The sequence below is a fragment of the Buteo buteo genome, chromosome 8, assembly GCF_964188355.1.
Source record: "Buteo buteo chromosome 8, bButBut1.hap1.1, whole genome shotgun sequence".
Classification (NCBI taxonomy): Eukaryota; Metazoa; Chordata; class Aves; order Accipitriformes; family Accipitridae; genus Buteo; species Buteo buteo.
The window spans coordinates 15873353-15976174 of record NC_134178.1 but is presented as its reverse complement, the minus strand read 5'-3'; the positions used below and the strand labels follow the sequence as shown (position 1 = coordinate 15976174).

At 41.1% G+C, this 102822-nt stretch overlaps 2 protein-coding genes across 4 annotated transcripts; one reads left to right on the top strand and one right to left on the bottom strand.

Annotated features, from left to right (window-relative positions):
- Nucleotides 1–5463: 5463 nt before the first annotated feature.
- Nucleotides 5464–47387, bottom strand: RCAN1 (regulator of calcineurin 1). 2 transcript variants are annotated; one of them, XM_075033739.1, is made up of 4 exons: nucleotides 47008–47387; nucleotides 11953–12126; nucleotides 10792–10951; nucleotides 5464–8267 (listed from the first exon to the last, which is right to left on the bottom strand). In XM_075033739.1, exons 1-4 carry the CDS (start codon nucleotides 47281–47283, stop codon nucleotides 8104–8106), a joined length of 774 nt encoding a protein of 257 aa, XP_074889840.1. In that variant the 5' UTR covers nucleotides 47284–47387; the 3' UTR covers nucleotides 5464–8103. The 2 variants fall into 2 exon arrangements, with proteins under 2 accessions (XP_074889840.1, XP_074889841.1); XM_075033740.1 differs by lacking the exon at nucleotides 47008–47387 and adding an exon at nucleotides 14239–14534.
- Nucleotides 47388–61437: 14050 nt separating this feature from the next.
- Nucleotides 61438–94178, top strand: CLIC6 (chloride intracellular channel 6). Of its 2 annotated transcripts, XM_075034721.1 has the most exons (7): nucleotides 61438–62532; nucleotides 62590–63174; nucleotides 87705–87814; nucleotides 88260–88385; nucleotides 89619–89725; nucleotides 90697–90878; nucleotides 92283–94178. In XM_075034721.1, exons 1-7 carry the CDS (start codon nucleotides 61438–61440, stop codon nucleotides 92442–92444), a joined length of 2367 nt encoding a protein of 788 aa, XP_074890822.1. In that variant the 3' UTR covers nucleotides 92445–94178. The 2 variants fall into 2 exon arrangements, with proteins under 2 accessions (XP_074890822.1, XP_074890823.1); XM_075034722.1 differs by lacking the exons at nucleotides 61438–62532; nucleotides 62590–63174 and adding an exon at nucleotides 86298–86545.
- Nucleotides 94179–102822: the final 8644 nt, after the last annotated feature.

Genomic DNA, 102822 nt, shown 5'->3' with positions numbered 1-102822 from the left:
GTTTAAGTCAAATACACCCTGAGAATTAGCATGACTTTACATAGTGGCCACAAAGAGCTGGGCATCTGAAATCCACCTTTCACGTTTGTAATCAGCCTGTTTTCACTGTGTGTCCCCTATGGGCCCCTTTAAAGCAAACAGTTTTAAGAAGAAAAGTTGACAAAAATAGTTTGAAATTTTTCTCATAATACTTTAAACATGTCTAATGGTTATATGACACTAGCAATTTTTACTCTCGTTTACATGGCACAAAGCTAGGCCAGGGCATCTGGTAGAGCAAATGATAATGTAATAGAAACAAAACTACATCCCAGATACTTTATATCCTCTGGCATAAAATCATACCCCACATTTAACAGGTAGCTTCACTGCTGGTTACACTTCCTTTGAGCTGGCATGCTTAAATATGAAAGTTAGATTAACACTAGTTTGAAAAAGTATGATATCAAAGACCTCTGCAAAATTACAAGCATTAACCATCACTGCAAGCCTGCAATGCATGCCTTTTATAACTTGCTTTTCACAATGTTATGTGAGCATTGCAGTGATGACTGCTTTTCAGGGAGGTAAAACCTCTCCTCTGAACCGCTACACCCCCCAATAAACAGCCCATATAGAAAATGCTTTATCACTTGGATTTACCCCGTGTTACAGTATGCATGCTTACTTGCATACACAGATACCCAGACAGAGATGCACAAAGTTACTCAAGTATTGGAAGCAACCTTCCTGTGAAATATTGGGATATACATTCGATGTGCTTTTTGGAGGTTATAAAGCACAAACTGCATGAACAAAACCAAAAGTCTTCAAAACCTGTACTGCATCCTTGTAGCCTTCTAAGAAGTTGAGATGTAAAACTAACTGCTAGCTATTTTCCAGTAGTCAACCTGCTCTGAAAATGAAGATTTCTTAGCAGGCTGATTCAAACACTTTGCACAGGTGAACTTTTTCTCATGAGTGGTATCAATGAAATTAAGTAGAGCACAGTGTGCCACATTGCAACTTACTGCTAAAATAGCTTATGATTACCTTTAAAAAGTATTTCACTATAAAATTTCCTATACACCACAGATGTTTCAAATCAACTATATTCAAAGGGATCAGAGACAAGGAATACTGTGCTTTTGTGATCCAATAGTGAAATTATTTCTTTTCCACATCCACTATTGCAATGGGAGCCTTAGCTAGAGGCTGAGTTTTGAGTTTTTAATTTTATTCAGTAGCATGCAATGACATTGCTTGATATTTAGCTCCACCTATGGGCACCTCCACGTACCTCTTTCAATTCACTGAAATTAAACAACTCCCGCAAGTCTTCCCTACCCTCCGTCCCCAAAGAAAAAAAAAGTAGATGCACAATTCTGTTGAGAACTGCATTGAAGTCAGGGTGTACATTATTATTCAAATCATACAGCACACAAATTGGTTAATGGAGAGGAATGAGGGAAAAGGGTTAAAAAAGCAACCTAGACAACTGCATCTTAGAAATGAAAGAAAAAAATATTCAGGATCTCTTTTAGAGATTATACAAGATTACTTCCTTATTTTCCAAGGCATTCGCATTCATTGACTCTTTTAAAGTCATGAGAAAGTCAGACTATTTTATTTAATTTTCCTGACCAGAGAGAGACACTGTAAGGAAACAACACTATGATGACTTCACCAAAATCTATTTAAAAGCCTGTCAGGTTTTGAAAGATGCATTTTAAAGCTTTAGAAGAACTATTACAGAAAAAGTTGAAAAGATCTTAAGAATCAGGGGACATAAGTTTATGACATAAGGGAGAGGTAAGTAACGATAGGATTTTGGCAGAGACCTGGCAGTCTAAACTTTGACTGAAATGCAGAGGCAGAGAGCAAGAAAGGGAGCTCCAGAACATGCCTCAATCTAGCAGCGTCCCTAGGCACCCCAAAAAGCACAACACATTCCCACAAAGGAAATTTGAATCAAATAATGGTAATGTCTATCTGAATGACACTTAAATGACCTCTTCGGCTTTTCCTCTTTAACACTTTTATCAGCTTGATATTGGAGTAACGCCAAATATTCAGTCAAGAGACATAATGCTCAGTGGCACAAAGAGCCTCAAAGACAGATATATTTTCTACCTCTTCCTCCAGATTTCTGCAGTACCTCAGTAAGCTTTATTTTGTAAAACCTTTAGCTCGAATAGTGAGGCTCCAGATATGAAACTGAACAAAATGGATTTGAAAACAATGGAGTTGTGAGCAAAACACTGGCTACCCGCTGAAATCCTCAGTATCAAACACAAGTACTCTGAGATACAAGGAGTCTATCCTGACTAGCATAACAAGTTGAAAATTAATTAATAGGTGATACACGTTAAAAAAAAGAGATACAAGTCAACCTCCTGCCAATACTCTAGGGTTCTTTGTATGTTTGTTTATCCTTGAACAAGCTTCTCCTCACTGGACTCAGGAAGTGGTAGTATAGGACAGACACTATCAAAATTTCCAGTGATTTGGACAGTGGTAGCTAGCAGCCAGCATCGCATGCATGAGTCTGACTTGTTCCCAGGCCTACAGAAGTATTGACAGTATCGCACACACCCTATGAGATAGGGAATTGATTACGGCTTGGCCAGAATTACAGATGCACAGCACTGGAACACAGTACAACAATCTGCACCAGCAAAATAAATAAAGGATAAGCATGTATAAATGACAGTAGGAGACATGCAACAGAGCAAACAGAAAATCAGGTATAATTTCATTAGGATTAATAAAGGACAGGACACCTTGGGCATCAGGTAAATATAGGAAAAGTTCTTAGTTGCACTTAGAGGTTTCATTCAAGTGGGATGTGGTAGTAATGAAACTGCAAACAAAATTAATTCCTGGCACAACTTCAATGGCAAGAAAACATGCACACACTCAAAGCATAGGCAGGTCCACACATCTAAAGCTAAATGTTAAGGAGATAGATAAAGGACCTGCTTGGTAGGTGGTACACAATGAACTCCAATAAGTAGGAAGAAGAACAAAAAAAACAAACAAAAAAATAAAGTGGAAGAAAGATTTCAAGATAGGACAAAGATACAAACCCCCCAAAACCCCACCCCAACAAATTCACACTCTATGAAAAGGACTGAGACTACAAAGTACAAGCTATAAATAATCACTCCAAATATGAAAGTAATTACTGACAGACTCCAAATCTAGCAGCAAAAGCAGCACCAGACTGAAAACTACTGAGAAGTTTCCCATCAGTGCTCCTCCCGTGCTGTATTACCAGCATACAAGCTCTTTGCAAAACCTTTGTGAAGCCTGTAGCAAAGTTCTGAAGCCCCAGACACTGAGCTGTGCCTATCCTTGGATAAGAGAAAAAGGGATTTCAGAAAGAAGACCTAGGAAATGCTTGTAAACCTCAGAGACTCTCAGTCTTTTGGAAATATGGAACAACACCTAGTGGAAGAAGGGCAGGCGTGAGGGCAGGAAGCAACATTAGGAAGAAGGGGAGCTTCCTGAGCTGGTGTTTGAGAGGCAGAAACAGAACGGGCAACATGCCTGCCAGAAGTGACAAAATGCCACTTGGAGCCTCTGTCTCTTCCTCCACCTGTTCAACCTTTCATACTTAAACTCCCATCATTTTATTTCCTTCATACTTCAGATGGAGTGTACCACAGTGAAAACCAATTGCCAGTTACTCAAAAAAAAAAAAAGGCAAAAAAAGGCAAGATGAGAGATGCTATAATTTTCAATACACAAATACAGACTAGGTAAGTGACAAAAAGTTTCAAGTGTGATAGTCACTACTTCATCAATGGAAATTTTGTCAGAGAAGATAAATCCAGTCCTGCCAGGTCCACCCTGTCACCTACTCATCAGCTGAGTCACCTTTGTGGTCTTGCTTTATTCACTGCAATGTACAGTACCTTGGAGGATGTCTTGTCTTCGTTATTATTGGTTGTTTTGTTTCCTTCTTTTCAGACATCCAAATATGAATTATTAAAAGCATTAAGCAGGTATAATTTTCTGCAAAATGTTTCTGAAGTGTGTTGGGTAAGCCAGGATAAAAGCAAAGATGATAGAAGCAGCACAACAACTGAACCCAAGACCTAGTATCTATGCCTAGAGTAAAGGTCTCTTCCTTGCTATCATTTTGTGTGTTTGGAACTGGGAGAGGGTTTGGGACATACCAGAACAAGTAAGCAAGCTTTACAGATACAAATCACAATTTCAAGTTAAAGAACTTGTCTTCCCCAAGACATTCTTTCTAGTGTGACATAGCAAAACCTGACTAGGCAGGTGATCATGCCTAGGGCAAAATCCATGCTGTAACTGTTAAAATGGTGTGAGAGAGAGTTGCTGGAGTTCATTCCTTCCCCACCCTTGACAAGTCTGGACTACATAAGAACAACTAACACACTTGTCCAGTATTTCAAATATCAAAGTTACTACACTTGTTGCTGCTCTGAAAAACAAAAACCCTGATTAGAAACAAACTTTAGTCTCACATGTTATTGAATTCACCTTGGTAACTACTAAGGTCCTTAATGTAGTAATGCATGCACAAATTCATAATCCAACAATAGGAATATGTGTATCACTAAGCTGGCAACAAGTCTTGCAAAATGACAAATGGTAGCGATCACTTACAGATTTATGGAGATTGTGCATGCTATCCTTATGCTGAGAGCAAATAATAAAACATTAGCTATACTTCCAAAAAGAAAAATAAATGAGGTCTTCTACGTAAAGCAGGATGGCTCAGTTGGAATTGCTATTTCACCTTCTATCTTTTCTTAGAAAGGACCAAGTTATTTCTGTTCTCTACACAGGAACTCCTCTGGATGGGCCTGCTATTGATAAGCAACAGCACTTTGCTATCTGAAACCACTTCTGTGTATAAAACAATTCCTTACAAACATCAGTACTTCCCAGTCATAAGTAGAGAAGAACGATGAGCATTAATATAACTCCTTTCTTCTGTAAAAGGATTTCTATCTGTACTGAGAGTGAAACCTTCAACGCATTTTTGTGTAACATGTTTTGCAACACCAAGATTTAGAGTTACAAGGTAAAGCCATTTAAATGCTGACATATTTTCATATTCCAAGAGCTTTAAAAATAGAATTATTCATGTTGTAGAAGAAAACTGGTAAGAATATTATGAATGCACAGGGATTACTATAGAATAGGAAGATGTTAATACCTTTATTAGGAAGCACATCAACTTCAGGCACAGAAGAATCTGTTTTTAACTGGAATACTCTGGACTGTATTTTATTCATTAGTAGATTCTCATACTTTGATTGAGATCATGCAAGTCTCTTAAGCAGAAGGCTGGAAAGCTTTTCTCCGAATAGATCATTTGGATGGTAAGGATGTGGTCTGGGACAATATTTTTACCTTTTTCAAATCAGAAGTGTTTGGAAGCTTAAAGTTCAGATTTTGGCGCAAAATCTTCAACTAGTTGCATGCATAAATACCACGACATTTACAAGAAGACAACAAAATATTTTAATTTAAATATGCCCCATACTATACAACTGTATAAAATACCAACTAAGCATTCATTTAAACATTAAAAAAAAAACCAAACCCTAAACAAAAAAAACAACAGAAAAAGCAAGCAGCACACTGTAGTAATGATAACAGCAGGTGGCACAAGCCAGGATATACAACCAGGAACTCGGGCAAGTTACTGTCTCACAACCTTTGCTTACAATTACCATCAGAAGGGGAAACATACTGTAACCATCCCAAGACTTCCACAGTTTCCAGTGCCCACCTTATTAGGCAGACATCAGTGTACTAAAATGATGAAAACCATATTAGTATTTAACATTCTGTTCTTCTTAATTGAAAGGTAGCACTGCTTGCTTAGGATTGCTAGGAAACAGAACAGCAACTACCTGGGTTTCTAATGCAAAACTAATGCTTTGATTGGTAATCATGAAAAGATGGAAAAAGGACAGAACAGGAATTATTCCAACAATTTTAAATTGAATGAAGTGAAACACCAAGTCCAGCAGTAATTTGAGAAACATGGAAAAAATCTTGGAAAGGTTTAAAGGCAGTGGTGGCAAATCTACAAAGTTTCTTTCCATTTTACTTATTTGTGTGTTAATAAGCAGTACATGTATCCAGCTGATTATTACACCTAAGTAACACAAAATAACCTTATGCACCCCCATGTCAATAAAACATGACTCCAGGCTCCAGCTATACATGGCATTAGCTCTCCTTAACACTGTTAAGATGGAGAGAGTGCCACTTGAGTTAGGTTCAAGACAGACACCAAGTACCAGTGTTTGTTTCAGTTTACAGGGCATACCAATCAGAACAAGACTATAACTGCAAATATTACTGAAGTTCAATATATTCCTGCTCTCTGTGGTCACAGGATAGCAATTTTTATTTTGCCTAGTATAATGACAGGCCTTCAATAACACCGCATTTACACTGCACCACAGCTTGGAATGGCTTCATTATACATCTTACTTTTTTTTTTACTATATATCTATTATTTATTTAAAAAACAAGGTGTGAACCTGGGCATTTAAGTCAATGTTTGCTTCAAATGGCACAGAATGGATTTCTGTATATGAACTCCAGCTACAAAACTCATTCTCAGACCAACTGTGGCAAAAGCAAACCAGAGAACCATGCTTTGATTTCTAAAAACATATTGAGAAGCTTCAAACATCCCACTTCTAAAACTGTAAGTGATAATTTTCCCACAGATATCAGTTACTATCTTTTAAAAAAAATACTGAAACCTATTTCAAAGTGAGGATCTCCATTTTAAAAAACAAGTAATAAAATACACTTCTGTCATCTTTCTTCCTCTAAACTTTTCTGTGATGAGCTACTGTCTTTAAACACTAACATATAAAAAACCCTAAAGCTTCTCCCACATACACCCATTACTTAAGTATGCATCGTTACTTGGCATTAAGCGTTTCTAAATACCAGCTTATTTCGGAAGCAAAGCTGAGAAAGTTTATACTTATGAGCATACAAAGCCAGTAGAAAAAGATACAAGTGTGCAGCTTGTAGAACAGTTCACATCAGGAATGAATGAGGAAAAGGCACTCCATCTCTCTTCGCTGTTCTACACACTCTGTGCAATTTTTCAATCACTGTTAAACCTTTGCTCACAACAATGCAGATTCACATACTGAGTAGAGTTCATGTCTCTCCATTACCATTTTTTTCACTGAAAAATTACATTGCTGTGAATATGCAACATTAGCTTTATTTATACATTTAAGAGTACTTTTTTCCAAATGAGAAAGTCAAAGCTACCGAACAAATGTTATTGACAATATAAATTATTTAAACTTAAATAATTTAAAATCAACTTATTTAAACAACTTTCCTATTGCACATTTTTCCATTACTTTGCCAGATAAAACCCTATATAGGCATTTAAAAGGTTAAAATTTTAAAAGCACAAGTTACTTAGCACCAAAATAAGGTGCCGAAGAAATTGTATGCCTGCTGGAAAATGAGTGCCAATAAAAACAAATATAAATATATATGTATATACACATCTAGTAGTAAGTCTGGGATGCTGAGATAATAAATACTTTAAACAATTTCCCAGATTTCCAGAAAATGTGAGAAACTATAGAAAATAATGCAAAGTTACTTCAGAAGACCAAGAATCCACATGCACAAAATCTATTGTAAGAAAAAGGTTTACAATTCTCATACTTTAATCTTTTAAAACCACCTCTGTTATCACTATGTATTCCACACAATGACTAGCCTATTAGTTTGAGGATTTATGTGAGTCAGAACAAAGAAAGCTTCCCCCAGTTGCTTTATAATGGAACAGCCTACAGTACCCCCCAAAAAAATAAACCTAGTTTGTCCTGTTAAGTCTCAAAACGTTTTCTTCTGCCTATCTTTTGTTCCCAGTGATCTGGGAATACACTCATGACATCCATCAACCTGCAGCATCAAAAATAAGGATGGAACTTCCTACATTTTTTCTGAGCAAACTTATATTGGAATTTCTCCTACTATAACTGCTGCTGTTGCCACCAGACCTGTGACCTGCTATTTCCACAGTAAATGTTTCCCTTGCATACGTTTACTTATAACCCTTGGAAAAACAACAGCAGTTCAACTTAAATGGGTAGGAGTATAATCTGGCCTCCTCGTCTGAATAATTTTTGGTTTGGGTTTCTTTGTTTCTTCTTCCACATCATTTTCCTGGTCACTCTCACATACGTGGACGACAACACTAGGAGTAGTGTCAGTTGCAGCATGTAGCTCATACTTTTCTCCTGAAAGTTAAAATATTAGCAAACTGGTTAAAGAGGATCCATTCTGTAGAAAAGTATGAAAGAAATTACTAAAAATAAAGGAATACATAAAAATGTGTAAGTAATACACTGATGATGAAAGCCTGATGCCACAATGCATTAGGTGGTGCAGGCAGGTGCATTGCCAACAGTCACGTTTACCATCCAGAAGTATTTAGGTTCTGTTTTCAAAGCAACATAGCTCAGCCGCTCTCTTAAAAGCAAGTTTACGTGAATTACCCTAAGCATTCAAGAAAGCATTTTACATGAGCAGCCATAAGTCTTCTCGGTGGGTATTTGTCATTTTAAAGTGTACAGGATCATCTATCCGCTGTACCGCAAACCCACAGGATCTTCCTTCCCCCCCCAAAAGCTTTCAGTGTTTAAAAAGCTGGATGCAGTTCCTCCCACCTCACACAGAGGTGCTCTAACACCGTTCTGGCATTCTGTGGAACACCAGAACTAGACAGCAGGCTTCACGCATATATAACGTGAAACACTCGCTATAATACAGCCAGGGTGTAGAAGTGCTATGATACAAATTTTGTTGACCACTGATCTGAAATCTGTTTTTTACCATAATATAAAGAAATGCTTTTAAATCTAACCAGGTGTTTAAAATTTTCAATCTTACATTAGATCAGAGAAAGGGCAAACTATTTCTTTTCACCACTTCCCTAATCAGCTCCCCTTTATTCTTTTTCTTGTTACTTTATACTCATTACCTCTCAGTGGAGAGAACAGTCTCCATTAAGACCACATCAGCTGTTCAAAAGAGCTAACACCTGTGGCAAGCAGCACACTCTAGTGTGCCAAGGCTCTGAAGTGGTCTCTGCTCTGTTTCCCCAAGAACTTTAGGATGGGGAACTGGCACAAAGAGCAGTTCCACAGAGGAAAAGGCTCTTGCTTCCAGTTTTTCAGAAACACGCAAGTCATTGTGCTAGAGTAACCCTTGCTTGCTCCTTGGTACCAAATCATTAATTAACTCTATGTTCCAATGAACATCACAGTCAAGAGGCAGAACTTTGTAGGGCTCAATATTCACAATATATATGAAAAAAATCTCATGGGAAAAGGGATCACAGATCTGCCAAGGAGCTTACTGCAGGGCATCTCAATAACAGAACTTTCAGGGTAAAAAGGACCAACTTTTACTGCTTAGTAGGCCCTTAAGTATTTCTTTTAAGGCCTACAGGTTTCTTTCTGGTATTGCTAAAACTTAAAAGGAAAGCTTGTAGTAAAGAAAGCAGCACCCATGGTGCAAGCTCTGATCTTTCATAAAATCAGTAAGCTGTAAGTTATTTATTTATTAATTCCACATGTTTCATCAAAAACAACTTTTATTCTGACAAGCACAGTCTTATGGGATTTCTGTTTCAAAAACTGATTTCAGGAAAATAAAATCTTTGATAAAAACATTTAGTATGTCAGCAGTATTCTTGATGGATGTTCTAAAGACCGACATGCAGCTCATCTGCTTAGTTTACATATTTCTGGATAAACAAATGATTTCTGGCAGCATTTTATACCTCCACTTCTAACTGCAATATCTTTCCTATAAATTGTTCTTGCCATTATAATTCACACACCATTTAAAAGACAGTATTTATTAAAAACTGGCAATAATCTAGCCCAATTTTTATGCCAGCAGAAGCATAGATTTTTGTCCCTCCACAAACTGCAAAGGGTTGAATTTCACAGGTAAGAAGAATTCCCTAGTGGTTTGTGAGATGCATGTTATTTTCACTGGAATCTTTAGATATCACCAGCATACAGTCAACCATAAACTACTACAGAGAAAGCTGATGCATGAGGAGCTAGAAGTTCTGCCCTACCCTCTTCTCCACCCCTTACTACTGACATAGTAAAGACATATTCTCTAAGTCTGTAGGTAAACAGGTATATAAAAATACTACAGTAAAATGATTCAAACTGCAGTTTTTATTCTCTTTGATACTGCTACTAAATGTGGCCATTTTTTCTCTCCATTACAGCAGATGAAAATTGGAAGGAGCAAAGATTGGCAGAAACTTCTCCCTCTTAACTCCAAAAGAAAATTAGGTTGATAGTGATTGTTTCCCTCCTACAGAGGGTACTGTCTCAGATGCAGAGGTAATTCTAGCACAGAGCTATACAGCTGTTAACTGGTTCATTGTCTTAGTCTGAAACTGGACTTCTCCATCCCTTCAAAAGGTATGTAACTACACAATTGCCTATTCATTTTTAGGAAACGCTTCTTGAAAATTTTGATGAACAAGCTAACATATTATTGAAGCAAAATTCGTGCTCTCTACAAATCACAAAAGAGACCACATTGTGGAGGTCTGGGCCCTACAAGTGATCCTGTGGAATTACATATATGTAAGAAACTACTGTTTACTAGTATTTTTTCTGATATTACAAATTTAATTGGTAGATAGTAATTCATTTGAAAAGTTCTAAAAATTCAGAAAGTTTAAAGGGTGTTTTATTGCACCAAAATTCTAGTGTTCCTACTCCTTCTTACCTGGTCCTAACTTGGAGATAGCGTATAAAAGGTCATAGTTAATAACTGGAGTAGCATCTTCTACTTGCTTCCAATCAACAGGTGGAGAGGCAGGAGGTGAAATCAAAAACTGTTTGTCTGGATTTGGTGGTGCCAAATGTGAGCTTCCAATGTGCAAAGTCTGAAAAAAGCATAAAAGCCAAAGCTGATTCACTGTTATCAATGAATCCGTCATTCATGAGGAATTTTAAGGTCTGGATAGATGTTATGCTGTAACAGGCACTCAAGGTGGCAGCATGTAACTACATTACTGAAGAGAGCTATATGAAAGATCCAGTATACAAAATACAGACAAGCCACCACATTCATTAACTCTGATGAAACATGCAATGAAGTATGCACATCCGCATCTTCTCATTATGGAGTTTTACAAAAAATTTCACCAGAAAGTATCTGTCCTTAAAATACCGAAGTAGGAGGAAGCTGGATATGGGCTTTAAGGCCTAATGACAAATGGTGTTGAAACTCATTACCACAAGTGAGAGTGGTGAGAATTCTAGAAGGTATATAAATAAACTGGCTCCTTCAGGACTGTCCCTAGGGACATCTGAAACAGACACACATAGATTAATTTTCCCATTAAATTTACGGAGGAAAATACACAGCAGCTACCAAAAAGCACCCAGATTACCAGAACCTGAGAGTTTCACATCTTTAGCAGCAGATGCTAGCCAGCTATAGAGCTGCACTGATGGCGATCTCCAAGTACAAACATGTGCTAAACAAACAATTTGCAGTAGTGAGAGCAGGATCAACAGGTAGAGTCCTGAACATGCAGCTCTACACTTTGGATTCCCTCAGATACTACCTGAGCACGCATGTGTGTGCACATGTACTGTTGGCAGTGCACACTTGGCTTCCCCCTCCCCGTTAAGCTATCTTTGACTGTACCGATTGCTATCATCTACTCCCTTTCCCCAAGGTTATCAAAACAATACAGAGGGAGACATAAATGCAAGACATACAACAGCCTCCAAGTACTTGTAGCTTTGGAACAATCTGTGATTCCCTAACCAAACTGAAAAAATTAAGTGTTCATTAGCGTGGCTGAAGACCTGTGGAAGCTTATCACGAGTAAGTTATGCTCTAGTACCTTGTAAAGATAATCACAAAAAGACTTACCTGAGCAAAATACAGTTTTATTTCCTTTCCAAGGAACTCTGTCTTGTGCAATTGGATTCTAGCATCTGCTGCAGATAAAGGGTTACTGAAATTTATTCGTACTCTTTTGAAGCTCTTAAAATACTGAAAGGTGATATCTCTGTCGTATGTTCTAAACAGCGATTCAAATTTGGCCTGAAAAGAAAGGACCAGAGAAGAAAGTGAATATGCAACACTACATTTTCTCTAAATACAGAAATAAATTGCAGTTACTAGTAGGGGCATACTACCACTTTCAAATATTGGTGTATTTATAACAGCTTAGATTTAGTTTTCTTCTTCTCTCTTTTTATCACGAATTTTTCTAACCTATCACTTGTTTTCTCTATACCAGCTTTTTTTTTCTTATTAAAAAATAGATTATTGTCATTAATAAGTCTTGGACATGACACTCTGATTTAATGACATAACAGAAATAGTAGTATTGGTAAGATATTGAAAAGAAATGCTTGTCTTACAAAATTAATATCCAAAGGCCTTGAAAAAAGTCCGCCAAGCATGCCTTTGTCTAAGTGTGCAATTTTCAAGGAAGCCGACACAACAGTTTCAATAGAGGAAAATGAAAAAAGCGTATTTGCAAGGTAAATGTAGTTTTCTTTGGTGACTCAGCATGCATAATAAAGTTCAGGAACATCTCCTGTTTTAATAGCTGCTACTTTCATTTAGGAAAATGAACATATTATTACTGAACTCTAGTTTAATAGCCTTTTCTATTTCTGGAACTGAATTCTAAAAAGGCTCCCACTATCCTTCCTAAAAAAATCTTAAGTACTAACCATACAGCTCCTGAAGGGCCTTTGACACACTTTCTGTTTTGACTGTGTGGTAAGAGTAGGAACTGGACCAAAACCTCATACCTTCATAGATCTGCAGCTGAGTTACCTTGCTCTCCTGTCTGCGTGAAAAGACTGAAGCACCTTTACCAACAGCTGGCTATCTCCATTTTGCACTTTGCATTTGTGCTCCTAGGGCATCTATGCAAACCTGACTTGGCTATTTTTCATATCATTTATATAAAGAGTGCTTCCACTCTTACTTCAGGATGCCAGACCAAAGGAGGAGAAGCTGCCATGCTCTTGCAAAGCATTTCAGGCTCACATTGAGAATACAGTAACCAGTCACAAGCCTTATTCCAGTGATGGCAATAGATAAAGCATTCAGATTTCAGATATTTTCCCTTCACAAAAGCTTACTAGAATTTCAGTACAAAGCCAAAATAAACAAGTATGCAAAATCACATTGCCTCATTTTTTTTACTGTTACATTTTGAATTAGTAGGGAAAAAAGCAACAAAGATTACATAAGGAGGCAGCAATTACTTCAAAATTTCATCTTCCTTCCTGAAAAGCTCTGCTTCACAAACTCACCACAGCTGTATACAGAACCACTGTATTTCAAAGATATTTGAAAATATCAGTGCTGTCCTGCTTCTAGCTGAGCCACACTTAAGCTTCTTCAAAACGAGCTCTGAAACAAGACCAGGACCTGGTCAAATACAGGCACACAATGCCGCTATTTGTTAGCCTCCTGTACTCCAGAGAGAGCTGAATGCAACCATGTAAAGTAAGCTAAACCCACGCTAAATTGCATTTCAAAGTTCACATTCAACATTTAAACTCAGAGACTACCTGCAAGATTTGTTCAATATATATAGTTTTTTTAAAATGTGTGTAATTATAGAGGTCATAAATGTCATGCTAGCAATATGACACAAAATGTTATTTTTGTCCTTAAGGTATCTTAGCAGTCAACAATTCACTGTATCAGGGCTGGATTACTTACATTATATTAATTCTAATCAGTTAAATATAAATTTGAGAGGACTTCTTATACTGTTAACATTATGCTCTTAACTACAGTGCCAGCCAAAAAAATCCCATGAAAAGTATAAAGTGTACTATAAATTATGTGAATATTACTACCAAAACTATAATGTAAACGTTTGCTGAAAACTCATATGCAAGTGAAGAATACACTATAGAGACAGTCAAGCAAATCTGGAGGTAAACTTTTGATAATTTTCAAAAACACATAGCTTAAGATCTAATAATTTCCAAAGTTAGCGTCATTCACATCAAAGCATACTACTGCAGACTTATAAGATCCAAGACCCTTACATCAAACTGAAATTTTCTTCCAAATCAAAAAGCTATCAAGGCATCCGTATTTTAAACAATTTGAAACACCATCTACATACTTTAGTATTCCAGTAGTTCACAGAAATAATACACAAAAGACAAAGCATACCCTTGTTTCTGCTTGATTGAAGACATCGCTATCTGCCACACAGGCAATCAGAGAACTAAAACTGTAGTTAAAATTTCTAAAATGCATTTTGTGCTTCGCCAAAGTAGTACTTGCTCTTCCACAGAAACCAATGACTTTTAAGGAAGCCGTTGGTCCTGCAGGCAGCATTTATAAGGGAAGCAAGTCCAGCCCCTCAAAAAAAAAAAAAAAAAAGGGTTTCAGAGCATCCTGTATGTGACAGCGAATTCCTGAACAAAGTCCTGCATGCTTTGAGGCAGTCAGGAACAAAATGTAAGCTGCGACTGGAAAGAGGTGACGTCAGCACATTAGTCAGCTTCCCTATGCTAATTACCAGTGCTCAGGAGGATGGAAAAAACAGCTGAGGTTTGCACAGCAGCTGCTTTATCGAGCCTCTTGCAGCATAGTTTCCACTGGTAGTAATTCCATTCAGCACTCAGACAACATGCTCTTCACTGGAATGGGACAACCCATCTTAAGATGGAAAATGTTACTGCTAAAGGACCAAAGTCTAGAGTAATAGGCTGTAATTAGCCAGGAGGAAAATTTCAAGACTTCGGAACGGAAAACAAATCCCTCAGGTCAATAGCTTTTGGTAATTTTGTGGAAAAAATACACGGACTGAAACTTAGAGATTAGGAGGAATTGATTTGGGAAAATATATTTTCCCCCCATTACAGTGAGAATTCGTTTTGAAGCTTTCTTCAAAGCAACTATATGGACTAATTACCATTCTCACTTTATTAAAAACTCATTCCAAGCCTCAAACTGTAGAGATTTTTTGTTTTGGGATGGTTAGGGGTTGTGGGGTTTTGGAGGTTGGTTGGTTGGTTTGTTTTAACAGGAGCTTCATCACAAATCTGCTGTTGGGGTTTTACGAGACAACCTGAACTACCAATAGCAATGATAAGGTATGAAACCCACACTGCTGATATTTTCTGGTTTATTTGTATCCCAGTTTCAGAACATTTCCCAAAAAGTAGCACAGGACACAAGTTTTGGGGTGGGGTTTTGGGGTTGGGTTTTTTTGGTTTTCCTTTTGTGTGGGTTGGTTTATTTTTTTATCAAGAACCTTTTTAAAAAAAATTAACTTTTAAAGTAATTCACTAAGTTTAAGATTAAGCTTTTACAAGCTATTTGAAACTCTCCTATGCAGCTTCAGATCAAAATTTATAATGAAGTCAAAATTATAAGTGCATTTAGTTCATTTTACTGTAACATGGGGCTATGACAGAAGCATCAAGTTTTATGAAATACTTGCAAACAATAGACAGTCATAAGTTTAAAACCTGATTTCATAAATATTTAATCATGTATAACTATTCACATGAATAGCCTTCTTTGTTTCCATGGGCTCTACTTACTTGCTTAAAGTTAAGGATGCTTACTGTGCCACAGGCCAAAATCCCCATTTAGTAGTCAAACTCTCTGCTATTGCAAAGCTACCTTAGCATAAGAGTTACCTTAGCGTGAAAGACTACTCAGACCAACTTCCTAGAACCTCTCCTTAGAAGCCCTCGCTTAAAAATAAGCTCAGCTCGGGAAAAGAGAAGGGGCTCTGAAGGAAAACTCAACAACTGGTGTAGATGCTGTCAGTGAGATTAAACTCAACTCCAAAAGAAAGTAATAGGTAACAAGCCTCCTAACATACTGGGTGCCTGAAGGACAGTAAGGAAGAAAAAGTAGCTCCTTTCCTCTCTCGGAGTTCCCAGGACGATGGGATGCGGTGGCTATCCAGCCACTCAACGCTGCCAACATCTGGACCGGACATGCATACAGGGAGAACAGGCCTGAGTTCCCAAATTCATGACCTGTAGCCAGAAGCACAGATACTTAAGAAGAGGATTCATAAACAGCCATCGTGCCAAGCAGTGAACCACCCGAGCTCACACAGAAAATCATGCCGAGTATGTCTTGAATCCTGCCCTTGCCCTAGAATTAGGTCATCAAGTGTCTTAAAGACTTTGGAAGTGGAAGCACCAAGCATGATTCCACAGACCAGCGGTGAGGATGCTCATCTGGAAAAAATGGCCATGAATCACCTGAGCATAAAAGGAAAACAGGCTTTCCACACCCTAGGTGAATGTTTAGCTACTGATAAGAAAGTAAAGAAGGTCCCCCCTTTAACCCGCTACTGAGTCAGAGTCATTTGGCATACTCTGAGGCTACTGAGGTGACTGCAGCATCTCTGTGGGTGACAGGTGGAAAGAATATTTCTTTTGTAGAGCCTTAAACTGCCTCCTGTGTAGGCTCTGAGCTGCTCAACAGAACGAAGGCTTTGTCAACCTAGCTGCAGACCTTTATATAGCTAAGCATGTCAAAGCTTCCTAGTAGTCCAGTGATTGTACAAGTCTTCAAAAGCCCTATTTTGGGCTTCACAGCTTAAAGTAGGACAAGTAAATCCTAGGCACTTGCATCCCTTTGTAACTCGTCTTACATTTTTATGCCCAGATCCCATGAAGAGTAAGACATTAAAAATACCTCTGATCGCTATCCTCAAGGCCACCTGCACATTACTGAGGCCCAAGGAAAATGATTTTACAAGTCTTACTACAGCCATCTTTCAAATATAACCTTGTCATCTAAACCAGGACTATAGCCTGCTGTATTACTGTCTTAGCTGTGAACAAACCAACTACTTTTGAGAACATTTAACACCTCACAAAACAATTTTTTCACACAGTGTTCTCCAGATTTAAAATAAACATTGAGTCTTCTACTCATGCACACTAGGTTTTTACTTTGCCTGTTTAGAAACCAGTCCTAGTCTGCTCCATTTTATCATTATCATCGTTATTTTTTGATAAGGTTGTGTCATCAGTCATTCTTAAAGAAACAATTTGGGCAAAAAAAGACGGTTGCATACTAACACTCCATTCACAACACAGAATAAACGGAGAACTAGTATTCTGGGGAAAAATATAAATTAAAAAAAAAAATCACTTTGAAGTGGTCCAAAATCCTTACTGCTATGATCTATTAGAACAAAAACGCAGTCTACAATGTCTCAATTAGTGGATTAAATAAACTACCTTGAACTACTAAAAAACAAACCGAAGGACTTACTTTCTCAAAAGAAAAAAAATAAAAATCTCACTACCCCTGCTTCATTTAACAAAGTTTTATTTAAGGCAGCAGCATTACGTTGACAGCCCTGAGATCTGTTGTAGAAACCAAGAGTCAAAACTACAAAACAACCATTACAAAATCCTGACAGTGTTGCAATGTTTGTTCTGTGGTGTTCAGGTCCTGTAACATTTGTTAACCACACGCTAATGAACTGGCTAGAACAAGAACAGGGCAAGACTATCAGAACTTCTGGATTTTATATTCTGATGCTATCAGAGTGCAGTTTTTCTTCTTCCTTGTCTTCAGAGAGTTTGCCATTGTCTCCTTTTTGAGACTCCCTAGTGACCTACAGAAAAAGAACAAGGGCAGGGAGGTCACCTGCTTAAAGATATAAGCTCTTATCCCGATACCAAATAATGTCTGATACTAAAGAATACAAACTTCTTGAGTGCAGTGGGATGCTGCTGTACTTTGGGCAACAAGAATCAGGGAAACCAAACAGGTAAGAATAGTATGACAACATGGTCAGCCCTGCTTTCTCAGGTTTCACCTTCCCCTTGAAAGGTACAGATTCTAGGGCTCAAGTTTTAAAAGTTGAGTTCTAAAAATTGCAGACAAGATGCTCAATGAAGACCTAAAGCACTCCCTTAACATCAATAGCACCTGACAGATCCTCCACTAGCAGCACTTTCCAGGCAGAGATATTTAAGAGACCATTTTTTGATTACTTTCGGGGGTGAAAGGAGAAAGGAGTTAAATGAGTATATGGAATAGCGGGAACACAAAATGATTGAATGCCATAAATAGTTCTATAATTTAATATCCACATGCAGTAAAATAGGTAAGGCACAGAAGAGGAAGAAATGAGACCACAGAAGTAGGAAAAAAGGCAAGTCAAAAATGACTGTTCATTCCCGATAACTACATTAGCAAAGCTAACAATCTGAGGAAGAAAATTAACACGTTGGTAATTCTGTAATCGAATAAAATGATCACCTACGAGCTATAAATCAGAACAATATAGTCCATTTTTTTCTCTCATCCCTGGCAGACTTTTAAAATTGCCCTGGGAGGGTGCTCTTTATGTAATCCCTGTACTCCCGCTATATATACCTGCTGATCGTTTGCTATCAACATATAGTTTCTATTCCTGTCTTCATGTTAATTATCTTGCCTTAGCCCTTACTTACAACAGGGATAAACATCTGTGAAGTTATCTAGAACGAATAATCATACTTACTGGTTTCATTTTCCTAGTGGTTGGGAAAGGAGAGGGAAGGGCAGCAGTAAAGTATAAACAGCCTCCACAGCTATCCATGCATGTCTAGGGTCAGTAAGCTCTGCTCTGTGTGCACTAGCACACGCCTGAATTCAGACGACATTCTAACCTGCACTGCTCCGTCAGCACAGGAGCAGGGGTGCTATGCGTCTGCAGGGGACAGGCATGCTGGAGAGAATGGGAAAAGCTAATAAATGTTCCTTTCTAGAACTTAACACTAATCTAGAGTGTGGCTTCATCACACATTCAGGTATAAACAAAAAATCCCCAGAACTCAGACCCACTGAAAAAGTAAGCAAATTAACATATGAAGGGCTAACGAGAATGTCCTTGATGGTGTATTTTTCTCTACTGCCTTTAAGGGTGCTCTGCAAAGTAACACTGCCATCAGGAAACAGTAACATTCTCCATCATTGGCAAACCTTCTTTTCCCTGCCCTTGGGATTCAAGAAGTGGTTTTTAATGTGGAGGTTTGTTTTGTGGTGTTTGTTTCGAAACTTACTTGATGAGCAAGAGAAGTCACATCAATGACGGCTGGCTCAATCAAAGAGCCAGGAATGAGGGCAATGAGTTAAGTCACTTGCCTTAAAATGTCTGCACAGTTCTTAGCCAAAAGTGAATCAACACCCCTTCCCTCTCCCCCACCAAAAAAAATCCCCCCAAAACAAAGATGACTGAAAGGAAACCTGCATATGATTTCTTTCTGCAAGTCTGACAGGATTTGTTCTAAAGTAAAATTAACTGGCAGATCAATCATACTTAAGTATACTTTTGTCCTCAAAATCCTTACAATAGCCTGAGCATTGAGAGACTGGCAACCTCAATGTCTAATCCAGAACACTGGAACAGCTATACACCTAATCATGCAGTCAGGTGGTAACACAGCCCTTAACTCAATCGTACAAATTTCTCCATGCCAGGCAAACCCAGATCAGAAATACAGGGAGAAGGGAGTCAGAATTATCATACAACTGAAAATGTTAATGGCCAGTTTCTTCTGCTTTGTGGTTATGAAAAACTTTAAGTTTTTCAAAGTTGCGTACTCGTTGATTTTATATTCTATGCATTCGTCAGATCATCAGAAAGATACAAGTGAAATAAGTATATACACTGAGTTAGTACATCAGCAGAGAAATAATCTGCAACAAAACACTTTTAACAAGCAGAAAAAGAATCTTTAGTATTACGGAATAAACTGAACAGATAGTAGCTACAAATTTATCTACAGTAAAGAAATCACAGAGCACAGCAATACAAGTACACAAACTGGTTTTCCGAATTACACAGAGCTATGTGCAGTGTATTAAGTAAAGGTAACACCCACACAATGACAAAATGGAAAAAGGGGCATGAAGCATGGAGTTAAGACTGTCATCATCGGCTCCTCTCATTAACTTTGTTTATAAGGTAGAACAGCAAACACATGACCATTCACTATTTCATACGCTTACAAGTATTTTAGTCACTGAATTTCCAGTCATAAAAATAGAGACAAAAATTTGTGCAGTTTTAACAAAATTTAAGCATCTGATTCCATATAATAGGGTACATAAAAGAAAAGCCTGTCTGTACTACATCAAGTTATGTCACTACTATATAGAAGCACCATTTGAAAAAAGTATTCAATGGCTATAAAACTCTGAACTACTGGACAATATTTTCATATCTAAAAAGCAATTTTTCAGAAATAAAGCTTGAATACTTGTCAGCAATATTTATCAGAGCACTAGTTGAGCACAATTATCACTAGCATACTTTGTATGTTAGCATAGATACTTAACGGTGGATAGACACAGCTAGACACAGTTGACCATAAAAATTAAAGGCCATGTATCTGGGGTGCAGTGCCACCTCTCGTTTAGACTTTTAGCTGTTCCAGGAAAACCTTATCCTCTTTCAAATAGAAAACTGAGCAGAAGTGACCATTTTCTAAGATTTTAGGCAAAACATGTAAAAGCAAGCAGAAAAGCTATGAAGATTTTGCACCTTTACTAAGACGGTATACATGCTTAAGACCCAAGGGGTGCTTGACTCAAATACCTTTATATAACTAAAATTATAAAAGGATAAATGCCAATCAAAACAAGTTTTTCAAAAAACTCTACCTATTTCTCCTGTATTTATTTCTGTTTAAATTCATTAATTGATTCACTTTAATTACAAAATTATCTACAGGTAATGTATTTACAGGAGAGAGAGCATATAATGAAACACCAAGTCTTTTTGCAGTAATTGGGTAGGGGACTGAAAAAGGGAAGGATAAAGTTCTTGCAAGGCCAATCATAAATGTTTCCCTCACCCCCACCACAGAGAGAGAATTTCATTTCAATTAATCACAAGAAACTTCAACAAGATGCTTCTTAAAAGTGTAGGAGAATACCTGAAAAAGACTGTCCAGCAATATTATAGTTCGATCCATTACGGGGGGGTGGGGTGGGGGTGGGAAGCTGCAAGGAAAAAAAAAAAGAAAAAAAAAACCCAGAAAATAAAAGTCAAAGACCAAGATGATAATCTTTAACCAAGGCAAATACAAACAAGATCATTCCCATGGCCAGATGCAGTTGCAGTGTTGATTATTTCTTTCTATTTAAGGCAGAAAGGGGAAAGAAAAGGTGGTGGGGACAATAGTACAGTCCGTAACTCATCCCAGAAGTGGTGCACATGCCACACTGGAAAAGGCGAACTATGGAAAGGGAAGGGCAGGAAATCCTTAAACAACTCTTCTCTTCTAACTTAAACTTGTTGAAGGCTTCTATAAATATAGGTATCTATATAAATCCTTTCCTCAGAGTGGAGATTAAAAAAGTGGAAAGACAGGAAAATTCTCCAAAGATCATCTATATTTATTATGAACTAAAAAAGAACAAGGGCTTTTAAACCAAAATGTGTTAATAGGCCATTTTTGCATACTATAGAAAAAGCATCTGTAAACTATTTACAGCAGAATTGAAGGAAGTTCTTTGTTTAAAAAAAAGTTCCCGCACCCCCCAAGATAGAAAGTAGTATCTCATAAGCACTGTGTAACTATGAAGTAAAGGAAGCATGAGGTATTCTTCCTACCACTGTAACTAGGAAAAATCATCAGCCATCTGACCTTTTCAAGGTTATTTATTTGAATACCAGCATGGGAAAAAAAAAATCTAGACAGTAATTATCAGATAGGTGGATTTGCAAGATGAAATAATTTAAGAAAGAAAGAAAAGACATGATATGCACATCAGCTACTAAAACAAAAACGGCCCTTCAGATAATTATTTCTTGAGCAAGGGGGCACCTTCTGAAGATGAACACTTTGTTTTGTAGAGAGGGAACAGCTGTAAAGTTATTTATAAGTTAGATTCAGCAGAGGGAGAGGTCCAGGGGATAGGGCACATACTTTGATTTGGATTCATGCATTCTTTAAGCACGTCATACATATTCTGACACTTACCACAGCTGGAGCGCTGCACTCTGATGCTGCCTCTGCACATCGCCCATGCTTTAGGGTGAGCTAATGGGCATTGAGGAAATGTTGGTGCTGGGCTTGTACACTGGTATCTAAAAGATACCATGTTTTAAGACTGAACAGGGACCAAATTTCAGAGAAATGGGCCTTTAGTGTTAACCTAGATATATTTAAACGTTGACAGTGGCGTAAGTAGAACCATCTTCAGCAGCTGAAACAAGAAGTGGTGAGGAACGGAATTTCTTGCATAAAGACAATCACGTCGTGACAGCTTACAAGAACAGATGTAGAGCTAAAGACACAGAAACCAAGTTCCCCAAATCTCTCTCGTGGTAAGAGGGAAGAACACCCCAGTAAGTGATCCAGCAGTGTGTCACAATCCAGTCCCACAACTCAGAGTATTTTATTCAAACCCTATCAAATTGAAGCCAGTGTGGTCAAAGCTCCCCAATATCCAGGTGTTCCAGTAGCAAGCACACACTTTCAAAATTCCTGCTTTCCACCCTGGAGCTAGATGCAGCATCCACAACATAAATGAAAAGCACTAACAGAACACTGAACCTAAATTTGGTTTACAATTTAAAAAACCTAAGCCAGTAAGCTGTGATCTGTTTTGATATATACATGTATAAGTACAGTGATGAAGACAATACATTTTACAAAACAGGTTTAGTTTTTAAGAACTAAATTTTGACATGATTGGGCAGGGTTATGATCCAGATTCATATATTAAAGACTATGTCTTCTAAATATATATACACATGTTTTATAACATGTTTGTTAGAGTAAAAGCTTGATGTCAGCATCCTAGTCTTTTAAATATTGCTTGAGGAAAAAAAATATGTCTGGCGCTCTGGCTTTATGAAACACACACTGATCATCACAACAGGGCTAAAAGGCAAGTGGCATTTTTGGTTCAATATGCTTCCATATCCACTGAAACTTTTCTGAAAAGACCAAAAAAAGTCAAGATATTTTTATCTCACTTTGTACATTCTAGATAATGAAGGAGATAATGATAAAAGGTCAGTACAGAGGAGAAAAAGCAAAAGGAATGAATCTGTGTCAGCTTACCTTTATTCCCTACTCAACACCTAAATCAAGGGTTACCATTATACAGCACGAATCTTTGCATGTTAAAGGTTCAGATAAACCAATTCAAGAAGCCTAACTACCTTTTCTTTGAATAACCAAGGTTTTGTTTGAAAATCTGTTCTGAAACAGTCAGATAGTATTTTAGTGGTTTCCAGACCTATGGCCAAGGATCTCTGATGGGAATTTTGGATCAACTGGTTAGACAAGGAGTTCCAAAGTTCTTTCATGTAAGAGAACTCTGAAGCCAGCTGTCATTTCTACTGATGATTTTGGAGGCTGCTAGGAGCACACCACCAACCTGTGTTTTGGTATGACTTGCACCATTACATCTACTCCTCGATTCCGCAGAGTGCATTGCAATATGACATCCATAACATGTTAAGCAAAAATTTCAGAACAAGTAAGTGACATCTGATGGTGGAAACCCAGTTATTCCTATCTGACTGTACTCAAAGAGAACCAGAGCTTTTGAGCTGCAGTTAATCTTCCATGATCACATTTGGGAAACCAAATCAGTTCACCACAGCTAGTTAAACAAAACAGTAATAAGTAGGGAAGGACACAGCAGGATTCACTCCTCAGTTCCACCTGTATTTTCCTATTGGAAGGTCTTGAAATTCTGTGATCTGGAGTTTCTCCAGAACAGATGCATACTCCTCAAGGATAATGAAAGTAAAAAAAGGCAGCTTGGGCCATCACTGCAATAAATACTTTACTTACTCCCGCAACATAACAGCAAGGTGCTACCTTTATTCAAACCAGTGGTCTCGGTGCTCCCTCCTCCCAGAAGCTGTTTCTCAACATTACTCTGGTAGACTTTTGAGAATTTGGGTATAGTCTTACACCCAAAGATAATACACAGGTGTCATTCTGTGGACTACTCCCCCTCACAGATGGAGTACAGCTGATTGGAATCTTCAAGAGCTATTATTACTCTTTGATGACATTTGCTGAAGTAGCATACTGGCTTGCCTTACACTCTGATTACTCTACAGCAACTTTGGAGCACTTTCTTTTGAATAAAAAAATTCTGGAGAATGGTTTGAAACAATCAATCAGTCTTTCCTCATGGGAGCTCCAAAACCTGTGAGACAATTTTGTTCACCATTTAATCAATAATTCTTTATAGTTCTAACCTTATTTCTTCTCCCTTCACTTAAAAATTTCACCTATTAAAGACATGTGAATTGCAACCGAGGCTTGCTCCAGTGAATGCCAGTTAACTTACTAATTTTCTTGATCTTAAGTCAACAGCTTTTCACATGACAGAAGAAAAAAAAAATTTCCAGAAGATTACCTGCATCTATTGCTATTATTTCAAAAGGAGAATAAAGAATAAATCCTACTCAAATTAGTTCTTAATGCAATTACAAACATTTATTTGAAGTCTGAAACTACAGACTGTACCCTGAAGCTATATGTCCTTTCAGCAGAAAGCCATAATGCCAAGGGATCCAGAGTTTTGACCACAAAAGTGTGCATCAGCTATGGACGTCAGTGAGGTTTCTATGAAGCCAAGTGCTGAATTCAGTCATTTCTCTGCACACAGAAGCTATCCACTCCACAATTACTCCACTGAGGGATTAAAAAAAGATTCAAATAACCCACTGATGATTTTTTTTTTTAAACACAGATTCCAAAAGCACTGCCAAGAAGGAAAGTAGCTGTTTTTTGACTGAATAGACTCTTAGAAGATTTTTTTTTTTTAATAGGAGCTTAAAATACATGAACTGTTGTCATGCTTGCATTATGTAGCCTACACATGTTCAAATAGAATATAAAGAGCTGTGCTCTATCACAGAGGGGCTATTTACAGATTCAATGTGTGAGAGTTTTCCAGCCAACCATCTGAAAAATAAATACCTACACTGTGCTTATTCCTTCCTTGGAAAAATCCATGACTTACACTTCCATTTCCAAGCATTAAACACTAAATTCCTGTTCACTGACTGGTAACATAAAAGTAGTAATTTGGAAATTCCACTACAGAATATTTGAGTAACCAACTAGACTCATTTAGAAAACTTTTTAATACGGCAAGTATATTCCAAAATTTAAAGTCTTTTTTCAACATGTTTCCACTCCTGCAAGGAATTTACTCAAATGATCCATAATAAATGGATTACAGTTTTGCTCTCATTCAAGTATTCCGGAAGGAAATAAACATTTTCATACAGTACATTTACTGGCAACTTTTTCTATTCATATTGAAAACACCATTCCACCTGGAAAAAATGACTTCTAAGTGCTAAAAACTAGCATCCAAAAGTTCACAAAATGGCAGTGACTAAATAGAATAGCAGACTTATTAAAAAAAGTATCTTAGGAATTTATATACGGAGAGCATTTTAGAAGAGATAAACAACTTCTGTTTAATTAAGTTTGTTTCATTGAAAAAATATTTTTAATAAGAGGCAAACCCAGAGCAAGTAAATAAGAACTGCATAGTATTCTGTCAGGCTGAATGGACAGATTATACAAACGGAGGCTATTCAAATACTCTAACACCTCTGCAAAGCAGCATTTTAAACTGATCATGAATAAACCTGCTGAGGAAAGAATGGAGCCCTCTACAGAAACATCTCCATGAAACCTCTCTACTTCAGAGAGGTGACATTCAAGAGGTGTCATTTTGGAACAAAGGTGTTAACCTGAACTGAGCAACCATGGTGGTCAGTTATCACCAATTCACATAACGCCACCTGAAAGCCTGATCAGCACTAGAATTTCTTCCCGCTCATCTATACCTCAAAGCTATCCTGCACTTGGGAGCTATAAGCCATTCAGTCCAGAGTAGCTGGCATCTCTTTGGAAAACACAAAAACAGAGCAAATATTATTTATGACTGATATAAACCTAGGAAGTATGTTAGAAAGCCCATGAAGTTTGTTCTCACCTGGAAAGCAGAAAACAGTCATTAGCAAATAGCATCTTAAAAGGTTAGGAATTTCTGAGGAGCACTCTGTGTTCACTTGGAGGATTACTAAGAGCCTATAACCCTATATTCAGACATCATTCAGGGATAATCTCCTCAGGACATTACTTAATCCTTTTAAGAATGATCTGGAAAAAAGGCATTGTTTATTGTGTTTTACTCTGAAAGAGCTCCTTCATGCAAGTATAAATCCACAGAAGAAAAATGCCCCTTAAAGTGATAGGGAGAGTTTTCTCAAAGTCATCAGACAGCAGGCAAAATATGGACTGTCTTGAGCCTCTTCGCAAGTTTCAATCATGTATGATGCTCAGATAAAAAGTTAGAGGACAACATTTGTGATAAAGAGTTGTGTGAAAATATCAGGGACTAGGCAGAGTAGGAAGACCAAGGAAGAAGCATGCAGATCTCCGTTGTCAGCTATTTTGCTTGGCAGAAGCCAGCCAGGCAGCTTATGTGGGCCTCCAGACAACCTAGAACAAGTATCAGCATATGCTGCAAGATGTAAAGAAGGGAGAATTCAGAACTTTGTAGAAGGTGACAGCCAAGGACACAAATGCAAAGACAGACAGATGTTTGTTCCACAATATGTGAAATATGTACAAAGGAATTTGCAGGCTTTAGGAGCTCACTTAATCCACATGCTATAATAAGATTTTCAAAATAAAAATCACTGAAGTTACCTTAGGAAAAAGAATCGTCTTGGTTTTCCAGGAGTTTCCAGAGCTCAAAACAAGTTTAAAATGAATGAGGGCTAAGGATAATTTAGAAGGACCACCTCCTAACTTACACATGATGGCTGAAGTGCATACTGAGCAAGCAATGTAAATCTGAAAAGTGTATTTGGCCCAGTATGCATGCTTTTGGTTTTAAGAATGAGTGTGCAAAGGCCAGAAGTGACAGAAAGAACTAACGAGTGGCTACCTGGGGCATGGTAAAGTGGACTAAAATTGAGAAGACAAAAAAGAATTCAAATGGATGGAAAAGTGCAGTGATAGGTTCAAGCTTGATTCTGTATACAGAGCAGGGGCAGACAGCGTTCAGCTCAATGGTATCTTGTATGGCTAAGAATTAACTTTTAAAAGCCCTTTCTTGTCATTCAGATGTATTTAACTGAAAACAAGGCACCCATCCACTTTCCAAAGAAATGCAAAGTTAAAGTTGCCTAAGTGCCATTCCTTTGTATTGTCCTTTTTCAAAAATAACCCAGTAAGTTAGCAAGACACAGTTCAGTATAGCTGAACAGGAAAAGCGAACACAGCAGTTTTCATTTACTAAGTAACAAAATATTCAACCTACTCCACTAGACCTAACTAGTCTAATCAAGAATATATCCATGCACAAACTGTTGCCCACAAAAAACCAAACAAACAAACAAGCACCAAAACACCAGACAAACAAAAAACCAAAACACAAACCAACTTCCTATACAGCCCCCTAAAAGAACTTGGATGCAATAGTCTTTGGCAGAACCAGCTCTTGTCAAGGAAGAGGAAGCAGCAAAAAGTGAGACTTCTCAGTCATTCAATACTCACAGCTTCATATCTGTGAAAGGCTGTCAGTAAGTCCAAGCAACTCCCTTCCAAACACCAAGAGCTCCCCTAGGCTTTTGTATCAACAGCCTGTGTCACAAGAACTACTGCAGGATTTGCTCCAAGGAAGACTGAAAGCTGTACTCCCTCTCCCCACACACTTTTTTTGGCATTTCTGATATACCCTTTTAGTCTTGTAATGCCACAATCATCAACACTGTTCAGATCACACTTGCCAGTGCAAAAAGCATGGAAGTACACACACTTCAATGCATTTGCATGGGTGAAACACACAACAGACTTAGAACTTGGCTGATAATTACACTGGTAACATGAAAAAAAAATATATTCATTACCATCCAGTAAAGAAATATTTGGCCAGTTTACTGCACATGAGGATACCATTTTCTGTCAGTCTTCTGAACAACAGTAATCAATACTGCAGTGTATGTACATTATCAAATATGTTAAAATGTGGAGTACTGATACAGAAGCCTCCATTTCTATAGCTGTTTCAATTGTGCAGTCTTTTACTTTGCTTAGTTGTCATCCTGAAAGTTAAAGTCTGACAGTCAAAGGAGAGAAGACAAGTAAGTTTCAGAAGAGAGAGTGAAAATGCGCCCCCCCCCCCCCCCCCCCCGTTTTAAATTATGCCAGCAGGAAAGCACAGGTAGAAGAGGCAAGTTCAGGTAAGAAAGTAGAGAAATTCCATGAACATCTCAAAAATTTGAGGATTTCTCCCAAAATACCCACACCTTTCGTCTGATATTAAATTTCATATTTATTTCAAAATAAGCATTTTTAGAAAGATATGAGAAAGTCAAAGAGCAGGAGCTGTAATTGCTTGCTATTCTAACTATAGCTTTTCTTATTTATGCCACATGGTTTGTATAAAATCATGGAAAGCTGCACTATTTCCTCATAGCAGAAGGCAAAGGGTGGTCACTCAAATATTTCTTTGACTAATTCATTCCACTGGGTTTTCCATAAGTGATTCATAGCTGTACTCAACTTTCCTGGAAAACATTTCACAAAGTCTGCACAGTATGTAAAGTAGTATATTCTCATTGTCTAGTTTCTAATTGTGAATCTTTGAGACTCTAAAAGCAAACAGCTTGTTTTAGTGACTTCATTCTATCAAATACGATTTTATTAACTTAAGCACTCCTATACCCAGAATAACTGCCATCATGGCAAACATGCACACACTTGTTTAGGAAAACAAGTTACTCCAGGCTTACACGCAGTTCTACTTCAACATGTAACTAGACTTAGTACATCCTTTAATAGTCCATTTTATCCTCTTTTGCCTGTCCTGATCTTGACATCACTATGTCTCGATTGTGTTCCCAGTTAAAGTTAATGCCATAACATTGCCACTTTCCTAAATGAAAGGAGGATCAAGTCCTTAGCTGTAAGCTCCTCTTAGAAGGGATTTATCATTGTTTCAATGTTACTGTCAAAATGATACAACAAAACCCCTGAAACTATCAATAAATACAAAGTTACCTGTTTAATACAACTGAAGGTCAGACTATGAGGACAGGTTGCAATAATTTGACTTTATGGCAACCTTGAAAGCCAGAGGCTGTTAGTGTTCAGTGAAAATACAAACAGTTCTGCAAAAAGAAGCCTCAAAGAGCAGAGCTGTCAGCAGATCTAATGCCCTTTCCATTAACCCAGAAAGGGCTACTGTGTTTAAATAGAAGGCCATTTATCCTCTATCAGTGTGCATGTAGGAAGAAAAAACAGTCAAGTATATACATCTGAATCCCAAATCTATAGCTGCACTCATAAACAGAATTGGAGTTTCCCAAACAATTCTTCTTGCTTCTTTATAGAAGGGTGGTAATTATAAACACTAGCCTGATTCAAGATTTAGGTGAAAATGATGTTCCACGTGGTGAGAAATTTATTTGGCCTCTTAAGAGGAGCATCTCTGAGGAAACCTTCTCTGCCAAATCATCTGAGACAGAAGTCTTGAGAAACTGGGAAAGAAGGCAGGCTGGGGGGTGTGATTTCATTTTGTTTAAAAATTTTGAAGAGAAATCTAAATGCTTATTTTCAATGCTTATTTTTCCCAAAAAATATTATGAAAAAACTGAAACATATGCATACTTTTCACTCCATTTCCTATATATCCCCATTTACTAGAACTCCAGCCTTACATGCCCTAAAAACCAGGATTTTGTTCGGGTTTTTTTTAGGTTTTTTTTCCTAAGGAAATTTAGAAACAGCCTCTCTGAATACTTGCATCTTCTATTAAAAGTTTGTTCTTTTCTTGGAAGTCACAATACTACAAAGAGTTTGTTTACATAGATGGACTGTGAAATAATTACAAGTTCCCTGAAAGTACTTGCCCAACTGGTTTCTAAAATCCCTCGTGGTGTCAGTTCAACACCAGTGAGGCTGACTTCAGTACTTGATCAAAGTTCTGGTTACCCTCTGTCTGATGAAGTCCGAGTCAGGAGGGTATTACTTAAACAAATGAGTCTTCAAAGTAGTTCCCAGGACCCTCACCTCTTCCCATTTTCTTTAAGAAATTTAAGGGAACTTAATTTTATTCAGTATGCAGATAAGCTCTGGGTATAGTGAAACTACATGTAACATCATATCACATTATTTATATCTGGGTTGCTGCCTCTGTGCAATTCAAAGGCTATCAGGTTGATTTCTCTCACTAGACATTCTTTCCTGCTTAAAAGGGCAATGATTACCCAATTCCTCCCTTCCCAGACAGTCTAACAAAGCACTGCTCAAATTTCTCATGGCTTGAATATGACTTACAAATTTCATTTTGATGAGAGCTTTACAGTCCTTGATTCAGGCAAGTTCTGCTGGACCTCCATTAAGCTCCATAGAGTTTACATTCTATGCTCTATTCATTTTTACCAATTTTTAGAAACACAGGTTATCACACATATAAGTAGAACAGTGCTATCAAAATAGGTTTCCACTGTTATAAAATTGTTCCTATTTCCCAGTGAAGGTTAAATAATAAAGAAGTTTCAGTGAGATATTAAACATGGATGTAATTTCTCAGATTTCCCTAGTGCTTTCAAATTTGTTTACTTGTTCTTGTAGTCCCCCAAACCCTGTTTTGGAAAAAACAACCATGATGCCTTTTCTCCAGCCAAGGAAGAAAGGCAGACAGCTCCCTTCAGGGCACTGCCCTGAGCTATTCTTAGTCTGTTTGCTATTAATGCCACTCTCCAAGGTATTTCTAAGGAACTTCATTAAGTTACTGCAACAACAACGTCCTAGTCAAAGGAAGGACTACTATTGTATACTTAGCTTTTAAGTAAATACAGAAATAAAGACATCTTTCCCATGTGAACAGTTAAGGCTTATCATTTTTTCCAGATGAATTGAACTAATTCTGTAAAAAGCTTGGAGATAAAGTGTTTAATTTCACAAGTTTGACTATGAGGAAAACATACTAATGGGCTCAGGTGTTCTTCATAAAAACAGTTTGTGCATGATTAACAGGTACTCTTTTAAAAGTCAGAGTTTCATAAACACTACATTTTTAACCACCACAGACTGGTCACTTCTTCTCAAAGTCACTTGATTCTGACAGCCTCTAAGGAAAGCACTACTTTCATTGTTTCTAAAGCGAACTCAGAAAATTTTAGCTGACATTTCAAATTTGCCAGGCAGAGCAAAAAAGAGCTTACAACAAGCATTTCCAGTTCTACATTATGCAGCCTAAATGTTACAAGGTTTTTGCAGATTTAAATGCAAAAGAATTATAGAGTCTTCAAATAAGACAATATGCAATGCAAAGTACTAACCAGGTCAGCAAAAAAGTGATACTTAAAACAACCGGGGCGGGGTGGGGTGGTGGAGGAAAGGAGGGGAAGAGAGATTAAACAGTAATGTGCAAATACATGAAAAGATTAAGTGTGTTGGAAAAAAGAAGTGGGGAGGAAAAAAAATTAAGAAAATCTTACCAGCAGTTCCCTGAAGAAATCATTGCCTTGTGAATTTACAAGAGAAGCTATGAAGCTACATTGTCAACTACCAGAAAGAGTCAGTTGCCTGTTTCGAGGCTCAGAAACTACCAGTTACATTAAAGATAAATCAGCTTGCAATAACAAAGCTTTCCAGGGCATGTTCTTCCTTATAGGAGAGAGGAAGAAAAAAAAAAACAAAAACCAAAACAACAACGAAACCACCCCACACTGCTGAACTAGGAATCTTTTAAATTGCTCTACTCCACACTGTTTTGTCTGTAATTAAACACAACTGCAGGATGTAGCAATTACAGTAATCCCTTTTCTGTCTGATATGGATGAGGCTCCAATATATTATGAAGTAAATACAATCAGATCTGTCTGTTCAGTAGTAAACTTTGCTGTCCCACATCCATTCTATTAAAAAAATAAGATTATTCACTTCCAGATTTAAGGTGACCGGGTTGGGACGACACATTAAGACTTTTCAGCACTTATTTGCTTACAGTCATTCTTGGGTTTTAGATTTTTATATCCAACTACTATTTACCCCCAAACTCTCGTGGTCTGTCACACAGCTAACTTCATGGTCTTTCTAGCCTTTACTCCTATTAGGTATGTCCAACTGTTCAGAAAGAATGTGGCTGACCTTCCAAGCTAACACCATAGCTCAGCGTTAACTGTCCCCAGCACTGTGTCAATTCCTCAGTGCCACAAGCAGCAGGTTCTCTCGCCAGAGAGCTGCCCTGGTGCGCAGGGCCCTGAAAGGGACCTCGGCTCCTCCGCTGACACTACCTCAGCTTTTGGACGACATTAACACAAACTGCCAATAGCTTATCTGTAAGTGGCTGTATCGCATCGCAGTTTTGAAGCACTTAAGTGTTACGGCTGGCTTTTGTTCTTCTGTGACTTAGCTTTCAGAGGATCTTTTACCTTGTACCTAAAGCTTAGACTTGGGCAATTTTTAAGAATAAGGTGATGGGGCAACTGCCCTCCTAATAATTATGGTTAAACTATAGGTCCCAAACACTGAGCTGCAGGAGTTTAAATCAGGTTTAGTCTAGGAAAGGGAGACAAGGAAGCAAAGACAGCACAGATGCACAGATTTATGTAGCTTCTACTTTCCAATTTACTATCAACCACTAAGCGATCAGAAGTTAATTCTTATTATTCCATCTGGTTCTCCTATAATCTAGGATTTTTTTCAATTTATTTATTTAGAAGTGATATTAGACTTTACTTTTTAAAGCATAACATGCCTTCTGTTTCATTACTCACCATGGCATTTAAAAGAATGGATCTACTACAAATAACTTTAATAGCTGAATAACTGTGGGAAAGAAACACCCCTCAAAAAAACCAGACACCAGTGTCATCATCTGTTTTGCAGCCCAAAGGACTAAATAGCATCAAGTCCCAGCTATGTCATACAAGACTATTCTTCATCGCCCCTGTATTGCAAATAACAATGGGGCTTGACTGTTCAGTATTTCTATTTATTACTTGCGCTGACTTCTACAAGAATCTACCATGAGACAGTCACTAAAATATTCTTAACGGAAGTGTGCTATTAAATAAAAAGTTAGTTCAGAACATTTTCAGAGATAAAAGCTTCAAAATCAGTGTGGTGTTCGGTAACACCTGAACTTCTGTGCATTATGTAGGGGAAAAATTGACTCACAGCAGTTCCTAAAACTTAAGTAGCTGCACATAATTTTATACTGGTTAATTCACTTCAACTAGCAAACATTCTGTGTATCTTTTAGGCTTCAAACACACCTTCAGGACTGCATCATCTATGGGGTCAGGTTTATTTTAGTAGGCATTGTTATTTTCAGCTAGCAAATTAAAATTTGCTGTCATTTACAGTATCTAGAAGGCAGCTTTTCAGAGATTCCCAAGAAAGAAGGTGGCAATTTCTATTTTGTTTCCATTGAGCATGCACAGATCTCAAAATCGTCATCAGCTTTAAGAGTATGCTTAGCATTTTCAGAAGGGAAGGAACAAACATAACAGACAAAGAGGCAACGCTCTTACACAAATGCAGTTCATTCACGCCAGAATGTGATGTTCGGCAACACTGGACAAGCTCATACACACATATAACCTAATGCCAGGAATGAGGCAAAATCTGACGACAATTCTAAGGTGCATTTCTTAGAAACTGTGAACTGTGCTATTGGAAGCAACTCACAACCCACAGCAGCTATCCAGCTGCAACCTTGTTATCTACTTGGCCCACTCACTTCAGAGCCTTCAAAAGGCCTGCCAGTCCCTGCCTCAGTGATAAGGGCACTAGAGTACAGGGCAGCTGCTCAGAAAGAATGGCCTCTTCCAAGACTGCAAGTCCACTGTTGCCAGGATGCTTCCACAGTAGCCTAATTCATCAACACTTCCCTCATCACACGACAGGAATAACCTCCTCCTCTCACTTTCAGTTCTGCTGCTTCTGTTTTCCTAAAAGCAAAGTGGGTGCTTGGGGCAGTTCTATTGATACAAATATGCTTTGCTGCATGTTGTCAGCTATCACTCTAGTGCGCTTAATATAGCTTATATTTAAAATTCAGTCTCCATATGTGTGCCAGATTTTACCTAAGATACCCAGTTTATCCTTTAAATGACAAAGACCATTAACAGGTGAAACTAAACCTTGATATTATCTTGGCTTTTGTCTTTTTTTTTTTTAAAAAAAAACTTGCAACATGAATGTGCATTTGAGTGGTTTTTTTTTTTTTTTTTTTTAATTTTGATCTTTAGCTGTCATTTCCAAAAAGTAAAGCAGGAGTTGTCCCCAAAACATTTTTCTAAACTGTTATGGTGGCTTTTCAGCTATGACAGGTACATGAACTGTCATAATGAGTGAAGATATGGCCATAATCCTGACAGAATTTAATGAAAAATACTTCTGCAATTAACTACTTACTGTCATTACAAAAATGCAACTATATTATGCCAAAACTACTACCTAAGGGAGTGCAAAGTTAGAAAGAAGATAAGGATGAAACTGTATAAAAACAGCATGCATTTTGAGGCTTTTTTAATGGCTAGTTCTTTATAGCGTGACAATAGTATTTGTTTAAGTATGAAAGATATTATCATAGGCAAGTAAAAGTTGCAGTGTTCATCTTCTGACCAATCTTCTGACATGTTCTCTGTGACTAAGGGAAAAACAAAAGTCAAGGAAAAAAAAAATTATGCTCTAACAGGAGTCTTCAGAAAACCACAGTAGTTGTTCAGAAGCTGGCTGGTATTTTTGTGAACTTCAAAGAATGAAAATTTCCACTGGAGTCAGGGAAAGAAGAATGGAAGATAGTTTCAAAATATTTTTAAAGAATGTTCTGGGTAGGTAGCAGAACAACAATATAATTGCAACCAGTTACTGTACTTCTAAGAATATACTACATGCAACTAGAAATTTCAAAAGCATTTTAAAAATATACTAATAAAGATACTAAAAGGAGCCACAGAAGAGTCTGGATTTTATCCTAAATCACATGCATTTTTGTTAAGGTTAATGTCTAACATACCGTAATTTTCTCAGGCATGTTAAGTTAGTGACATACTAGATACTGTGACAAATTAATATAACCTGTATTTGCAAACATACTACAATATAATCAATTCCAGCTTTTTAACAGTCCAATAACCTGTCTGCAAAGTTTGTGAAGCTTCCTATGCAACCAACCGTTTCATTGCAGCAGCCACACAATAGCAACACAAGAGCTGAATTACTTCAACTGCTAGTGGCAATATCTTAGCATTAAAAAAAAAAACAGCAAAATAGACATATGACCATCTGACCTAATCAGAGATGCCTCAGGGTAATTTTGCTGTTGAAACACTACTGGTAACAAAAAACACTGGCATTTAAAGCTTTTGAAGCACTTAACAGTAGAGCTTTCAGGATGTGTTTAATTTCTTTGTTTATATGGCAAGAACACATCTGTTTTGACTGAAGGTGAAAAGAGATGAGTATTGGAAAATAACTCCTGAAATAATTATAAATTCCTGAATATTCAAGGCAATGTTTTTTTGTTTATGAACTTACACTTCAATTAACACTGCTGAAAACAATACAGTTCTGCATTTCACTGCTTCCCCTGCCCCTTCTAGAGAAATTTTTGGTTTTCACTTTTTTCAGCTGAAGAGATAAAAACTTTCATCATTGCAGTCTAATATTGATAAGAACGGAGTTTTATTTTGGCAACTTACTAAGGAAGAAACAAGAGACATAGCTGCATCTCAAGCAGTTAATTAAGGAAAAATCTCTCCTGAAATTGTCTCCTGTAAAGAATTACTGCACTTAATCTGCTATGGGCTCTCCTGTGAAGAATTACTGCACTTAATCTGCTATGGGCTAGGTTACTAGTTTGCTTGGCATATACCAAAGGAAAAAAACTTTTAAAATGTGTTCAAAGTTATTATATACCTCTCAGGCAAATGACCTTTCCCCCCCGCTCCTTTCTCAAGAGAAAAATATCTGACTCCTGATGTGAAAGCTTTATCTCTTCATGCCTAATAGGTGGGCTCTATTTAGTGTCCTTAAATTATATGCTGTAATGAGCTGTGAACACATGGGCTAACAGCATTTTTAAGAGAAGTCACAACGATTTAACCTAGTCTCTGATCCGATTATTCTTTTGGTTATACAACCCCAGGCAAGAGTTATTCATACTTTCCACTGCCTGCAACAGCAGCTGTTTCACTATCTCCCTGGAGCTTCAGGAAAATTCAAGCCCTTAATCACTGTTTCCATTAGCCAACCGATCTTTGCTATCAGCTTGATGTGATATGGCCAAAGTGCCAAGTAGTCTAACTACAGGAAATTGATTTAAAAAAAAAAAATCCATCCTGCAAAGAAGTATCCACATACCTACAAGTTGGACAAATACCACTCATGAGTTCCCATTGATTCCTTCTCACTTACACAAGCCACACACAAAAGCTTTCTCTGCAATACTTCACGAGTATCTATGTTCTGCTTCACCCAAGAAAATATCTCTTATTATTTAATGCCACAACCTGCAAGAAACATGCATTTTAGTTCTTATCTCATCTTCCCTCCTTTTGCCCATATTTAATTTCATTCTCCTCCCTGAACTGGGCAAACCAGTCTGCAACACACATATACCCACTTGTAGACAAAAAGCAGGACTAAAAGTAGCCTCAGCCTTCTGTATTAATGCACATATTAGTACTGCAGCTTCCTAGCAAAGCCACCAGCCCTGAATAATTATCAAAATTCTATAATGAAATATCAAAGATTGGAGTTGTTCTTAACACATTTCATAACAGGCATTATCTACATTTGTTGGGTTACACCCTTCATTTCTCATATTTTCACTAGAAGCCCACGGATGTGTATTTAACTAAATAGATTATGAATGGCTTCTTCACCTACAAAAACTGGAAAAATGAAAAAACCAATTTATTATAACAACACAGCCTGCATCTTCTGGCAGTTCACCAGCTCAGTTACTCTGGCTTCCTATTTCTACAGAAAAAGCAAACACTACCTCTAGGAAAAAAAGAAACAATTCTCCATGTCTTTCAGCCAGTTTTTATTTAGAAAGCATCCTGATTTTTAAGAGGGTTTTTCATCCAGACAGTCCCTTGTTTTGAAAGCAGGCCTAAACCTTCACGGAAGCTTCCAGAATGGTATTCTGTCAATGAAAGAAAATAAAGTGACTTTGTTTTACTCGCCTGTACAGCACCTAAAAGTCAAAGTCCGACTCTATTTTTAAGGATACCAAGATCTTTTTCAATTTTTTTCTAAAGAGTGTGATACAGACACACATATATATCAATCCATTTATCAAACAGTCCTAATCTCACCATAATCTCCACTCAAAACCAACATGCAACCCAGCACATTTACGGCTAAAAGACTGGACATACACCTTTTACAGCATTAAGTTTTTACAGCAGTTTCTACGTATGCCTCACAAGCTTCCAGGAGACAAGTGCCAAAAGCACCTTATTTTTCTCCTTGCCAATTGTCTGCCAAATGACTCAAGTTTATCCTGTCAGAAACATCCTTCAGCCAGGCTGAATATAGACAGGAAAAACAAATCACAATACTTTCAACTCACTTCTGCTTTACTCTCGTAACAGGGCAGTTTGGTTACATTTACCACTCCTAAAACCACTGTTCCATCAAAGATATATACTGTCTCACAGTTTATGGTGTTCACAGTGTGTGTGTTGCATTTTCATAATACATTTTGTACTTCAGGAACAACAAAGTAACTAAAATCCAACTCATTAGGTTTGCAACATACTCTCAGCTCAATAGCTAAGAGTGTGTTCTCCTTCCAGGAAGTCAGCCAACATCAAAATAACTCCAAAACCAGAAACCTCAAAAGGAAAAACAATTCAAATCTAACTCTTAACTTCTGAACTATCTGAAGAGGAAAGTGAAGAGGAAAGTTTATCTTGGACAATGAGGTTACATTTTAATAAATTAAATCCACTGTACATGCTACAAATATTGGTAGCTCTGCTTTTATGAGTGGGACCAGTGATAAATAATGACTCACACAGTTAATGAAAAGAAGAAAGCCATTCTAGTTATCTCTGGCAGTAACAAATGCTTGGAGGAAGAGACAAAAGGTATAGAAAGCCAGGTATGTATAGACTACTCTTCTCCCATCTAAACCTGGCAATAGCACTTCACAAACTCTGAGGATTAAGTTACACCCTAATCACTGTGCCTGATAAGATACTACTATGCATTAATCAGTCCCACCTCTTTTTTAATATTAGGCTCCTGGAGTCCCAAACATTCTAGGACAATGACTTCCACAGTTTAATTATGCGTTACACACATGAAAAATAAATAAAAAACACCAACATATTTTAGACCTCAGTCCCAGCTTCAGGTTGATTGAAGACAGTGAATATTTCAGCTTTGCTAAAGCATTTCCAGCATATTCTCATACTCTATGAGGGGGAAAAAAAAAAAAAAAAGAAAAAAGAGTACAGACATTCCACAGAGTGGCTCACTCCCACATCTCCCCTCTCTCAGGGAAATGACAATCCTTTACACTTCAAACTTTTTTGGTAGAACGTGATGGAGCCTGAGTCGTGGGTTTTTTTGGTTTTGTTTTTTTGATGGGGGGGGGGGGGGGGGGGGGAAGAAAGTTGGTTGGTTGGGGGGTTGGTTTTTTGCTTTGGGTTTTTGGGAGGGGTTTGTTGTTTTTTGTGGGGGGTTTTTTGGTTGTTTGTTGTTTTTTTTTTAAAGGCACCTGAAAATCCTTCATAAATGCCAGGTTACAATAATTCATACTGCATGAATGATCTCCTAAGACTTAAAAAATAGTTTCCCTTGGGGGACAGGTTCTGGCTATCTGAATGGAAAAAACTGTAACTAATTATAAAGTCATTCCTAGTTGCTTTTAGGCCAAAGGTGTCTAGAAACCTCTCGTCACAGACAACGTGAAGTCCCTATGTTACTGACCAGTCTCAGTTGGGTCCATCCCTCAAATACTTCTATAATCAGCTGTATCATCTTGAGGGGAAAAAATCCCAACTCAAAAAACCACCCACAATCTCCATGTCACAGTTGTCAGACTTTTCACCAAGTTGAGGTCTCAGTGAAAAGCACGGCTTCTGAATTACCTTACATCTTTTATAAATTAGTACACAGAAAACATTAACTAGCTTCACCAACTGTTCTTTCACATTCAGTTTTACCTGCCACATTGGTTTCAAAACAGCTCTCAGATTATTTATCAGTAACAACAACTTAATTTTTCCTCACTAACTGGAGAATCATCTCCAAGAGGAAAAAACCCAAACCAACCCCAATTAAAACTACCTAACATCCCATTTGAGGAAGGTGGCACATCTTTGTTAGAATACCATTAAAAAAAACAATGAAAACAAAACTACACATCCAGAACTCCAGTCTGTTTTCACACATATAAGAACAAAACCCAAACTACAATATCATTTCTATTTAATGTACCATATATGAACTTTGAGTAACCATTTTTAAATTATTTTCCTCATTTTCCATTTTCAGTTCTTCCGACATTGTTGACATTAAAAAGCATATTCTTTATTAATGACCAATATTACTTATGTTTATAAACATTGCTTATTAAAACTTGCTCAACTGAATAAGCAATTTCAGTGACAAACTGCTGTCGAGTTAAGCTTTCTGTATGATTGCTGCCAAAAAGACTGTCTTTTTATCATTTTAAACCTATTGTGCATAGGACAGTTCAGTCATTGCTGATCTTAATCATTTTATTAATGCTTATATTATTGAGACGTGTTTGGGATAAGCTCAAGTTAGTTATCACATCTAACATTCTGTAGTTATTTTCATATTTTTCTTTTTACACTGGTATGTATGTGCCAGTATTCCTGAAGAACAAAGCTAAATTTGCTCCTAAAAGAAAGATAGATAGCAAAGAATATAAGGAAATGTTCTCCATAGTGTTCTAATGTATACTAGACTTGTTGGTGTGACCAGAGCACAGTGATTTAAACCAGACAAAGTTCTTCCAAGTTTCCATTTGATTCTCCAGGAAGATTAAAGCTCTTAATCTTGTTGTAGCACAGATCTTGCCTATGATCTTTTTTCATGACTTTGAGCTAATGATTAGAGCATTGGATCATACAGAAATTTTTTTTTGTTAATATCTCCAATATCTATGCTATTAATGACAATTTTACAATATCTGGTTTTACTTTTAGGTATTTTTAAGCCACCCAACAACCATCTTGTGCAGCATTACTGAAATTGTTTCTAAACAATGATAAATTTGACTGTTGCTTACTCTTATTTTCACCCCATATGTATGACTTATGTTAGCATATTATATAAATATTATATACTTCCATTTTATTTCTACTTATAAAGGTATTTGCATTGTTCAGCAGATTTTAAGGACTTAACTAGTAGTGGATTTTTGACATAGAAAAAAGTATTTCGATATTTTCACCTGACCTAGGAGACCTATAAAGGGTCCAAGGGTGATATAAACCTGAACCTGCTCTCAAATACATCCTCTTAACAAGATCAATATACTGAAAGCTGCAGCATGAGGGTTCTCTGTTAGCACCTTATTTTATCAAGACTTCAACTGGTTATGATGCACTCTGAAATGCCTTGAGCACGACAAAGAGCTACTGAAATTAAAGTAATTCTCCCTCCCCTTGTGATATCAGCCTTTCTACTACAGTTCCATGGTATTAGTTATACTTCTCGTGAAAGCACAGATAACATGTGGACAACAGTTAAAGGAAGCCACCTAAGTCACTATTCAATGCCTCAAAGTCCAAGTATATGAAAAAAAGCAGTCAAGCATTGCTTGACTAAAACATTTTATACTGTACAGTCTCTTCAAATCCTTCTACTCCAGCTGAAAATAGAGTATTCAGCTCAAAACTTATTCAAATCACCTTTGCGATTTGAATTTTATTGAATTATTTATTTGAAATTTATTCAAATCACATCTCAGCATCCCACATGAGAACTGGAAAGGAGCAACTAGAAAACCTACTCCGGGTTCACATGCCAAAAAAAAAAACGCTACTCAAGTGAGAAGACTGAAGACACCATCCTTTAAACAGACACACTAAGATTGAATACAACTTTAATACTTGATAATATGTAGAACAATATTCATATTTTAATTACATTTTCTTATTAAGGCATAGGATAGAAAGAACAGACCAAAAAAACCCAGGACAGTGTCGTCACCAAGCAAACTACAAGCATTAAAATCTCTATTCACTTATAGTCTATAAAGTGTATAGCTTTTGTCTTCAAAGTGAGGAATACTCTAACTTCACTCTCTGGGTATTTCACCTCTTCATGACTATTGCTAAGGTTTCCATACAGAATGCATATACAGTATAAAGTGTTAGAACTCTTCACATTATTCATAAAGTATGCTATCTTTTTTAGGCAAAAAAAGATTTTTTCAAAGACCCTCAGAAACTGAAGATGTTAGGCATCCCAGCGACTCTCAGGAGTTCATGTTTGTCCTCAGATGCAGAGATATGCTCAAGTTCTGCTTGTGCACTTGGCAGACTAGATGCATCCCAGGAGCCATAAAACTGCATTAGGATGGTATTATGCTCTGCTGTAACGTCAAAGATTATTACGTCAGCCATAACATTATAGCTATATGGCTTCCAGACTTCTAGTCACTTAAAAGTCTGCCTTAACTTGTTAATAGCTGCAGAATAAATCTGCATCATCTGAAAGTAGAGGAGCTAAATACTTTCAGAAGTTTTATTGCAAAAATTTTCATAATGGATGATTTTTTTTAATTTTTTTTAATAAATCATTTTACTGTTCAGTGTAAAAACAGGTTATTGGGCTATGATTTTGAACGACAAACTTAACCCTGGGCTTTTTTGGAAAACAATAACATAGAAAGAACTATAAATGTTGTCACAAAAAAAATGATTTAACACTGGCAGAGAAAGCATGAAAACTTTCAAAATATGAGCAGAAAAGTACAGATACCATTAAGTAGTTTTTACATTCCCATTAGGGAACATTTTGCCAAAACCAGAGCTGTGGTCACAAAAATATAAACATGTAAAAATGCTCACCTTTTTGAAATTTACTTTCAAAATATTTTTTAAAAATGTGATCTAAGAGGATTAACAAACTTTAAGTAAAAGGATTAACGAAGCATGTGACCGAGACAGGAAGAGATTACCAGAAAACCCAAGCACTATTTTGTAAAGAAAGTTTTGTAAATACTACTGAGAAATTTGACAGACTTCCTGTAAAGTAGAAGTAATTCCCTAAGTATTTTAAAAAAACCACGAAAGGCATTCAACATCTCATGATTATTCCAGTAGGCTGTAAGTCAATTAAAAATTTCTAGAAGTACGGCTCATTTAACAGCAGCTTTATTTTCAGATCAGTTCACAAACAAGTTTTTTCCATACTGAAACTATATAAAGCTAAAGGAAGAATAGAATTTTAAAGCTATGATAATCATTAACAAGATTCAATACACCTGCCATTACTGCTTTTTTCTTAGTTATACTACTGGAGAGATTTCTGACCTTATTTAGGCCTTATCAAACACAATTATAATCTTTTTTTTTTTTTTGAATAAATGATCACAGACACTGTTTCACAGCCAGTTCTACTTTTGCTTGCCACTGGAGGTTATGTGAGGACACACACTATTCTTTAAAAATACAACTCTCAGTGAAGTTTTCCCTAGCAAGCTCCAGAGAAAAACTATTATCATGATATAACAGCCTGTTTTCAAGAGTTATCTACAAATGTAAATTTTCCTTAACTACAGGAAACCTTCCACTACATTCATTAGTTTGCAGTAACTTGCAAGATTTAGCAGATTAAGGCAATTACAGATATTTTAAAGTAATTTAAGGAATTTAACTTGTTATAAGGAAAGTTAGCTGCCATCAAAAATCTCTCATCTCTAGTCCTAAAAAACAATTCTTTCCTCAGTAGCCCAAAGTTGAATTCTTTCTAGGTACTCTTTACATTCCTCTTTTACTCTTCACAAATTAAATGAGTGATACTTGTCTACAACTAAGCTGAAATGGAAACCTGACAGTTAGAACAGACCTAGGTAACCTACTTAGCAAGAGACTACCAGGGCATAAATGAAGTTATTTAGCCCCCCTGTGGCTGTACTCAGAACTTTAAAGTCATCAGTGAAGTATGCCACATCCCTTCAGGATTACAAGATACAAGCAAGCATATTACCTGCTGGACACCTGCTGGACTTGCCATTTGACAGTACAAGTTCTATAAAAAAACCCGAGTGTCCTCTACTGACATAAAAAGGCTCTTAAAGATTGAATACCAGTTGATGAGGACTGGAAATATGCAAAAGCATAATTGCTGGCTCTGGTAATTAGCTACTGACACTTTTTTTTTTTTTTGGTAAATGAGTACACAGGAATACAGTTACAATAGATCAAACTCAACTGCATGTTGTATGAAGAAATATTGCTTTTCCCTAGGAAAGAATTACAATTCCTCAAGCATATAGTCAACATTAAAACTACCAAAAAGCTGGGGCTTAGAAGTAAAAGACATTTTGGGAAATCAGAATAGCATTTTTCCAAGGTAATTAGCCAACATGAAAATGAGATACAGGGTTTTAATTTAAGATAATTTCTTGTACTTCAGTGAAAACAAAAGAGGATGCAGAATCTATATGTATTCTTCCAATTGTGCTTTAGAAAAACTTGAGAGTCAGTATTTAAACATTCTCTGGAAGATTATGGAACTTACATTGAAAAACTAGCCATGAGGTATTTATTTAAGCAAGTCACATTCATTCTTATGAGAATAAAGCAGAAAACAAATTGTCATTTACTAGAACTATAACCTTACTTGATAGGATAGTCTACTTCTAAGAGATTAATCTCAAACCCAATAAAACTTCTTCAGCTTTCTCAACTGACATCTACACCTCAATAAAAAAATTAAAAAAAAAAAGAGAGAGAGGAAGAGCAGGAAGATACAACCAGCATTTCAAGTGCAAATCACTGTCTGGGAAGGGGGAGGGCAAAATAGAAATAGTTGTTGCCAGCTGTTGCCTAGCTGTCCTATCTCACCTTTGATTGGGACAACCCTCCTCAAATAGGGCAATCCAGGATTATTAAGAGGCCTATTGAAGAGAAAAAACCCACTAATTATGTAGACAAGGTATTTTAGGAGTGTTACATACACTGCAAAAAAAGTAGGAAGTTCACAAAACAGAAGACAACACATTGCACACACCAAAATTCATAGAATATTTATAAAACGCTATGTCTGGTGATGTTATATTTTACAATACCTTTACTCATTCCTTTATCATCACAGAAAAAGTTCCACACAACCATTTGCTACACTGATAAGAGCAAGTTTGATTTTTCTGTATACACCCTATAGTAAACAAAGTGAATTTTCTTAAAATTAACTCCCTAACAAAGTATAGCCTTTTAAAATTATCATCATCTTGGAAATATTTTCAGATGCTAAGTTCTCGCTCTAGACCAAACCACCTTCATTTTCTTGGACACCAGAATCATTAAATGCTAAGGTAAAACTGGATGCATGCATGGAAGACTAATCTTTTCCCCACTTCTAATATAACCTTTTTGTTTTCATATCATCCAACAGCAGTATGCTGAAGCCACCTTTCACACATCCAAACAGTCCGAGATCCAGCCTTAGTGCCTCATCCCACCTTTTCTCTCTTTGCAACTGCCTGACATTTGGCCAACAGAACACATTAAAAATGTATCCAGTCCATGAATCTGCTGTTTTCCTACACAGCAGTCATACATTTCCAGCTTTAGAGTTAGCTCTTGCCATCCCTGTAACTGTATTAAACGAAGCTAAATTATATATTTCAATGGCTGAGATTGAAAAAACAGCTTAGGTTTTTGTTAACAATCTATTACAAATCTATGTACACTTACCACATTTATACCAGGTCCCAAGCACCTCAACATTTTTTTTTGTGTTATTTATAAATCTTTCAGAAGGACTTTTCTTGCCTCTTGGATACACGTATTTATTCAAGATAATTCTGCCATTCTTTGCCTTAGGAACTTAAATTTTAAAAGCAACAGCTATGCTACAGTAACTGTGCATGCTGTCATCCACGGTTAAGATAGCACGGTTTATGCCGAGATGATTAGCCTCAAATTAATTCGTTATTATTTTAAGTAATCTGCATTCCTTCCTGCTGCTGCGCTTGGCAAGAAAAAAAAAAAGTAGTTAAAACAATTTTTTGTTGTAATGTTAAGGATACTTAAGACTTTGTCCTGATCTAAATGAGGTGTCTGAAGACAGAGGTTCTTTGGAATCAAAACAGAAAGACAGAAAAATGGTTCAAGTGTTCAGATAACTCCTGGTCTTGCCTGGAAACATGCATCTGTGTCGTCAGCCACCTAACTGCTGTTTCAAAACATGCATGTCAAGGTCACAAGAATCCATCTGAGAAAATACTATTACTACATAGAACTGACTATAGGTGTTTTCCTAAGCATACTTGGAGTGAACTTGAATTCAAGTAAATAAGGTAAATCCCAATAAAGTTGCCATCCCCATCATACCTGCAGGTGCCTGAAGCCATACGAAAGTATATTGCCATTAAAAGTTACATAACCTTAGAAAGTAACTGGAATACAATGCAGCTGCATCTCCTATTTCCAGCTCATTTTTAATGCATTATAACTGTAAGCTGGGTTGAGCTGTTAGACTACTACTACAACTCTAAGTTGTTTTTCCACAAAGAGACATCCAATCATTTTAATAGGATTTTAAACCAGTACAATTATTGCCTAATTTTCCAAGTCCATTTCATTCAATTTCAATCTGTTTAAAACCTAAATGTCTCCTTCAGTATCGAAGTCACTAGAAAATAAGAGCTTGATGGCAAAACCAACTATAAAAACCAAGAGAAAAGTTAGCTTCACTCATTCTGTAATTCTGGCCAGGTCTGAGACAAGTAAAAGAAGGATGAAAAATTAAGACTGATTTGAATTCCTTCTTCATCAAGAAGGCCACAGATAACACGAGAAGCAATTCTGAAATATGTATGTCCACTTATTACACCTAGAGCTGCAGTTTACTTCAGACAGTTTACAAGTATTCCTCTGACAGCTGCCGTTACCCTCCTCTGCTCTGGAACAACGGTTGGTAGTTTTGATTATTTTTTTTAAACAAAGCGGTCCTCAACCCAGACAAGCGCCACAGATCTGCGTGTGCTGCCCAACACCTCCGTTTGCCTGTAGGCAGGCGGTTTCAGCGCCCACTGGGACCCTGCCCACCGCCTGCCTGCCCCGCCGCCGGCTCTCCTCCGAACGCTGCCTTCCGCCTCGCACCAAACGCCTTCGGGCGCATCAGCAAACCGCTGTTCCTCGCTGCACCGCAACCGCAACGCCCTGCACAGAGTGGTCGAGGGCGGGGGGGGGGGGTCCCTTCTGGTCTATGCACCTCTCTGCCCTAACCTGCGGGTTCAGGTCAGCGGATCCGCCGGACTGAGCCTCTGCATCACACCCCCGAGGACAGGGACCTGGCAGAAGACTTGACACACCGGGCCCGCGCAGGGGCCGGCCAGCCGGGGCAGAGCCACCGCGCCTCCCGACGCTCGCTTCGTGCCAGGAGAGCGGGCGGGGACGCAGAGCCACAGCCTCGGCCCGCCACCTCCTGAGGCAGGGGGCGGCCACGGCGACCGAAGCGCCCGCCGAGACCCGGAGCGGAGGCGGGCCGCCCCCCGCCTCTCACCCCTCCCCGCCGCCGGCCCGCAGCGCCCGCCTCCGCCGCAGGCCGCCGCTCCCCACACGAGCGGCCCGAGGCGGCGGCGGCGGCCCCGGGGGGCGGGAGCCGGCCCAGCCGAGCGGCGGCTCCTCGCCGGCAGAGGGAGCCGGCCCGCGGCCCTGCCCGCGGCCCCCCGGCGTGGGGCGGGACTGCCCGCCGCGCTCACCCGGCACGGGCCGTCCTGGAAGACGCGCGGGTCTAGGTTGCAGGCGATGGTGGCGGTGGGCAGGTCCCGCAGCGCCACCGCCTCCATCTCGCCGTCAACGAAGCTCCAGTCCGTCTCGGCCTCGGGCGGCGGCGGCAGCAGCAGCGCCTCCGCCTCCTCCTCCTCCTCTTCGTCGTCGTCGTCGTCCTCGTCCCCTGCTTCCCCGGGCGGCAGCGGCTGCCGGAACGGCGGCTCCTCCTGCCCCGCCGGGCCCCTCCCGCCGCCGCCGCTCTCCATGGCCGGGGGCGAGCGGAGCCCCCGCGGGGCGGGGCCCGGCGGCCGCTGAGGCGACGTCGAGCGCCTCGCGGCGGCTTTGCCCCCCCTCCGCCTTGCCGCGCGCACACGAAACTTACAGCCCCCCCCCCTCCCCCGCCCGTTTTGTTTCCTTAACCCCCGCGCCGCTGCAACCGGCGCCTTCCTGCCCACCCCACCCCACCCCACCCGCGCAGGGCGCGCGGCGCCGCCTGAGCCAATAGGAAGCCGCCGCCGCAGCAGCAGCAACAGGTGGCCTGCCCGAGGTAGGCGCTGCTTCCGCCATCTTGAGTGAGGGCAGCGGGCGGCTGGCGGGGCGTGCGGGAGCCCCGCGGGTCGTGGGGCGCAGGCCGTGGGGGGGTGGCCGGGCAGTCGAGGCGGGGTGGGGGGCGAGGTGACCCAGCAGCTGGGGTTGGGCTCACGCCTGGTTGAGCGCGGCCACCCGGTCAGGGATAATAGCTGCAACCCGGGGCCATGGGGCAGGCCAAGGCCTGCTGCAGTCGCACAGCTGTGTTTGGCAGCACGGCTGGAGCACGGAACAACACGTCTTGATTTAAAGGACAAGGAATATTATGCAACAAGCAGATGAATAAAAAAATCCTAGCTCAAACACTTATACATCTGCCAAAAGTCGCCATCATGTCCGTCTGAATTCCCTTATCTGCTTTAAGGGCAAGCCAACCAACTCTTGATGTTCTGCAAACAGTTCACTGAACAGACAACAGAAAGGAAGCTTAGAAGAAAAAAAAAAGGCCATAACATAGTTTGAACAGTTGCATCTCCTCTTGCTGGCAATGGATGCTGCTAATCTTCACCCTCCCATTGTACTTTTTTCAAAAGCATCCTATTGCTGGACCAAGACCAAAAAGGGGTTTGACTTTACAATCTGTGAAAGGTAGCATATAAAGCCACTTCTGTGTCCTTTCCTCCTTACTTTGGACGTTAAGTAGACATTTTCTTACAACCTTCCTTCTTTACCTGTGACAATAAGGCCATAAAGGACAACTGCACCTTCCCTGGCTACACTCAAGGAGCTGCTTGTGTCAGACATTGCTACGTTGAAAAATAAAGTTTACCTAATGTGCTTAGCTGGTTAGTCTGACCTAACTGACCTAGATAAATGCTTTTCTTACATATATATATGTAGCATCACCTTCCAGGGAAAGGCCCAGAAGTGAGCTTCAAAGGTCACAAGTTTTTTATAAAGTTATTGTGACATTCACACAGCTACATCAAACGTCCTATACTAGTACAAGGATAACGCAGACTAGTAAAAGGCAGTAGGGAGTGAGAGGATGCTGGGCAGTAGTTGGCAAAGTACTAACCTAATATTCTACCCCTGCGGGGCTGCATAAGAAAAAACGAGGTCTGAGAAGTGGGAAGAACCATCAGTCAAAAATCTGTTTTCTCACCTGAGACCTGTTCAATACCGAAAACATGGCTACTAGCAAAACGTACTTGAGTTCTGTAAAGAACGAGAAGTGGTGGCAAAATATGGGAGTTCCTTCTTATCATGAGAAGGCCTCTGAGGGGCTGATCTTCTTCTCATTTCCAGTTACAAGAAACTTCTCGAAGACATGAATGAGGAAACAGTTGGCGTTTATACTATAGCTCAGAGTCCCAGGGCTTACTTAGAAAGCAACATTTCGTCATGCAGCGTGATCTTGTGGTCAGGTGTCATCTGTCCGGAGACTGAAAAAGGATTGTTTCATTTCATAATGTCTGGTATTCTAGGTCACAGGTTTTTAACTGTTTTTTTGTAGATAACACATGTTAGTATGCACTTGGAAAACATTACTGTGCCAAATATGGGATCGGATTTTGTAACCAGACTAAAAACATACTGATGCAGGCTATGACGGGTCACTTCTGCTATGTCAAATATTTTCATTGGTGCTCAAAGTAAAATGCTCTTACAGATCTTTTCTTCCAAAATGCAACAACATGAAAAACTAAACTAGGTGAAAAACTAATTTTGACAGTTGCAAATGCTGTACTACCTGCTGATCTGCACTGTGCAAAGTTTACAGCAGAGGCAACAGCCCCACTCCTTGAGATACCACTGTTACCCTATCTTAAGTTAGCACTGCTGACCTTTTATTCCAACAGATCAAAGACTTTAAACTGATGAGTTACTGGTCTCAGTCAATTTTAATGAGATCTTGCAGGATACAACAAGAAGAAAAATACCACATGAAGAGATAATTGTTTGCCTTCTCCCTCCTCTTCTGTTAGAACTTTCTTCAGACTCTCTAATCTGTTTTGAACTATTTAAGCCTTTTTCGGAGAGATGAGTTCTCATCTTAGATACAGGATATTTTCGTGATCAGTTGTACCGAGTGACGTAAGTCTGTATGTTCTCACACCAGTTTTCACAAAATTCAGACAAATAGTATCTTAAAAGAAAAGTCACATATATGAGTAAGCTGAAACTTTTTAATGCTAAATTAGCATTAAAGCATCCAGACAAGCTAATGCCATTTTTAACCTTATTCTTTGATCTCAGAGTTGCTTCCTGACAGGAGTGGTGACACTTGCCTATTTGAGAAGAAGCTATCTGTCTGTATTCTCTGCATCAAGAGCTCTAGCCCCCTGCAGAAATCTCACCTGACGAATCTGAGCAGAAATCTGCTGTTACATATACTATAAACTTAAGTCAAGAAGCAAAACCTGCCAACAATGAATTCCTGTAATTGCAGCCTGCCATCTTACTATTATGAAAGCCACTGAAAAATACTCATCTACCCACTACTGGTCTAATGGCATAAGCCACCCCCCAGCTGGTTATTGTAACTCAGTTGTCAGATGTGTGGGTGAAAATAAGTTATTAATTATATTTGTATCATAATAGTGCCTAAAGCTCAGCTGAGATCATTATCACATCCTACCAAGTGCTGCAGTACTCCACAGCCAAAGGACCTACCTGCCCTAAGAGCTTTAAAGTTCAAAAAGGCAATTCAGAGAAAGTAAGCATTGCTTTCTCTGAATCTCTGCCCCCCCAGCATTAATTCAGTCATAGACTTCAGAAGTAAAATTAAACCTGAATCTCCCTAATCGTAGGATTTATTGACAGATTCACCCTTTCTTTTTGTCACATATGAAGGGAACACAACATACAATTTTGACTGGAAGAGCTGGTAAGCTAAGAAAAAAATAGATCTTCACCCCAATGTCCAGCTTTGGGGACAGAGTATATCTTTAAACGTGAGTGATAATGATTAACAATAATGATTTCTTTACACGCAGGAAGAAAAAAAGATTCCTGGGGTAAATCACTAAATGCACGCTAGAACAGTGCCATTCAAATATTTTAAACAACGCACACTACCATCTAGTGGTAGAAAGAAAAGCACGAAGGATCTCAAAAGGGCTACTTTTATTACAAGCACCTGCAACAAAAATCCTCACTTCTCAGGTGAAAAGTAGCTAACCAGAACGAAAAAAAAAAATCAAACTATACAGAACTTGATTATGACTAAATGGGAAATGTTTGGAGAAAGACCAAACATGCAGCCCTATGGGCAACTTTACTTCCTAAACACTCATTTAAACCACTGGCTTATTTAATATTCCTCAGAATAGATTTTCACTGCACCTATTTAGTGGCTACATATAGGCAGATATAGTTAGCAGTTTAAACACATGGCATTGGTATCAGTGACAATGCTTCAGAAGACTTTGGTTTTTTTCCTGGATAGAAGCCTATTCACAGGACAGTACTGCAATCATTCTTTGGCTGTAGACTTTAACAAAGGATATGTGTATCAAAAAATTGCATATTTTAATACTGAAGATTAATTTTGGCTATCAATAACACAGTTTTATTTTCATTAAAATAATTTTTCTTTCATTATTGTCAGATCCTGCAAGTACAAAAGCATGTGTCCTCAGTTGCTTTCTTACATTGACAACGAAATGTTTGTACTATCAGTTATTTGTGTATATATGTAACAGAAAATTTTGATTTCTTAAACCTTAACCAAATAACCACCTAGATTTACAATAACAAGTGTCCAACACATCCACAGACTTAAAAGCTTAAAGCAACACAACCATCCAGTTGAATCTCAATGATGGTCAAAAGAACTTGATCCATACTCACACATGCTTTCCCCACAGTCAGGTATGGCAAACCAATGTTATGATACGGTATTTTAGATAGTTACTTCATTTCTTTTGTTAGATCATACAAACTTCATAAAAGCCTGACTGGTTCAACAACACTGACTTGGGGATCTTCTTTATTAAGAAGGTCCAAGGAAGGGGTTCTCAAACTCCCGTGTGGAAGGGCATACCTTAAGTGCTGCAGTCCCTTTTCAATCCATTTCTTTAGTTGGAGGGGAAATGCCCATCCTTGATTCCTTCCCAGAGCCAGGAGGACCCTTCCACACAGTTGTGGCTCCTTCACGGGCTGCCCAAAGAGCTTTACCTCCTACATTTCTGACAGCCATCCTGAAGGCCTTGTTTTCTAGGAGGTTTCACTAAAAATCCTACTCAGTAAAGTCTTTGATTTACCTCTTTCAAGTACTTATTATCTGCTAAGCAGCCCCTCTAGGTTAATTTCTCACAGGTAGACTTGTTCCCCTTAAAACAGCCTGCCATAGACAGAGAGAGGTCTGACCCTCTTTAAAGCAAGCCAGTCATCTTAAAGTGAATATATAATGTACACAAAATCTCACTATTTTTACTTTAAACTCAGTTTGAGCAAAATACATGCCCCCAAAAGAAAATAGGTATAAAGAAAATTGCCAGCCTTATTTAACAGTTTGTTCTGATGTTAAATGTTGTTAAAGTTATGTTTTATTTCTAGCTTAAATTTGCCTGGTTCTCATAGCCATTTGTTCTTGTTATGTTTTTCTCCACTGCAATAAAAAGTCTCCCAGTGCTTGATGTTTTATGTTGGAGTCCTTCCTCACTATTCTTTTTGTTCAGCTAAGCAGATCCAGTCCTGCAAATCTCTCAAGAGTGTTTTTCCTCTTAGAGCTGCTGGAAGCAGTTTCACGCCTGGTCCATACTTCTCCCCATCGTGTTTCCTTTCCTTCCCTTGACTTAATCCAGACATCCCAAGGGATTCCCTTTTCACAGTATCATCACACTTGCCCTCTGAGTGTCTGGATGCCATCCAGTGCTGCTTGCCAAGCTCCTGCCGTACTTCTGCAGCATCCTGCGCCCACCCTGCCTTTCCTCCTGGATGACTGCGATCTTCACAGCTGCTTGCTTAGCTTGGCCTCTGTCCACTGGTAGCTGCAGCAACCACAGTAACTAGGTGTCCTTGCAGCAACCACAGTAACCAGGTGTCCTGAGCCCACTTACTCCAGTTCGATAGCATTTCCCAAGCCTTACTAGGGCAAACATACATCTTAAACCACCATTATCACGGGTCTGACTTTTTGTTGGCTTAGAACAATTTTTATAGATTACTTTTCTATATTTTTTATCTTTGTAGCCAACAGCATTCAAGGAATTGCTACAGCCTGTATCATATCAACCATCTACATCACTAGCTATTTCCAGCTCATTGAAAATATCTCATGACTATGGCTCACATAGCAAAACATCTTTAACAGCACAACCTTAAAAGTTATTTCTGATAGCAGTTTGGTGCATTGGATTTGCCAGTACAATACGCTATCTTTTTTTTTTTTTTTTAACTTGTGCAGACTGATCCTCTTTTTCTCAAAACCATGGTAGTAAGAACAAGAAAGCAGAATGATAGCCTCTCTGTCCGTTATTGTGTAGATGGGTCTTTTGCAGACGGACCCAGCACCCACAGGAGACAGGATTAGCTGGAGTGTTTTTCAGTATTTGGAAGAGTAGAAGTTGTCCCAGGGCAGAGAAGAAACATACATTTGTATGTTGTTATTAAAATGCTGTTAATTAAAATAAATACAGTGAAGCTAAGGTTTCTTTACCTTGGTATTGGTAGGAGGCTAAAAAAAATCTTGAGGTTCGGAAGCTAAGGCTTGTTAGGGAGTCTTTAAAGTGGTAGGTAATGTACAAAGCTCATGTAACTGTTTCAGATCAGTTGCTTTGTTAAATGTCTATCAGCACAATCTCTTCTCTTTTATACATATCTCCCCCTTCTCCCATGGTTCACTATGCTCCTTCCCTGCTGCTGTTCTCAGACGGTTAAGTTGCTGTGGAATGTGTCTTCCTATATTTGCATTGTGCCTGGCAGGGTTGGACTCGCAAGGTCACTGCCACCTTTGGATGCCACCCCAGATCTTACAACGATACGCTTTTCATTATAGTAATGCAGCAGGTTACCGTGTACCTCTTACTCATTTTTAAACTACGCTCTGGTAAGTCAACTCCTAAATTAAGTAGAAAAGAGTAATACATAGTAGAGGTAAAAGAGCCATTTATTTCAGGAGCAATCAGTAATAAGCCTGGTTACTGATTTACTGTAGAGCTCATTTACAAGTGCTGCAGAACAAATGGGTTTTGTCGGTAAGCACTGCTGAAAAGGAACAATAAATACAATACAATTTCAACTAAAACTGTGTCAAAGCTGTTAACAGAAAGAGTAAGGTTGGATTCATAATCCTGGGGAAAAGAAAAAGAAAAATAAATAAAAGAAAAAAGAGAAAGAGAAAAAGAAAGAGAAAATGAATAAAAAAGAAAAATAACAATTGTGTCATAACCTGCATGCAAATAAAATAAAATGACCATTAGTGAAAAATGGACCTAGGCCCATACAGAACAAACTGTGTGTAATTCTATCCCAAGGCCGATAGTGCTTGTCTTTTTCTACAGTTTCCTACCATTTATCATCACTTCTAGAGCATTATAGACCAAAGCCAGCTTCATTAAACACCCTCACACAAAAAAAAAAAAAAAAAAAAAAAAAAGGCTCAGGTGCATAGATATTGTGGGAATTCCACATTTGAATTAAGCAAAAGGAAGGTAGGGCTGAAGAGACCTCTGGAGATCACCTATTCCAGCCTCTCACTACAAGGCTGCAAAAACAATGATTTCTTTGCTGATTATATGAAAAGCTATTTTCAAGGCTACTATTACAGTGTATAAAGTATTTCAGAAAACTCTGCTTAAGTGAAAGCTATATATTAATTTATAGAGAACTATGTAGAGATGCGATCTCTTTTTCTAATGAGTTGAGTAATTTAACAGAAAGTGTAACAGTCAATCTGCAAATACTGCAACACTGGTAATAAAAGACAAATGATCACTGTACCTCTTGATTGCATGTGTAACTTCTATATCAGCTAGGTATTAACTCAAATAATTTTATGACTATTTTGAAATATCCTAGGTTTTATTCTCAAAATCTATTATTATTTTAAAAGCTATAATAATTTAGAAATTTCTCTGAGTTTTGTTAAGAATAATTGTATTAAAAGCCAAGTTCAGGTGGAAATGGTACAAAATGTGACTTTGTTTTACAAGGGGGAAAAAAAAGCTGTTAAGACCTATGAAAAGTAAACTGAAATTTAAAACACAAGCAAGAGTATGAAAAGATCAAATGAACTACAATTAGGGAATATATTTTAAGAAATTATTTCAACATGCCACAGGCACAATAAATTAGGAAACTAATTTAAAATAAATGACAGTTTAATGTTAACAGGAATTAAAATAATAGAGGAGTTCAAGAAAATCTAGACACTTTATTAAAAGTGAAGAAAATCTCTTGGACCTTAGAAAAAGCTTTGGGTTATTTCCAGGTTCCACACTAAAATGCCCTGATGGATCTAATTAGGACTTCATACACAATTTTGTAAACCAGGTCAATGTGAGAAAAGCAGCATTTATAACACAGAAAACATGAAACACCATAGGTAGTTTATACATTTAGTTTTGAGTATAAATATGTCCTGGGCATTTTGCAAAACAAGTAAAAGCATGTTTTCTTCTCCAAAGAGCTCTTATTTTAAGGGCTAGTTTTCAGATGCCTTGAGCAGATGAAATTCAGCTGAAGTTGGAGCAGTTCATCACTTCTGAAAACTCATGTCCCAAATTCAGTGCCACGGTAGGTGTCAGAAAATAGAGGGAGTAACGATGAGGATGACAATAATGAAATCACAGTTACTTAATAAGACCCAGATCCTTGCAAAGACTCTTAGCTTTAAACATATCAGTAATCCTATTGAATCATGTGCAAATCAAGATGGTCCTTTAAATAGTGTTTGTTGTGTGCATGCCCTTCCCTAAGCAATGGTGCATGAGGTAGGAACAGGAATATTTGAAAGGCATTTGAAAGTGACGGAGAGGAGGGAGGTCAGTGAAGTAAGTTTGACGAGGATTTCCCAAGAAGAATCAAAAGTCTGGGCAGAGTCCTGGAGTTGTCCAAAATGAGAGCAGGTCCAGACTTCAAGCCAGACATACTGTTAAGACAACATTAGTGCTGAGCTGGCCTTATTTAGCTAGGAAATGAGTCCACACGAGGGTCCAGGATAGTCACCAGACTTTCTAGGACCTTAATGATTCTGGGGCACTTTCAGGGTTAATTCCAAACCACTGTTTTATTGAATTAGATATGATACTCAACAATAAAAAACTACATGTAAGGTCTGTTTGTTATCTTGCCTGCAGCACATGGAGGACATTACCACTTCATTAAAATAGTACTGCTTAACAAAAATAAAAGTAAAAGATAAGAATAGGAAAGTCAAAGACTCTTTTGGAGAATGAACAGATTTTAAGTACTTAAAAAAAATAGTAAGCAGTAAAGAGTTTACTTTTTGGAAAGCTTCTTTATTGATATTCTTCTATTTCTTTACCACACTGCAGAACAATTCATTCAGAATATAAGTACGGGGTGCTTTGGCGCCTGCAGCTCTGTGGGATGCCAGGAATTCGGGGAACTGAGTAATAAAGAGAAGGAAGCAAGGGACTAGTGGTACCTGGCAAGAAGGTGTGCCTACTCTTCCTCGCTGCTTTTTCAGCCTTGGTTAGAAATAGCTTGGCTTTCTGTGCTTCCTAGCCCAGCAACCAGGCTTTTTCCCCTTTGCATGTCTACGTCCCTACCTTCTTCCCAAGCAGACTGTCTCTAAGCAGCTGGGAAGGGAGCCGATTGCCCCTAATCAGCTTAATGCTGGGAAGCTCAGAACACTAAATACAGATGGCATCACCCCCCAGCATGCAGCATGCTGCTGTGATTTTCAGCGAGGCATCTCTTCCTCTTAATTTTGTTTGGGTGGACCAAACACCCTCTCAACTGCGAAGCAGCACAATGCCACACTGACTTCTTGACAGAAGTTTAAGAAACCAGGGACAAGCATAGCAAATGTACATGTATTTTGAAAGTAGTAAAAATTATAGTTCTCCAATACCATTTTTTCACTTGCAACTTTGTCTTTTCCATAGTTGAAATAACTTATTTTACATGGGAGAATACAGAACTGGCTTACATACAAATGTTAATACAGTTTTGGGTTTCTTTTTTTCCATCACAAAGGACTAGGCAGTCATATTCTTACATGGGATAATGTTTTATACCACAAGTAATTTGTGGAAATTCCAGTTAAACCACCAGCTGCAATAAAAATAATGCAGAGTGGGGGAAAAAGTAATTGGGCTTTGGCCCACATTTTGCTGACCGTCCATTTTCAAATTTCAGACTGTAAGGGAATCACCTGGGACAGGATTCATCTCACATGAGTTTAGACGTGCTCAGCGAAGACATCTCCCCCTGAGCCAGTCACCCTCAGGTCCTTGTACAGTCAGTGTACAGAAATAGGTACTTTTCTGTCAAGGACCTTCTGGTCCGCTTTAGACAACTACCTTGAGATGAGAAGAATCGTTTCACTGACTCTGCTCACTGGATCTCAGCTGGCTCTAGGGTCTGCAGACATGCAGTTTGTACCTGTCTATGTTTACTCTGATAAATCCCTCCCTCCATCCCATGGTGGGGAACCCAAGCAAATGACACCCAACTTCTGGAGGCTCTGCTTACCCCCCCATTTCCCACTGAGTTTAGTGTGAAATAGCAGTTACTCAGCATCTGGCAGAAACAAGCAGAATTCAAATTACGTGCAGGCAGCTTTTGGCCTGGGGATATGTAGCTTCACTTCTGAAATGTGGCAAACCCTGGGAAGAGCAGATGCACATGCTTGATGAAACAGCACACCTAAAGCCAGAACAGGCACCAGGGAATAGGCAGAGCAGGCTTCTGTGGGAGGCAGCAGCTTGCACAGAGAGGCAAAAAAGCCTTGCTGACTCTGTTACCCCAGTTCACTGTTCAGTGTATTAGGATGAATCGTTAAATATTTGGCATTTATGTCTTTGGCACTGCACAGGACTGTGAATTGAAGTTGCAGAGGCATGAACAAATACCCCAGCCTGCTCCTTTTGCAGTGGGGCTGACCTGCCCCAGGAGATAGGCAGGCTGGTGGGGAGGGCTCTCTCCGAGACCCTTGTAATGCAAGACGCATTTTTTTCCTTACCTCAGGCTGCAAAACCTACAACCTTGATCTGCAACTCCCTGTACTGTCAGGGAAGGAAAAGAAGTTACAATAATCCAAGCAAGTACAGCCTAATTGATAACCCCCAGGGATATAACTTGTTTGCTAACAGACTATAAGGGGATCTTCATGTTGTCCACTAATGTCTAACATCTGTGATATTTAATTACCTGCACTCATCTTTTAAATGAAGAAGGTGTGCCGTAATCCTTCCTGAAGCCAAACTGAGAAAATAATATTTATTAGCTGAGGACCTATTTTAGAAACAGATGGGGTGTAAAGAGCTTGAACGTAGTGTGCAGGAGGAGTGTGAAGCAAGAGAGATTAATTGTTAAGTAATTGAGATAGAGAGGAAGAATGTTGAATGCAGACAGCACAGAACAACAAATATCCAAAGCTCTGGGATCTCACTGGGACAGATCTAATTTTAATGGTATATTTCCAAAACTGCCTGTGTGAAACCACATTGCTGAAGAGTGACAAGAAGCAATGTTGGGCTGACCAGCCAGCTCTCCGCAAACTGTGCGCACCCCGTCCCTCTTTACTCTGTCCCCTGGCTCTTTGACTTCCTACTTTGTCTGTCTTGCTTGCACGGGGACCTCGTGGCATAAGCAGCAGCAGGGTGACCTGGTAGAGCAGCAACATTAACCCAGTGCCTGCATAGGTCATTGCTAGGTCTCAACTCCAGCAGAATTAGAAAATGTCTGTTCCTATACTTGAGGAAAAACACAGCAAGATCTGTTACAAACTATTCAATCATTACTCCATAAAAATGGTAACTGTATCAAACACTATACCTTGAACTTTTCTTTATCCCACAAAGATAATTAACAATGTGGCTATGTCAGCTGTTAGTGCTTTTCCGCTCTTTGTCAGTCTTCCATGGGTATTTAAAAAGCTAATCTTCTGTTATGCTTAAACATTGCCCAATGTTAATAATCAGGCAGTGTTTGTCACTGAAAGGGGTTTTTTTGCCGGCCTTGAAATCCTTGCCTTGTTTTGTACTAAGAGCTACAGAGCAGGGAATAGGCAAGTAAAGAAAAATAGGATGATGGTGTTAATGAATAAGTATAGGTGAGAGACAATCACCTTTCATGTAGTTCCATCAGCTCAGCAGGTTGTAAGTCCCATGTCAAACTCACAATCTGAGCAAAACCTGAATCTGATAGAAAAGAGGTGTGTAGAGAAGTAGTGCACATCCAAGGGACAGGTAAAAAGAAGGAACACTCCAGAGCGGGCAGCTCCAATAAGCCAGAGGAGGCTGTGCCAAATGGGGCTGCAGAGGGAAGGAAACCCAACTGTTGGGGCCCAACAGCCACCAAAGCTGAGCAAAGCTGAGCTCATGGGGACTGGGAGCTGGAGAGAGCTTCTCAAGGGGTGCAGCCAAACACAGCATTCCTATGAACATAGCCAGCTGACTTCAGTGGTTCTATCTATAATGTGCAACCATTTCTCCTGTAAAATTCCCATCACTTTTATGCCATGGGTGTTGCTTTGCTATTCATTCCCACTGTGAAAACCTGAGGTGAGGCTTCTTCCTTCCAGCCAGTGTCCTATCCACTGCTGAACAGGAGACAACATGGCAGTGCTTGTGGAGGGTGTGCACAGCTGTCTTCAGCTGCTCTGTCTCACATCTGAAAGCTTTGTAAAATGGGATTTGTATTGCACCTGGGGGGATGTGGCCTGCCTTCAGGCAAAGGGTTAGGAACCATTCAGCAAGGGTTAGGATGAGTAAACTGATATTATCTGTGTAGAAATAGAGATGACTGAAATGTGTCCTTCTACTGATATCAGTATCCATAACAAAGAAGTGAAATAATTGCCTTATGATGCTCCAGCTGCAAGACCTCCATTCCTAAATCTTCAAGAAATATCCCTTCTGACCATGACTGCCCCAGTTCCTTTGTCTCACTGGCAATGCACCTCTGGGCAAGCATAAATTCTATGAAAAATATCTGCAGGATTGTTTATTTGTTTGTTTGTTTGTTTATTTTTATCAGAGCAGGTATTTGACCTGACAGAATGGTTTACTCTGTAGTATTTCCTGTCTCTTGTTGGCTGCATCTTCTCCCTTCCCACCCATTGCAAAACCCTGTGTGCAGTCTGTCCCTGCTCTTTCCACTCTCAAATATAAAAGTGTTTTTATATACACATACATAAAAATGTTTAACTGCATGTTTTTTAAATAGGATACCTCACTCCTGTCAGCTTACTTTTCTGTCCACTGTTCTCTCTGCACCTAGAAAACCAGGACTATTTTTCATTCAAATAGCATAAGTAATACTTTCATATAAATCACTTTTGATAAGAGTAGGCTACTAGAGCAGGCTGCATCTCCTAGAAAATGACTTCTTGCCTACAAGCAAAACTGCTGAAGCTTATCCTCACACCAGAACCTGCTAATTGTCTTCTTCTGTGTAAAGTGCTTCCATTAGCCAGAGAAATTACCAAAAGTGTGAAAATATGTCTTTCATCTGGAACAGAAGGCAGCCTGCGGGATGAATCTGCAGCTGCCTTACCCAAACTAAAAGTTATCGCTTCTTTCACACCAGCTGTCTGCTCTGCATAGAACACAGTATTTCTCATCACATTTAAATGCAAACTCTCACAGTTTGCACATAGCACTTGACATGGTCACATATGAAGGAAAACTACTTAAAAGTATGCAAATCCAGGTTTTTTTACACAGAGTGTTTCCGTGTTCCCTCTTACAACTTTTGCAAGTTGTTAAGGGTACATTTTCCTTCTTAACAATGTTTGGTGCAGCCGGCTTGGGAATACGTTTCAGGTACTATGTAGCTGCTGAGATGAGGTATGGGTTCATCTGTACTTTTAAGATCCTGTGCAAGACTGTCAGGGCTCTGCCAGTTTCAGTGCACCAGCGCTGGTGTGGGTATTAGTGGTTCCCTTTGTAAGCCCGGGTTTGGAAAATGGCATCCCTCTCCTTGTTCTGGCGGCCAGCAAACCCTCAGCCCCTGGGTGGCTGTCAGCCCCACCTGCCAGCGAGCCCAGGGCTTGTGGGTGCCAGGCTGGCGGCTGGGGAGAGCAGCAGGGCATCTGGGGGGCTGCAAGGGACACTGCACCCGAGGCCCTGAGCAGCAGAGAAGGGGAAAAACAAGGGCAGAAATGGGGATCGGAGGGCTTTTGGGGTCGGAGGCGAGGCCCGGACAGGGCAGGCAGCAGGCGCTCGGCAGGCCTGCCCAGCCAGCCCCGGTGGGGCTGCTGGAGGTGGGGGGGCAAGCTTGTTGGCCACTTTTTGCAAAAGCTCCAGTCCCGCTGAGCACCTGAGAGCAGCCGCCGGGTCGGGAGGAGATGGCCGAGGGGAAGTCCGGCAGCGCTCGGTGCCACCACGGTCACTCTCTCGCCACCTCCTCCCGTGCCAGCTACAGCCAAAATCAGCGCGGAGAAGAGATTTACCGGGGCGGGCGGAGGGGGAGACGGGGACGGCGAGGGACTCGCTGGTCTTGCCCCGTGCGGGGGAGGCGCGGGAGGAGGAGCGCGGGCACCCGTGGCTGCCGCCCCCACGCACGCACACACACACACACACACACGCGCGGCCCCGGGGCCGCCGTGCGCAGGCGCCGCCGTCCCCCCCGTCGGTGCCCGACGCTGATCCCCGGCGGCGGCGGCGGCTCCGCTGGTCCCCGCTCGTCCCGGCGGCCGGACGCGCCCGCCCTGCTGCGCTCTCGGGCGGCGGCCCCGGGGGGAGGCCGGCATGGCGGAGAGCCCGGGGCGGCCTGGCGCCCCGCCGCCGGAGGGGAGCGACGTCCCGCGCGAAGGAGGCGACGAGGAAGGGGCGGCGGCGGGGGACCCGCAGCCCGGGGTGTCCCCCGAGGGGTCGGCGGAGCCCCCGGACGGGTCTCCCGCCGGGGAGGCGCCGCGACTGAGCGGGGAGGGGGCGGCTGGGCAGGAGCCGGCCGAGGCGGCGGTGGCCCCCGAGGGCAGCGGGGGGACGGGGAACGGCTCCCCCGAGGGGGCGGCGGAGACCCCGGGTGGGCCGGGCGAGGGACGGCAGGCTCCGGCGGGGTCTGAGCAGCGAGACCCCGACAGGGGCGGCCCGCGGGGCGAGGGTCTGCCAGGAGGGGAGCCGGTGGCGGCGGCCGCAGGGGTAGACGCGCCCGAGGGCTCCGCGCCGGCGAGGGCAGACCCCGAGGACGCGGCAGTGGCCCCGGCGGGGACGGAGCCCGAGGAGGCAGCTCCGGCGGGGACGGAGCCCGAGGACGCGGCCATGGCCCCTGCGGGGACGGAGCCTGAAGAGGTGGAGGCGGCCCTGGCGGTGCCAGACCCCGAGGAGGCGGTGAGGGAGGCAGCCCCGACGGAGACAGACCCCGAGGAAGTGGTGGCGACAGCCCCGGCCGGGACAGACCCCGAAGAGGCAGCGGGGACAGACCCGGCGGGGACAGACCCCGAGGAGGTGGTGAGGGAGGAAGCCCCGTCGGAGCCAGACCCCGAAGAGGCTGTGAGGGAGGCAGCCCCTGTGAGGGAGGAAGCCCCGTCGGGGTCTGATCCTGAAGAGGCAGTGAGGGAGGAAGCCCCTGTGAGAGAGGAAGCCCCTGTGAGGGAGGAAGCCCCGTCGGGGCCAGACCCCGAGGCAGTGAGGGAGGAAGCTCCTGTGAGGGAGGAAGCCCCGTCGGGGTCTGACCCCAAAGAGGCGGTGAGGGAGGAAGCCCCGTCGGGGCCAGACTCCGAGGCAGTGAGGGAGGAAGCCCCTGTGAGGGAGGAAGCCCCTGTGAGGGAGGAAGCCCCGTCGGGGTCTGACCCCGAAGAGGCGGTGAGGGAGGAAGCCCCGTCGGGGCCAGACCCCGAGGCAGTGAGGGAGGAAGCCCCTGTGAGAGAGGAAGCCCCATCGGAGCCAGACCCCGAAGAGGCTGTGAGGGAGGAAGCCCCTGTGAGGGAGGAAGCCCCGTCGGGGCCAGACCCCGAGGCGGAGAGGGAGGAAGCCCCATCGGGGCCAGACCTCGAAGAGGCGGAGGCGGCAACCCCGTCGGGGCCAGAGCCCGAGGATGCGGTGCAGGAGGCAGCCACGGCAGGAACAGTCCCCGAGGAGGCGGCAGCACCGGAGCGGGTCGAGGTGGCTCCCGAGAGCCGCGGGGAAGTGGAGGTGGCGTTGCCGGCCGGAGGGGAGGCTGACGGTGGACGCCTGTCGCCGGGCGGCCCCGACGGCGAGGACGGAGCAGAGAGGCCGGGGGCGGAGCGGGGAGCCGGTGCCCCGGCGGTGGCAGGAGCGGGGCCCGCGGCCCCGGGGGCAGGGGAAGGCGGCGCGGCGGCAGCGGGGCAGCGCGGCGGGTCCCCGGGCCCCGAGGGCAGCGAGTGGGACGCGGCCGGTCGGAGCCTGAACGGCGTGCGGGGCCGGGCCGAGGACGAGGAGGACGAGACGGGCTCGCCGGCCGCCCTGGAGGAGGAAGAGGAGGATGAGGAGAAGCAGGAACACGACATCTCCCTCTTCGTCAAGGTAGGGTGTGAGGGGCTGCTGGGGAAACCTGCGTTCGCGAGGCTCCCCTCCTCCAGGAGCCCCAGGCGGCTTCTGTGAAGAGTGGCGTTTAAATCTGGCAGGCAGAAGTCCAGCCTGGCTAAAGTGATTTGGTTATTAATGCCCAAAAGAAACTTGCCTCTGGCTCCTCATTCCTTCAGCAGACGGCAAGCAGGACGGGACAGGGCTTCCCGCACGGTAGCTGAAGGCCAGCGCTGCCCGTCCCCTCGGCCCTGGGAGCTGGTGGAAACACTCAACCCACAGAAGCACAGACCTGACCTGCAAGGTGCTCTCCCCAATAATTTCTCCTGGTGGGCCCTGTGCTGGGTTACTTGAGGTTTCTCTAGGTTTAAATGGAATGGGTATGCAGGGATCTCGGTTTCCATGGACTCAGGTGTTCTGCTTGTACCCTTCTCACCATGGGGCTAGGACCCAGGGCAGGAGTGGGAATGAGCCCAGCAGCATCTGTTTGGAATCACTAGATGTAACTTGTGACATAAGGAGTTCTTAAGGGATTTTAAGATCTTCAGAATGCAGTAAAAAGGGTACACATCACATCATGGGGGCTGAGATAGAAGAAATTGGAAAATATAATTTTAAATGTGATACTGGGATTTTCCAACATGGACTATGGTCAACATGTAGGTAGTTGCCCCGAAGTTTGGGAAAGCTGGATTCAGAGAGTCAGTAAACTGCCCAGCAGTATAGCATCCCTTGTAATTGTCCAGTCTGTGTATGTTTGGGCAGGGAAGGTTTAGGTTAGACAGAAATGGACAAAAAAGAAAAATTTTAATGGTCTTAAAATTAGTTTCTGGTATTTTATAGTTTAGCACTTTAGAGCTGCTTTCTAGCCTATGCCTGGAATCTCACCAAAATCAGTGGGACTTGGCGTGGAAACAGTGTCCATCCACAGAGATGAAATATCAGATGTGAAATTCTGTGTGTAGAAACCATCCTGAAGTGTTTTTCTTCCCTCTTCTCTTCCCTCCCTCACTAAATTAAGTGTGGAGCTGGATGGGATGTTTTTCTTAGAGTAGACCTAAAACTAAGGAACTAAATCTAGGGAAGCAGAAGGCATCTAGGACCTTCTCCACTACAAGCCATACCTCCCATGCAAATAATACTGTACCTCCTGAGTTGGCTGAAGCTGCTTCTGTAGCAGACGGAATTAACTGTGAAAGAAAAACTCATTGCCATCTCTCTGGGTGAGGGGGGTTAGGGCTGAAGCAATGTTTATGCCTTGATTTATCCCACCTCAGTGCACACTCCTTTTTTTCAAGGCTGAGCCTCCTTTGAAATATTGTTACTTGAAAAAGGCTGAGGAATGCTCTGAGGCTTACACACAGTAGTGTCAGATGTGCTGGATGATGCCATACAGGAAAGATGAATGATAATAATGGCTGATTTTGGTGAATGCTCCCCAGCCACTCCCCAGTTTAAGCAATTTCTTAGCACGCAGGCTGGGACAGATTCTGTGGTCTAAAGGCAACTCTGTACATCAAGTTGGTGTACAGTAGCTAGGCGGCAACACTGGAGCTGAAATCTGATTTTGTGTCAAACAGCAGGAGCTATTACTGTTAAGCCTGGCAGAGGTGATTTACAGACTTTCTGGCTCACAGATAGACAGCCCCCTTTGCAGGCACACTTTTGTAACTTTTTTTATTCTTGTTTTACACTCTTATATCCATCAGGGAATGCTGGAGAGTGGCAGAGGCTAAAGTCCTAAAGGCTACATGTGCATTATTGCACTTGGGTACATGCTTTATGGAAGAACAACGTGGCCAAAATAAGAGAGCAGCCTATACTAAGAGCATCTGTTGTGACTCTGTAGTCCCCAAATATTAGGATTAAGCATGTTTTTTGAAAAATAAATGTTTGTGGATTAATAAAGACAGAAGAAAGAGCATTTTTATGATTGACTTTGCATAAGTAACTTAGAAATGCCTAGAAAATAATACAGCTGCCTTTCTAATGATTTAAGTGGAGAAGTATTACAAAGCTTGAATATTTTACCTCACCTGGAGCATTACACTAGACCTGTCTAACATTAAAGTACTTCATAGTCTTTCAGTAATAATGTTTTAAGAATAACAAACAGAAGCATCACCATCAGAAAGAAGCTTTTCAGATATAACTGTATGGTGTGTAGTGTTTCTTGTTTTTACTGTTGTTGATCAAGCTTGTTCTTTTTAGAGGGTTTGTTGTTTTCTTTTATCTCCTACTTCTTGCTGCTTTGCATTGGTTCATTTCATTTTGCATATATGTATTTGAATGTTGTGAATATCATGTCACCTTGTGTCTCCCAGTGTGAAGTGGGTGGCAAAGTTCCTGCTAGCTCCACAAGTGTGGGCAGCAGCAATTGTGCTTTTGAGCTGATTTGGGTTGCTATGCAGTGCCATTTAGTTTGAACTCAGACACTCAGGGTCCAATGTTGATACCTCATGCTATCTGAGATACTCTAGCCTTAGCAGGGTTAGCAGCATCTGTGGGAGATAATGTCCTGGACCAGCAGCTTGATGCCAGACGGGCTATACAAAGGTGTCTCCAGAGACAGCAGACCTCTGTGTTTTGGCAAATGAACTTAATGAAGCTGAACTACATAAGACTCCTTGGCTATAAGAGCAAGACCATATCAGAATTGCTTTAAGAGTTTCATTAGGTGCTAACTTGATTTCCATTTTCCCATGAAACAACATCTATCATATTTCCTTTAGATAGCAATACTTGATGTTTCTGGTGTTTCAAAGTCAAATGTTTGCAAAGGTCATCCAGATATACTTTCCAATTGGTCTTTGGTAATTCAACTAAGTGTATCTGGCACATTGGGTAGGACACCTTGTGGATGTTGAAGCTTGCTAGCTGGTCTTCTAAGGTTAATTGCGTATGTATGCCTTTTTTTTTTCCCTCCCCTTCTGTGGCAAAAGCCCTTTATTTGTCAGAAAACTTGTGTAAATGTCATAAATTTATCTTACCATTTGAATATAGTGGAACTCTCACTAAAATTATTCAGTTAATTTTAAGCAATTTAAACATTTAGGTAGGACTTAAGAGTTTATTTCTAAATTAAAACCCAAACCCACAAACCTCCAAGGTTACCTACCAATAAATTTTAAATTTTCTTACAGATAGAAGTTAAACACCAGAATCAAAACTGCGGATTTCATCATTCCAAAGATTTCTAGGGATAGTGATTTATCTGTAAGTGCTGAACACAAACAGTCAGCCAAACAACCCAGCTTGAGCACAAGGCCTTCCCTGAGATTGCTCATCTTCCAAAACATTTCTTGCTTAGTTTCTGGGTTAAATGGTGTACAGTAAAAGCTGACCATGAGCCTGAGGTAATAGATTTTATGTAGCGAAAAGTACTAGGCTTTATTCAGTTTTGTGACATCCTTGGTCTCTAAATCAAAGTCATTTATTTTCACTCAGAGAGTTATTTCATTCCTACCAGAGACCAAGGTTACTTTACTGAAACAGAATTTCCTTGCACCATTCCTGAGATGTGCTTGACTGACTTGACATAATTAGACCTGTGCTGAATTATCAAAAGTGCTAATAAACAAGAAAGTAAAAGCCTTGCTGTAAGTAGAGACATAGGCATAAGAAGTGCTTGCATCTGTGCCTCCAAACACTACAGTTAATCTACCCAACTTAAATGGTAATGTGTGTTTCATACTAGAGCACAAAAAGCTATCTCCTTTTCTGTGATGTGATGTGTCTGTGGTTTAGATATAACTTACACTTAAAGTATAAACGGAACTTCTGGGCTTTAAGTGCTGTAGGTAAGAAGTCCACGGGCAGCAGGAGCTCAGATCCCTGGAAAAACCTCCTAGCTTTATGCCCATTCAGTGGAGTCTGTGCTGTACCTGATGCTTGATGTGTGAAAATAAAGATTGATTATGTGCAGAGTTACACTAGCTTCATATTTATGGATTATAAGAGGTTTTGGGGGAAGTTTAGTTATTGGGTATTTATGCAAGCAAAGAGAACTACCCAGAGCTTGCCAAAAGTGAGGACATTGGATTTGTGTGATGCTACAGAAGGACAGATGGCCGTGAAATGAGCAGGGGAGCATTTGGTATGGTTTGGGCAATGGTAGAAAACAGTTAGTTTCTCTTTCTCCCATCCGAACCAGCGCTGCTGCATTTCACGTTCTGTCAAAACCATGCTGTATTTTCCCTGAGGCACATGTCTGCTCCTTCTTCCTTACTCTCTGTTTTTATGCTTCTCGAGCTCTGTTTTGTCTACCTTCTTCAGAAAGCATTACCTTTTCTCAGATGCCACAATGCTGCCACTAAAATCCTGTCATTTTTTTGTCTGTTGTTTTCCTCCACCATTCTTTTGGATATTCTGTTTTACAGTTGGCTATGAGACTTGCCTGCTTTTATAACTGAGTAGTTATGAAAGCTACCCCAGAACAAGGCAAAAATCATTCCGGAGAAAGCCCCTCCCCTGGAGTAGAGCACGAGCACCGTGTAGGCTGGATCTGCTGAAACCCGAATCAAACCAAAGCTGGTCAGGACTGAGCCTTGTGGGGCTGCCCAGCCAAACCAGCATAGCCCTGCTTTTCTGGCTGCTGGTTAATTAGCTGTTTGTATGGTGATTTTGATTCTTTCACTACACACAGCTGTACAAAAAGTACCGAATCAGCAGAGGTGTGTTTGTTTGAAGACATTTTGTGGTTCTGTTCCCAAGACTGTTGTACAAAGCAAGAAGCTGGCTCCCTTCCCATGGGTATTTGCCCTTTCTCAGCTACTTTTTTTCAGCTGGAATATGGCAATTTCAGGTTCCCTAATGCAGCTTAAGAGGAACTGGCATTACAAATTCCTTTCATAACTCTTCAGGTTATTGTGCATGCTGGGTGCACCTGCAGCAGTTTTTCTGGGGGCTGAGTGCTCTTCGAGCAGTCTTCAATAAAACTGTGCTTGGGAGACTTTGATTTGAAAGGCAATGATACCAATCTTTTTCCTGAAAGAGCAATGCAAATTTTCTGAATGTGCAATCTTTTTTCATTTTTACTTCTCATGCTTTCCTTTCTGGCCATTCAGGTTGTCACTTTTTTAGAGCTTAGACTGCTAAAAAGAAACAAGGTTCCTTGGAGCTGCTGACTAAAGAATAGCTTTGAAAACTACACCAAAATCAGTTTTGCTGCTTTGCTCCTGGAGGGACGCTTAACGGAGCAGCAGTGTGCTCTGTTTGCTTATGCCAGTGTCAGTTCTGACAACTGACAGGCCAAGTTCCATTCCAGAAAGACACAAACCAACAGATAGACATATGTGATCAGAAATACGAAGTTGCATCTAATTTTTTTTTTTGGTATGATCTTGTCATACTTCTTGGAGGCATCTTTTTGTCCATGCTTTGGAAGTCCTAAAACTGCATGTGCACATAGGATTGTACAAGCCTTAAGCATCTATTTATTCTCAGTGTGACTGCAGATCTCTGTGCTTTGCAGGCTTGTTTTAGGCAAAAAAAAGGTATTGAAATGAAGTAAATGTCTTCAAAGCTACATTCCTAGACCTTTTCCTATTTTTATTTACTCTCAGCTCACTGCTTCCATAAGCACCTCACCATGTGTTTTACTTTAAGCACAGGCTTAAAGTCACGTGCTATTTAAGCCCTTTGCTAAACAGGGGACACTTCCCTCGTTCAGTCCTAGGGAACAGCCTGAATTTCTTGCTGGCTGAAACCAGCAGAAACTTCTGAAGAGATCAGCCTGCTGCTCAAACCTCAACCATACTGCCTCTGCTCCTTGAGTTTTGTCTTCGTTAAAAGGCTGATCTTACCTGTGATCATCACAGACTGAGGGCAAGGATGAAGTTTTCTTTGTTTGCTTTCTGCCTTCAGTCCTTGGTTGTCTGAAGTGAACCTTCATTTCACAAATCCTGTTGGAGAGCTGCAGCCTTCTTCAGAAACATTGATGATTGCTGCATGAGGTGATCATCATGCAGCTGTGCCTGGGAATTTTCATGCTGTCTGTTTAATTTGAGGCTTGATCCATGTTTGTGTATAAATAAATAACAAACCAGTCTACAGGACTCACAGCATTCATGAATGTAAAACATTAGAGTGTGGTGAATGATTTTCTGGGAGAGGGGAGGAAAGGGATTTGGCCAATTATTTGAAAAATATGACTGTACTAAAATTACATTATTAATAAATTCAGGTGAAATTTTGCAAATGGTCTTCATTAAATAAAAATTAAGAGCTTTTTTCGAGAAAATATTACATGTCAGTGTTAGCTCTAGAATCATTCACAAGGGGTTTAGGCACAGTTGCCAAAATGAAGGAGGCAGCAGTAGCTGCATCATTAGCCCTGTACTTAGGATACTGATGTGGGATGCGGGTGATTGAGGTTGTGATGTTGCCTGGAGCATAAGTGGAAGATTAATGTGCATCCCTCTACCAAGTCAGTGCCATAGACACAGAGTTACAGATTTATTCCTGCTTTCTCTCTGACACCATCAACATATAATAATTACCTGCAAAGTGGAGACAGCATCAGAAAGATAAAATGCAAGTAGCCAGGAATATCTGGCAACCTTATGGTTAGGCAATGAATGGCTTATTTGCTGTTATTTCCTATTGTAGCAGTATGTAGATTTTAAATGGAATTCAGTAGCCTCTGGTTCCCATGAATTTTGGGATTGCTTGTGGAATAAGAAATGTGTTATTCATGTGCTTTGAGAAACCAGAATGTGGTAGGCATTAAAAAGATGAAAAGGTATCATGTACCCTTCCCAGCATGGGTGTAACAAGTCATGCCCAGTCCACTTGAGAATCTGGATTTTGGTTTTATTAGCATCCCTAACAGTAAAAATAAACCATTTTTTGTTGATTAAAAAAAAAATCTAATTCTATTTATTAGATATCTTTAATACTAACCCAACTTTTTCTTCCATGTCTTTTTCCATTTGAAATCAGTTCTCTCCAGCACTTTGCTACCCTGTTCACAGGAAGAGGATTAGGCAACCTTGTGATTGCTCCACTTCCAGAAACAATTCTGCCTTTTGGGGCTTTTCACCTTGACGGATACAAGCCAGGGTTAGCCATCTCAAGGACTTTGCATTTTGGCCTTTCTTACAGTCTCATATGGATCCATGCAAAATTATATTTATGGATCTTTTTTAGAACTTAGTTTAAATATTGTGAAGCAGAAGTGATAATGGAAATTATTAATATGACCAGGCTGTTTTAGGATGCTTATCTCTGGTGAAGTCACTTTGATTTGGCAGTGGCTGTATACTTTTTAGCAAGACACAGACCCCTCCTCTTCAGGGGTAGTAAAGGGAGTAAGGTAGTGAAAGGAAATATTATACGTATTTTATGGAAGGGGAAGTGAAGCATGGAGACTTACTCCTGTGCCATCGCTGACTGTATTCTCTGTGTGTTCCCTAAAAAGTCCTACTGCTTCTTTTAAAAAGTAGGAAATCGCATGTTCCTCGGACTCTGCCCAAGGAACTTAAGTAAATGCCATCTGAAGGTTACATGATTATTTTCTCGCTCAGATAATAAAATGTCACGCCGTGATAAGGACTTGTATGCATTTCCATTTGCAATGTCTGATTATTTACTGATAAAAGCCTGAACAAGTCGAGTGACTCTGTTCCAGTTGCTTTCAATAACACCTGCCTTGTCAGCACTAAGGGAAAGCATTTTAATTCCTTCATAAAAATATTTAGCTTCTCAAAGCAAACAGTGGCAGCTTGTACAACCTGCCACCGACGCCGCTGTCAGAGTTTTTCCCCAGGAGGAGGGCACCCATCGCAGCGTCCTCCCTGCGAGGAGCCTGGGGCTGGCGCGCCAGCCTGCTGCGGGATGTGCCGTGCGAAGGAAGATGGTTATTGTGAAGCCTCACAGACAGGCAGAGGTGCAAAGGTGGTATTTCCCATCTTGTTCTTTGCCTCTTCATATGCTGCAATTTTAGCACATATATGAATATTTGAAATAGACTAGAAATATAATTGTTACAGAACCACGTAAACTACAGCAGGACTGGAATCACAAATGCATGCCCTTTTCCAAGTTATTCAAATGGGGTAGTTAGAGAAGTTAAACATTTACTCAGATTTCAGAAAAATTCTCATCTGTGTCTTGGGGAATCATTGACATTTACCTGGTAGTAATTTTTGAAATTATTTTTAAAAGCTATTGCAGAACCTGAGCATTTTGTAAAAAATCAAGTCTCTTTCCATAATGGTGGCAGATGAAACTCAAAACAGTATCCAAATATATCCTAAAGACTTAAAAAATTTGGGGTCTATGCTGCCTGCAGAAACTAGCATGCTACCAACCCCTCAGCAAAACCATTAGCCTCTTTTTTGCCAGGAGCACCGCAGGGGCCAGGGGCTCCCCGGGGGCCGGGACCACAGCAACAGTCCTTGTTTTGAGGAATATCAGTGTTATAGCTGATTGGTTTGCAGTATGTTTTGTGCACTATATCTTTATTTAAAAACTATATTTTAATTGGATATACTGTGTTTCTCATAGTTTATTAAAGCCTGAGAATGGAAGTGGGGTGGTAGGGAGGACAGAATGAAGAACAGCCTTGAATTTGAATTTACACTGGAGAGGGAAGGAATAGAGTTCAGTCCCCCTTCTCTGTCAAGCTAATGGGTTTTTGCTGGTGCTTGTGTCCAGTTTTTAACTGCTCTTTCAGGACACGTCTTTGCCAGTTCCCACCGGAGCTGACAGGTTTTTTTATGTAATACTTTACCTGGTCATTTGAATTATTTTCTATGTGGACCAAAATATCACATACTGTTGGAGGGGAAAAAACCATACACTCTTTTCATCTTTCACTTTCACCTCTTGATTTAAACATCAGAATTAGGAATACCATTGGCAAATTATTTTCTGAAGCCTTCAGCAACCTACTCCCTGAAGCTGCATAAAATAGCTTATTTATTTGGGTATTTCTTATTTATTTACTTATTAATTTGCAACACAAATCACAGATATTCTATATATGTGTATAGTTCTTGCATTTAGATTGAAACAGCACGGCTGTGTGTCGCAGGTTAAGTATCATATGGTGAAGTGTAAAACAGGATGTGTCATTGAAATACCAGTTAATCTGTTTTTCCCAGACCTATAACGTGTTCGAGAATATAATGCTCTTTTGTTGAAGTAATTCCCTGTAAGAATTTAAAAAGGATATAAGATTTTTGTCTCCATGTAGAATGTTCAGCTGGCATCTTGCCATGTTATTAAATACGGATTAGAAATAGCATTGAGGTATTTAAACATAATTCTTGTAACAGGATAAATAGCTAATAGCATTTGGTTTGCTGCTTGTGTGCTTGTGACCTGGTAATGTTCCCTTTAACACAAACACAGACAGCATGAACTCTGTAGGCAGAATTCACAGCAGAAGGAAATTCAGTTCTTTAACTAGTTGGTATAAGATTAAAGCCAGTGATCTGTAACTGAGTGGCATTTCCCAGCTCTGATTTTCTCCTGTGTTCAGTTAAAAGGCTCTCAGTTTTCTTAGACTACTGGCAGGTTTTTGAAAATAACCTTGAACCTTAAAATTAAGAATGGATAAGGATTAGGGGAAGTGATCTTTCTGAGGGCTGTGTATTTTTATTAATTAGCTGGCACATTTCTGTTGTGGTTAAAGTGGACGATGGCATTCCCTCTCCTCACTTCAGGGGGAATGGAGAGGGGGCATCTCTGCAGCCATTTCCCTTTGCCTCTGCTTAAAACCTTCTCTTCTGAATGAACCACTTGATTTTTATTTTTTTTTTTTACAAGCAATGGAGGTTTTGTCACATCTCCATTAAAATTAAATGGCTTCCGTTTTGGAGGAGGGGCAATGATTACTTATGCTGCTTTGAAAATTCTCAGTCGCTGTTTGTGAGTAATACACATATAATTCATTATCATCCTGTACTAAAAAAGTAAACAAATAGCAATGACTGAAAGTAATGCTATTTTGAGTGAGACATAGAAGAAGTATAATTCATGCAATATGACAATTACTTGTGTAAGAGAACAACATTCCTAAATTGGGCGAGATTAATTTAAACCCTACTAAATTGTAGATGAAGTTTTTCAGTCTTTGCTAGCCACAAGTTAATTTTCCTATTTATTTTTGTGTTTCATTTTCTTTGCCTTGCCTCTGTTCTCCTTGCCATGCACAGTTCCTAGAAACTTGCTTGTCACCATCATCTAAGTAAGCCTTGTAAAATAAGAGATAAAGAAGTAATAATGCATTGGTAATTATGATGGGATAAAGTACTATTTGTTGAAATAATTTTCCAAGCTGTTTTAGGTAAAAAGTAAAGCGTCACAAAGGGTTACTGTATTCACGTATTGGTGCTGGGGGCTAGGCATCCAAAAAAGAGTAGAAAGGACGTTCGCTTTGCTTTAAAGCATTTAGTATCTGACCAAGAAGAGGCTGTACGTGATTGCTGCACTATAAGCCAGAGATGGAAACCGGAGAAAATGCTGAATTTTGCCCAGCTCTCTACCAGGGCTTGCTGGCCCCCCTCCCTCAGTGCCCGGCTGCACGAGATGTGGCAGAGGAAGCACCGCAGGTCTCTTCCCAGGTGGGCATCCCTGAGCGACAGGAGCGTGAGACAAAGATCTCCCCTCAAAGCTGAAGCAGCCCCAGGGACACCTCTTTCTGATGCCTCCCAAATGCTGGTGTTGCAACAGGAGCATCTGATTTCCCTTTCCCCCTCCCCACAGCGCGGCATGAGAGAATCTGCTCGTGCAAGGAGCCTCCGTCAGACATCTCTGCTTGGGATGGCCAGGCCTTATTATTCAAACTATTTATTAATTATTTAAGCAAATTATTGTTGAGCTCAGGAAGCAGTGGATTCCTGGTTGCTGATTGCTTTTGCATTATTACCACATACTTACTGTGCTGTGGATGGCAAGTAGCTAGGTGCAAGCATCCTCTCTGTTTAATTAGCTGGCTTCCCATCATGAGAGGCAACAATGGTTTTGCTCTGAAACCAGGCTCATCACTGTCCCAGGTCATACGAAATACTGTAGCTACCAGAGTGGTTTTATTTGCAGACCTGGTATAGGTAGCTGTAAGATATCTGAGAAAATATACCTGTATTTTGCATTTTTCCTTTGTAAACTCATATGATTTTAGGAATTTTTTAAGAGCACCTGTTGACTGCCTTTAACTGTCCTGTAGAGAGCCGCAGCTGTAGTTGAAAATACCTGTGAAACTGTGAAGGGCCTGGCCCAAGGCTAGCAACAGCAGTGTGTGTAAAATCACAGAATTGGTTTACTTTTCTCTTTGTAAGAGTGCATACACACATAAGTTTAATCTTTAATATCTTTAATGTAAATAAGAGTGAATACTAGTAAAACCACAGCCTCTATAAATGTATTACAAGACATTGCACATTTTAATTTTCACCTGCACTGTCTTGTGTTTTGTTCGCTTTACAGAATTATCATTTAATGGTTCATTTATTTATAATCTTCGTCAGAACTGGAAGGGCAGGGTGCGGCAGACCCACTGTTCAGTAGAAGTACTGGTCAGACTGTAATATCAAAATCAAAAGTAAATGGATATTTCATCTAAGTAACAGGAGTGAGTTTGGGCCTTTTGTTTCACATTTATAAAGTAACTGGACAAAGGTAAAAAGTTTATTGCCACAAAGTTGCTTCTTAATGAAGGAAAATTTCTTCCTATGCATCCAAAGCATTTAATTACTTACTAAATAATTAAGTTAATTTCAGCAATAATTACTTACCCAGCAGACCGTGAGTAAGTAAATAATGCAGCGAAAGTTAGAATAAAGGAGGCTTTCTCTGCTCTGAAATGGCTGCTGACATGTAGGGGAGAGAGAGAACTGAAACCAGAGGAAATTACAGCTTCAGACTTCTTTTCCTTTCTGTCATCTAGAGAGGATTAGAATTTCCAGATGTATATAACCCCTTTAAGCTGTGACCACTGCTCACTACATAAAAACAGAGTCGAGAGAAATATCCCATAAAGAAACTCCAACACACTGTTAATCCCTCAACATGAACTGAGGACCAAGAGCAAAGAGCCATTTCTAGCAAAGAGCCTTACTGAATATATGAATTATGAAATCTAATAAAAAAAAATAATCATAGTAAGTTAATGCAAACACTGCATTAAAGAAAGTATAGTCTAATTTCAGAAACCTAACAGAATGAGAAAAGCCTTAATAATGAAATTGTTAGAAGATGTTATGAAATGCTAATAGGTGGCCAGTCCAGGAGACATAAACCTTGCCCAAGCTTCAGATGTTAAAATGTGAGGTAGGAAGGGTTTCGTTATTTCTGCAGGTGGGACCTCAGCCTGAATTCACATTCAGTACCAGAAGAGCCCTGCTCCAGGACAGACCCTATCTTTTATTATCAGTAATAATAGCTAAATAACTAACAATGAGATAACCACTAATGTACAGCTGCATCATTAAAAACACAGTAGACAGGTACATCTAAATTGTTGTCCTGTTTGTAGGTAGACTCAACCTTTAGCCTACCACCTATAGTCCATGGTCACACAAAAACCAGTTTAATGGTGTTCTGTGGTCGGTTGAAGCTGTGCAGGTGAAAAGTTGATTCCTTCTACTGCCTTGCACCTACACTCATTTCCTTTCATTCTCTTTCCTTCGGCATCTCTTTTTGGCCTAGCTTTGGCTAAAAGCCTTAATCTACATAGAGTTTTATAAGAAGACTTCCAAAAATCCTTTGGCATTCCCACATCCCCACTAATGGTCTACATATAAGTTATCTACCTGTTTTTTAAGTTAGGAGCAGTCTTTTCGTTCTGTATTTGTCCAGTACTTAATTTATACTGCCTAGATGCTACTACAAAGGTCTAGTTTTTCCTGTCTCCATGAGAAAAAAAGGAAAGCTGGGCTCAGAAATCCTCCTGTCTGAGGATCCCAGCCACAACTTTTCCAAAGGTCTGTATTTGCATCAGTTTGGCAGCTGTATTGTGCCCTGGAGCTCCACATCCTGACAGCACTTTAAGGCAGGACTCCTAAGATAATCTTTGTAGCCTGTTTTGTGGATAAGCATTAACATCTGATGGGTACAAACAACTGCTGAAGGGTTTCAGCAGTTGATCTGGCTCTTTGTCAAGAGGATTGGCTATGTGTGTGCTGTGCCCCAGCAGCAGCCTCCTGATGCCTGGTCCAGACACTCAGCGACTTAGACCTGTCTGAAAGTAAACACTCCTTATCACCAATCTTTGGTGGCTCATAATCTTCCAGGTATGGTCATCTTTGAATCAACATCCCACCCTTTGATGGTATTGCTTTTACAGGTAGGAGACTTTCTCCCTATCCATTGCTGCTGCTGTTCTGCCAGGTGGCATTCGGGTACCATGTATGCCTTTACCTTCTTTTGATGATTATCCACAGTCAGGCCAGCTGGTGGCTGAGATACCTCCTGAGCCCTCCTGTACTCCATTAGGCCTCGCTGGACATCCTCGAGGATGTCCTCACTGTCGGAGAGGATGCTGCTGCTGCAGCCATCCTGGGTTGCATTTGGATCCTGTAGCTGCCTCAAGACTTGTGCCCCATTGCAGCTCAGTCTCTGTTGCCTGTTGCCAATGCTGTGTGAGGCTATCGGGCTGAGGAGAGTGTTTTTTCACTTACCATCCGTGGGATCCTTGCATTTCTCCTTGTATTCTGCAAGCTGAGCAGTTGTACCTGGCCAGTAGATGAATACTGGCCCATACTAGCATGTGTCCACCCCTAGTTGTAAGCATGCATAAAACATACAGCGTCAGCAGTTAGATTTGCAGTGACTGGCTGAAGCCACTTTAAATAAAATGCCATTTTGTGCTAACTGCTCTTCTGTTCTTCCTCAGAAGAGGATAATCTCTGGCACCATTTACTTTCTGCTGTCTGTCTAATCTGGTGTCTAGCTGGACCTCACTGTCAGAGATACCATATCCACCATCTATTTCCTTTTCCAAGGAATTGTTCAATTATTTTAGAGTGTAAACTCTGGGATAGCTGCTGCTGTTTACTAAGCATTACCTTTCCTTTCCATCATTGCCCCGGAGTTTGCTACATGTGTTATTTTCACTTGGACACATTCAGTGGCATGGAATAAAAAACCATGGCACTTGTTAATGTCTTGTCCTTGGAGTGAAGTCCATGTCATGTGCAAAGAAACAGTGGGCAGCAAGGAACCTTCCAGTGGAGAAGTAAGTCCAAGTCCCTGCTGAAAGAGATCAAATCTCACCTTGAGACAAAAAGGTTTTTTTCCTCTTGTGCTGTCACATATGCACGTACATATTGATGTACCTGCTAATCCTACCAGAAACCTGGTTCCAAACCTCATGCTGTGGTGGTTAGGAACCCTTCTAATTGTCAGCTAGAAACATTCATGGCCAGTTTGTACCCATTTGTTTTCATTTCAGCATCACCCCCAACTATCAGGGAAAAAATTATATTTGCACTGAGTAATCATACCTTCCCTCAGTCTTTGCTTTCCAATTTTAAACAAGAATAGATCTTCCTGCCCTCTGTTGTAAAATAGGTTCCTCATTTTCATCATCTTAGTAATGCTTGACTGAGTTTTATTTAATCTTTCATGAGGGCAGAGGACCAGATTTTTGCAGAGACCTCTTCAGGACCATGTACTGTGTCTTGTGCTGTGGCTTGAATGCTGCCCGGCCTCAATGGAAGAGCCAGCTTTGATGTAACCTAAGGCAACATCACCTTTTTCCTACAGCTCCATCAGGCAGTTGGGTCAGAGACACTGGGAATAATGCAGTCAGGTCTTTTTTTCCCCAGCAGTTCTCTCTAGCTGGTAAGTAGTCTCCAAGGGTGGGATTCAGCTCACTTAAGTTAAAATAGATGCCTAAACTCTATAGGGCTATTTAGCACTGTACTCGGAGAAAGCAACAGTACCAGAGAGCACATCATCCAAAGTGGATGGATGGGTGAGACAGGCAAGATGATGAATCCTCAAGGAGTGGCTTGCTCTCTCTCTGTATATATATCTGTCTCTACTAACCTGTTTTTTCTGGCTGACTCTATGCGAGGTAGCTTCCAGCTTCACTGTGTAACGTAACAGTTTGTAACCACTTTTATTGCTTTTCCATTATCCCAGCGCTCAGGGTTATCAGTTTGTGGGATATTCAGTCTGTTCCAAAAGCACTGGTGGTGCTGCTGCTGTTCCTGCCTCCTGGGTTGCAGGCTCCATCTGCAGGTCTGGCTGTCATCATTAGATAATTCTCCAGGATCTCTCTGACTGAAACTTGCCCTTATGTTTTGCTGAAATGCCAGACAGGACCTCCAATACTCCCTCCTGGACCAGTGCATGTTTTCATTTTTGTGAGGGGGAGGAAGGGAACAGGAAAGTCAACATAGCCAGTGATTTGAACCACTTCCAGCTACCCTGGTGCTCTAGAAGACATATGCTTTTTGGTGAATCACATTCTGTTCTGTGCAGTAGGACTCTCTGCACTGCTGCCTCTCCCTGTAGCACATGGCATCCATTGGCCTGGATGGAGAGGGCTTCATGTTTCTGTAACAAAACCAGGCTTTTCCCTCCAGGGTACTAGTAGGTCACAGTCAAGCCAAGTGCACACAAATTGAGTTATTAGTTCCTCCTCCAGGTTTTCTTCCTGCAATTCTGCCTGTACCTGTCTTCAGGTTTTGTGCAGCTTGCTAATCTGCACACCTACCCTTTTTAACACACCCTCTTCCCAAAGCACCTCAATTTGCAGACTGGATCATTGAGATGTAAAGTCGACTGATGGTCTACTTTGTCATTTCTCCTCCCCTACCGAGTGCACAGGACTTAAAATGAAAGTCTGCTTTATTCTGACAACAAAATTAAATCCACTTGAGCCAACATAACTAGCTGCATTTCAGGTTGTCATTCAAGAGGATATTTAGCAGATACAAAACTTAAAGGACCCGTCCTTCTATTTGTAGTTGTGAGCCAACTTGCTTGTTTAAAAGTTATAGGCACACATAAATGCATTGACTGATTGTGACATGAAAGAGAGGTAGGAGAAAGGGGAGAAAGTGGAAGACAGAGCCCATTTTTCAGGTGACCATTCAGATTACTAATTTTGCATGGCCTGTAAGATCTATGGCAACACTTTAGCATGGTTTAGTTTGGATGGGTGGTCATGGGGATCCTTTCAGTCTTGCACTGAATGATCTCACTACTGAGACCGTATCTTCTTGAACCACCCAAACACATGCTCGAGGAGGGGTGTGTAGAGTGAGAACTTGTCTATGATGTAGCTGAAGGCTGGAGCTGTGATAGCCTTTGCAGCCCTAACTTGGTCCTTCTTAGGTAGTGGGTGGTGGGTAGGGAAGGGGATCATTCCTGCTCAGGTGGAAAAGGGCCATGCTTCCTACAGGGGTGGAGTTCAACATGGACACTCTTCTGATCAAAGACTCAGCTACTCAACTACTAGAAGCTGTTTGCATTGCAAGGAGAGCACTCAGGGTTTGTCCCCAGTTGCATTTGAGTCAGCAGGGGCAAACTTCCAGCTTCAGCAGGAAAAAGGGGCCTTACAAGTGACATCTTGGGAGAGGACCGCTTCATTCCTTAGAGAATACATTTTAGTATACTTGCTGTATATATACTTGCTCCCTCCTTCCCCTGCATGCTTTTTTGTCTTAGCACCTTAAAAAGAGAAAGAAGCTATTTTTAGCAGTATGTTTGTAGTTACGTATACTGTTGCTTCCTTAACCTGAAAGCTTAATTAGGGTTTAGGACAAAAAGTGTGTTATTGAACTTGCGTGTTCAAAGTTGTAATCCTTTAAGTATGTTTGGTGTTCTCTGAACTCTGTAATACTGTTTAAGATAAAAGATAGATGTTATTAATATTTCTAAATATAAAATAAGGTACATTTCTTTAAAACCAAAAATCCTTACAGCACACTTTCAATATCAAGGTGCATATTTTGCTCTTAAAAAAGAGAGAAAGGGAAGGGGAAATTAATTTTTTTTTTTTACCTGAAGGACTGTCCAACTGCCGTTTAACACAGCTTTCTCATTGAACTTCACTGTTGAGGATGTCACACACAGCAGGAGCCTGGCAAGTACCAAAAATACAATTTATGTGCAGGAATCTCAACTACTGTCCACATTTTAAATATGGTTATTTCTGCTATATAGCTGAGAAATTAAACAGCAGCTGGAAACATCTGTTTTAAGTGTTGGATATTAGCAGATAGGCAGAGCTACATGACTGTTTAGAAGTATTTGAATAGTAAGTGGCAAAATTTTTACTTTGTCCATTAAAATGTATTTTAAATTACAGATGCTTTATCTTGAAACTTAGCCTGGAAGTATAATTTCAGCATCTCAAGTACTCTCAAGAGTGCCGTTAGCAAAAGGCAAGGCATCTTGCTGCGGAGGTGGTTCCGAGGCAGAACCTCTCACAATGAGATGTGCTAACGCCTGCTCATTGCTCCGAGAGCAGAAGTCAAGAGTTCCATTTCAAGCCCAGTAGGTGGCATCCAAAGAGTTCTCTAAAATTCAGCGTTTGGGTGTTCGTGCCCTAGCTCTAGGCCACAAAATGAACACAGTGCTTAGAGAGAGAACATTCCAGGTAATATGTCTCTTCCTCGCAAAAAGCTTTGGTTTGAATGTGATCTGACCCAAATGACATGCCTGCGGTGCTTCTGTGCCTATCACAGAATATCATATGTTATTAAGTGCATTATAGTTGCCTTCAGTGAACCAGGATGACTTGTAACTATATTTTTATTGCGTTCATAACAGAAGTAATATTGCCAATTTTGGTTTTTTTCAATGTTGTGACACTATAGGAATCTGCATGAATACTGTAGCAGGTATCAAGAATGTAAAACACACTTTGTATCCTCAAGGAGTAGATGCCTTTTTTCTTTAATTAAAACAATATATTTGTCACAGCACACTAACAGAACATGGTTATGTCTAGAAAATAGACATTTTCTAGTGTAGCTGCAGTCAAACCCATGTGCTTCTCAGAACCTATTGCCAAGGCTGAAGGAGGTCTTTGAGCTACTGTGAGTACGGGCGTGAAGTCATACTGCTTCCCTCTGTCTTTCTGCCTGCGATCTTAAAAAAATGCTCTTTAAAAAAATGGCTTGGGTACTTCATGGTAAACCAGAGGGCAGTGGGATTTCCTCTCAGGGATGAGGTGGAGAGGGGAGGCACTGGGAGCTCCCCTCCCCTTTCTCCTTGGCCATCGTGCAGCCAAGTTCAGAAGCTGGTTGCAGTGGTGCAGCAAGGCAGGAAGCAAAGCTCTCTACCACAGAGGCTTCTCTTGCATTGCCGCTACGTGTGCAGAGCCGGTGGTAGCTACTCACAGCAGCTATTCCCATCAAGCTGGCATTGCAGGGCTTAGTTCAGGGCAAGAGTCGGTGCTAGGAATGCAGTGGGCTCAGTTAATCCATGCCAGTGCAGAACAAATGAGTCTCTAGAAGGAATTAAAGCAAAATAGCTGTTGGTCTTGAAAGTCGCACCCAGCCTTAAAGTTGCTTCCCACAGGCGGCCCAAGCTTGCGAACTGCTTGTAGTTTTCCAGGCAGTAGTTTTGAGCTGGTTGCTGTGGTTCCTGTTCTTTGACAGGAGATCAAATGTGTTGTGAAAAAGGAGAGGGGAGTTGTTGGTATGGTATGAGAAGGAAAAGCACACAAAAACTGCCTGATAGCTGAGGATCAAGTAAGGAAACTTGGAGGAAAGTCCCAGTTCAGCCTGAGACAGCTAGCTCAGCAGAACAGGCAGGAGCAGATCCACAATGCTGGTCCCAGCTGGATGGTTTGTTGTCTCCCAGTAGGCAGTGGTTCTGCTCCACTTGCCGGATAAACCTGCCTCTTAGCCAGCATAAATATGGGAAAGGAGGTAACTTAGCTCCCTCGTGTCGAAGAAAGAAAATGGAATTGCAGTTCAGCTTTTGGAAAAAAAAGAAAGTTATGCTCCTTGTTCTCCTTTTTATTGTAGCTTCAAAGGGATTATATAATTATATGAAAACAAATAAAAAAGTCTTTTTTGCTCCCTCTGAACTGTTTCTTCCACGCTTAACCTTCAAAAGGAAACAAAAAGTCCAGGAAAAACAAATTCCACTCATCACAATTTTGAAGGCACAGAACATTTGAGGTCAATAGAAGAACCTTCAAAAACCTGGTTCCTGATATGTTTGGACAGAAACAGTTACAAAACAAATTCTTACAACAGCTTCAGGCGCAGAGCAACTCCAGCTCAGGGAGGGCCCAAACTACTGGCTTAAGAATGACGTACAGTGTGTGACTCCTGGGTAAAGTCACTATAATTATCCCCTTGCTGTGGATGAGGATGTGGAGGCAAGTAACCTCTTCAAGACCACTCAGGAAAGCAGAGCTGCTGAATCAAGGTGGTAGCAGCAGCAGCTCCAGAAACTGAATATAGATCTTTAGGGACCCTTTTAATATCTTGTGCATAAGCTCTTGCTGCCTACTGAAATTAGCCTAAGGCATGGTGGTGCTCCTACCCCTGAGCTTAAGCAGTAGTGGGAAGAAGGTTATGGAGAGCTTTTCTCTTTTCCAGCATCTTTGAGTAAGACCCAGAACAACAACAACAAAAAGATGGAAGAGAGTGTGGAACACTGAAAAATGAATGAAAACAGGGAGTGTAGGCTAATAATCCCATTAAGTAATGGCACATGATTACAGAGAGCTGTCATAAGTTGATACTGTCACAGTATAGGATCGCTGCCTAAGGCTCTGAATGAAAGCTTCTATGGACAGCCTGACATTTTTCTCCTCTGCAGCAACAGCTGTCTTAATTGTTTGATTAATGAACTCATTAAATCCCAGTATTACTAGAAAAAGCATATTGACCTCCTGACCAATCACAATTAAAAAGTAAATGCCACCTATTCAAGACACTGGTTAGCCTTCTATTTAAGCAGCAGAAGAGCATAAAAACCAGCTTTGTGTTTTGGGGATTGGCCCACTTCACCCACAAGATCTGGATGTTAATGTCACAACAATTGCAGGTGGAGGCCAACTTGCAGCATTACCTACAATTACAGCAGTATTTGCCTAGTTATTAAGATTATAACCAGTCTGGAAACACAATTGTCCATTGAATCAACAGCAAGAGACTCCGACTGACTTCACCTGAGTTACGATTTCACTCTGCATCATCACTAAGCACAACAGTGAGGAAGTGTAATTAAATTCTGTGCGTGTACCAAGCACAGCTCAAAGTTACACATCCCTGAGTGGTGGTGTGGAGAAAAATGCAGGGAATTTTGCTCCCAGTCTGCAATGCCCCTAGCTGTGCTATCTTCCTGGGTGTACTAATATGGGACAGGCAGGTCTCTTCTGGTTCTCTTACTGCTGCATTGTGTCCCTGCAAGGTAAGATGTTGACACATGCTTCTGTAAAATGGCCACCCTTGCTTTGTTGGAAAGTACATTATCGTACCATGATGGCATACTTCAGCTATTGTCATGTTGCTCGATACACAGCTATAAAGCTATTTCAGTGTCCCAGCTCGTGATTTTTGAGTGGCTGGTGTCATCATGGCAGACACTGTCTGGAAACTTGAACAAACACCTTTGGCATGTGTCATTGATGCTTTTATGTCCAGTAGGAATTGTAGATCCCCGGATTAGATGAGCTGAGTTAGGAGAACAGAGTTGTCTCCTGTAAGCCAAAATGCAAGTTGACATATCTGAAGGCATTTTATCTAGCTGTATTCACCCTATTTTCTGCAGCAGGCCAAAATATCCATGTTCTGGGCTTTCAGCAAATGTTATAGGAAACTAGCATGTTTAAGCTGCCAGGTCAAACTATGGCGAGGTCTGAATCAGATTTGGTGTTCAAGGTCTTGCAGTCACTTCAGACTACTGGTCACTGTTACAGTAGGGAAAGTTTAATCACTGCTTGTGCTGTTGTGTGGGCTACTGTAATTTGCCTCCAGCTCTGCAGAACTGAAGGAAACCTGGATGTATCCATCACCAGCCCTGGCATGGCAAGTCTAGAGATTTGTCCTCTTACCCAGAGTTCAAGTCCCTGGGGACTAACTGGCTTTGAGCTTCCTAAAGCTCGATGTGGTTCACCAGCTTCCCAGTTGTCCCTACCTGAATGGCTGCTGCCTCCTTTACCATAGAACCTCAGCAGCTTTTGGCTGAGTAACTCCTGAAGACCTGCCTGTTGCTCACAGTCCAGGCACAGCAACCCTAGAGGACATCACCCTGTCTTAGATGTTGGGGTGTACTACACAGCCTGGATAGCATGGGCTTTTAGAATAGATTTATATTAATAAAGTGCACCAATGATTTCACAAGGAAACTGCTCAGAAGATTTCCTCCTTAGCCTGTGCGAAGGATCATGGCCACATCAGAAATGGGGAAACATCCTGGTCTCTGTGAATTTATTTTCTGCTGTAAAAGCTAAGTGCTTACCATAGCCACTGGGGACAGCAAAACTGGGCAAACACTGCAGCTCTTCACTAGAGATTGTGGTACCTGCATTGCACAGAACACAGCTAAGATAGCAGTACACTATTAATGTCCCTTGTAGGCAACATGGGAGGGGAGACAGCACAGTATGTGAAGGTCAGATGCCTTTCAGACTTCATCGGCATGTTTAACACTATCAGAACTAGCCCACAGAAGTAGTCAAAAAAGTCATCACAGTTGGCAGAGCATTGCTGTAATTAGCGATGCTTAATCCCCCATTTTATTCAATTCCTCAGTGTTCAAATGATTATTTTTAGTCCTTTTGAAAGGTTTCTAGCAGACCGAGAGGAGTAAAGGTAAAAGGCTGAGACATTCGCTGTTTGCTATTTTATCTATTGCAAAATAGAAAACCAGTAGTGCCGTAGTAAATTTTCCTCCCAAGTAGGTATGGACATAAAAAGTTTGCACTTAGAAACAACACAGGAGGTCGGTTCTGTAACATCTCCAGGGCTGCCAGTCCCTCACCTTCCTCGTTGCCTGTATGTCATCCCAGTTAAGGACAAACCGGGACTCAGTGCCTGCTTCGTGCCTGTGTTTGTCACAGTAACATGTCTGTCCTGACCTGGATCTCTGACTCTGCCTATGGATGTTTCCCCAGAAGAGCAGGCTGGGGCTGCTGCATCTGGCTCTCCGAAATGCACTGTCACCAAGGTGATGGGGGACAAAATGGAGCAACAACCACATTTCCTTAGCTCCATCAGTAAAAGTTAGAGGAAGCCAAAATTTTAGTATTTAATGGCCCGCTGATCAGGAAAAGTTCACCCTGCTGTCACTCTTGATCACATAGCTCTTCTTGACCACAGAGCTATCTGGAATGTTCTCCAAATGGTACATGAACCCTGGTGAGATAACTTATTTTTTCCTATCAAAGCCTGAATGAAAATATCAAATGAGTTGTAGGAACTGCTTCTCTTGACACTTCTTCTTTCTCCCCCCAGACCACAGCAGCCTGTTAGTGTAGGATTATTTCATCACTGACTTAGCTTAATGGTTGAAATTCCTCTGTAATAAGCCATTTAAGACACCAAAGCACAGGTTGGTACCAGGTTGAGCTGCTGTCCCCTCAGTGTCCCGCTCAAGGGGTTTCCCTGAGAGCCCACTTTGGGTGAACAGCTGGCTGTTGGCAGCACAGCTTATGTGAGCGCAGCGGGCTAGGAAGCGGTTGCAGCAGCACCCCCATGGCCAGAGAGCGAGGAGCAGCTAGAAAGGAGACAGCGGGAGCTAAATCATCACCAGAGGTACTGGACTGCCTCCTCCAGACATGGCACATCTGAAATGATGTCCCCTGGCTGCTGCTTGTCCCCTCAGTGCAGCCTGGCAGAGGGTGGAGGTGCCCATTGCTAGCACCGAGGGGCCACAGTAATACCCTTCACCCCCTTTTTCCTTGGGGGGTGGGTAAAACTTCACATAAGAGGCAGGTTGAGAAAAAATGGTGGTGTCATGTATTTAGCTCTGTTTTAAGCACATGCTAGCAATATTTGTAGTCTCATTTTTACAAAATACACAGTAGTTTTCTATCTCCTTGTCACTGTAAACAGTACAGCACTGGAAAGCAGTGCTCTGAGTAGGAGGAAAAATACAATCGTAGCTTTTGACCAGCTTTCATTTTTGCCACCTACGAAACAAGACTTTTCTAACACAGCAGTCCAGCTGTTTTGGCATTTCTAAAAGTTTTCATCCCCTGGCAGTGTTTAAGGCAATAGGCTATTCTGGTTTTCACTACCAAGAAAGCCAGTGGTTGTCACAGTACCAGAGGCAGAAAGCAACAGAGAGTTATCAGAGGAGAATCCTTCAGGTTGATAGGGAGAATAAGACAGTTTATCAAGCCGCAGGAACATCCCTCCTCATCTGTCCCATAATCTCCATGGCAGAAACCTGCCTGCTCCAGACCAGGTGCTCGTTTCCAGACATAGAGCTCTTTGTGAAGGTGAGTGTTGTAAAGCAATCCAATGGCAATGTTTGTTTATGGAGAGCTTTTTACTATATTTGAGATTCATTTGATAACGTTGAGGAAGGTAAAAGAGCAAGCAGAACTGGTTTCATTATGTGTGTTGTTTGTATGTAAGGTCTGCAAACCTTAATGAACTAACCTATTAACTAAGTAAATGATACACCTGTTTTTTTCTTCTGCGCCCTTACATATAATCTAAGTTTTAAAACTGCACTTTAGGAGAATCACATGAAGAGCTTAAGAATTAGACCTCTGATCTCTTCCAACAATGTTGCATGAAGCCTAACTTAACCAATAGCAACTATACAAGACTTCACCTGATTTTAACTAAGCCTTTTAAGAAAATGCAATATAAAGTACATGAGAGCAACACTTCTGTGGCCACATGTACAGTGAGTTGCACCTATAATGCTTTACACTGACACCTGATGGTTCGTTCCACCAAAAAGGAAAGACCATCATTACAGGGGCACACAGAAAGAGAGGTTACGTGACTTGGATACAGCCACACTTCAGTCTTAAAAGTGGGAGCCTTGGGTCTATAACAAGGAGGGATTACCCAGGGGGGATGCAGCACTTATGTTTCATTAGTCCTCAGTTCAGCAAAGCACAGGGTGGGTTCAACTGGAGCAAGGCTACTGCCGAACTTCTCTCCTCTGGGGCCCCCACAGTTGCTTAGTTTGAAATTCTTAATTATTTTATTTATTCTGTTTATTCCCTTAAGTGCTTTAGACATTACATCACAATTTATGCTGGTAAATCTTTCTGTATTTGTTTCCTGTGATCATAAACTGATTTAACTTGTTTTAATCTTGCAGTGAGTTAGGTAGATTTATGTTCACATAGACAAATGAGGTGGAGACTATTTCCTTTGGAAGGGCTGCTGTGATTTCAATTTTGTTTTCTAACTTATGGCAATATTAATTATGCATTTTAATGAAAAACTACATCTCCAGGATGAGAGGATTCTTCATCATATCTAACTTTGCATGAAAATACATATTAGTAGAGATGAGTAACATGCTATACGTACTCGTAACAGATCTGGGTTTTCTGCTTTCCTACTGCATCTGCTATCAAAATGTGCTATCATCAGAGATGAATGTATGCCTTTTTTTTTTTTTTTCAATTGTAGGCTGGCAGTGATGGGGAAAGTATTGGAAATTGCCCGTTCTCTCAGCGTCTCTTTATGATTCTGTGGCTAAAAGGTGTCATATTTAATGTCACAACTGTGGATTTGAAAAGGTGAGATTGTAACCAGAGTTCTCCTTTTCAGAACAACTTTTCCAAAATGGTGATTTTAAAGGGTGACTCTCTTCTGATAGATTTGAAATGTGCACCGTGCCTTGGCATTACATTAACAGTCAGGATGCCTATTTCCTCTTTGGGGTTCACTAGTATAAAGTGGACTAAGTCCTTTGAAGCTGTTGAGATTTTAATCTGTTTTGCAGTAGGTCTCTGTAACATAATACAGAAGTTCTGGGTTTTTTTTAAGCATTTCAGAGCACATTCAGATATGGGCTAGCGAATTCTCACACCACCGGTGTGAGGCAGCTGGCTAAGTTTTATTTTGTAAGAAAGATGTATAGCAGCCTGCTATTTTAAAGGTGAAACAGTTAGTTGCAATTAAGGATAAAAATTGCAAATGTGGTTCCTGTTGTGATTAACCCCATCTCTTTCCTCCCATCAGAAAGCCTGCTGACCTGCAGAACCTCGCCCCGGGAACAAACCCCCCCTTCATGACATTTGATGGTGAAGTGAAAACCGATGTCAATAAGATCGAGGAGTTTTTGGAAGAAAAGCTAGCTCCGCCTCGGTACCGTATTCCTGGCTGCTTCTCTTGCTTTCAGCCCCTCACGGCCCTCGACAAGGGTCAGCGACCAAACCCCTTCGGTTTCGGCGGGTCAGGCTCTCCACGAGCTGCACGTGTTATAATTGCATGTGGGAGGCTCGGGAGGGCTGGTCTGGCCGCTGCAGTGGAGCTTGCAGGGAGGGGTAACTTCAACTGGCGTGAAACAGTGCTGAAGCCTGGGACCGTGCCGGGGGTGTCCCTGGGGTGTCCCCGAGACGCTGGCTGCGCTCCCCCCGCTGCCCTCGCCTTTGCCCTGAGTTCCCTGCTCTGCCACCAGAGTCACTCCCAAGGCACGAAATCCACCCCACTGCAGCAAGCGTGTGCAGAAACCTGCGTGCCGCTGCAGAAACCTGACCTCTTTTCCTCCGCTTGTGTGGGTTTGAGGTTTCTCTCTTCACACAGTACAAATAATTACACTTACTGGGAGCAGGTAGTTGGAAGAAAAGGGCAGTGAAAGCCTCCCACATGGTAGATGTGCTGGGGCTCGTTTTGAGTGGCCCGGTGGGCCCATCTTAACACACAGACGGGTCTGGGTTTCGGACTTGTCGTTCCCCACCCCAGCAGCTCTTCCCACCTCTACCCGAACCCCGCTGTCCCACCATCATGACCAGCAGCATCCCGTCCCCCACCCACACACCTTCTCTCCCCTGGGACAGCAGCCCTGCTCCGCAGCGCTCCCTTCTCAAGCAGCCGAACCCGACTTAAACGAGGCAAGCAGCTGCTCCCCTCCGCTTTTCCCTTCCTATCTGCCCCTGGCAACAACAGCTGCTGGACTGGCCGCTCCGAGCTTGCTCACGCACCCGCGAGCGGGCCAGGCGCGGAGGCTGGGAGGAGCAGCAGCAGCTCTTGCCAATAGGGACTTTCCCTCCGCTCCTTCTCATGGCAGGAGCCACGCTCCACGCAGCCTCGCCTCCAGTGGAGGAGGCCTGGGAGAGGCACTGGGCTGCCTGGGCGGTGTTTGCAGTGTGAACAGTCATTTCCCCATCTCCCTCGGGAAAAGGAGGTCATCCACATGGTTTAACTATGGTTCAAATTTGCACTTGCTAAGTGATTTTTAGTTCAGGATCGTTCCCTTTGAAAGTCCTGTGTGGCTGTATATTGTGACACTGCAGTGTAAATAATGTATATTAAATAATTAGTGGAGATGGAAATAAAGGCTAGTCATATAACTTCTTTTTGTTTCTTTTAACTCCTCAGGTATCCCAAACTTGCACCAAACCACCCCGAGTCTAACTCTGCAGGAAATGATGTCTTTGCAAAATTCTCTGCGTTCATAAAGAACCCGAGAAAAGATGCTAATGAAAGTATGTGCTGCAGTCCTTACATGAGCCCTGATAGTGGAAGAAATTAGAGCTGTACAATTCTGGCACACTGTGCTGGAGATATCCCATTTACAGCTTAGGTTAAACAGTCATTTTCCAGAGCATAAAGGCTGTGGAAATCTATTCACTCTCTTCTTTGAGGATTCCCAAAGTTAGTTTACACAGATACCACTGTCAGCAGGGAGCACCAACTCCAGCTCCTCCTCGTTTCGTCAGCTCTCAAACTCCTAACATTGCACCTTGCCCACAGCTCTGCTAAAAGCACAGCCCACTTGAACTGAGACCTTACCTTTCTACTCTATTTCTGTAAATAACGAGGGCTCTAGCCCCATGGCACATGTCTCTAGAGCAGAACCCTCACAACCACCATGGATTAGCTCATCCCTGTCCTCCAGCTGTCAGCCCTGTTCTCTTTGCTCTTCCCTTCTCCCCTCTTCACAGTGGCACAGGGGCACCACCAGCCCATGAAAAGCCCAGCCAACCTTTGCCAGCCTCTGCTGCCCTGACCCCACTCCTGTGTGCTCAGCCAAAAGCATGGGACTCACAGTCCAGTTTCCCGTACACCCCAAAGTGGCATCCCAGTGGCTTGCTGTCGTAGCTCCCAGCCTTGCTGTCCTGCCTGTGGGCAGGCACTTGCCCCGTGGCTCCCAAGACACGAGTCAAGGTGAAGGCAGAGCCACTCTGCAAGAACACACTCTGCAAAGGTGTTTGAGGAGCCATTTCTGGTAACACAGCCCCGGTCTGATTTTTCTCAGAACCCCCTTTAGCTACTTAAAGCTCTTATCCCAGCATTAACTTTTAAGCTTAGGATAAAGGAATTGCAGGAGTTGGCATGGCCGGGTGTCTGTGAGCTGGGTTGGTGCCAGGAGACAGGATGCAGGAGTTGCCTTTCTGCTCGGTGTCAGAGAGACCTTGGTACAAGCTTGAATGACCTTTTTATTGTCTTAACCTAGATTTGGAAAAATCTTTGCTTAAAGCCCTGAGGAAGCTGGACAACTATTTAAATAGCCCCTTGCCTGATGAAATTGATGCTTACAGCACTGAGGAGATCACTGTTTCCAGCCGGAAATTCCTGGATGGAGATGAGCTCACCTTAGCGGATTGCAACCTCCTACCAAAGCTCCATATAATCAAGGTTTGCATTTGCTTTTTAGCTTCCTGAAAAGAAGGGTGTCAGAGAAGCTCAAGTCCTTTTCTAAAAGGCAGAGGAATCCTTTATCTATTCTGAGGCCACACAGTAGCTGTGTAGGGACACTGAACACTAACACGCAAGGCCATTTCATTACAGCATGGCTAGGCAGGTCCTCACATTGGTGACTCTGGAGCTGGAATATCTGGTTTCATATCTGGACTGTGACTGCACTCACTAAGACTCTCACAAGTATGAAATAAGTGCTATGTTCAGTGCTGTAGAAAAGTGTTTTCATTTGCATTTCATATGCAAAGTGCATATGACCATGGACCAGTAAGGTTAAATTAGTTTGCCCATGCCAATTCAACAAGCCAGCAAAAGCTGAAATTCGAACCTGTCTCTCCCACCTTTAGTCCAAAACTCTTTCTTTGCTGAATACCACCACTAGTACCAATAATGCTGGCAAGGTAGCCACCACCCACTGCCTTCCAGCCAAGGCTCCTAGCCTCTTCTTGCAGGGCTGTGGAGCATATACACAGACCTAACAGTCCTGGTGACCAAGATGTTTGGGTGTTGTCACAGCCTGTTCCTAGGCTACTCTGGAGCCAACCAGGCTCTGGAAGAGAAATGGCCATACTGGAAATTCATTGGTTTTCAAACAAATGAGGTCACTTCAGAAAGTTTTTTTGGACTACTCTTTTGTCAGAGGATGAGTGGATTGAATTGCTTTCTGACGCCTCCACAAGTGAAACCTTTCCCCAGAGATGTTCTGGTTGAACCTATTCCAGAGCACAGCAAGGGAATGAGCCCTTTCCCATGCCCATGCAAAGCTCATGCACCGCGAAGCTCGAGAGTTAGCAAGGGTCAGCAGAGCCAATACAGGGAGAATCACCTTATGTCAGGTGAATGTCTGAAGGATGATGAAGGATGAACATCACACCATCTTTGCTGGCCAACATGGAGGGGTTAGATATTGGCCAATAGTTGTTTTGCCTACCCATTTGAAATTTAGTATTTTAATTCAAGTTTTTCCTTTCTGTTTCAGTCAAAGTATCCAAGTATGGGCCAGTTTATTACTGTAAGATTATTCTGTTAATTCTGGTTTATGCTAGCTCCTTTGCTGTTTTAAGCTGTATCTCTTCCAGGCGTGGTCTCCTGGTCCACATAGCTCTGCATAGCTCTAGCAGAATATTTATACCAAATGAATCCTTTTAAGTGAGTTAGCTTCTTAGCTAGCTTTCTTCATCCCATGTCTTCTCTTTTTTTGTCTTTCCTTCTCCTTTCCCCCTACGTTGCATATAATGACAGACTTACGCACTGAAAATTTGAAATAGGCATAAAGAATAAATTTGGGTTTTTTGCAGATCATGTGTGTAATGATATTTTTCTTTTTTCTTTTAATAAAAGGTTGTTGCAAAAAAATATAGAAATTTTGATTTTCCACCTGAAATGACAGGGATTTCAAGATACTTGAACAATGCATATGCAAGAGATGAATTTACAAACACTTGTCCCGCTGATCAAGAAATTGAGTATGCGTATTTGGATGTTGCAAAGAGAATGAAGTAAACAGAAGATGCCTCCATTCTTTATTGCTTCGGAGATTTAGATGGGCACGAGCCAAGATGGAAAAAACAAAAGCCAGCATACATTCTGCAGTGTAATTTTAAGTTCTGCTATTGGCCAATCCTTCTTTTATAATGATTGTATAGCATTATTTGCTCATTCTTAAATTATGTATGTATATGTTTGTGTGTCTGTACAGATGTCTGCACACATGAATGTCTGTTGTGCATCCCAAGTTAAAGGCATCAGTCAATATTAAAGCATTTGTTGAAGTTAGGGAAACAGTGTAGGTCACACAATTATAGCAATATTACAGACTAGTGACTTATGCTAAATTGCTGAATTTTGAGACAAAATAGCCCTGTTTCTAACACACATTTAACCTGTCATTATTGCTGCCTCTGATCTCTGTTTCACAGTTGTTGCCAAACTTCACAGTTACTGGGAGGGTGTCTGTTTGCTTCTCTGCAAGCCTTGGAGGGCCACAAGCCAGCAGCTGGTGCCCATGCAGCACCCTGGTTAACCCAGGAGAGAGGCCAGCCTGTTGGTGGGACCACATCTGACGTCCCAGAAGCCCTCTCCTCTGTGCTAGACACCTGCAAGGCAGGTCAATGAAGAACAACTCCTTTTCATTTTGCGTGAGTCTTCTTTGGTATTAAAAATAAATAAATAATTAAAAAATTTCCTGCCTTCTCCTCTCTCAGGGATGCAGAACCCATTGAAGTTCCCTCCTGGTGCTCCCAAAGAGTGGAACGCAGACTGTCACCGGCCTATGGACTATCTGATAATAGATATTTGACAAGGGAGGAGGGAGAGAAATGGGTGAACATCTGTCCCCAGCAAGTGATGTAGGATTTCTTTGTCAACCTTCCATGACTCTCATTTGGTTTTGGAAAGCAAAGAGGAGGAGAGGGTCTAAGAAAGAAACAGTCCTTCTGTACTTCCTTTTCCTGGTTCAGCTCCAGCATACTGGCTTTCCCAGGGCAGCTGTTAGGACTTCATTGCTGAGAGCTTTACAGCTGATGAGGCAGGTATCTATCAGGAATGAGGTAGACCTACCTCCTGCCTTAGGCAGGGGATGGATTAGTCGAACCCCTCCAGCCTTGCATGAGTCTGTGTTCAAGGCAGTCACTTCTGGTGAGAAACACCCTTTAGCCTGGCATGAGGGAGCACACTATTAGAGATCTATGGACTATGAAAAGTGACGTCCACAGATGCTTTCTGCTGAGCAGGCCCTCAGCAAGCACATAGGAGTAGAGGGTGCGATGCTTTAGTCATAGGGTCACCTGGAAGTTTCCTTCTGATGGATTTTGCCTGTGTGTACAAAATAGCTATATCCACAAAAAGACTCTTACAGACTAGTCATTCCTCCTTGCCCATGTCAAACATACACTTGAATCCTAACAAAGCATTACTTAACAGTAATAGTCAGTGTCAGACATATTGTGTCTGTGGTGTCTTCATCTTACACACTACACAGTTCTGATGCAAATGTGCTATCATCACAATTATTTGCAAGCAGAGTTAAATGTGCAGTTTTAGTTTGCCTTTAGAGAAAACAGACACAATACCTTTCCCCTCCCAGCCTCAACTGTGAACTCTCATACCCGGGTTGATAGCTGAGCAGTCACTCATCATGTATTACTAACTGTTACTTTGTATTTTCAAATACATACATACATATATATATATATATATAAATATATAAAAAATGAAATCTGTATACTCTTTTCATATGCCTTACCAATTTAAATAGAAAATATACAAATTCATAAGTAATTTGAACAGTGTTCTGTCTTTATTTCCTTGGTAATTTCCTGGTAAGCTGCATTGCAACAATGGCCTAGATTTTAAGAAATACAAGGCAAAATTTAACCCAAGTTTCATTTGTTTTGGAGCAATCGTGTATGTCACAGACCTGCAGTGAGATCTTGGGAGCAATACATACTGGCCGTGCGCATTACTAATGAATAAAAAACCAATGGGCCAGCGTGTAATCCTTGACCTAGACGAGCCACCTACCACAAACTGTCCCACATCCACACGGGTTTGGGGCTGGACACATTCGTAACTGTTTGGTCTTGGGGAGATCCCCTTGGGATGATCCAAACCAGCCAGGGACTGCCCACACTGCTCGGCAGCTCTTGCAGCAATCCAAATGCATGAGATGGCTCCTGGCCCTCTCTTGCTTCTCGCCATACATACGGTTATGGCTGTTTATCATCAATAAATAACAGAGCCTGGGCTATTCCCTGGCCCTGAGAGCATGCAGCAATGTGTGGTTCACACCTGTACGGCTCTTTTCTACCTCCTGGAAACAGGGTGGCCATGCTGGTTGTGGGGAAGAGTACCTATATCCAAATCACGCCTGGACGTTGGTGAGAGCAATGCGCTTTGGCGCAGGTCAGGGTATTTGTAACCGAAGTCTTGAGGTTGGTGAAGATGAATGAAAATGTGCATGTGAAACCACTAAAAGAAACAGAAAAACAAGGGTTGAAAAAATGAATAGGTTAATCGCTACAGGGCATTGTAGAAGTAAATTCATTCAAAGGACCTAGTAGCGAGAAAGCAAAGAACAAACTGAAGCCTCAAGCTAAGGTAAAGAGATGAGGAGGAGCAGGAGGGGTGCCATAAAACATCCTGATAAAGAAAACAGAACAATGGGAAGCGGGAATTTTGCCTTTGACTTAAAGATCCTGACAGATCCCTAGGGGGTATAAAAGGCACCTCCAGAAAACAGTTTGTTGTCACCAGTGAAGAACCCAAGAGCCGTTCCAGGACCCGACAGCGGTGGCACTGGCCTTCCACCTCACACACAGACTGTCCGGGTGCAGATGGGGACACCGAAAGTGTGTAAAATACGTACCATTTAGAATAAATATCACCCTTTTATTCCATAAGGTCCCACGCTGGCTTCCTTTCCCTGGCCCCACGGTAACAACCACCCCGTAGCCAGGCCCTGCCTGCTTTCCAAACCCAAACACAGCACCCGTGTCTGTGTCCGGGGGGGCTGCAGCTCAGGAGAGCTGGTGTGCCAGGGCTCAGCCGCAGCCCATCACCGTTCACCCTTACTGACTGAAAAGGGCAAGAGCCCGATCTGCCTGAAACACCGTGCTGCTTTGTGTCATGCCCATGTTTATGGTTTATAGACATCATGAAACTTCTTTTTGCTCCAGATCATTCATTTAACCTCCTCACCCTGTTCTCTTTTTCTAAGGCTTCATCAGAATCATATGCCTGCATTTCTAGTACTGTCAGGTGAAGGGAAAAAAAGCTTCAGACACTGAGCAAACAGAGGTGGGTTTTTTTTCCTTAAAATCTGACATTGCTTGGAAGGATATTTGATTAAATGCTTGTGGCCACTGATAGTATTGAAACCTAATGTTTTCTGGTTTCCTTATTCCTCTTAGTCATGCAAAAGAAGTTTATGGCTCCAGCCCTCCACAATGGATTGTTGGGCACACATGATGCTACCTGAACCAGCATGTTATGGTTGGTGTTTGCATATATCTGGCAACACAGGGAGGAGATGTGGGTAGAGAAGCCATAGAAATGACCCAGTGTATCAGAAAACTGTAGTTACTTCATTTGTCCTGGGATGGGGTGAGCTAAAGTGTCCGCACAGTTCCACAGTAAATGAATCTGTATCTTCTACACACATTGAGTGTCTGAGTCTGGCCCTTCTTAAAATACATTATTTTAAGAAAATACCTTTGTCCACATTAGAGTTATTCTATTTTCAAAAGACCATTGAAAGATTTTTTTTTAAACAATTTACTGGAGAAGAAATTAGATGAGATAAAGGGAGAGAGAAAGCAAGCTGTGGTGTTAACAGTATCACCAGCTGCCTGAGTGGCCTTGACATGCAGTAAGATGTAATATCTAGGCAGAGATTTGTAGTGCTTGATCCCATGCCAGGGCAGGGGTCATATTCCATTATTTAAAGGCATGTTTGCGGAGATAGAGCTACTGATTTCCAAGTAGTTATTAGCACACGTAGTCTTCTGTGTGGTGTTGCTTGTACAAAATATGTTTTTATTATCATTTAAAATACAATATTTTACATGTCCCTTTTAAACACCTATTATACGCAAGGCAAATATGATTAGACAGTTAGTTTATTAATTGCTCTTGTGTATTTCTTGTGTAATTCTACTTGTGTAGAAAACTCTTCAAGGTTTGAAGGTTTCTTTCTCAGCGTCAGGATCTTAGTCTTCAGCATGACCCATCAACTTGAAGGTTAAACACTATTTACGCTCAATGCAGTATTTCCAAAAGCAAGCTGAAATAAATCAAATGCAGGGTAATTAAAACTAATGCATTTCCTCCAATGCATTTAAAAAAAAAATAGCTTCAAAGCAATGAAAAAAATAAACCTCATGAAAGAAAGTTAGTATTCCTCATCCATATCAACATGCTATTTGTTTGAGTATAAGCAAATATCTAAATTTCACAAGCCCCTTAAAACTGGTTGAAGTTTAGTTTAAAAGCCATTTTTTTCTAGGTTATTAGGAAGGTTATTTCTAAGCTGTCAAGAACCTGTAATCAACTGCTAAGGTGAGGCATGACCCTGAAAGTTCAAGTCAACAGAAACTATCCACAGCATGGTAGAGCCAAAGCTAGGTTAGCAAACATCCCTCTCAGCCAGCCACTCCAAGTGCTAGTATCACCCAATCGCTGCCAGCCCCCCAGATGCCCCCCATGGACCCTTAAAAGCTACTTAAAGGTTCATAGTGGTTCTGTGGACACTCACCGTGACTTTATTGACCACGCGTGGGAGCTGCTGTCCTACAAACTGAGTTTCCTGGTGAGAGATCCCGAACACCTGACAGGGCTAGCAGAGCACAGGTTTGCCACATGGCTCACTGCTACGTTCTCCCGTCAGCAGCCTTAACTAGCATCGTATCCCTGACCTACTCTTAGTTGTCTCGTGTGACAAAGACCCAAATGCAGGCCCTGCTCATGAGCAATGGGGTAAAGCAAGCTGGTTGCTAATGCACGGCTCAGACCAGCATTCAGTTTTCCTTCACTAGAAAACTGCAAAGAAGTGAAGGAGCAAGGTTTTTCCAGGTCCTGGTCTAAATTGGACTGCTGCTGATTAAGATGTTTTTATTGATGAGCAGAATGCAAACAGAAAAATCTCTTCTGTAAATGAACTAAAGGAAACAAGAGCCTTATTTCAAAATTTGAAAATTGTTCAACTTTTTGATTAAATCAAACCAATGAACTGAAATCAAAATAAATGTTCCTTTTCAAAAACCGAGGGCATTTGTTTTTCCTGGGTTTCTTCTTTCTGTCATTCCCTTTCCTTTTTTTTTTTTTTTTTTTTTTTTGAGTGATGAAAAGGGAAAAATAAGAGGTAGAAGTGCTGGAGAAGAAAAGAAAAAAGACAACAGAATACCAAACCTTGGTTTTCAACTCAAGATTAAAAAGTAAAACAAGACCTAAACTAAACCTGTATCTTCTTTTGTAGAAAAATATTTGAAAAGTTGTTTTCATCCAACTTCTTGTTCTTAATTTTGAAAACATTAGGATCAGCACCAAGCTACTAAAATTTTCACTCCTCTCAAGTGATCTGCAGTGAGGACAAAGGGTCTCTAGAGGTGAAAACTCAGCTGTTCCTTTGCCTATAGGAATGATCACAGAACAGATCTTCCAGCTCACTCCACTGCAGGACACTGAAATAGTTGTAAATTGCTCCAGGTGATGAAGCCATACTCATGTGAGAGGCTACAAGGAGTCTGACCTTACACAGGTTTCAAGGAGGATGCTGCATATCAAATCACCCTGACACAATATACAGGCTCTGTGTGCCTCACACGTAACTGTACTGTAGCAGGCAGCGTGTTACAAGTCCCTCTGTGCCTAAGGATGCCTGAGCTAACAGGCTGCAAGGCGATGTGTCCATACAGTAAGAGTGTATATATATATATATATATATATATATACACCTTGTGATGTGGATGGGAAGTCCTACCACTGCATTAGTGTGAGCCCTCCTGAAGGTTGCTCCTCTGCTCATATCAGCAAAATCTCCTCTGATAGAGCTCACATCACTGTGGATACGATTTCAGCTAAACTGACGGCCTCTTCCCACCTCCTCCCTCCCTCCCTCTCCCATCTCATTCTAGGTAAAGCCTGTGCGTTGGGAAATGCGGTAGCAAAGGCACACCCAGATAACCACATCAGTGACCTGATAAAACAGGCAGCCTGCTGAACCACAGCTGCTGCAGGGGTTAGCAGCAGCTAACCATGTTCCCTCATCCTCGTGAAGACAATTAGTCACCTCGGCTCTGCAGGTTTGTGCGACAGCACTCTAACCTGGTTCTGCTGCCCAAAGTACCCAAGTTACCCTGATTTTCTTCACCAAGATGACACTCTGTCCAGGTTAGAATACCCGGCTTCACAGTGGAGCGGGGGTATCCATAACAGCCTGCTTGTATCATGTAGGCACACCTCTAATACCACAGCAAGGTGGTTCTCGCCGAGTTAAGAGCTGTTTCTAGATAAACGTGGGAAGGCGCTGAAATGCTTTAGTCTTCACCCTCATTTTCCTTATTCGAAGAGCGGGTTTCTTGCCCCTGGCATAAGCAGCATAGAGTCTCTCCCTCGGGCATGCAGAGGAGCCGCTCGCTCAGGTCGCATGCAGCTGGGGCTGAGCGCACACCTTGAGCAAGAAGCTCTCCCAGGGCCCACAGAAGATAGACCAGAGGGGACGCAAATTCAGTTGGGCTTACAGTGTGATAAGCAAGTGAGGTGAATGGCTTTTGTTATGCTTGAACTCTGCTGTAAGAGGGGCAGAATCAGGAGATCCCACCCAAGGACAGCTTCAGGCAGCACTGAGGGGTACTCAGCACAGAAAGACGGACCAAGATGTTACAAGCTCCAAAATATTACTCTGCCTGCTTTAACTTATACAATTGTTTTTTACTTGTTGCTTGGCTTTTTATATCTTCCAGTACATCAAACACGTTATACAGTATTGAAGTGCAGTTGAAGTGAAGTACATCTACCACTATCAACATTCTCAGCTGCAAAAATAATGAATTAGACCTTTGGAACAATGAACTGACTTAAAAAGTGTGACAGATCAAAGAGGTAAGTATTCCTTCTTCTGTTTTGCCTGCTTTTCTGTACTAGCAGAAGGCTAGTAATTAGTTACAAATCACAGAAAAGAAAAATGTGACGGGATTTTCACTGCCAGTCAGGGCTATGAACTGCTAGTTAGGTACTAAATTACTGATTTATATATCTACTGGGAATATAAATCCGAAGTGCAGGAACTAGAAGGGACAAGAAGAAAAGAGAGAAGTAGAAAAGGAGAAGATGAAAGAAAAGAAAATTTTAAAAGAGGCAAACCGAGACAAGGGAAGGGAGATTTCTTTCTGAGTAATGGGCAGTGTTTGTACTGCATGTACCTGGTTTAAATAATGTTTTATACACACACAGAGTGCCTTTAAGGTTTTGTGCTCCTTCTCTCAGTCAGAATGCAAACTGTATCTATCCATCTGTATGTCTGAAGAATATGCCTATAAGTATTCAGGAACAATACTTTGTAAGAAATTACATGACCAAAATAGGAATGGGAGAAGTCGTAAATGGAATACCCTTCTCCTCTGAATTTAAGAACTTGCCATGAAATTATATTATAAAGTCCAATGGAGGATCAATCAAAATCATTCATCTGGATTAAAAAGTTGACATTTTAAAAGGTTTGAAAGCCAGTTAAAAATGAGAAGTCTTTTAAAAAATAATCTCAACAGACTTCATGCCAAAAAATGTTGAAATACTTAATTTCTAGCCAGCTTCCTATCTCACCCCTATTGCTGTAGTGTTTGAATGCCTCAGAAGTATACTCACTTCCACAACACCCTTTTTAAAAAAGGAAAGCTGTTATTCTCATTTCATACCCACAGAACTGCAGGAGGCACAAAGAAAATGCTTCCAGTCCAGAGACATGAAGCAAACTGTGGTGAATTGAGGTCTTTCGCACTCCAACTCCAACCACCGGAGAGCTTTCCTGAGAGGCACCTTGTTACATGGGGACCTGTGCATCTGTTCTCTTTGGCAATATAAGGTCAGATCTGATTCAACTGGATAATGGCTAAAAAGTTTACTCTCTGGTTACTGTTCAATGGTTTTCATGGCCCAGACAGATTCCTCTTTGTCGTGGGCCTCATCAACACTTGGCATGATTAGCATGAATCCAGAGTTTGGATGGCCCTAGAAAGTGAACTGATGTCTCACCTGTGAATATATGTCAGGGGAAAGTGTTTCAGTGAGAAAGCTATGGTTTACACCAGACATTTTTTTAGTCAGACACTTCTAGCACCTTCTACAACACTAGCTATGGTACCGAAGTGACCCAGTAACTAGCTAGACAAGGTACAGCATCACTCTTTAAGTCCTACCTCTCTTAATTTTCCAGGAAGTTGGCAGTGAAGGCTTCCAGAAGTTCTTCCCATGTAAAGGATTTATTTCCAGGAGGTCCTTGCTCAGTCTAGATGGAGGATCAGATGGACTTTCATTTACACCTTCCTGTCCAAAACCGTACAAAAGTAGGACAATGTCAGTGAAGCAGCCTCTAGAAACTGAAAACACCAGCAATCCAGGAAACACAAAACATAGAATTGTGTACTTTATTGAATAATGATGAGAGTTATATGGGTATTAGGCAACAGTAAGAGAAAACACAGAGATGCCTGTTCTCACCGTTTCGACTTTCTTTCCATATGTCTTGGTGTAAGCTGAAATGCAGAAAGGGAACACAGTTAGAAGCTGTTCTGGAAGACAATGATTCTGCTTCCTGCACACTTCAGCATGATCTGTCATTTAACATAAGAAAAATTAGGAAAGCTGGCTCTTCCCACAGCTCGGCTTTCCGTAAATGTAGCATTGCCATGTGTCCCTCAAAGGTCAGCTTCACCTCCAACATCACTTCTATCCCTGCTTAGGGTATGAACAACTGAGTTGTTGAAACTTTCTAAAGTGGATAGGAAGCTGCTTTGACTTCATGACAGTACAATGAACATTTTACTACTGGTATGACGGTTAAGACTGACAGAGATCTTGGTAACTGGATGCTTTTTGGAGATTCACAACACCATTGTGGCTCAGATAAGAGACAGATTTGACCCTGAAAATTCTTTTCTTGAACAACTGCTCAAACCACTACCCGCTGCTACACACAAGCAATAAGAGTCCCCGTGTTTTTTTAACCAACAGAAACACCAGGTCTGTAAGTGCCTAACTGCAGTTAAGGTGTTACAGCTTGAGACTGGGGCTCTCATTTGCCTGAGACACCAGCACAGAAGGCTTATTTTCAGTCTGAGGCACTTACTGCTTATGTAGGTGGCTCCCTGCTCACATAAGTTTCCAAGCATGTTAACTTTTTGCAGGCCTTACAAAGAGCCTGAGCCCTCACTGGGGAGTAGTAGTAGGCAACAGAGTAGCCTGGAGAAAGGCACTGAAGCCTGTACACATATTTGAGGCTCTCAGTCAACGTCTCTGCTTGTGGACAGTGGACGTAAGAAAGGCCATATCAGGCATGTGCTGGATGAATGCGTCCCTACTCCTGCTCTGCCTAGAGAAGCATGGCCACTCAAATCTGGGTTAGCCAGTGTAGTGCATATACACTGTCTTGGCACTTTCAGCCAGAACCAGCAAGATAAGCAGCAGACCACAAAGGACTGAAGGAAACCATATCAGACATACAGAGGCAAATTTACCTTCAGAGCCTTAAACTCCTTTTTACCCCATCACAATCATCTAGACACAAAATTACACTCACAGGCACAAAATACAATGCCTTTAAATGACAGGGGGAGAGTAAGAATAAATGTCTAGCAAAGCCAGTGTAAGCAGTCCGAGAATGTATCTACTTGTTGATGGCTGGGTGGAGAGAGCTCAGACTTGGAAACCTCAGCGGTCCATGCTCTATGTGTGCCTAGGAGAGTGATGAGGAGATTGCCAGATCCAACACATGCTTGATATGTTTGAGATTTCAAATTCCAAAGGCACTGAGAGAGAAGAATATTCAGTCTCAGTGCCACGTGGCACCTGCTGAGTTACTTTCACATGACAGTTTCAGGTGGTGCTCCCTGTTTCAGCATGCTCCAGGCTTTACAGAAACTCCACAATTTCAAACACGATGCTTAGTTTCTACCCCAAAGTTAGTTTAATGACAACATTTTAGCCGAATCCTCAAGGAATCCTTGAGGAGATGAAAATCCCAGTTTAGAAAACAGTTACAACTTTCCCTTTCCCTGAAGATAACTCAAAGGGCACCAAAGCTAGGAACAGGAAGCAAATACTATAATAGTATATAACCATCTTTTGAAATTCACTAGACAGTGGAGTGTACTCACTATTTACTTACCAG

Bases quoted from the DNA above. Each gene is read 5' to 3' on its own strand.
- RCAN1 (XM_075033739.1), bottom strand. From the start codon at position 47,283: ATGGAGAGCGGCGGCGGCGGGAGGGGCCCGGCGGGGCAGGAGGAGCCG. The intron at 12,127-47,007 runs GTGAGCGCGGCG...CTTTCTTTTCAG, and splicing joins TCCAGGACGGCCCGTGCCGG to GCCAAATTTGAATCGCTGTT. The intron at 10,952-11,952 runs GTAAGTCTTTTT...TGCTTTTTTCAG, and splicing joins TAAAACTGTATTTTGCTCAG to ACTTTGCACATTGGAAGCTC.
- CLIC6 (XM_075034721.1), top strand. From the start codon at position 61,438: ATGGCGGAGAGCCCGGGGCGGCCTGGCGCCCCGCCGCCGGAGGGGAGC. The intron at 87,815-88,259 runs GTGAGATTGTAA...TCCTCCCATCAG, and splicing joins ACAACTGTGGATTTGAAAAG to AAAGCCTGCTGACCTGCAGA. The intron at 90,879-92,282 runs GTTTGCATTTGC...TTTTAATAAAAG, and splicing joins CAAAGCTCCATATAATCAAG to GTTGTTGCAAAAAAATATAG.